Source organism: Trichoplusia ni, chromosome 22, assembly GCF_003590095.1.
Source record: "Trichoplusia ni isolate ovarian cell line Hi5 chromosome 22, tn1, whole genome shotgun sequence".
NCBI classification, from domain to species: domain Eukaryota; kingdom Metazoa; phylum Arthropoda; class Insecta; order Lepidoptera; family Noctuidae; genus Trichoplusia; species Trichoplusia ni.
Genome location: NC_039499.1, coordinates 1,287,938 through 1,427,813, shown reverse-complemented (window position 1 = coordinate 1,427,813; position 139,876 = coordinate 1,287,938). Strand labels below are relative to the sequence as shown.

At 36.1% G+C, this 139,876-nt stretch overlaps 5 protein-coding genes and 1 long non-coding RNA gene across 10 annotated transcripts; 2 read left to right on the top strand and 4 right to left on the bottom strand.

The window, feature by feature from the left end:
• Nucleotides 1-36,241: 36,241 nt before the first annotated feature.
• On the bottom strand, nt 36,242-104,151 carry LOC113504490 (transcription factor Sp9). 4 transcript variants are annotated; one of them, XM_026886803.1, is made up of 3 exons: nt 103,520-104,151; nt 64,018-64,065; nt 36,242-38,453 (listed from the first exon to the last, which is right to left on the bottom strand). In XM_026886803.1, exons 1-3 carry the CDS (start codon nt 103,559-103,561, stop codon nt 37,326-37,328), a joined length of 1,218 nt encoding a protein of 405 aa, XP_026742604.1. In that variant the 5' UTR covers nt 103,562-104,151; the 3' UTR covers nt 36,242-37,325. The 4 variants fall into 4 exon arrangements, with proteins under 4 accessions (XP_026742604.1, XP_026742603.1, XP_026742605.1 ...); XM_026886802.1 differs by lacking the exon at nt 103,520-104,151 and adding an exon at nt 66,451-66,735; XM_026886804.1 differs by lacking the exons at nt 64,018-64,065; nt 103,520-104,151 and adding an exon at nt 66,451-66,735.
• A 1,789-nt stretch (nt 104,152-105,940) lies between these two features.
• On the bottom strand, nt 105,941-109,802 carry LOC113504491 (transcription factor Sp5-like). The gene is made up of 2 exons (XM_026886807.1): nt 109,746-109,802; nt 105,941-106,981 (listed from the first exon to the last, which is right to left on the bottom strand). The coding sequence occupies exon 2, from the start codon at nt 106,979-106,981 to the stop codon at nt 106,001-106,003; it is 981 nt and encodes a 326-aa protein (XP_026742608.1). The 5' UTR covers nt 109,746-109,802; the 3' UTR covers nt 105,941-106,000.
• A 3,221-nt stretch (nt 109,803-113,023) lies between these two features.
• On the bottom strand, nt 113,024-123,636 carry LOC113504396 (endoplasmic reticulum resident protein 44). 2 transcript variants are annotated; one of them, XM_026886647.1, is made up of 8 exons: nt 123,440-123,636; nt 123,061-123,359; nt 120,198-120,273; nt 119,382-119,624; nt 119,016-119,258; nt 118,375-118,641; nt 117,569-117,767; nt 113,024-114,676 (listed from the first exon to the last, which is right to left on the bottom strand). In XM_026886647.1, the coding sequence occupies exons 1-8, from the start codon at nt 123,492-123,494 to the stop codon at nt 114,541-114,543; spliced, it is 1,518 nt and encodes a 505-aa protein (XP_026742448.1). In that variant the 5' UTR covers nt 123,495-123,636; the 3' UTR covers nt 113,024-114,540. The 2 variants fall into 2 exon arrangements, with proteins under 2 accessions (XP_026742448.1, XP_026742447.1); XM_026886646.1 differs by lacking the exons at nt 123,061-123,359; nt 123,440-123,636 and adding an exon at nt 120,395-120,609.
• Nucleotides 123,637-123,808: 172 nt separating this feature from the next.
• LOC113504397 (pleckstrin homology domain-containing family A member 3-like) lies at nt 123,809-126,786 on the top strand. The gene is made up of 5 exons (XM_026886649.1): nt 123,809-124,153; nt 124,251-124,367; nt 124,708-124,854; nt 124,945-125,075; nt 125,678-126,786. The coding sequence occupies exons 1-5, from the start codon at nt 124,114-124,116 to the stop codon at nt 125,879-125,881; spliced, it is 639 nt and encodes a 212-aa protein (XP_026742450.1). The 5' UTR covers nt 123,809-124,113; the 3' UTR covers nt 125,882-126,786.
• LOC113504395 (DNA polymerase delta catalytic subunit) lies at nt 126,779-130,401 on the bottom strand. The gene is made up of 2 exons (XM_026886645.1): nt 130,270-130,401; nt 126,779-130,179 (listed from the first exon to the last, which is right to left on the bottom strand). Exon 2 carries the CDS (start codon nt 130,116-130,118, stop codon nt 126,867-126,869), a length of 3,252 nt encoding a protein of 1,083 aa, XP_026742446.1. The 5' UTR covers nt 130,119-130,179; nt 130,270-130,401; the 3' UTR covers nt 126,779-126,866.
• Nucleotides 130,402-131,616: 1,215 nt separating this feature from the next.
• Nucleotides 131,617-134,271, top strand: LOC113504648. Its single transcript, XR_003401583.1, has 3 exons — nt 131,617-132,685; nt 133,290-133,564; nt 133,824-134,271. It is a non-coding gene; the product is annotated as an uncharacterized LOC113504648 (long non-coding RNA).
• The last annotated feature ends 5,605 nt before the right edge of the window (nt 134,272-139,876 follow it).

Below are 139,876 nucleotides of genomic sequence, written 5' to 3'. Positions count from 1 at the left end.
TGCAGTGAACCACGATAGGCTGAGAATGAGATTCTGTTTACAATTATCCACTAAACTCGCTACTCTGCAAGCAACGAAGTAAAAAGTCTCGATAAAAAAGGCATTCTTTGTCTTCTTATTAATCTCACAAGACATGATAAAGAAACTGCAAACAAAATACGATCGACTCATAAATTCCGTACAATACATCCAGTAGCTGACACTTAACAACTAATGATTGCAAAAAAAACTTACTGTAACGGAAATAGAAGGTGCAATTATGATCGTGAGTAGAGCGTGGTGGGCGCGGAGTGCGGGCGGGGACAATTAACTAATATGGCGGATTAATTAGCAGTCTTACTGTGAACATGGCATATACGCTCATTATAAACAGATGCATTGCCCTACCAGGGATTCTCAGAGCTTTATTGCAGCTGTTGATGCGAGACATCGCTCTCACAATACAGATACTTCATCTGTATTCAAATTTATGTATTTCTGGATAGCATTGTGAATAGTGTATTTGTTAATGGGAACGATGTCATTTTCTCTAGTCTCCAAACTTTAAAGCAGTTTATCATTGTCAATTTTAGTAGTTCCGAAAAAGGCAAATATACGTGTCTAGATATTATAATATTTTATATTACCAGCCTTTACGTCTTATTGCTGGGCACAGGCCTTTTACCCGATAGAGAAGGGTAAAGCAATGATCAACACGCTAGTTCACACATTTTTTCCTTCACCATTTGCCAGTATCTTACAATAACGAATGCTAAATGCACAACAGGTACGACAATATTACTATAACATGCTAGAACTCTCTTCAAGACACTTAATAACGTTTCTTATGTCATAACCATATTTGAATATGTACTGTTTTTGCAGTCGTTAGTTTCCTACCAGTGTTTATTGTTCAGGCTCATTACATTAAGCTTAATTACTAAGATGATGACGTTTTTTTGCCTTTCTAAAGTGTTTGACGGGTCATATATGTTTCTAGTAATATTCAATCCTAGATGGGTTTCTATATGGCAAGGATTTCTTAAAATAATTTTGGAGAAGAGAATTTCAGAGTCACCGAGTACAAGTATGAATCATCCAATTCAAGCAAACATAAAACACCTCAGTTAGGCAACGGGCGTTCGAGACATAAATTTGATGGTAGGTGAAAAATAAATGTGTTTTTTTTTGTCACCCAATCTTTAGAACATAGCCTATTTGTACGGTTTCTCTTCCGGACTTGCACTTGGCCTGTTTATCTGCTAAGTGGATAAAAATGCCTTAGTCTGCAAGTAGAATTTGTCTTTGCTGTTTTTTTACCTATAATATATAAATTTCAATAATATTGCATAAATATCTATATTTGATATTTACATTTTAAATATATAAGACTAAACTAATTTTAAGTGTTTATTCCTAAGAAGTTTATCTTAATAACCTAATGCAATTCTGATTCAGACATGATTCAGGCAAAATTAAGTCAAATTACGTGGGGAGCTTAATTTTATTAGTGATTCGAGTTAATATACGTGATTACCTATATGATCGTCGGGCCAAAACAATGCTGGAGTGTTATTTAGATAAGATATTTATTATTTAAATCGGCGCTGTAAGTATAGGCGAGGGCAGTCGGTAATTCGGTAATCAACGGTTGCAAGTCCATGGATGACCAAGGTCATTCGATGTGGCCCAACGAGACCATTTTGGTTTTTACCGATAGTTGATGATGTGTTGTAAGCGGTCTAGTTCTCTTGATCGACCTTAATTATGAGGTTCATGAAAGAATGTTTAGGATGTTCGGAGAAAATTGTTAGACTGTTGAAATAGGTGCTTAAAAAAATACTTTGAAAGTACTACTCTACTTTAACTAAGGTAGAGTAAGTAGTTAGTAACTTCATAACAAAAGAAACACAAATGTTAGCAGTGATGAAAATAACGTTCGTCTGTGCAGAAAATTGACGGCAAAAAAGTTTAACTTCTGAAATATTCCAAACGATTACATTAAAATACGTAGCTCCTCCAAGTAACGGTATTTCTTGAAACCCCTTTAAATTCCATTTGAAATTCGAACAAAAACGGTGTCACGTGCTGACTTGTCACGTCAAATATTCTTGCGGGGCGGAGTTCTTAGTGCAACAATACGAGTCCTGGAGTGCCTAAGGATCCCTAATTCCAGGTTGAGGGTCTAACTTCCGGAGACTGCTGCGCGCCAAATTGCCGAAGAAAGGGTACCGGGGCGCGCCATTGTCAACCGATTCCAACGAATAAAACATTGTTAACAACTGTAGCGATCGGAGCCTTTGTCCCGTCGCGCACTCCTTAATTATGTGGAACAGTGAAAGGGTCATATTTTCTATTAAATTTGTACAATATATACATGGTGTTTAATGTTTGGTATGTTTATTTTGTTGTGCTGGTCAGTTTTGATTGATGATTTTCTTTTGCTGAACGTAAATATGTGCAGTATTGCAAGTTTAAGTATGATGTGATGAGCAACAATAAGCACTTAAATAATATAGGAAGTCGAAGCCTTTCATTTGAACCTAACATTTATCAGCTGAGTTTAGGTGTAGTAAGGAACTTCTGAATATTTTCAGTAGGTACAAAAATATGTCGTATGCGTCCTGTTGTTTTATCATTCTCCACATCATCTCTGGTTTCATCATAATTTTTCATTATTTGCAGCTAAATTTACCTTATTTCGTGGTTTCTTAGGTTTACGCGAATGTTAGACATTGAAATGAAACTACTTTTACGGATTTTATGGCGGTTTAATTTTTGATTTTAGTTCCCGACCTTTCGACACCTTTGCAGGTATCATGGTCACGGGCAGACTTATTTCTTTAGATATTTTTCGGGAAATAACAATGAGTTGGCATCAACCTGTATATGTTATATCGCATGTGGTGGCACGGCGAGTGCAGCTATTGTACCCTTATGAGCAGATTACTATAATCATTGCGCACGTAATGTGGTAAATGATAAGGTGTGCTCTAGGGCTCAAAACATATGCTTTTGTAACTCATTCGTTCCAGCGGTGCGTCGGTGGCGCCGTCCCGAATTTGTGACCGTTTTGATCAAACAACCCTTAAATAGATGCTTTATTGTTTTGCTGGTTGTCATGAAATCAATCGTGTGGGATATGTGGTTTGAAAACCAACTCTATGGAGATTGAATGTTATCCAAACTATTTTAACTGACTTCTTTTGTGTTCTCGCGGATTATTTTGTCGTTGATGAGCAGAGTTTATTTCTATTTGTGTTGAAAGTGTCATAAAATATCAGGATTTAACTATGTTTTGTGTGCACTTATAGAAAAATCAGCGACTTTCCAATTTAATAAAATACTAGATCGATTTGACGACCACTCTCAAAATTATTCTATACCTATAGGATAATTTTCACGTATTTCTTTTAAAGAAAAAATCTCATGCATCTCGCGACCCACCATGGAGGTTTTCTACACAAGAAAACTTCCTATAGCTACCAGAAAATAACAACGTTCAGCCTCCATCGCGGCCGCTCACAGCCCACGTATTTACTTACTATGTAGGCTCCGATATCCTGAGCAAATCGCTCCAATCACTTCTAATTACAACACAGTAATGCTAGGCCAGCATTCGTTGCTCGAAAGCTACCAAGTCCTAGTTATACGTGCATAGAGCTTGCAGATCAATCGTCGGGATCGGCTCATTATGCAGCATCCATGAGCAGATACGCGGCCTGTCATTATGGCAAATGGAGGCAAATTGCGCACATCTAACGCACTGCCGCCGCCGAACCGCCGATAATGCCGACTGCCGGTAAAAGCGTGAACTCGAATCGTTTCTGTATTAACGTGTATGGTAATGAGGATCCAGATCCAGTGCTTACTATGCCTCATGATTAACAGCTTTTGAAATACTTGAAAGCCTGTTCATTTTAAATATATTTGCTTAATAGTGGTAGAAGAATAATTTTCTTTGAAAAAAATTGTAAAGTTCTTGTGAAAATGCGTCGTCGTCTCGTATCGGCGTTTATTGACGTTGTGGCAATTGTTTTTTTTTCTTTTGTAACCAGTCAGTCGTATTCTTCATGGCAATTTTATATGCATTTGGTATTGCAAATATGATTTTTTTTTATATCATCCTGCTTGAGATTTATTTACAATTTTACGAATGATATGAATTCGATAAATTCTGAAGCAGATCTTGTAACTACCTATCTACTTCCTTCATCCTGAGAATTGTGCCTACAACAGAAGTTACTCGCTGCGACAAAAGCAACGTAAACTCTACGTAAGTATTCTACATATTTTCAAAAATTTGAACACAAATAGGCTTTACTAGCACCCAGATTTTTGAAACCTCAAAAATTGCGTGGTTTCACACCAACGTTATTTTTGGAATTTTCAATATTCAGGATAAAGAAGCATCTAGAAGTTAATCATTCAACATTAAAAGCAATTCATAATTTTCTCTTTTCTAAACTGAGAAGTTGAATGTACCTAAAATCATTATTTTAAGGCGGACACTCCTCATGAACACCCACCTTATCGGGGAAGGAAGCGGGTAGACTCAGAATCTTACTGACTAACCTGAAACGTCGCAACTGCAACGTATCCCGCATTTAGTAGCTGTGCAGTAAGTATGAAAATTCACTATTTTACATATCCTGTTTAAAACAGGCAGGTGAAGATGCAAATATATAAAACACCTACCTACACAGTACACCTGTAGGTATTTAGGCTAAAGGAGATACCCGGCAATTGGTACTCATCCAAGAAAACCGTCTAATTGTCACCGGCCTGTTATTATTTGAAGTAATTTGCGTAATGAGTGTGCCCTTGTGCCGCGACTCTAAATGCTGCTTATGTATGTACTCATGACTATGTTCGTGTATTACTAACTTAATGTACATCCGTATATAAGATATAGGTACATATGTTATTGAGACATTAAGGTTACATAAATCTTCGGTTGATAGGTACCTATTCATGGAAGTAAAGGCGCAATTAGATGCGTCTTCATTTTGGGTTATTCCATGAAACGAATGAAGTAACATTGAACAATGATTGGCCATAAGTGACGAAGGGTCTACATGGAAGGTTGGAAGGTGGTTGTTGATGTCACTATAATCCATTCGTTAATCTTCTTAAAAACAGAGAACCGGTCTTTTGTAGAGTAGTAGATTGTAACTGTAGTAACAGAGAATCTAAATCTTTTTTTTTTTTTTTTTTTTTTTTTCGGCCATTACTTTCCCACATCACATAAATCTTGGTGTCTTTTTAAACCAACACGTATTAAATAAATAACCGTCTTGTTTATTTCAGTGGTATGTAGGATTTGGAAATGTTTATTGTTGTTTTACTTTAGTTTGTTAAAGATCCCAACGTTGTTTATTCCTTTTTTTATTACCTAAACCAATAGAGTATTGACTGGAGGCGATAAAGTTTATCCATTCATAATCATAAAGAAATGGCAATACATTCTCTTGAAAGGTAAAGCCATTTCTTGTTTCCTATTACAAAATAAATGAGTCTATATCTACTATATACTTCTTCTTCTCTATACTTCTTTTCCATAAATATATGTTTCAAAGCACAATAATTCCTCTCGTCCCTCCACAAATAATACACGGTTTGCAATACCGACTACATATACTGGCAGGTCGACATAACAGAAGAATTACTCGCATCGGAGGTTCCAGTAACAAGCGAAATGACATCAAAAATGAAAATTATTTTTAATCGTGTCCAATTGGCGTGCGGCGTGACGAGTCTAACCACGGGTCCATCGTTAGCCAACCGTGGCCCTAATTAAACGGTAGCTGACAACTACGTTCCAACATACTCCGGTACTTTGTGTGTTTTGGCCTCTGGCGGAATTGTTGGAGATATTATGTATGGACGGCTGTTTAAATATGCTCATATTTTCAAAAAACAATTTGCAGTCTAATGCTATTGTTATTGTGGCTACTGGGATGTTGTTATCAATTGTAGTTGTTTTATTTTCAAATCAAAACCTAAAATGTAGTTGGAGCTCTGTAGAAACTAAAGAATAGAATATAATATCTACTCTTTATTATACACCATTAGGACAAAATAGGACAATATCACTAACAAGCAATCTCTACCAGACAATCTTAAGATGGAAGAAGTTGCTTTTTCATGCTAAAGTTTCATCAATTTAATTTTTCTCTCAAGAATCGTAACTAAAAGATCACTTCAGAATATACAAGAACACTGTAAAGCAAGAACAGTGGATAAAACATTACGAAATACTCAGAATCAAAATGTAAATTTACGCGTGAAAAAAACTAGACTCGAAATAATTTCTCAATCACCCGACAAATATTCTCAGCTCTAAGAATTTGCTAACAACAGTTAAGAGTTTTAACCTTTCAATTTGATTCAACCGAGGTACCTACTTGATCGGTAATAGGTATATCTTGTTAAAAAGCCCGCAGCAACACATACCTTAAATGGTAGATGCCAATTTGTTTCCTAGATACATTATTATCACGTTAGAATCGTGAGTTGTTACCGCCTTTGCGTTCAACTATATCTTCTTTTACTTATTATCTAACTTCAACGCCATATTAAGTTAAAGATACTACGTATCATATAAGGACATCCAATTATGGATTTTAATGTGAAGGAATTGTAGGAAACGAGGAATATCACGCATACTTGTAATCTGTGGTTAATATCCGTCAACAGAACTAAATTGCATACAAATGGACTGAAAATACGTGTAAAGTAAGAGTTAATCCCTAGGTTCTCGATTTGGAAGCTTTGTATAAGTTTTCTGCTGCTTGTGGTATACTCTCCGGTAGGTATATTAAGAGAGACTGTCACTTTATATGATAGAATACGAATTTTAGCTAACAAAGGCTATAGAGGATGAATATCAATTCGACTGATTGATGGAAGGATATATACAATGAGAGCACAATTTTAATATATCTAGCGGATGTTGAATAAATGTAAGTAATTGGACTAAAAAGGAGAGACTTTTACAGACCACTAGTTGGAGCTAACGTCGGCCGGGCTGATGCCTATTTTAAAGTACATGTCATTTCCTTATTCATAGAGCTCACGTTGTGCTCACATTAAGCTCGTGTACTTAATAAAAAAACAATTGAAATTCACGCAGTCAGTAAATAGGTAGCAACAAATAAACAACGTCTTATTAAAAACCATTTGATAAGAAGAAAACAATTTCTACAATTCTTAGCCCGGCAGTGGCAGCAGTTACTTTCATTAATAGGGTGCAATAACGTCCATAAAATGCCGCATAATTGGGTAACGCGTGCATGATTCTTATTCAGATACGTAGAAAACTGCTAGAAAGCACCATTAAAGCAATTACTCGTATCGTTTCTATAACGGACTTCATCACGTTTCGGCTGCCCTGCTTAACCGTATAATCACTACTGAAATATTTTACTCCACTTACAGTAATATCGCGTATTAAGTTGGTATCGCGTGTGTAATTACCTTAGGTGAAACAATACAAAATAATAAAAGCGAATCGGGCGCTGGCTATTTGCATTTCGGCTGGACGGCGGTCGCGGCGCGCGGCGTCTCTGCTCGGCGGGCGCGGGGCCTTGCGCGGCGCGGGCGCTAGAGCGAGAGCTCCCCGCTCTCCTGTGCCGCTCTGTTTCTCTTCGCCTCATACGAAATTATTATTTTGATTACGTTTAATTTGCATACGGCCTGCGGAGCGGTCGCCCCGGGGCCAGCGCGCCGCCCGGCGTCGTTACGACCCCTGTACTTTTCTGTAATGTTTTCGCCATTTTCAACAAAATTCCTCACAAATCATATAATTTCAGGTATCATCATGGTTATTACGAAGAAGCGCCCGTAGCCGTCGTACCTCTGTAATAGGTCGATCGATGCTCAAATTCTTGATAACTACGAGTAATCAACATAGAACCTGCCCCGGCAGGCTTAATGACCCGACATCTTCAATTATTGGTAATATCAGACGTTTAAACGTTCTTAGGAAGCTGACTGGCAGGTTCGGTGGGACCGCTTATTTATTCCTAAGGTCACATATTTAAACTTGTCCTCGCAACTTGTCATATGTATGTATCTACAATTAAATTAAACGTTACTTGCAGCACTTCGCTTTAAAGGTTATTTACTGCAAGATGTAAACTAAATATAGAGTTAAGTTACACTATTCGTAAATGATTTTTTTGTGTTGAGAAACGGGATATTGGTATACCTACTATGATATCAATGAAAATAACATAAAATTGCCGGGATTTGCTTTCGAAACACATAATAAGAGGAGTCGGGCGGCTACTGTGCGGCGCACACGCATTGGCGTGGGCCGCTCCAATCGCAGGCCCGGACACGCCCACACGCGCGCAATCTACCTCATTCTCACATTACTAACTTACTGTACAGCCACGGTGTGTTATCTGCTAACAAATCCTTGTGTACCGTATTTTGAACATGTCTATAATCTATGTAGTAAGCTGCCTATTGAACGGGTTGTTTTATGGTAAAGTTTCGGTTAGAAAATCTTACGACACAATGAACTTTAATACACTTTGCGATAGGCACATACAAAAGTTAAAAAGCCCATGTGAAATAACGTTATTGAGTCCTAAGTTAGAGCTTAGACTTGCGCATAGACTAATAATATTGACTATATCATTTGTCATTTTTGCTTACAAAAAGTTTATGCTTCTTCTGTAACTACTATGTAGAGGTACTTTAATAATTGTCTTGTTCACATGACGGTTTACAGTTTTCGTACATTTTCTACACAGACGAGCTACTTGTTACCAGCCTGAGGATGTAGTTTCTCCTACCCACCTGTGCCCAGAGGGCATTTTTACAAAGTACCAACATAATATCTTTTACGAATGCATAACGTATCATTGGAGACAATTGGTTGATCGATAGCTGTCGGCGGTATTCCTATTGGGCTTTTCATCGGCTTCGATATCCGGGACTTTGAGCCCGGCCTAATGACATAATCGTGGCCCGCGGCTCCGCCTGGCCGATCACAGTGATTACTGAAGCGGGGAGCGTAGCGGACAGCGGGACGATCGTACTGATGCAAATTGATTTGATGCTACAGGCACTGCGACTGCGCAACACCTGAGCATTTCGTACATAGTAACATTGCTTGGACCCAGCCTTGACATGCAAAAAGCATCCTTAATACTTCGAAATAGACGTTAAACTAATGCGAATGTTGTGAGAACTGTGACCCATTGTATTGTCTACATAGTGTGTGTTGAAAATTCCATAATTGAAGCCCTCTTTCCTTTTACTCGGTGAATTACAGACACTTTTCTTTATGCGTTCAATTTTCTTTCACAATTTGTGCTTGTAACTTACAGACTATTGTTCCATTCCAAGACATACTTTCTCGTGGATAATAGATCAGCTTTCCAATTAAAGATGTTACTCGGTTTTCTTTTATTTAACTACATTCACCTACACCAGACCATTGGTCTTGTGTTGTGTTGTCTTAGCTTATTTAATTATTATACACAAAAGACTATTTAACTAAACATTAGTCCGTTAAATAAATTTTCAAAAAATATGGGATTTTCTTTTATTGCGTACCTAAACAAACACTAATGATAAAGTGTTCGCAAATCGTCGTCATAATGTAGAGTCCATAGTGTACAAGTCAAAAACAGTTTCCTTTATCTAACTCTACGGTAGATAAGAAATATTGGATAGCAAAGAGACGTGAAAGCAAAAAGTAACGCTCGTAAATACCTACATATTTCTCTGTTAATTTTACTAAAAATAATTGCTTAAACATTCCATGACTTCTAAAGAGAACATCTTCAGTAAAATCAAATGTCAACATAGTATATACCAGTCTTTTTCAGGCCATAGTTTTTGGCCTTCTCAATTAATATTTTCTGTATAGACCCTGGCTCACTATACCCACGATATTTATTTTTAAATGAGTATCTTATGGAGTTCCTTCCCGGTTCTTATCCATAGGAATGACATAGGAACCGTGCACCAAAATCAAACGTTTTTTTATGTTATTTTTCATTATCTAAATCTTTATAAAGAATAGACGTACAGGGCCCCAATTCGGCTATTTACAATGGCCGATGAATGAATGAAATTTGACTTAAAATGACAATTTTCGTATTCTCTTAAGCATTTTTTTACACAATAATTGGAAATTCAGTGCAGGACGGTATACTCAAGGTGAATACAACTTGAAATTAACTTTCAATTATTGTATTGGCAAAATACTTAAGGCTTGTATTCTCGCTAGTGTCCTTGTGCATTTGGACGAGTGCGGGGGTGATATAGATGCAGTATTTATACGGGACGCATTTTTAAATAGTTATTATAGAAATCAGATATATTTAAAAAAAGTAACCAAACAAAATCATTTTCCTATGTAGCAAAGCAGTAGATTTTTTTCTAATGTTCTTTTTTTAACAATAAAGCTGTAAAATGGTTTTTTCTCTACGAATTGGAGGTGATTTGGGGATTTTTTTACTTGTTATGTGATGCCAATAGAAAAATTATGGCTAAACCAAATTACGTATCAGCAGTAAGCAATAAAGAGCAGCCTTAAGAGAATAAGAATAATTTCAAATTAATCCAATTGCCATTCATTCATCGGCCATTGTAAAATAGCAGAATTGGGGCCCTGGTATTCTGCTACTGCTAACTGCTGTTAACAGTTTTTAAACCAAATGAAGTCATATTTCAAAATTAACGTATGTACAAAAACGTAAAATATAGCAAACAACAAATTATTAACCAAGGTAGCTCGCATTACAATTAACGATAATTCTAGAAACAAAGAACTATTTTGCAGACACAATATTTTTTATCCAATAATCGATATCGGAGTTGTGATAGTAAGGCGAAAACAATTGTAAGCTAGTGTATATTTAATGTAATAGGTATTCTTCGACATTGCCACCGTCCGCCGTCGCACAACCAGTGGTTAGACGTCGCAGAATAAACACAGCCCCATCCACTCCATGTCATTATTGTTTTAAAATTTCAGTTCTGAATGTCACAACGGATCACAACAAAACGCCGCAAACGTATTGTCTTCGTATAAAAAAAGGGTAATTTTCACACTGTATGCATTTAATATATCCAGGTAGGTCGCGAGTAATGGGCTCTAATAGCGTTAGATTTTCCATGTACCTATGGGATTTTTTCCATTGTCCTACCAACTGTTGTTTTCTATGCATAATAAGAGACCACGGCAAGATTATAGAGCCGCTGTTCACGGTGATACCTGTGATTTCGTGGGACTGTAACGGGAACGCATTAACAAAAGACGACGTTTAATTGAAGCAAGCCGTAGCATAATATTTTCTGAATGGAAAATCACAAAGAAACGTTGACAATTTCTGCAGCGATTTCTTTATAAATACACGTGGACGTTTCTTAATAATAAAGCCGTAACTTCTAAAGGGTTTTACAAATTGTGGGCCGCGGGGCCACGGAGACCGATGTTCAATAGAATTAAATTTTCAATGAAGATTGCTAGTTTCTTTGAGTTGAACTGGGCACTTAAATCGTGATGCATAACTTATTCATTGGTGATATTTGCTATCGTGTAATCTAGTTGCATTTTTTATTATATTTAGAAAGGCCTTATGCTCCCGGTGGATGATTTGATACCTACCTCAAATTTCCATCGTAACCTTTCAGTATTTAATCCAGTGTTTTTAACTGATAGTATTTTTTTGTTCGAAAGTTAATGATACCTGCCACTCTAATACAACTATCTATGTCCGACTTTTTATTGTCAAATTATCGTAATTTAAAATGTCATTAATGAATGAAATGTGTTTGGAAGGCAGAGGCGGCTGGGTTGTCCCAAAAGTCCCTTTGTTTGATAATTACATGCTAGGAGAGACCGCATCAAAGTAAATGCGACATAAAACTTTATTTATTACTCCAAATTGTCTCAAATTTGACAAAGATTGTATCATAATTAATGCAGTCGGAATGGAATGATCATTCATGTTTATGTGGGGAACGGCCGATAAAGACCTAGTTTTGGTGACACCTGGACTTTGTCGTTTCTCCTTTGTTTTTATACCTATCTATGGTTTTTTCTACGTTTTGTTTATGCCAGTCAGTGTTTTTGCGTGGTACTGTATTCTATATTCTGTGGTGTTAGTCCTAAACATATGGATTTGGTAAGATTATGAAGTACGTAACTAAAAACTTTTATTTCGATAATTGAGTAAAATTTCCAGAATATCAAAAATGCACAACGTTAATATCATAGTTTAATTTATTTCTAATATTAAAAAAAAAACATAAGAGAATTCCGCCAGTAAAAGAATGTCGTAGTAAATTTTATGTCATAATCGTCACTTGGTTTTTAAACCACAGCATTCAAAACTAATAAAAGCGAATTCTTCCAACCGTAGGTATGTGAAAATATTAATTGAAAAGTTGTTTAATTAAACAACAAAGATTACCTTATAATACAACATATACCTACGATGATGAATTACAAACAATAATTATTTTATGGTGTGCTATAACCCCTTCTACGGTGATCGTAGTTCAGGCTTACGCTACTCAACGCAAGATGGCGCTTCAACTCTCAAAACTACGTAGATCTTTCTGCCTAAAAGGAGATTCTTATAAAAATAATTTATTAACCGTACTTGCTATTAAAAATTACAGTAATTTTATCAACCAAGTGCGAAAATTATGCACCTTACAGCTATATTTAACATTATCTCTCGTAATTGCACGTGATTTAAAATCACAGCAAGAAACAGCGATTTTTTGCTATTAATTAATGAATAATATTAATGCATAAAGTTTAATGATTGCGTTCTGTTGTGGGTGTGGACTACATGCAATTTGTTCTTTCACAAATGGTGTAAAAAACGGATGGTCCGCCCCTAAATGTTTCTGAATTTGTATTCATCACCATCCGGCTGTGTTGGCGCGGAACCTAACTGTTGTGGATCATGCAACCGATGCGATGCGGTGACAACGTATAATTGAAATTACCGTTAATACGTACAAATAACCTATTTGTGTGTGGTTGTGGTTTCGCTCGCGTGGACGCCTATATTGGGTAAAATAGCGCTTAATCCCCATGTTAACTGACGGTAAACTGACCAATTACCTACCGATGTTCCATAGGATAGCTGGTTTTTTCAAATTTGATATTTGATGATGACAACTTTTGAACCTAATTTTTGTTGTATCTTTAATTGTTTTTAGAGTTATACAAGTAACTTACTCGCGTTCAGTTCAACCTCGTTTGTCCTTGTCCAAATAAATGCGTCTTTTTTCTTTTTTACCATTCACATTTTGTCCAGGAGCAGCGCCATTGTTATAATAAAATTGAAATTAAAAAAAAATATTTATCGCGTGCATCAAAACCATAACCTCTGTATGGATGCTGTTAACGTAGGCTGTAGGAGTAGCAGCGACGCGTGTGCCTCAAAGAGCGGCAGCTGAGAGGGCGGCCGGGGCGGCACCGACCCGCCTCGACGATTGTTACCCACGAATAAAGAACTACACAACATCCCCGTAGAAATTCATTACGCCACGCTTTTTATTCCCAATAACAACGAAAGCCCCAGGCCAACACCACCCACTCATTACGTAATTACAACTTTTTGTATCGTAATTAGAAATGCTCTCCGCTAAAATAAAACTGCACTCGCATATTTTATAAGTGATGCAGCAGTACTGTCGTGAGTCGGTTTCAACTTATCAACAAAGTGTTTGGACCGTCATCGCGTGTAATACACGATGTAAAATCGTTCCCGCAATAAAACCGTGAGCGTATTTCACAAAGCTCCATAAATAATGGTCAATATGTCGGCTGGTATTGTCGATGCTGACAAATTGCCCCTCTCGGTTGCCGCCGCATTGTTGGCTACCGAAGCAACGCGGTACACTTTTGTCGTCCTCCCCGCACAATGCGACACGAACCTTCCCAATGACTTTTGTCTGCTATCATTTTCACTTCTATCCTCAACAGAATTGCAAATCGGTTTTATTATGTCTTGTGGGTTGTCTTCGTTTTACGATTTCATATGATAAATGGGTATCTTCGAAACGTTTGAACTCGATAAATGTTTGGTTTGTGTATTGAAGGCATTCATGAATGAAATTTCGAAAAGGAGGCAAATAAAAGATGTTGCTGAATTGACTTCTATAAAAAATGGAATTCTGTTGTCGATTTTATTAGCTGCAAAAAATATCGATCATTTATAGTAGGTATAGCTATAAAGCCTGTATATTTATGATGGCGATTCATTCTTCTTAACATTAATGGCATAGAGGAATATAAAATTTCAATGGTTTCGCTTTTTGGACGCTAGCACTATGACACTTCGGTATGCAGGATCTGAAACCATGGCACTTAGCTTTAAACTTTTTAAGTGAAATAATTTTAATTACAAAAAAGGTTATGATTACTTTAAGAAGGAACAGGTTCTAGCATAACATAAACAACAAAAGTTCTAACATGAATATATATATGACGTATACTTACTCAAAATTGTATATTAGACTACCTCCATACTCTGTAGTTGTGATAGCCTGCTTGAACAAAAATCATTAAAAACATTATTCTTGCTAACAAAGTCTTTAAGGTTATTATTCATCAATAAACCATTTACGTATATTTTGTATTTACTTATTAAAGAGGGTGTGAACCGTATCCCCGGCACTCCCTATAACGCACATATTTGCTTTAAAATCGAACAACACAATGACATTATTGTTCACTAACAAAAGCAAATTACTGTGAAAATGTAATAAAAACCCTCTCTCATCCCCTACTATTAAGAGATGATGTAGCGATACTCTGCGCGTACGCAACTGTGGATGTTTCGCAACTCGACACGCTTGTTCTCGCGACAACTAACTTAATACAAAACAAAATGAACTTTGGACTGTAGCTCTAAGGTACTAAATCCAATGAGGGAGAAATTGAACTGGATGTATTGGAATAAAATCTAAAGTTGCCGTGACGGGTGAATAGGGCATAAAAAGTCCATAAATCAAAGTCAAAAAGGCATAGAGAATGGGCAGAGCGGCGGTCGCGAGTACTGTGTCACCAGCTGCGAGGCCGCGGGCTCGCTGTGTCACATTGTTGCCAGCTCCCATCAATAATGAGGGTAATTTTCGGCATTTTGTCACATTACTGAGACGTATTGAACTATTGTTGTTTGTTTGGTGGAATTATACTTATTATAGACTGTAAATAATCTGATAGATTAATGGTGTTTCTATTATTTGTCCTTTTGTAATAGGCTGAATTAGCTCTACATTTTATAAAGAATTTCCGTTTCGGCATACTCCCTGTCATTAATTAAATATTAATACCTAGTATACCTACTCTTAGGACACAACTTTTCTGCTGTTGGGATAATTAGTCGAATTATTCGAGGGACAAGTGCTGACTAGACTTACTTATATCATTATTTTGTGCTAAAGTAAGCTAAACGAAATACTTCCATTTCTATTTAATAGCCTAAGAAATAGATTTCCAGTAACAAAACTATTACAAGTACAATTAAACAAATACTTTTATTACACACTTCCTATAATATTTCATTAATTTATTTATTTACTATTTAGGTATTTATTTTAAATCATAAAATTTTTCTTACTATTGTAACCTGCCAAACATTTAGGTTTGAAGGCGAGAAGCGCTCTTTATCTTAATTGTACTGATGAGTTAGTCTTTTGAGTTTATCATTGTCCCAGTTTCCACTTTGCTATATTATCCCTAGGGCCTAGTCACCAATCACCTATAGAATATTTGTACCGAACCTGACTGTCCATAACACCATTCCGAACTATATATTTGTGTAAAGCTCAGCGGGATCCATGTTTGTCCACGTTTTGTTCGCATGTGGAGTGTTTACGGCAGATAAGTTTTTTGCAGGCTCCTTCAAATATTCATTGATGCTCAAGTGTTTGTGGAAGCAAATAATCTGTTGATGTTTGCCTATTTGTTTAGGATGTTGGTTTATAAGTCTTGAATAAAGTGATATGATACATACGATATTATATTAAGTTAAGTCGTTTCCCTAATTGACTGTATTCGTTTGATAGCTTATTTCGAAAAAGAAAGCGAAATAAGTTTTGAATCTCATTTGCCTTTTACATTTTATTAAAGAAAACTATTGTTCTTGTTGACACTTTTGAATACCTAATAACAATTTTAGAATGCCAAGAAGACAAAAATTTACTTCATATTTACAAAGTCTAACACACTACTACAATTTAAAAAACCATTCAAGTCGCGAATTTGTTCCTTATATTGTTGTTTTTTATTTATTGGTGAAAGGAAGCATTATTTAAACATGACCGCCATTTGTGGTCAGACAAACATTCAGCCTAAACATTATGTCTTTATTAGGCACAAATAAGGCTGTTCCATGCAACTGTTTAGTTTCTTTAACATCTGTTCACATTGTCAAAATATAGAGTTCCCTATTTGAATTTCAACCGTCATTGAATTTGTAGCTTCTAAATGTGATCTTCAAATGACGTTTAAAGAAACACACAAATCAATACCTTTGTCTGCGTATCAGCCTTTATGTATTTCCCCTTCTATAATATCTAATAAGTCCCTAACTCTTCACTCTAGGAGACCACACGCAAAAACAAAACACCCACCTAGGTATTTAACACATTCATAACTGATACGTACCATAAAAAGCCAGCCACATGCTCTAATTAAATTTTAATATTAATTGCTAATAATTACCAGTAATAAAACTTTATGACATCTCTACTATTATTCATATTTTACAAAGCACGTATTTTAAGCATGTACGCAAGTGTACAGCGGTTTCACCCATTTTCGAACGAAGTCTATTGCGGTCGTACGCGCGCAGTAGTTCGGTAGTGGCCAAAACGCCCCGCGCGCCATCTGCCGTCGCCCTAATTACTTCCTACGCTTTTCAAGTCGATTGTACCGTCCTGCCTTTGTAAACCCACCACAGTTTAATTTTTTAAAAGGTAATTACTCGCTCATAAAGAACTAAGAAAGTACGCCACACAAAGAACTAAGAACAGTAGAAAGTTTGTTCCGCTCAAACTGTCGTCCAAATAAATAGGTTTCTAAACCGCAAACTATTTTTAAATTTAAGTAATGACACGTTTTAGTATTCAAAAAAAGAAATATTATTTTCCAATATATAATACTTTGTTAAATATTCGTTTGAAGTAGTTTGATTTTGTTCTGAATTTAGAATAGTTTGTTTGAAACATTGCATCTGGTGGTACCAAAGTTTGGTAAAGCTCTTGCTACTTTCCCTACTCGCCGCTAGATGGTATTGTAATTATAGAGTTTGAATCAGCTAGTCTGTTGTTATATTGAAATTATGTCTTGTGTTGTGACTGTAAGTTAGTACTTGATGTTTGTCAATGTTGTGATAAAGTTGGCACAAAAAAACTTTTTTTACTGACTATTGCTATTGAAAATTACAGATTTTTTTTTGTTTATTCAAAACGTGATGAAATAATAAAACCAAATGTTATGTTACAGAATTCTGTGGTGAATAAAATCCTTAACTTATAATCTATTGTTCAATTGACTATAGAACCTCTATACCTAGTTACTTAAGAACAAAGATTAACCATAACATAGATTTTCTTACCTACAAGTACCCTTGGTCTTTAAGATATTAGCATGCCTTTTAATCTAATTCATAATCAATTATCTCGATTAGACACAGTCATTATTATCTCATTGGTTAGTCAATGTTTCATAGAAGTATCTGACTCATGGTTTAAAATAAGGTCTGATCTGGTTGAGGTAACATTGTTCATTGTTGTATTTAGTAGATATGGTAATATTGTAAAATAAATTTATTCGCAAATATATAAATTGTATACGTTTTATTGGATAAGCCATGTTTTACCATGAAGGCAAATGCAAAGGGAAGCTTAATCAGTTTTGAAAACATTAGGTATAAGTGAAAAAATAAGTTAAACTAAATTAAAAAAATATCATAAGCCTTTCCTTTCGATATTATACCCGGTGATTTTTTTGTCGTCTTACAAAAGCAGCCCAGTTCATGTATTCAATGACTAGAACATGTTCATGATAAAAAAATAGGTATTTATGAGATTTTTCTTTCTTCCTACTTATTATCTTAGTTGATGATAAAAAAATAATAATCGCGCCTAGGGGTATTTTACGTCGGATACATGAACTGGGCTGCTTTTGTAAGACGACTAAAAAATCACCGTGTATATCAATCCTAATTAATATAATCATAATATACTAAATATTGTATTTGGAATTACATTCTTCTTGGGAGGAAATTAAAAGAGTCTCAAGATACATCTAATGTTAACAATGCTACGCTTTTTTAATTATAATAAAACAAGTCACCTAAGGAAATGCTGCAATATGATAACTTAAATAACATACGTAGGTACCTAAAACTCACCCACAGTTTTTCTGTAGGTACTGCACGAACCCCTCTACATTTTCCCAACTCATAAAACAATGCGGTTATTAAATTATCACAAGCGACTTCACTTGCAAAGCATTCAATTAGAAAACGTCCAAACTCTTCAAGTAACCGACGTGTCAGCTCCTCTGGTGCGATCTAATTCAATTAATTTATTTTGGTCACCAATTATAGAAATAACAGCGAAGCGACCAAGCGCAGAAAACGCGAACAAAATACGACTATTTATTATTTATGCATTGTCCCAGGAATAAGGTTGGGCGGCGCCGGGAACAATGGAGCCCTCCATTATACCGGTAAAACAATAAGCGCTTTATTAAAAAGACATTCAATAATTTATTTTATTCGTATTTTATTCGCACCGGACCGGGTCTAAACAAAAGTTTTCGATATCACCAGATATACATACCTATGTAGGTGCACAATAAATAAAATTCGCGTTTATTCATTTTGAGCATGGTACACGTGAAATTGATAGATTCGGGCCATTGTTGAGGTTAATTTTCTGTTTGTTATTGGTATTTTATGAAAAATATTTGATATGTAGCTGCAGTCTGTCGTCACCAGAAAGGCGCGGCCCATATTTTTATCGAGGTCGGAGCGACCGTTGTCGTGATTGTCACCAGGTTTTTGTAGAGCAAGAATGGGCGGTGCACAGCCACACAAACAGCTGAACTATTTAGAGAATGCTTGAACAATTCGTGTCGCGCGCCATCTGTCGAGGGTGAATTGAGACATTTTTGCGAAATAGCGCCGTAATTACATACTTCCGCATCCGGGAGCGCGTGCGCAGACGTCGACGCTCACGCCCACCACATTTTCGGATTTATGAAACTTAACACTTTTCATTGGATACAATGCGCATTGAAATTTGCCACAGCCTGGATATTTTATCGTTTTTTACGATCATTAATTCAATGTAGCACAATTCTTTTCTTTTGAATAAAAATATCAGATGAAAATAATACATCAACAGCGTTGTTCGTTTACCTATAACCAGTATAAGTAGATAAGCAAGTCTAAGTGCACAACCTAATACGGAACAAACTGAGCTAATCTATTAACTGGAACTGTTCTTCACAATCCTCAATAAATAATTTAATTATTGGTATAATGACGATTGTCTTCAACTTTCGTAATAAAGTGTTTCTGTTTCCTCGCATTCCGTAAGGGAACTATGTTGTGGTATTGCGAAACTGGTAATTATCCTATGCATGTTGTAAAAGTCAATTGAGGGAAGCAGGTTACCGTGTACTGAACGATTGTCAGGCAATACAAGGTACAATGGAATTATAGAAGTACCCTACCACCATTCCTTAAAGTAACATTACCGAAGAGTGAAAGAGAGATGCCGCTATAAGTCGAGTAGCGCGCTGTCTTGCTTACACAATTACGATAATTTAAAAGGTGGTGTTAGAGATAGGTCCATAGTTCAACTAAATCGGTTATTGTTCTAATATTATGTAGTTATTAAAGGAAAGGCGAGCTGGTCGTATTTATGCAATGGAAGTTATGGAACACGCAATGCAATAAGCATTTAAGTGACGTAATTGTCTGAGGTTCATGTTCCTTGTGTTGCTAACTAGTTTTTTTAACATAAATATAATGCTATGTTAATCTGAATGTGAAATGGATATTCGTTGACATACCTACTTGCTTTTGTCCAAGTTATTTTATGTTATTTTGTTCAGTTTCTATAAGGAAAAATGTATAGGGCAGTGAATTTAGCAGCCTGTGCAAAAAGGAGATCCAAAAAAGGTTCGTCAATCGAAATCGAGCTAAATCTGCAAATCTCTGAGTTTAAAAAAGAGAGTACTTGTCATAAAATTTAATAGTAACAAATATTACGCATATTTGTCATATCGATTACCCTTTCTTGAGTTGAAGACTTTCTGAAAGAAAACTTCACATGATAATGACAGAAACATAATGGTTCTCTTAAACTGTGGCTCATAAACTGAGCTGAACGAATACTTTAGGTAACACAATTCTCTCAGCATACTGGCTAACTCAATGAAACTCTATAAGAAATAAGTACAGCTAAATAATTGCATTAAATGTGGAACAAAACATAAATATGAGGACGTGACGTCTGTCTTCTTCTGTTTTCAAGAACATACTGTCTAAAAGACACACGACAGTAACAAGGTTCAGCGACAGGAATTCACATAATTAATTAAAGGTCCCGACACGGCATAACTGAGTGATTTATATTAGTCCTTCGGTATTTCAGTTTTTGCTTCGACACACGACACTCATTAACTAAAGTCACACTTAAAAAAATCCCTACGGGTGTAAATTTACAAATTCAAGAAAGCGGCGCCTGTGTTAATTCTTGAGTGGTGTTAGAAACTTCTTGGGATAGAATAGGTTAGTTATTCAAGTAAATGAAGATGCGAAAAATCAATGTCAGTGTCAATCACTTCGATCCGTTCGCTATCCACGAATGCTTGTTCTGACTCTGGAGTCTGTCTGAGTCTTTGTGCATGTAACTTAAAGGAGAAACCCGATTCTGGGCCTAGCCGTTACACAAATGAAATATGTACCAAAAAATTCTAGTATTTTTCTTTGTTTACCCATTTAAATATTAGCCTCAATTACAATGGCCAAGTCTAAAAAAAAGTACATTTCTATTTTTCTATTTAAAACAACCTTTGTAAACCGTTAAAGTATTTATTTTATTGTACATAACTTCATTTGCAAACACTAGCATTAAACAATAGAGTGTACCTAGGATATAATCGATTTAGCGGATATTATATTTTTAAAACTATATCAATAAACTATTTAAAACTATAGAAAAATATACATTATTTACAAAGCGTCAAAAAAGACATCTTCATCATTGCTAAAATCGGGAAACGTACCCAGAAGAATAAGAATTAGTATTGCCAGTGTTGTATGGCAATACTAATTCTTTGGGCAAAATATAGATCAGCCTTAGCCTTTATTTTAGTGTAATTCCTTTTTTTATATTCAAATAATTGTAAAATAAAAAATCTGGTGTCTAATAACTTGTTTATGTAAGCACGATTAAAAAATCATTAAAGGAAATAAATAATTGAAAAAATCGATTTTAACGCATCGATTCATTTATTTCACATGGATTACACTAGCAAATGTCAAATGCCAATGTCAACGTCTGATAATTGTCATCGTGCTTTCATAAGTGACATTCGCTTTTCGTATCTTCGAGCGCGTGAATGTGTTTTTCAAATTCTCTAGATTTATTACAATATTAAACCTCTGCTCGAATACTGGACTCCGAAACTGATTGCCTTCTGACTGACCCTTGCTTGCATATTGGATGCCTGCATTCCTGCTGACCTTTGCTGGAAAACCGGATCTGGATATTGCTCTTCTGACGATTGGTGGATACTATTAATGGTGGAATAGCAACAGACCGCTGCAACACAATAGAAAGGCGAAGATTGGTTGGGTGCTGTGCCCACACCATGGACCAATTTTACTCCTGCACAATTCCTGTATTATTATATTACGAAACTCCTAACGAAGGTGGTTAATAAAGAACGATCTTAATAATACAGTTTTTATTTTAATAAACCTATTGTTGCAATCTCAGTTTACTGTAATTTCAGATAGCATCAAAAAATCCCCTGATAGTAAATACAATGTTTAAATATGTCATTATTGATGTAAGTAGGCCTTATCTAGTAAACATAGTTTTCTGCTGAAGTTTTCACGAATATTAATCTGAATTAATCACTTTTTAAGTAAGTAGGTCGGTACCTAAACCTCATCATGGTAGATTGCAAGCGCTACAGTTGAATAAATACAACGCAGGAGACGGCCATATGTTCCAGCGATGCCACCTGACAGCAGAGAGTGTGAGAGAGAGACATGAGAGAGAGCGTTGCTAAGCGCGCTCCGTCCTTTATAGCGCACCGCTTGTCAGGTCCCAGGTTTTGAAGGAGGTTTCACTAAGGATCTTGAGAAGGAGGTTTCACTTTAAAAAGGAGGTTTCGCTAAGACTAACAATCAGTGTAAACATTGTCTGATTTTACCAATTTGGCCATTGTTAAGTGACGTGAAAATTGGACTCGTGAAATCTTTCTAAGTTCTCTAATTTATGGCAAAATTCCAGCTCTGTAACGCCAGGCCCAAGTTTCTATGAAGTTTGGTTTTCTCCTTTACGTAGAACCCACTGCGAAAAGGAGAGCACATTGCTAAAGATTTGAAAATAAGTGATCTATAATAGTTTGATTCTACAATAGTTTAATTAAAAAAAACAGGTTACAATAATTAAACAATTTTTCAATTTTTACAAATTATTAACAGTGTGGGCAGTGATTGGTGAATCTTTAAACACAAATGGGCGCAGACGCTTGTACATATGTATGTCGATAAGCGTTATTTTTTATACAATTCAGGAACATCTTGTACATGATTAATACCAGGAAAGTATGACTAAAGCTCGTTGCTAGGCAACCAACTTTCGTCCAATTAAATTGCATGAACAGAAGTATTGAATGTCGGTTGGAGGTTACCGGTTCCAGATCGCGAAGCCGTTTGATCGCTCCTTCATAGGTTCGCCGACAAAGCTTACATTTGCATCCACTTTGTCATTCAGCTGGCATCCTTCAACTCATTCCTATTCTGCTTATATCACTGTAGATGTAGAATGGTAATAGAATTCAGACGTTTCCGACTTTCTTTTAAAACTTAATGATGTGTGCAAAGAGGGGTAATGCTTACATTTTATGTGTATGCTAATATACTGCGGATATTTGTAGAGAAATTACGTGTAAGTACCTACGCTAATTTTGGAAGTCTGAAATTGTGTTTGGTTTTATGGAAATGGGATGAGAAATTTATTTCTTTACTTCAGGGTAACGAGTTATGAAATATTAAATTGTTATTTAAGTAATCACAATCCTACAATAAATTGTATGATGATTTTATCCAGCCATGGAACGTAGTGGAAAGTGGCTAATATTATTACACCAAAATTTTAATAAACATAATATAATGTATGAAATTCGTTAGCAGTCTATATGTTCTTTGCCTACAGTTTCAACCCTTGTTTTAATTTTCAATAAACACAGCATTCGTACACATGCAATTGGTCTTCAAACATAAATGTAGAATTAGCATCAATAAACTATGAACACAAAGTAGCTCGATTACTTTTCAACATCAAAAGAACAAAATAAAGCACAAACTAATAAAGTGACGCAATAGGAGATGGCTTTAATACTTAAAGTCCCCAAACGAGGGTTGATTGAAAAGCTCCCCTAAGCGCCGTCAAATGACAGAGCAGACTTTTCATTTTACTGAATAGATGCGCTAATTTGCATCATCTTTTCGGCTTTACAAACAATATCTCGCCCTGTGAACTTTACTTTTTTCATTTATTCGTGATTTTAATAACGAAATATTCAGTAAATACTAAGGATCTTTCGTGTTTTGATCTACTGGAAATATTTTTAATTTAACGCAACTCGTTCACTATTGATTTTGAGCAAGTCAAAGCGAATGGAATACCTACAACAAGAATACAGAGGCAATACACGGAATGAACCCCTGGGCCAATTTGCTGTCATTATTTTATCACGTCACAGAAAGACGAGTGGGATTCGCGGGAGCCGCGTGTTTACAAATTTTAAATTCGCTCGGCGGCGCGCGGCGGCGTGTGCGAACTCGACGCCCCCCGACTTTATTGGCGTCGTCGGCATCTCGCCTCTTTATTAACTAGTGTTTGATCTTCGTGTGACGCACGAGGAAATAGATAAATTGTTTGTTTTCCTCCCTGACGTCATCCGCGACAAAAGGGTCGGATTCAGTATCACAAAAAAGCGCTTTAACAGAACGTCTGTCAGAATGTTCGAAATAATTATTTGAGCTCAAATATTAATTTCTTCAGGCGCTCGACTTGACGTTGTCATTTAAGCGGAACATTAAATGTAAACGAGTCAAGTGAAGGGTTGTTTTCATTTCCGTGATTAGTGCCGGCGCGTTGTGTGGAGATTTATCACCTCTCGGAAAGCGGTGAGTGTCAAATGGCGCGGCGGATGGCGGATATGCAGTGTGTGACGAACCGCGCCACTAAATTAAAACATTTTAACTTGACAGCTACCGTCACGGTTATACCGAATACGTTTTAACGGAGATTTGCCCTTCGGCGAACAATGACGGACGGAATGTTCTTTAAATGTGTATTTATTTGAAAATAATGCGTAGATACGCAATGGGCGGTACGTAGGCGGTCAGTTTGCCATTTATGATAATGTTGTTAGTGTCTAATGCATATGTATGATCAATTACGGCTATCGAGATCATTGTTTTAGTCACGTATGATGTATGAAAAAAGAGTAGTTAACGTGCTCTTTACAACTTTTAATGGCCGCTGTTGATGATATCATCTCGTTGAGCTATCTGTTATCAATGAGTGGTATAACATTAATAAACGTGCATAAATTAAATATATTATTCTAGAGACAGCTCTATAGATTTTTTGTCCCAGTCGCGGCTATATGTCATTTGAGGCGGGATGATCACAGCTACTGTTTTATGATGCGCACTGACAGCTCCAATAGTCGTGTCGCCGCAACACAAAAACAAATGAACACACGGCACTTTTGTTTTTGTCAATGAAATTAGAAATTGGGAGTTGTTTTAACGTCAAGCTTTAAGTATGGTACACGATGTTTTGAATACTGGACATGAAATATATGTGTGTTTGCTAAATGCGTTCCCTTTTGTGTCTCGACGTTTCCCTTCACATATTGAAGTATGGCAGATTAATGTGAGTTCGAAGAAGTCGATATTACTTCTGAAGGGGGTCTAAACTAAACCATGTGATTTACAGCGACCGGACTGCGCTGTTAAAAAGTTGTAAACTGCCTGTGTTTCCGCCGCTTTCAGCAACAATGTTATACGATTCTGACGGTATACCTGCTTGGATACATATACCTATGTCGATTTGCATAATAGTGTTAACTGTCTCTAACAATTCACATTTAAAGAAAAAACACAACTTCATCTATACTTCATACACCTATAAGAACATATATCAGGTCTATAATATCTTATGACATGCGTTCATAACAAGCTCGTGCGTTGTAACTTATATTGTAAAGATCCTATCTAACTTTCGACATGACGTTTGTGCTCTCTGTGGCTTGTATATAGCACTATTCGACTTGTAGAGTTAGTACAATACCGGCACACGATAAAACCTTGTAATTTCTATGAATTTTATAGTGACTGCTGACTAGAATGGGGAAAATAATGCGTGTTGTGGAGGAAAATGAAATGAAAATGGGAAAATATAGGGCTTTACTGTTAGTTATGTATTGATAAAGATCTGTGTTTTATTATACGCATAGATAAAATGCTTTTAAATAGATTCCGATATTAAATACAGCTCGTGTAACTGCTACGCAGAGGCATTTTTTAAAGAAAATTTGTATGTATTTAGGTACGATTGTCTTAAGCTAATTAAAAGTATTATAAAAATGCTTTTTTGGAAATGGTATGGCTTATAAATCTGAGGGCACGGCAGTGCCCCTGCCAAGTCTCGAGCAAAACGGGCACGGCCGTACCATCTTTTCTCGAAGCGATTCGCGGCTGTTTCGCCCCCCCTGTATCTTCGACGTGGACAAAGCTAGGAGTTTAGCTTTTCGGGGAATAATAGTAGGCATTAGAACAAGCTTAAGTTCGAAATTACATGCCAATTGAATTAATGGTTTAGGAGTTACGGTCGATCAAAGTTACACCATTTTGTCACTCACTGACTCACTGACTCACTGACAGATCATCAAAAATCTAAGGTACTTCTAGCAGACTTAGAAACTTCAAATTTTGCACCAAGATAGGTCCTTAGCCACATATAAAGGAAAAATTATAAAAACATTAAAAAATAATATGCCATAGAAAACAATTTTATATTTGCGGTTTGGCAAGAACATTATGTATGGATTTTGACTGCATTGTTAACTTTGTTCGTTGTTTAAGTACCTATTCAATTGGATGAATACATACATAGAATAGAAAAGAATAATATAAATGTAATACACAGACTATCATTAATACAAATTAATACATAAAATTCATAATTCATTAAATTAATAAAGCTAAAACTCCATTGTATTGCGATAAATATTGTATGCGCGCTCGATAGATGGCGTTGTACGTGTCTGAATCGCGCTATGGTTTCGTTACAAAGCGCAGTCTAAGTAGTACTTCAGAATAATTCGATAATTTTCATTTGATAGCGCCACCTGTCTATGAAAAACCATTTCGAAACTAAAAAATATTGTAGTGATAATTGATATTCGGAGAACTTTACGTGTTATTTAGTTTAGTTTAGCTATAGTTTGTAAGTTAGTAGATATATATATGCATATATATATAAGTTTAAGCTTGTTTACATTAGAAGTAACGAAGTCTCAGAGAAGAAACAAAAGAGATAGAGATAGAGAATGGGTTCTAAGCAAAGCAGTAGCTGAAGTCCTAGAAATTATGACACCTAAAAAAAAAGAAAGAAATACACTTACAAAAAATAAATGAGATCCCACCAAAAACATTAAATGTAAAAAAATGCCAAGTCTCTCGATGCAGTCTTTCCATCGTAAAAAGTTTTGAGATCTCATAGAAGCCAAGTCCTATTCAAAATATTTTGTAGTTATAAATCAACATTTAGTAATTGTATCAATAGTTTTCTTTATATTATAATTATAGTGACTTGGCAATGAGCACAAATTAAAAGCTGCTTGATGCCTGGAATTATGTGCAAATGTTACTGACGAGACCAGTGATCAGATTATTTGTTATGTGTGAATCATGATGGTCACTACCGACTACATGCTCCAATACAATAATTAAGAATACCTTACGGGCCATCGCTTTATGAAAGTAAATGAATCGAGAGTACACTAAGACTGACTGCCGTTGCCGAAATTCGGTTGGGACGACACGGATAAACCAAAAGAACATTAATTTTGTGATATTAATGTTTACGCATGCGGTGTGTGTAACTTTCAACTCCTACAAATATGCCGTTTTATTTGTTTCTTCTTGTGCTCATTGCCAAGTCACTATAATTATAATATAAAGAAAACTATTGATACAATTACTAAATGTTGATTTATAACTACAAAATATTTTGAATAGGACTTGGCTTCTATGAGATCTCAAAACTTTTTACGATGGAAAGACTGCATCGAGAGACTTGGCATTTTTTTACATTTAATGTTTTTGGTGGGATATTAAGTTTACCAAATTAAGTAACTTGAAGAAATTACCTGCTTCATTATAACCTTAACTATTAACGTTCCATGCGACGTCATTGATATCTCACAACTAAATCATATTTAAATTAGGTATGTTAGTTCAACACTAAGTTCACGAAAGAGTACAATTAATACTCCTTGGTGTCGCATCATTTTCTCCGAAAACATCTGATCATGTGTTAACCCGTTTGACTTGCCGACGACAATATTTATGATTTCGTATTAATCATAGCTCGTTAATGAGGTGGTTATTTCAAGGGCACTTCCCGTCTGAACCATCTGGATGAACGAAAGAGTTTGTATTTCGATAAAATATGTTGACGTTTCAAATGTCAACTGTCAGATGTTTGTTAAGAGTGTTCGCATTAATAAGACGTGTCTGATTGAACTTAGGGTAAAAGCAGTTATAAAGGTCTACCAACGTATTGAGCGATTTCAATTTACCTTGATTTGTAGGTAGGTATGTATATTATGTACGAATGTTCTTAGGCATATATGATAAAAACTAGCTGTTGCCCGGGACTTCGTCCGCGTGGTTAGAAGATATGAGTTATAATTTATACCTGCCTTCTATCTATCTTGTAGGATTCAGTCAGCGTTTGCAATGTAAGCGCAAAAAATGTGTTTTTTTACGACGTCTCATTAGAAACCTCAAAAATTTTAGCCTATGTGTTATTCTGATGTATAAGCTATATTGTGGTAAAGTTTCATTCAAATCCATTCAGTAGTTTTTACGTGAAAGAGTAACAAACATCCATACATCCATACTTACAAACTTTCGCCTTTATAATAGTAGTAGGATCACACGACCGTATTTTGACGAGGACAAAAACAAAACAACAAAACTATATTTTACCACTCCACTACCTTATTTATTATGTAAGTAAAATCATCTTACACAAGAAACTTCTCAGTTTAATAACAGCCAACCGTAAAACACTTTAGTTTAGAAAATAGATAGTCAAATAAGACAGCTGTCGATATCTATTTATCGCAACTCGGCTGCGGTAATGAAAGTGTGCAAATATTTTACTGGCACAACTTCGGCGCACGCGCAGGTGGCAGACGCTATTCTACTTTAATGATCCGTTTAATATCTTTCCTTTGAAGTCGACTCTCTTCATCGATAGGGTTAAAGTCGGTTTACATGTAAGGAATGTAGGGTAGGATACGAAAAAAATAAAATTTCAATAATAATTATGCTCTAACTTAAAGCTAATAGTAGGGAAAAGGGGGAGGGAGAGATGTGACTCACACACTGCTTTGAGACGTTGTGTTTTATCATTAGTTAAGGATTAAAGGAGTGTATATGAGGACTACTAATAAGATTTCTGGTGAAATGACTCTGCATTAATTGGGGCTTTTAAAAATATTAATCAGAAGAATTAAATAAGAAGATTACTCGACTAATTTCGCATTAATAGATCCATATTTGAACATAAATTGAAAGACGTAAAAATTTAATTATTTATCACTTGAACAAGAACCTGTTAACTTTCACTACTATTTTTTGTGTGAAACTTTATTCGATACCTTAGTATCATCATTTCATATTCAAATAATCAGAATTAAAACTGTCCATTTATTTCTAAACATTTCAGGTTCCCAACAAAAATGACTTACTGCTATTAACATGTATGGTATAATGTAAACACGCCACAATATTCACCAGCCAGAAGTCACTTACAGCTTTTCGCTACATTAACGCGAGCTCAAAGGCTAAACATAATGTTCATAGTAAGTATTTGGAACTGCTAAAGATAACTGGACTAGAGAGCCCAACACCTGTCGCAAGGAAATATAAATCAATACCAACTATGTTTACATCCATGTTTTAAATGACATAGGTTTAATCAGTGCCGTACTATCCATAAGGTACTTTAGGCCAGTGCCCAGGGGCCCACCACTATGACTAGGGGGGGAGAAAAAAATATGAACCACGGTAGAAGCCCAAATTATTGACACTATGCAAGTAAAAAAAAGCTCAATCATTTTTTCACTGAATTTAAATAACTTGAACCAAGGGGGGACCCCACTCCAGCCCTGGGTTTAATGAGGACTGGATGCGGAAAGCGGAGGACCGGGTATTGTGGCGCAACTTGGAGGACTTCTTTTTCCAGCAGTGGATCTTGGTAGGTTGAATTGATTGAAGGATGTGTTTAAATTTGAATCTGATATCGCAACCGGATTTCTTTCGAGCTCAGACTGAAAAATGAAAATGTCGTCACAATTGTTATGCAAAATGGTGTATTTAGGTTCAATTTTGGTCTTGAACTATTTTAAAATTTGAATGAATAATTTGAGAGTGCGGTTTAATATCCACAGTATGTCTTTATTGTAATAATTTCACGATGATGGCTCTAATTATTTGTATATAATTTGTGTACTGTGTAATCACAGATTATATTTCTGAAAATTTGTCTATTAATTGGAGATTTGATATGGAATTAACTACTCCAAATGTCTACAGCAGAATTATTGTAGGCAATTAAATAATTATATTTACATAAGCTACCAAAGTTTATTTGGTATGTCAATGCCTAGTAATCAATAATGTCTAGACTCGTTTTTGTCTGTGATTTCATTCGAAGAATATTGTAGGCCTCTCAATTCCCATACATTTTTTTATGAGCCGATAACCCTAATTGTATTTTTGAGATAGAATGAAAAAAAAATACCCATGAGATCTTGGAGAAAGCTTTTTAGTTCTATAAAGAAAAGTGAAATTTCAAAATTGACGGGGGTCTCCTTAAATAATTCTTTGAACTACAAACTCTACAAAAACTCTTTGTTTTCAAAGCCCCTGCAGTACTAGACAAAAATACTTACCTATATTAAATAAAATATCTCCACATTCTCCATACATTTGCAACATCGTTTCCCAGGCTGGAGTACGACGCTACCAGAATACAAAACAGTTAGCATAACCACCCTCTTATGCTCAATCGGTTTACGAATAATTCGGTTGGGGACGATAAATCCTGGTTTACTTAGGGAAACTGATTTAAACAGATTACTGGAGGCCAAATGGTATAATGTGATTATAGAAGTCGTTTGGAGATAATTAATTTACGTTACGATGTCATGTTTATAAGTTGTTTCTGCAATTGTATTAAATATCCCTTCTGCTTTCTCTAATTCATGTTTTTATTATAGAAGCAGATTTAAAATTGTCCAAGTCAATGGTTTCTCGTCATAAAGGTTGGATGAACCTGTTAGAAAAAGGCTACGCAGAAAGCATACAGAAAATATTTTTTTTCAAGTTTGCCCACTAATGGTAGGTATACTAACTGTTTTATTTATGATCTGCTTTCACAACCCTCCACACACTGCTTTCGTGCCTTTAGATTGAAGCCTGAATAATCTCCTCAAATTCAACTGACTCTAATAAAAACTTAAATTCAGCAACGAATCATGTATAAAGAAGTTCTAAAAACTAAAAGCATAAATCTCAACGCTATTCAATTGAAACATCATTCAGTCAAAGGACCACCGAAGCATTGCAAAATCATTATCCAGAAGCCAGAAGCTCTATCTTCGTCATACATAACATACTCTCTTGTAAAGCATAAAGTTTTTACACGACATTCTAATAAAATTGATTGTTGCAACGATATACCATGTATAGTCGAGTTCAAAAGTGTATGAACATCAGACGTTTATAATTGGGAAAACTATAACTGTAGTTGAATTGTGGTCATTGGTCAAGATTAGATTTAGGTACCTATTTGAAACAGCTTTTGCCAGTAAAACGCGTCATGATTTACAAATATTATTGACCTGTTAACATTTATCCATAGATATATTTGACTTATAGAATCCGCGGAATTTATTGAGTTTTCCGAAGCTCACAGAATCCATTCCTTGACGGTGCCAACATATGAATGAACTCGACTGTACTCACGTTGTACGACGTTGAATGTTTGGATTGACACATCACTGGTGAAGATGTTGGACCACCGAAGCGTTGTCATTAATAAAGCGTAGATTGAGCTAGGCGTCGTGTAATGTAGTCGGTGTTGGAGATGAGCTCGGTTTTTACGGCACGAGCTCGCGGCCACCCGCAGAGGCGACACTTAATACGATAGCAGACTTAGGTTGCGTTAGGTCATGCTGTGACGTCACGTTTATTTCCTTTCTTAAATAATATATTTTGATGGAATATTTTATGGTATTATTGTTTAGCGATAATTAATTTTACAGAAGTAATAACGAGCTCTTAATCAAAAAGACAATGCATGGGTTTTCTTTTGAATAATATTCAAGCTTTAGCTTTTTGATACTTGTCTGAATTTTAGTCATACTTGCATGCTTAGAAAAAGAAGTAGTTCAGTCAATTTTTCTTGTCTTCTGACGGCTCTCAGTACAGATAACCTGTACGCAAGCCTACATGAAGTTTATTCAAAGGCTTGGAAAGACTGTTTTATAAGCTACATCAAATATCATATTGACAAAGTCCAAATACGGATGCTCTTTTTTATCAGCTCTCTGAATTTAAATTAATAAATACAAACCGTTTTACGAACGTTGCACGTTTTTTAGAGCGCATAAGTGTCGAAACACCCATTTCATTAACTAGTATAATCTTCTGCTACTGATTTATTCAGTTGCATAAGGTTAGGTACTTAGAGTGGCGTAGCGTAAGCTCAACGTGTTTTCATCTTTCCTATGCTCCCCTCGTCATTTGTGGTTTCAATTCGCTTTTTACGATGAACGTCGCCCTCTTTGCGTCCTAAATTAATCCTAACCAAAAATGTCGTAATGACCAGGATTTGTCAATCAAAAACTTTTCTTACGACCTCGGATTATAGTGTAATTTTGATTCAATAACAATGTTTTTTATGTCGTTTGAAATCTGCATTAGTGCTTGTCCCAAAATTCATTTGCGATTGAGTTGATTAAAACAGTAGGTCAGTATCATCGGAGGGTAAACATTTAACGGTTTGTTTTGATTAAAATTTAACTATTAATGCTTTGATCTTAAAATTGTTATTAATGAAGCGATGAGTATAAAGCCTTGTAAAAAATATGAATGACATTGTCTTGTAGTCCATGTTACTGACTAGTGTTATTTCAATTTGTTTTCTGGTTCTGTTATTTCTTTTACTTGACAAAATATATTTCGTAAATTTATTTGTATGGATATGCTACTAACAGTATGTTTGAGACAATTAGCCTACATTTATCTAACCGAATTTATTGACAGACTTGCCTTTATTTTATTAGGTAGAGTCAGTTTGCTTTTGTTTTTTTTTATATGAATAGTGTCATACTTAGTTTTCGAAGACGTAGAAAGTAGGTTATACTTACGGAGTTGCATTGTTGTCAGCACCTCTTTTATCGTTGCTTCCGACAGTCATTTGTTGCCATTTGACTGATTATTTTATCATTCATCCCAGGGGCTAATTGTTTTAATCCGATCACGCAGCCTAGCCTCGTGTATCATTGGAATCAGTCTTACTATGAGATCCTGTGAGCTGAATAGTTGAGTTGTAGAAGTCAGAATGGCAGCGGCTTTATATATTATATACTAGCTGTTGCCCGCGACTTCGTCTGCGTGATTTTCAAGATGTGAAAAACTATGAAGTTTAATAATAACGATCATCGCAAAAATGTAATGCAATATTGAAAATGAAACACTTTTTTTTACATTTTAAGCTTGCTTTTTTTTCTATATATATTATAATAAATCTTGAGCGGCCCAAAGACTATCAAATGTTTGAATCAAAGACATTTCATGGTTTACGATACTATCCTGGTGTCAAATATTTCACAGCTGTTTTAGTAACTTTTTCTTATTTAATCCCAAAAAGAGGGGCTTATAACTTTGACATATCTGCCTACCTGCCTGTCTGTCTGTGACATCATAGCTTCCGAACGAATTGGACTATTTTAATTTAAACGTGAATTATGTGCGAGTGTTCGTTAAGACATGTTGGACAAATCGAGCCCTTTAAAAATGGGGGGGGAGGGATGCAAGTATAAAATAACAGAAGGTATAACTCAGTCTTAGCACTTCTGCTAAAAATGTTTTACTTTCGAGGATTTCCATTTTCTAATTGGGTGGGTTATGATTTTCGAGCACGTCTGGTCTTTGGCCGGCCTACACCTGAAATTGTTAGACGGATTATGATAGTGATTATGAGGTATCATAAAATTATTATTGTACTGTAACCAGAGAGGTAAACCAGAACCATATTACTGAGGCCCCGGTGTCCGTTCGTCTGTCTGTCACCTGGCTGTTTCTCTGGAACAGTGATAGCCATACAGTTGTTATTTTCACACACGATGTTTTCTGACGATATAAATAAGATGTCAAATTATTTTTGTGGACGGAGCTGGTGAAGTGAGAGTCGGGCTCGGTAACTGTGGATGTTACATAGTGTCATAAGATATAAGATTTTGCAAAATTGCGCCCAGATAAACGCTTTCCTGAAACACGTTATGTTTGATTGTCCTCTTAATATTAAAACTGATCTTCCTCACAAACATTTGGAATATTTCCAAAATGAAAAAGTTGGTAAACGTGTTATCTTGGCCCCCTGGTGTTTTGATCATGATTTGCCTTTAAATTGCTGATAAATAAATAGCGTGAAAAAATATATCAGACACCCCTTTTTTTAAATTGACAATGACAAAAATCTAAAGTATAGGATATGTCTAATTTGTGACGTTACGACAAAGCAAAATATGAACATAAAAGTGACTTCATGCGCATGAGTTCTATTAACTGTACCAATTTACAAAGAAAAAATACGTATTTTATTCGTTAACCTACCTGACGATCATTGAAGTAAAATACCGTCATCCCTTCTGCATAAATGGAACTTAAATAAAAACTACATGAGGTTGGTTATGAGGTTACGCTGTCGATACCGAAAGCCAAAATGAATTTTCCAGACATTGTGTGACGGATGTAAGTGCTGATAGCTACACGCTATTATCAGCCTTATTGGAGAAATTTCCAAAAATATGTTTCTAGTCCTCGTCGGCTTAGCTTTGGGATCTCAGAAACTCATTCAGTCTCGTACCTTCCCCTGTTTTTACCAGGCTACGAAAGAAGAAAATTTTAAATAAGTAGAGATTACAATAAAATGTTAAAGGAATGTGCGGTCTCTGTAATGGCGGATGTAGACCAATCAAATCGTTAAAATATTGAAAAATCCCAGTTATCAGTAGACATTATTCTATCAATAGATACGTAATGTCAAAAACCTTCTAGCGTACGCTCTTATTCATTGATAGCTTTGGTCGTACAGATCTTTCACATTGCATACCTATTATGAAGTTTTTATGCAAGTTTTCTGGGCTTTTCTATCCGAAATACTTTTGGCCTATGTAATGTAAAACGCAAATTTAAGAAAACATTATTTCATTGTTTGAAAGGCTTTTTTTTGTTTGAAAGTTTATATTTTTGTTGCTAGTTGTTACAGATGAACCAAGGTAATATAATTAACTGTGTCGTTCAGTAATTTATTGTTATGCATAATTATAGATGAGATCAATGTGAACTACATGCAACTTTGGGTTGAGTGTCACTACGAATTCTTTCATCTTGAAGTAGCATCGCCAACATTACCGAGCTAAAAACATAGGTAGATACACCTATCGTAAATAAACACAAAATCATATTACGGCATTCCACATTTGAACTTGAGTAATTTTAGTACACCAATAAAAATAAAAATAATTTAAGTTCCTTTGTTTCAAGAATGTACCGATTACGAAGTAACATTTGCATCAAAAGAATAATAATAAAAGTATTAATAGTTTATGTTTCTTTTATTTTAATTTTTGTCGCACTAGGTCTACATTAGACTTGAAAGAGAATAAAATGACTGATTTTGTGAAAATGATTTACTTTTGAAAAAATATATTATTACTCTGCCAAAAGTCTTAAGATAAATAGCGTGATGATTTTTGAGTAAATTGATGACCGTGCTGCCTACTACTCAATGGGGTGAAAATACACCTCATAATTGTATTACACGATGTTACGGGTGAGTCCAAAAATTTAAAACATTACTGCTCATGCCCCCTACATAGTAGCGTTATGGTTTTTGTATATTTGTTGTATCATGTGTACGATAAAGTTCATGCAAAATTTGAACGAAATATATTCAGTAGTTTATGAGATAATTTGATATTTGTGTACAGATATAAAAGGCTCCTGCTCACCCCCTGTAACGAAATGCGAGATAATAAGTAAAAAGTATGTTGACCGGACCTCTTGTTGATATTCTCTGAAAATTTGAATCAAATCTATCCAGTACTTTCCGAGATCTTTCCGGACATACATACAGACAAACAGACAAACAGACAAACAGACAAAAATTCTAAAAATCATATTTTCGGCATCGGAATCGTTCGTAGACCACCCCCCAATTATTCTTTTTTAAAAATATTTAATGTACAGTTTTCACTTTTCTACAATTTTATTATATGTATAGATAGGTATATAAAGCCGCTGCCATATGGTAGGAATTCAGGTGAATCTAAGTTAGAGCTAGATCAAAAGTAGTTTCGGTACAGCCCTGGGTTTGTTTCTTAAAATGCTTGTTGGCATCTAAGTATAATGAGGTCATCTTATAAGCACTAGTTTAGTGTTTTTATTTCAGATTTTTAATGTATACTAACGAATACTATCCAGTAGACTAAAATAGACAGGCTAATCACACTACCGAAGTTGTCTAAAAATTGTATCAAAAATAAAAATGCATGTATCCACTCGGAAAAATATATTCAATTTTTATAAAATCAATTTCAGGCATTTTTTAATTCGCACAATTTTGTACAATATACATTTTACAATTACAGTTTTCAAGCCAACAGTTATCACCAAATAGTTTTTGATTCGACGGGGACGCAAAAGCCAATGATATGAAAATTAAAACGTTTTCCGGCGTGTCTTTGCTTAAATTATTTATTTCTGAATGCTAAATGTATTATACAAAATATAATCAGTTAAAATTTACAGTTGTTATTTCACAATGCTCATAGACAATATGATTAACATTTAGATAGAAAAAGCCACAAATGTGTTTTTTTATTAATACAGTGTCAGGCAACTCTTATAAATATCTGATTGCGATTGATTGATTGTAATGAGTAAATTCGTATTTATAGGATTAATTACATTACCACATTTAGATATAATCTTAAAAACGTATTTTATTTTAATACAATGTCAGAAGTGCAAAGAATACAAGCTTTTTAACATAACAATAACATTAGTTCAGCATGTAGGTGAAAAACGATCAACATAACACATTGCTTATGAGCAAAGTGAAATCAGTATTTGCATAGTTCTGTACAATAAATAAACGAATCATTTTGAAATTCAGCATGAGGTATCGTTACAATAAATTAAATCTGAAAATTTTGGACTAAACAGTGATTCTACTTACACTAGTTTAACATATAATATCTAGCTATAATATGAGATAATTATTTATTAATAGTATCTATACTGTACAACACTTTCAAGTCTCACAACAAATACGTACACGAGGGTCGCGGAGAGCGGCGCATTGTCTATAGTTACACGTGTGGCTCCTATGTTACAGTGTAGTGATATGTGGTATGTACAGCGGGGCGGCGGCGGCGGCGGTCACAGCAGCGGCGCGGCGTGGTGCGCGAGCGCCGCGCGCCCCCGTCACACCAGCGAGCTGGGCTTCACGTCCAGCCCGTGCTCGGGCGAGCGCCCGCCCGCGCCGCCCTCGCCCTGGCTGTTCTCCTCCGAGTCCGAGCACGAGTCTGAGCTACCTTTCTTGCCGCCATTGTGCGTCTTCACATGCTTCGCGAGGTGGTCAGACCGCATAAACCTCTTATTGCACACTGGACACGCAAATCTTTTCTCCCCCGTATGAGTCCGCAGGTGTCGCTGCAGTTCGTCCGAGCGGGTAAATCTCTTTCCGCAGAACAGCCAGTTACAGACAAACGGCCTCTCGCCGGTATGCCAGCGGAGATGGGCCTTGAGGTGGGATGTCTTGCCGTACACTTTCCCGCAGCCGGGTATGTGGCAACTGTGAATATTTTTCTTACGGAGGTGCGCCCCGGCCGGGCCTAGCCTTTCAGCTTCCTGACAGTTGGGGCAGTCGCATGTGGCTCGCCCGGCATAGCGACGCTGTGACCTCGGTGACGGTGCTTGTGCCGGTGGAGCAGGAGAGCCAGGTGCGTGTAGACCAAACGATCCCTGTGTGGGCAGTACTGACTTGTAAGCGTCTTGTAATAGATGAGGTGCGGGAGGCAGTAAATGTGCACCACCCGATAGTGAATGTGTAAGTTGTGAGTAGTCTTGACCGGCGTAATTAGCCATCTGTCCTCCGACGTCGAGCCATCCGCTGTGCACATCCCACCAGGTACTGCCGACGGCGCTGACGCCGCTCATCTCTGCAGCCTTGAGTGCGCCACTGCCGCCACCACCACCGACGTTGAAGGGCCACGATTCATAAGGGTGTCGGGAGTACATAGAGCCTAGGCTCGCGCTGGATTCACTTTTGCCGAGGAGCTGGTCTCCCGATGACGGGAAATAGAGATCGTTTCCATATGATGGCGCGGCGGCGCAGGACGTGGGCGCGCGCGCGTACGGCGTGCAGGCGGGCGCCTGCGAGCGCGGCACGGCGCCGGCGCCGGGTGGCGAGTGCGCGCCGGGACTCTTCTTCCACGGGTGGAAACCCTTGCCCACGGCAGCGTCCGCCAGCGGAGGAGGAGATTTACTTGACAGTTTGTTGCATTGCGCCGCCAGCATCGCCAGAGGCGTACCGCGTAAGCTCGGATGTTCCTGGAACGACAGAAAATAAATAGTTAATTATTTTGGTCAAAAAAAGGCAATACTTTATTCGGGTTTAATTATCGACCTGTGTTTAAACCGTGGGAATCGGTCTGACTGTCAAATTAGATTTATGGCCTAATTTATATGTGAACTTATGCTGCGGTGTTCCGCTCGTGCCCGGAGGCTTCACAAATAATATAAATAAATTATGAGAAGCTTTTAGGTAGTGTATTTACAATTAGGCGCGTGGTGACAGCTCCCTGCTGCTACCGGCCGCGGGACGTCGTAATTAATACAAGCTCTGCGGCTGACAGCCCTCGTAAAACTTAATTCTATACTTTATCGATATTCTAGTTTGCATTTTATTCATTTTCTACAAATAATATTCTTTAGAACATTTGCACATAGCTGTACCAAATTACAAGATAAACTACTTTTTTATAGTTTTAGGTATGTCGCGACGCCTTTCCCAAAGGGAGTCACGTCACTATAATAGTCTATAATAGTCCCGCTTGATTGTAATATAAAAAGTACTGTTCAATATATTATTATTTGATACCATCATAAAAGTACAATATACTGAAACAAATAATAATCCGTTCGTTGATGTTCTTTTTGCTCAAAGGTAGACCCATAAGAGCATCCGGCCGGATATTTCACCCCAATGTGAGACACAAAGGTTCGATAAAAAAGTTCCATTGTATGCAATAATATAATCCGGGGATCACGACACGGGTCCGGGGCGAGCGGGGGTATGCGGAGACGGGGGGCGAGGGGTGTCAGCCACGCCCATTATATTGTGATTGGCGCAGCTGTTACGTTGCAATGTGCTCCAACCCTTAACGTTGATACCTTTGTAATTATTCAAGTTACTAATAGTCATAGAAACGCTGATTGAAATAGTATAACTTTTGTCTAAATTACCGATACTTAATTTTGTGTACATTGTAAGTCCGAAGAAGACTTTAGGACTTTCAAATGACGTCAAAATAACTAAAGAAAGAGATGATAGAATTCAGTGATAGGGACAGAACAACGTAATTATTTATAGTAGAAAGAAAAGAAACAAACGCAGAAAAAGTCTTATATAAGTTTATCATAAATAAATAATTACTGTTCATACGAATGCGGGCTTACTTCCGTCAGCGGCGGTACAATGTCAAGATTGTTCGTTACAATCCTAATCACGATTGTAGACAGAGAAAGATAGTCATAATTACACCAGTGCTCCTTTTATTAATACCTACATGACGGGGCCAGCGGCATTCTAGTAAATAGAAATAATGGGGCGGCCCACAGCGCTATCAAACGTCAACATCTACGGAGCTGAGTTGTAAATATGGCTGCTCTCTCAATTAACTCCACGACAATTACAATTACCATAAAAAAATAATAAAACCTCCGCCAAATTGCGGCGGCGGGCACTTATGTCGCCGATGAACCCGCCGCCGCGTTACCTTCACGAATATTATTTGTTCCCAATTATAGAATTACGTATGACGTTCATCTGTTTTCATGTCCTTTATTCGACCTACACGGGTAACTTGATCGAATTGATTCGATTCCGTTACCAAAATGTCACTCCATCAGAACTCGCTTATAAAATTGACACCGTACGAAGGCTATTTCGAAACAATTTAAAGATAATAGGTATTAGGCGACGAGTGGTAGAATCAATGCGAGACGCGTCGGTCGCGACGGCCGGCACTGAAGTCATAATTACCCTAGGCATTATGCTCCATTTGGGCGCAGCGCAGGCCGAAACAGAGTGATATCGGTAATTGGTCGTCAACTCGGCCGCTCGGCTTCGGCCGCGAGATTGGATCAAAGCGTAGATGACGCCTCTGAGCCGACACAGCGGCGCCACACCCGCATTATACAATGTTGATGGCCTTTTCCTTGTCAAAAATGACGAAGATCTTTTGTCATAAAAAATATGAGATGAAATAAAACGAGATTACCTACCTAATGTGAGCACAAAATTGTAGTATCACCGCAGGTCAGGTAGTCGCAGCTGACAATGTTACAGAGAACATGTTTTGTTTTACTATGGATAGGTAATTGTTGAGAAAGGACCGGTCCTTCGAGCGGCAGAACATTAAAAGAGACTAGAGCATATGTGGCATCTATTTAACTGCCTCATTTCACATAACAATGGTTGCGAAACGTGTAAATTTTGTAGCCGATTATCTCTACGTCTATAAATGCTTCCTATTGCCAATTAATATTCAACCTGTTTGAAAAACAGCTCAAAGCTCTACCTACTTTGAATTATACAGACAAATTTAATTGAGATTTATCTCTAGCATAACGCTTAAATTACTAAATAATGAATACGTTGGTAAAGATATTCAATATTATAATCAACATTCAAGGTTTGAGTTAATTATTATATCAGTACACAATATCTTAATGTTGTAATATTTATATCAACACGTAAAGCATGTAGTACTAACTTAATTAACTCAAGTTTTATATAAGGACCATAAATAATTTTAATAAAAATATTAAAAGCAGGGATTGCTGACTTACGAGACACAAGGAAAAATTGTGGTGAGCTGTGAGTCACATAATCTAAGCCGTGATTATAGTGACTGTTGCACATAAAAGGCTCAGAATACAGACAGAGTATGTGTATGACACACTATGCCGATACCAATTAAAAAGTATCGATATGTTTAGGGTTACTTATGCAAAGAGCATGGAATTCCGTCTATCCCGTTGTCATTTCACGTCACTAGGCTGTATTTCAGAAATCAGGAAACTTGCACAGATGATGTATTTCTGTTATCGCTACAATAATAATTTATAAAAAACTAAATAAAGTGAATGTTTAAGGAAACTCTTAAACAACTACTATCACCATTTTGCCGTTTTTTACAATGCTACGGAACCCTTTGAACTTTTCTTACTCGAATCTGGATCGCACTTGACCGGATTTTATAAGTATTAGGTAACTAGTCTAGGCCCAAATGATCACGATTATTAACATACCTACATTATACGTACAGTCGATGAAGTAAAAAAATCGCTATTATTATTCTACGAGATAATTTGAAAGGAGACCGGATATATCAATGACTAAGCGTATCAGATTACTTAATAATGCAGCATAGTATTATTAGGTCAACAGACATACTGAGGTCACACTCGCAGACAAATATTCGAATTATTAGAACACTTTTTCCGATCCCGCTTTATAAATCACTTCATCCAACTAAGCTAACTGTATCACAAAATAACATGTCTTGTACTTGAAAATATAAGAGTAAAATAATTAAATTAATGTGTGAAGCAATAAATCGTGGTAACTGAAGGCAAGCGTATCTCACGGAGCGGGAAGATGGCGGCCGCTGGTTCACGCAGATTGGATAATTTAAAATTATCTACCAAAATTATGATGAACTGAAATGAATATTCAAGCGAAACGCTTAGCTCTCGACGTGTTATTAAGATGATCGTGAAGTCGTTACTGACAAAATTGTATTTCATAAAATTCATAACTATACTTATGAGCTAATATTTTTTCGACAACAAGTTATTGAAAATAATGAGTCTAATCTTTTTTCAACCGACGATCATTCTATACACGATAATAATATTGATTGGTTATTTAAATACGTTGATATTATAAGTTATACGATGATAGTACCTCCTTGTGCACAAGTTATGGGAATATTAATGTGTTTAGAGATAGGTTTTTAATACGTTATGTTAAAGTATCAAATAACATCAAACATTGCCAATCAACTTAATGTGAAATTATGAATATTCATCATATGTTGTAACTGATGTTAATTTCAAAATAGAATTTTAAATTAATAATACCAATATAATCAAACAAGTACATAAATTCCAAATACAGTCATTGGCGTTAATCAAAATTCATTAAAGTTCTTCATCGCATATTATTATATCTTATTACGACATCAAAGTTTAAAGCGACCCACTTCTGTTGCAATTGATGTGATTTCGGTCGATAAGCCGAGACCAAATTGCCAATGGGTAATTGCACAATTAGGGAATTATCGAGTTAATTCCGGGTGAAACCGTACGCCTGCCGTCCCCGGGAGTCTCGCCGCCTCGCCTCCATCGCTCCCCTTCAATTCTAATGCAAACTACAACCACCTAATTTGGGATCTACAATTTATGACATATTGTTGACTTTAAAGTCGCAACCGAATTTATTTAAATTTTCTTAAGTGACTTGAGCTGACATTTTTTATGGCGTAGCGTAATGTAAGTATGGTTTCGAGTATTCGAATTTCGCAATTCTTAATGCTACATACAATATTAAGAATTATGTAACTATTTTAAGTGGGTATACGTGTATATTAAATAAGAAAGTATACAAATATCGTTATACGCAACTGCTAAACAATGTTCCTCAAAGCTTGTTAAGAGTGAATAATCGTCAGTCATTCATCGACTGGATCCAATTAATGAAGCGAGGATATGACATCAAATTACAAAATAATTTGCTACGTATGCTAGTCTGGGAGCTAATTATGCCACTAACGCTTGCAGCCGTTAAAGGGTTCAGAGTGTTATTTGTCATTTGACACTTACGAGGGGGATTATCGATTGACTCTTCCTATAATGGTACACTTTTAGCTCGAAGCGCGCACGACTTTAATGCATAGTCGAGTGTAGGCCAAACGACCCGATGTCGTAAAAATAAGTTGTATGAATAAAGTAAAAGATAATGACTTCGGAACATTATTTCTACATTAAGGTTCGTCTTGCACGCGAACGGTCTCGTTGATGTGTGAAACTCTCACTGGCAGGTTAATTACAGTTAATTAGATCACTTTTGTATCTTGTATCGTTGCTGCAGGATTTTTCTTGCATTCATTAATGTTTTTGTTATACGTCTGTTGATATTAAATGGTTCGCGGAAAATGAGAGGGCATGAAAACAAAAACTTTATTGGTCATTTGAAAATAATTGGACGTGGCGGCCATTTCGAAGTTAATATTCTCGTTTTCAATTAACACGATAAAATAAACCACGCCGTGAATAACTAAGTGCACGTCGTGATCGATACTCGACAAATATTCATGACTCCTTAAACCTTTCGGTTTAATAACTATATTCTTGGTGTAATGTACAGTATTTACTAAGTGATAATTACAGTTGTAACACATAATAAGTGGTTTTTGTTCATAGAGACAAACTACAAGTGAATTGACAAGTTTATAACGTTTGAGATGTCCTCGATTAAATTCCTCTTGCGAGTTGAAAGTAACTCGATTTTCATAGTAGATTGCTTAGAATATTCAAGAAATGAATTGGAAATTCAAGTTAAAAAAGCAATGTATGCGTAACGAGGGTTACGGTACACATCGCGCGGTGATCGAAGGCGTGAAACCGCGCTAGTTAACAGAGGTCATTAGGCGCAGGCCACATGGCAGATCGCTCAAATCGAGCCGAAACAAATTATTTATTTAAATGGAAATTACCGTTTGTGAGGTGCCGGACGCTTTGACGTATCGCGCATGTGTACTCCGACACCATATGTGGTCGACTTCGGTTTTTGTTCCGATCCAAATTGTCATGGTCTATTGATTCAAGCCGACTTTTTGCGGCAGGCGATATTTTTGATTTATTTCTTCTTTAAATATTCTTACTTGCATATTTATGGATTCAAATCTAGACACAACTTTAACAGTACTGGCATAATTTATAGCATATAAATGAATGCTGTTTAGTTAGTTTATAGAAAGTAACATTGCAACTTTGATCCATAAAGAGACAGAAATTTAAGATAAATTGATTGTACTAAGTTATTTAGTGAAGCATTTCTTCTCCTTCCAGAAATAACTGTTGTACCGAAATATAGCTTTGCTCGTAATACCATAAATCTTTTTCGCTTCAACTTTAAAATTTCGTACACATATCAAAAAGCTAAGCGATCTAATAATCGCGTTTTATTATTCACAGGCAACGCCTAAGCCGTAATGTGAGCGTTTAAGTTTGATAAGTCGATGAAATTGTGTGGTAATGTGTTGGACACGGGCGTGCGGCGCCCCGTCTCTGTCCGAACATTAGCCTGCGGGCTAAGCTTGCTTGCCCCGGATAAACGCCTACGAAACGCGGATTATGAATATATAAGTGTTTGGAGTAGTTTGGACGTACTATGCACTTGGTGGGATATTGTATGCAGAATAATTCCTCTTGTAAGGCGTTCATCAGTACCTACGTGGTCTAACTACACTCTTTAAGAGTATTCGGTATCCCAAAATAATCATCCGATCCGATTATATCTATTATTATTATTTTTTTATTTTACACGTCAAGCCATCACTTCAAAACACGTCTGTAAAATTACCAACTAATATTTTGCGTGTCGGAATTTGCTCCAAAATTTTGTTTTGACGATCGACCTTCACCGGTTGGGACCAGATAATAGGTGCACCAATTTGAGAAACCAGTTCCAACGACCAGCGTGATAAAAAAACAAGCGACGGACGAATGGAAACAAGGGACCCCCTTCTCTGGAGGCTTTGTTCTGTCTCTTTTGTAATTGTGTTCAATGCTACGCGGGAAATACATACATATTTATATGTAGCTACATTATAACTTCACGCTTGCGCGGGCGAGGCTTGCTTTATATTATAAAGTTTCATGTTTAGATGTATTACAAAGAGAGAATTTTCATAGCTTTGTGCTAAGCTCTATTTGATCAAATAGTATTTTTTGTATAAGATAAAAATTAATTGTTCTTTTAGACCGAATCGGAAAATTCTTTAATTTATTACCGGTAGACCAAGAGAAAGAGGCTCTCCGAAAGAATAATTATAGGCCCTTTAGCCCTACAGAAACGAGGCATTAACACAGACAAACTACGTAACATGCCCACTCAAGGTCGTATTGCAAATCCATTCGCATTGCGTGCATCGGTCGACGTCGCCGACGGGCAGGAGTTCTTCGCAGACAGTTCCAAGAAAAAGTCGTTAAACTCACGTATTTTTGGTAGCAGCTTAATGCCAGTAATTTCCAATGAAATTATTATAATTAGCTCCATTTATACGATAGTAACAAACAAATAAAACGGCTGGAACACAGCGCCGGAGGGCACGCGAGTCACTTTTCCATTAGTCGAGAATCGAGATACGACTTGCTCCGATTTGAAACGACTATTTTATATTGAAATTGAGGTTTGCTGCTGCAAATTGAACTCGCCGTTCACTTGACTTATTGATCTAGAAGTGCACCCCTTTAGCCATGGATATTATTAGACTAACTGTACCGTACTTAACCGTAGCATTTGCCCGTAAGACCTAAGTTTGAAAGCATTTTATCATTGTTTCAACTTTTACAGCTACGATAAAGACGCGACTATGATCATAGTAAATTAATTCAAAAGCACAAATAATTTAGAAGACACAATATACCTCGATTGCCTATTTTCAGAGCAACAAGTAATTAACCTATAAACAAATGTTTCGGTACCTAGAAACACATGTGACATTCAATAAAACCGCAGTGACACATGTCGATACAACGCGATGTCGCAATTACTTGACATTTCATCCGGTCATACTCAATAATAGCGTGGAAATTTTTTGAAAGCGACCGTAATTTCCTTCAACTTCTGTTTCATATTTTTTTACATTTAACTAATTGAACTGAGTAGGATATTAATTGCTGAGAAAATTACTGGCGCAGGCCCCCCGGGCCTAAACCACAAAGAGTAGACGCACAACGCAACGGCATAGAGCAGTCGTCTCATAAAAACGAACAATTATGCATTGAACTCTTTGTTTTGTAACAATTACCTAAGACCAACGTTTCTACCATATTTTCTTCTTCATAAGTGGGGTGATTTGATTACCTATATGCAGCTAATAATATGTCTTCTTACAGGTACACGCATAAGAACAACGTGGATAGATACAATGTAGCTACTTTACATATAACTTGCAGTCACAGAGTTCTACATAGGTCTCATTACAAATCGCACTTAATAAGGTTTAATGATTTTTAATATTGCCGTAGCTAGGTACCTAGGTAGCTAGGTGCTTACAATGTTTCAGTGTACCTACTTCAATTTAAAGCAATTGAGTTCTAAGGCTTAATCAAAGAATTCTCTATATCTGTTACCTAGTAGGTATGTGTCAAACAAGTTTCTTAAGCCAAGAATAATTCTTTAAAACAACGTGCTAAAATACTTTACAGCTAAAACCGATGTTTTCAATCACAGTCGTGAACCGCACTAGTAAAGTCCATTACTTACTTATAACAATAGCAACAATTAGATAATAAAACAAAAGACTATAATTTGGCGTCACGAAAAGTGGTGGTGAACAATCGCGGGTGTATAGCAACTATTACGAGGCGTTGAGAGCTCCGTCGTCACGTAGCGAGCGGCGGAAGAACAAAGCGATGTACTAAACAATTGAACGGCCACAAAAAGTCCCATAATTCAATTTGCATCCCGCTAGATGATTGTAATAGCTGGCAAGACGCAAGAGCAAGACTGGTACGGTTAGGTGCCGCGGGCGCAGCGCTGCAACCAGGCACCGCTGAGAACAGCTTTCGCCGCTTTTCAACACTTCGACGAATCGATTAGATTGACGTGTTTCTTTCGCTGATTTTACCTATTACGGGCAATTTGCTACGGATTTTTCACTTTACTCGGTTGCCGGTTGATGTCAGCATCATAATATTACGTTTTAGCAATAGGCACTTTTAAATTGAAAGCGGTTTTCCAAGTTTTTTCAGACACAACAGGAAAACTGTGAAAAATATTTCAAAGAACGAACTAACATTACTCAAAGTCAAAAGTCAAAGAACCGAGAAGAAGACTTGAGGTTAATATAAGGGGGGTCTAACACAATGTAACAGCAACACGACTCACGAGTATTACGCATCTTGTAGCTAGTACTGATATGGTAATAAAACAAGGTAACGCCGCGAGTCGCGTCGTATCGGTGCCGTGCGTGTCGACAGGCGAGGCGCGAGTCCGAGGTGACTCGCGCATTATTATGATAATGCAGGCGGAGCAGATGGTATCGCCCGCTATCCGCTCTCGTAACACAATTGAATTAGCATAGCATACCGCGGCGGGCGGTCGTCGCCGCGCCGCCACGCGACCAATCCACCTCATCATCGATTCCGTTTCGAGACTTATCGATTCAACTATGATATCTACAATTTCATCACATTAATCTAATTTGTTGCTAGATCGATGTTCACGCTGAAAATTGTTCTCACGATTGTTACGGATGCCGAATATGACTCGGCTCGCGTTGGGCTTCAAGAAGAACCACGATTCCTTGTCGTGAATTGTGCAGCAGGTGGGACTATTTCAGTATTCATAACGTTACGATGACTCTATAGTGTGTAACCACTTATTAGATTAAATAACTCATATGTTACTGAAATCAGTATTTTTACTCGTATCAAACAAATAACAGTCTTACATTATCTGGCTCTTGAGTGTAGAGTCGAAGTATTGAACATAAATGCAACTGCATTCGAAACCACTACAGACATTCGCAGGTTTCCATATTCACAAGAGGACCGGATAAAGTCAATACAGGACCAACACTTCATCGCAATTTCGAAGCAGTTGCTAGTTGTGCTCGTAGGTAAATTGTGCTAAACGTTTCCACACGTCCGCTCGCCAGTTGCGGCGTGTTGTTATGAATGAGGACCAACTGAATGGACTCACCGCAGACCGCAACGCACCGCTTGTCAGACGAGACCATTCCATCTACTTTAAATAATTGCTCTAGCCATAGATGCATAAACATGTAGAATAGGGCTTTTTAACGGCAGCATGTCCTTCTATGGAACTCGGTTTAATACACCTGGAGTTATGTGACAATTTGATGGAAAACACATTTTAAGTGACAAATAAGGATGCCTTAAGCAAATTGCTGTGCCCTTAAAAGCTTCTCGACTTATATATGAAAATTCGTGGAATAATCAAAACAAACAGCGATCAGCAATTGTCACCAGCCAGCAACCCCGACAAAAGATCAACAATGTGACTGCATTAGGGCCATCAAAGTCAGGCGCGGTTTAAACTCGAGAGTGCCTCGAGTATTCATGGAGGAGGCTGCCGAACCCCGTGATATATGACCTCTAGAGAGGGAGCTAATGGCCCTCCGACCCTCTCAAATCTGGAGTAAAAAGGAACCGGGAAAGATGCAACCATGAAACTTTAAGAGCTATTTTATCTGCCCAGAGGTTTTCAGACAAAAATAAAACAGAAAGGACTTTAAAAGTTGATTTTTGAGATGCGTTTACTCCAAAGGGAAAATGATAAATGGGTTGTACTAAGGATCCATGCATGGATTTGTATGCACGAGGTACAGTCGCCTACCTTATATTACGCACTTATATTAGGTATAATAAAGGACTCTTAGAATTAAGGAAAAATAAAATACAAAGTGAATTAAATTTTTTGAAATGAAACGTGAAAAAACTAATTTATCACTGAAGCAAACAGTATCGCTTCCCCAAACTGTCCACAAGTCGGAAATATATTAAACAATCCATGTCATCTCCCGATTTTAAACTAACAGCCTAATGCGGTCCCCCAGCAGTTAGACATCCGGATTCATAACACAACCGCCACGAGGCTCGCGAGTGTGTTTAATGGCCACTACAATATAAGGAGCATTTGTTCGACTCCTACAAATTGCAACCGGGAAATTTACACTTAAAAGCCGGATACTGTATAGTAAATAGTCGCAATTTCCGATATATTCTTGTAATGTATGTGATGTGCGCTGGTTTTACGGTAATTGAATAGATAATTCTAAATTGTATGGGTTTAGCCTTGTGAAAATAGATGATGGTTGTGTACTTGTATTTGTATGGAATGTTAGCTTGTACACTGCATAATGTTTGTACGTAAGGATATGTTTTGCTTTACAATAAGTCTTGTATTACTAGTCAAAAGATTTACATGAGGTATCAAATAATAAAATCATTTGATAGGAACATAAGTGACACCATTAGAAGTGACAGTCACTACACCTCATAAATAATCCGTTACAGTGATAAGAGTTTCGGCGTCTGTATGCGTGGTATCGGTGTCGGGGCCCGGCGGGGCGCACCGCGGGGCGCCGCCAGAACTGGGAACCCCGCTTCTTTGTAGCTCGACTAAGTGTTAAATTAATTGTTGCCCACACACCAATACCCTTTCAACTAACCACGGCTTTATACCACAAAATAATCAATATTGATTCAGTTTCTATCTATTTATAGCCACTAATGTTCAAAGCCTATTCCCATTAGTCTAATACCTCAACACTTTTCAGTTGACAGTAGAACAATAGTGAGCCGCTTCTTGAACTTTTTTATCCGGTAGAAGGTATTAATTAGTGGTGCATCTTCGAAAATAACCTTCTCCGTTGTCGGGCCATCATATATTGACAGGGCGCGCGATGACGGCGCTGACGGGCAGCCGGCGCCTCTGGGCCCGTGACTTGCAGCTTGCCTTCATTACGCGCCTCCGAGCCGCCTCCAAGCCGCCCCGGTACCACTCTACACACTAACAAGCCGGGCTAATGCAATGAGTTGCAAAATCACGACTCATCATCGGACCTATCCCAAATATTTCTACCGTTCGACAATCGTCTCTACGCTTTATGAACAGAGATCATTATGCCACGGCAAATGTAGAGACAATATCCAGGAGCTGTCTTGACCGATTTCGATGACATTAATGACTCCCAAATCGGACCGATTCTTTCAAGTCTTGAGGGTTTTGAAGCGACTATATTAGTTTCCTTTGGGCGGCGGGAGTGGCGGAGACCACTATTAACTGAGGGCGGTAACAACAAAGAGCTCTAAAGGAGTCTCTTTGAGAGCCATCATTGAGGGTGACTGAGGCGGCGACCTGTGTTGCAACGAATCTGTACTCCGATAGTTTGTTTAGCCATTATTGGATGACCAATTGTTTAAAGATTTCCTCAATAATAATTGCCGACTATAAATATTGTTGGGAGTCTCAAACAATGCAAATACATTTCGCAAACCGGAAAATATAATAATAAAAATGAAAATGAGGTCTTGGAATAAAAACAAGTGTGAATCACGTAGGGCATTCAGTCGATAGCATCTGACAGCGGATTCCTCATTTTCATGTAATTATGACTCGAATGCAGAATTGTTTCCTGGACTGTTTGTGTGATTAAATCGTCGATTCTGTTCTTTGGCTGTCTTTTCATTACCCATCGTTAAGTTTGCATCTATTGCTTAATTGCTTGTGCGGTTTTTTTTATTGTAGCAGTCAGTTTGAATAGTGGGATCGAGACTTTACTGCAGGTCATTAGGTTTGTGGCATCGCCCGCATGGTCTGCGACTAAGAATGTTTACGGCCGTCATGTATGGCGGTCAATTATGTTTGCTCATGCGCAGCCATACGTCTTCTTAACGACTTCTCACATTTAGTCTTCCAACTCGTTATGTTGAAAACAAATACTTAATAATGCGAGTTTGCCAGGACTAAGGAGTTTTTAAAATGTATTTACCTTAAACATATGTAGTGTCGACATATACCATTCAATATAGCATTAGTGCTTTATTTTGCAAACACAACTTTCTGAAAAATTCTAGCTCTCTCAGTATTGTGCTTATACGAGCATTTTTAATTTCTAATAAAACATTATTATAGCATGTTTATAAAACTCGTATCTTATAGAAGTACAAAAACAGATATTGTTCTTATATCACTTATGAAATAAGAACACCATTTCACGAAAGATAACACTGAAATTCCAAAGAAAAACTCCAAATAGCCACTTTAAAAGATCAAGAAAGACGTAATTGATACTTAAAGTGCAACAATTATCTCGTAACGGTACAAAATTATTGTCTAACTAGCATTAAAAGGTGTTTTGCGGTTGCGGCAGGAAACTGCAGTTGCGTTGTGGTCACACCGTTTTTATCCAACGTATGAATGCGAAGCCTGAATTAATAAGGCCTTCTACAACTCCGCGACACAACTAGAATAATTGACGCACAATCTAGTCGTGTCCTGCGGTGTTTTTGCAATTTTTAACGCAACTAGCAACGTTCCTAATTGGTAGGTGTGGTTTGAGAAATAGTGCGTTTTTTTTGTCGCATTTGTACATGCGTTTTTTCGTCGCAGTGTCGCTGTAGGGCCGTGTTTTGTTTTTACTGACGACAGATGCTTGGATATGTTTAGCTGTGAAGTGAAATGTAATGACATGCCTATTTGTATTGTTGAGCGTTTCTTATAATGTTCAGTCTGTTTCAATACATATTTTTTACCACTTTAATCAATTATCCGATGCCGCAAAAGTGAAAAATGTATTATTTACTGTAAAAAAAACAGCCTCACTTACGGCTGCACGCAGTAGCAATAGAATGCATGTGACAATAAGTTAGATACAAGAGAATGCATGTGATGTTTCTTGGTAAATATGAGTATTAAATAAATGTAATTTAATTTACAGACCCAATTTATTTATCGAACAATACCTCACCGAACTTCAACAATCAAATTAAACAGCAAACGAACCGAAGTGCGACACAAAATGCGCGACAAAACAATTACACTTGCGACTATAAATCGTCTTAACACGAACACTGACAGATTTGCACTTCATTAGTGATTTTTTTTTAACCCTGTCGCCGCCGCGCGCCTAACATTGTTAAATTTGTCGCCGGAGTGCGTCGCGTTGACGGATACCCACGTAAATAACTTGATGAGGAGGTGGTGGAGACGTTTGGGAATTTATTATGGATAGCGTCTGTTAGATGTGCGTCTGTCATGCCTAATACTGTTGTGTTTACTTTGATTGTTAAGTTGTAAAGATCTGTGTGATATTGCGACGGAAATCAACGTCAATTTGTTTTAATATATTTTTATGATCAGTTTTTTTTTACAAGTTTTTGTGTCAAAAATTAGCTTAAACAATTAACTGCTAAGAAAACTTTGAACCTTTTAATTAGATACTAAAGTTTCTGATAGTCCAAAATCTATTTGATGATTCTGATTTAGTTTAGAACCTTACTCAAATAAACATGAGTGGCTACAAAACAGACCTCTTTAGATACAAAACTCGGTTTCTTGGATCTACGATAGAATCCAGTAATAAACAAGTAAACCAACACGCAACGGTCTCAACAAACAATATCGCACGCATCATAAATATCAATTTACAAGATAAAGATAAGCGTCTCAGTATCAATCTAAAACCGTCACATCCATGAGCCGACTGTTTAACGCTCGGCCGGAATGTCCCCAAGTACCACTAAATATTACCACGACAGCTTCATTTAAATACCTTTTGTCAATGAACGGGTTAACACGACGAGTTGCAGCTATAAAAAAGAATTATGGCGGGCCCCGTCGCTACCGATTCGAATTTATTTTTTATTTTTCCATTTTTAAAATAATTGGTTCATGCGATAAGTATTTTAATTAGACATACGTTTGTAGTGCACGTGTTGTTTGAAAATAAATATTTGTTATTTATAGACTGATTTGTTGTTTCACATTAGGCTATTATGATGATATATCTACAGAGAACGAAGACGTGAAAATTACATTTTTAATAAGGCGGTGATTTTAAGTACTTTATTATACTGGCTGTTAATTAGGTTTGACTGAGTTAATTCGTTTAAAGCTGCTCTACTTATATTCTTTTTTCAAAATTATTAAAATGAAACTACAATATTATATGGCTGGAGTAAAAAATAAAAAGACTGACCCGAGTTTACTATGGCGGCGGCGATTCTGTGTTCAGAGGTCGGTAAGTCAATCAGCGAGGCAACGCCGGCGCCAGATAGCCTTAAAAACTAATTTGACACGTAGACAGACCAACCTCGAAAATAATACATCGAGAATACAGAAAACTTGAAACCCAGTTCTGTATCGAACTTAATATTGTTTACATTGTATTCGGAACTCAAAGTAAGCACTTACGACATGTCCAGTTACAAAACACAAATCCTAGCAAAAAATACAAATGTAAGTCAACAAAAACTGCATCTAACTAAACATTTTAACCGTAAGTGGCATCGTCCTAAAGTTAAAGTGTTTAATCCTAAGCAAACCGTAACACAAAGGAAAGTTTCTATCAAAAGTGACGGATCTCAAAACGCATTGTAGCACCCCGTATTAGGGTAATGCCATTTTGCTATTTTAGCGATACACAACAACGTTATAGTTGCGACTGAGTATCGGATTTGCGACCGTACGGCGTCTCATGGTACGATGACAAAGCAGAGTACCTTAATCCCCATAACAGCCATTTAGGAGTATTACAAATAAAAGTTTGTCGGTCCTCGATTCGGTTGAATGCCACAATGGCCATTCAAGGGGCTTCACGCTGCGCCCGCTGTGAATGGGCCAGCGCCAAAAAAATCTATTAGACACGCATAATGGTCCCGATGTATGGAACTGAAGTGCGGATGAGATGAAAGTTCTTGATTTGGTGTGTGAAGTGGGTGACGGAGATCTGTGATTGATATCAACGTGAATGACCTTGGGATTTGAACTTGTTTGTAATACACATTTCTTTGTAAGACGTAGGTGGATGTCAGAGGAATGTTTTGAAGCGTCACAGTTCTGTTGGGCCTCTTTACCGTTGATACTTTTTATGATATATTTACCTACATTGAGTTTGAGAAAAAGTACTACTTCGGATAGACCAGTTTTATTTCTAAGAGAAGCAAAACTAATGAAGACTTCACACGTTTTAGTAATTTATATCTCGGCGCCCTAAAAACAATAGGTACACGAAATTAAAAATCAAAAAGGTAGGTTTTTTTCATGCTTGAAACTTTAACATGGCAAATAGCGCGGTATCCACAATTTCATTATTATGAAGAACCGGAGAAAAGAAGAATAGATAGTAAAATGTTTTAAACATTTCAAATAGGAGTGTTTGATAACAGTTGACTTCATGATTGTACAACAAAAAAGGAGAGCATAGTATCATGATATCAAAAAAAAAACAAGCAGCTAGAGTTATAAAGTCATTGGCAATTATTTCGGACATGGACGAAATGATTAAAACAACTACGGAAAACATAGAAGCCGGTCGACATCTCTTAATACTGCAGCCATTTTATATGACAGTATGACATATTGTCGGACATAAATCTTGTTTCCCAATGTGACCTAAAACTCTAGGCTTCGTAGAAATCGCCAATGAATCATATTTCTCAGGACTCGTAACGGCATCAAGAATTTACAAGACCAACCCACGTACTCATTGAATAGCAGATCAACATCACGATTACAAATAATAAAACACCTATCTATTGTTTAATATTAAAATTACTGAACGAATCTCAACAAAAATACTGTCCAATCTTCAGAACAATACGCATTGTTCTCTATTACAAAACTCAATAATGTTGAATCTCTGATTGAATTCGAACAGGGAGTATGTTCTCGTTGACAAATATTTTGCAGGAAGATCGATGGGAAGAGGAAACAATCGGAATCGTATTCGGGAGCCTTTGATTGTTTGATTGAGCACCCCTGACAATTGGCAGAGGTCGGAAACATTGATACGCGGAATTGAGCTTTGCCAATTTGATTTGTTTGAAGAATATTTTATGAATGTCAGGTATAAACAACATGTGGTTGTCCTAGTGATGTTATCAGAAATAAATGTACATACGTGTCGTACATGAGCGTTTTCGTGATAAGTATCGCGGTGACATGAAAGTGCAGGCTTACAGTGTAGGCTAACACATTCATTTGACTGTTTGTACATACATAAGTATTAAAATATTTCATATTGAATTTGTTAGGACGTTTGTAGAGTTATGCCCTTAACGCGACGTTATTCAGTGGTTTCATACACGGAATAGTTTGATAAAGCAATTTATTATATTTATATAATAATGGTACAAGAATACATAAGGAATTAGCAAAGGCAAAACATTTTTATATGGGTAAAAGTGAGATCTTTTTCTCTTATTTATTCTTATTTATATACTTTACAGGCTATCCTATAAAACTAAGCAATCTAATTCAATGCTTGTAATAAATTCATAAATAAAATAGGTAGGTATTAAAAAAAATAACTATAAAAAACTAGTTCACACTTAAAGAGATAAGAATTTACCGTCGCGTCGGCTTTTTTAGTAAGATTGTTGAGTAAAGATTTTTGTGCCACTCGGCTAGTTAGTTAGTTCAATTAGGTAGCTCGGTGGGTAAAATATAATAATTTTAATTTTTATTCATTATACTGAGATACATCTTATCTAGATATATAGTACCTAAGATATATAAATAAATAAAAAGGAAGGGCATGAAATAATTTGAGCAAAATATGTTTTTTAATATCTAAATTGTAGAGTTACAATAAAGAAAACCTTGCAACAACTATTATTGCCTTTATGATTGCGACCGAAATAAAATTGTGGACAGAAAATTTATTTTGGTTTACAATGTTTTGTCAATCAGCTGTAGCTGTCAGACTAGTGGGTATGATCGTAACCCTAAATAGAAGTTCACAACAAACTTACAATGGTCTTGTTTGAGGGCGGCGCCGGCAGCGGCGCGTACATATCAGTGATCATTGCCACGAACAACACTAAACGTGACACATAGCGAACTCGAAAACAATTACAAAGTGTCACTTGTTAACGCGACGGTGTCCGCATATCTGACGTGAGCGGTGCGGGCGCGCGAGCGACGTGTGGCGCGCGGCGAGAACGCCCGCGAGCGGCTCCGGCGCGGGGGAGGTCGACTGCCGCGAGGGGGGCGGGGAGGGGAGGGGAACCAATGGGCGGGGCTCACCAATCCCAGCCTCTTACCGCGCCCCGCCCACGCCGCGCTCCGCCCGCAAGGTCGCAGGGCGGGCGTATCGATCGCACGCGCTCGCACGACCAGACTCCATTTTATTTCGGCTCCCTTGATTTGCATAAACTTTTTTGTTTCAAATTATTGCTTAGTTGGTACTTCGACGTATTGTTGGATACAATTGCGTTCCGACTCGTTGAAGTTATGGACATGGATGTGAAGACAATAAAATTACCAAAGCCGATACGCTTCAACAAAAGCTTTAAGTTTTTTTAAATTATACAGGGACTCTACCATTGGTAAATGAAAAAAGCGTTTCTAGCTAGTGTATTTTACATTAATTCTTCAAAGAACTCACATGGCCTTTACTTATGGTAGCAACTTAGTAATTTGCTTTCAATATGTACTTGAAACAGTTTAACATTTACAATTGGCTTCAGAACAATTACGAATGGAGCTTATTAAATTTTATTGGAGCAAGGTGTAAAGTGTTAACATAATGAGTACCTGCCTAATTATACAAGGAGTATTTATTCCTAATAACGGGTGTCTCAGCTATTGGTAACATAACCTTAAATTTGAAATGAGATAGTTTTGTATTTAGCCGGTAAAATGTACTATACTAATATAGGTATAGGTACTATGTGATTAGACAACTGATACAGTATTTACAAGTAATTTATATTGGGTGTATTGTAAATTTTGTTTGGCGCAAAACCTCTTTTACAAGTAACAAATGTTAAAAGCTAATTTCGTATATTAGTAGCAGAAAAACAATTATGAATTTCCTACATATCTGGAGGTCAAACTGGACACATTTTGTGTAAAAACTTAGAACAGGTATAGGTAAACAATTTCAAAGAGACATTTTCAATTTTATATGTAAGTCTTAGAAACCAAGTCCACGTAAAGGAGTCTTAGTTTCTTTCCATGGGATCATTCCTCAAATATAACATTTTACATTAAGTTCCAAAAGCATTTCATTTCTAAATCCATTTCAGATTAAAATCTGCTCATCTTATAACAGAATAGAAGAGTTTTCTAGAACTGAATTTAGTTAAGAGTCATCTCAAGAGACAGAATAGTCGTCTACGTAGATAAAATATGTTAGTCCTATAGGTACCATGTCTTTTGCTAAAGTCTAGGTACATATCTAGACTGGCTACTGAAGATGTGATTGCTTGAATTGACACGACTGACAGAATTAATTCTGAATGTTCGCTTCGAATTGATTAATTCAAGGATCTGTTTTACCGACTGTTTGGAATAGGTTAAAATCCACTGGGTACACTATTTTCGTTATAGTAGTTATTTCTTATAACATGGTGCTTTTATAATAAATAATTTATTAATTGAGTTTAAGAAGAGATCAAATATTTCGATTTTGAACAAAAAAATGACAGATTGTAAAAAAGAGAAAATGGTCATCTGTAGACCAACGGGTCATAATACAGAGGCAGAATTAAGTACGTACCTAATATAATATTTTTTAAGAAAGTGTAGTATGGCAGTGATAAGTCTCATTTCATTTCATTTCATGATAACAAAAAAGTTCATCGCGACACCAATCTTAACGTTTGGAGAGTTTTGAGGTAAGAGAGTCTAAAATTGTAATTTAAAAAAGGACAAATTTAATATTATGCAGCGTAAAGACCTTGAGTCCTACAATCTCTTTAGTTTTTTTTAATGAGCGTCTTGTTAAATGTCTAAGTATCGTCAGTTCTGATAAAGTTACACTAATGACTGTGAGTTGGGAATATATAACATGAATTTAGGTGCCTTGTTTTCTTTACAAAGAAGAAGGTTTTGTAACTGGGTTTAACAAAACCAAGGAAATTGTTTGTTTTAAATAGTAAAACTTACTATCGAATATGCTGCTCTACATTCTGTTAGAAGCAAAAGTAACTGCTAACTAATAACCAACTAGTGGCTCAATGTGTGATTGGGGTGAGCTTTCACCTAACTTGAATATATTTCTAATCACCTTAAAATCTGTCCATTTCCAAATCCCCCAACACATTTCCCCTTCACCCGAACATCTGACATAACGTTATTACGTCTAATGGCGCCGGTGAACGACCAACAAGGTGCTAAAGATAATGAAATATAATGCTCACCACAAAAAAAAAACATTATAAACACGACCAAATAATTCGTAATGGCACATAAAAAAACGAAGCTACGAAAGTTTGCGTGAAAAAAACGTGATAGCGCCCTTCCGAGCGAGTTCCTTCAGACGCTAAACATTCTCAGAGGGACGTCATCGCTTCGAGAATAGCTTAAACGGCTAATAGTTTTATGACACGCATAACACGAGTAAAATGCTATGACATGAACCTAGCAACATTGAACTCTACGCATCAGGAGTTAAGGTGTAATTTCGCTGTCTAAACAAGACCGGAAATGACAGTCGCGAGGCATTATAGCGACATTAGACAGGGGTGCCATCGGGTTCATAAAATAGTGAAATCGTGGCGAGGTGAGGGGTGGAGGGTGGAGAGGGGTAAGAGGGCGTGTCCGGGATAACGAAATAAAAATGCTCAGCTCGCTCATGGGCCACCGTGCGAACTCCGCTTAACGCAATAAACATTTTAATTTGAACGCGAAACTCACGCTGAGATGTGAAATTACGACGAGAGGGCGGCGTGTGCGGAAGAAATCAAATTACATGGAAATTTCATGATGCCGTTTTTGCGAGCCCATAGGAGATAACAAACCGAACATAAAAAATGTTCGTAATACGCGACAAAAAAAATAATGAAAATTCTGATGTTTTAGGTGTTTTAGCAAGTTTGTGTTATTTCGTGTTTTTGCTGATTTTTCTTCTACTTTCACTATATTTTTCTACACTTACATTGAGCATTACACATATTTTCACAAAGAGATTCTATTTCAGTCTGCTTTGTCTGCCGTCAAATCCTAAGAAAAAAGCCATCTTAGCTCATCAAGATAGAGACCCGTTTGTAACCATTTAGACAATTGGATTGTCTGCTTCAACGTTTAATACAAAGAGTCTACTCTTTCTTATCCACATACAGTATTAGACCACATAGAAGATAATTAACTCGCCGATTACATTGATATCGATCGAAATACAGAGGAAGTCAATTTGACAGCATGTTTAATCAAGTTTAGATTTTATACAACATATTAGAAGTAACCTCACTTTAAGAATTAATCCTGAAAACCGTTTATTGTTTTCATTTATTCGAATCTGCATCTTTACCGACCGTGCAATGGAATAATGTTTTTAACAACATTATCCGTAATATATGTAGGACCAAATGCCAGCTATTAGACGATAAATAAAAGGAGAACCAATAAGATCAGTTCAACCAGAAGTTCTGACGTAACAAACAACAACATACTATTTATCTAAGCACTGTGCAGACTAGCAAGTTTTCTCGATATTTCTTAGTGGCACATGACGCTTTAGTATTGTGCCTAGATCATGTTTGTTAAAGTGAGAGTTTGACCGGTGTCACATATTGCCTGGCGGAAATTGGCGGAAGTGACCGACGCCGGCCGATCACTGCCATTTACCAAGTGTATGGGTTACAGACAGACTCGCATACATCAGGCTGTATAGTTACTGGTTTGGAAGTGTTGCTAGTTAACTAGTTTTCTTGCTTAGGTTATTAATTTATGCACTATTTTCTTATAATTTGCTTGTAAAACCGTTTTGGTTGTAAGAAGTTCTCTTAAAAGTACTTTAATAGTTGTACTAAGCAAATTGATGGTGTATTTTACTATGCGTTAAAATGAGAAGATAATGGCGTAGCGGCAAACAATCTCTGTACAAGTATGAAAATTTTACAGGATTTGTATGAGGATTTAAAAAGTTGAATGAATGAATTTTAAGATAAAACAATAGATCGACACTTTAATTCATTATGATAAAAGTACAAATATTTTGAATTAATTATTTAAATATCATATTAGCACAGGTCGATTTGGATTCTCACAGTATGTGTTTTGAAAATCAACGAAAATATAAGTATTGTTAAAAAATATTCACTTCTTATAACGCTTTTTAGAATACTGTTACAATCATACCTACTTCAACGGCCCGTAAAATAATGACTGTACTTGGTAATTGTCACAAGTTGCTAGTCAATGAAATGATAGCCTGTAATTGTCCTATTCAAGTATGACAAACTTAGTTCTAGTCTTGTAAACAATAGTTATCGACGCTGTAAAGCGTAAATTAAAATTCTTGACAATTTGATTGTGGCAACAACGAGTCAATGGTACTCGTAACTTTTTAAAAGCTGTTTTTAAAATTAGTAATTAGAATTGATGTGAAATAGTTTAGATTACTGACAGTGATGAATAAATCCTCTTTTGTTCATTTATCATTTGAATTTGGAATATATTTTTTAGGAAAAAAATATATATATGAATATTGTAATCTGACTTAACACAAAGATTAGAAGAAGAGAAGATTTCCTGAAGACCAACCTACTTGCAGTTAAACTTTTGCAAAGCGTTCCCTCGCAAACAAACAAGGATAGATTCGGACAAAACGTTTCGTTGAGGATAATCTCCGAAAAACCTTCAAATCCCAATTGCTATATCTACACGTATACCTATAACTTATTGGTACAAGAAAAATACCTATCATTATACGTGGTAACTAAAACCTTTGTCTAGTGGCCAGTTATGTGTGCAACTAATTGGAGCCAAGATGTTGGCCCAATGTTGTTTTAGTATTCATTGGCTCTGGATTGTGCTTTCCAATGTTGGCAAGTGCTGTATTCGCTTTTGTTTTATGAATTGTATTGGAACAAAAATTATCATTGTGTACATATGGGGCATATGCGATGAGAAATATGAATAGGCGCAGAAGATCTACTATATACATGTAAAGTAAAGTGCATTATGCTCTAATTGCGTAATAAAAGTAACGCTAGAAAAGTGGCGTCATCGGAAAATATAGCGAAATAGAAGTGGACAAACCACCTACTTAGTCAAAGCACCAAACTGGTTTTGTCGGAAATTGTTGTAAATAAACTCTTATTTTTTAGATAAATAAATCTCTAAAGACAGGAAAAAGTTAAATGACAATTAAAACACTTTTGTTTGTTAAGCATTTCCTTGCTGTACACTTTAATTTTGTCTAAAAGCATTCATTATTTATAGCGCGAATACCAACAATAGTCGAAAACGGGACGATAAATAAATGTATCGATAAATCAAACCACAATAGCGGGGCATCACTATTCATGAACTACCCATGACCGCCAAGTTTCATTTTGAATATGAAAAATGGGAAAACTTTGCATTCACGCGTAAGCTGAACCTGCATGGTGAGCCTGGTACATTCGCTGTAGTCCCAAATAACTATATTACATCTTCTTAATTTAAAAATTTACGAAGAAAAATGAGTGTTTTGATATGCAAAACAAGAACTTTAGCAGCTACGTCGCATTTTTATTATGTTTTAGTAAAAAAATGTGTTATCTTTAAGGTTATAAATTAAGAGCGATCAACCTTATGGAGTCATTTTTTAAAACTTCGTCTTAGTTTGACTGGCCTGTTGGTCTAGTGGTCAGTAACTCTGACTTCTATACTGGAGGTCGTGGATTCGCTTCCCACTTAGTTCAAATGTTTTGTTTAACATACTGATAAGTATGCTCATCTGCTGTCTAGTACTCATAATACGAGCTTTGCTTAGTTTGAGACTAGATAGCGATGTGTTAAATACAATATTCAAAATATTATATTTGTTTTTAACGAAATTCACAGGTACATAGCATCTAAACATGACACACACATGCACAAATTCTAACTCATGTATGTTTGTAACAGTATCTCTATAGCAATACATTTCCTTAATGTTGGTTCAGGGGCCAGAAGGGCCACACGCTAGGCGCTGCCCGCGGCGATGCCCGTTCAATGCTCATTGTACCACCATTGTACCACGATAGCCCTTTCAATTGCATATCCTTATGAGCAATTGTATTAAAACAAATACATAGAAACAATTGCCGAGCGATTATGGAGTAAATGTTAGATGTATTCAACGCGTTTAGATTAAAATCGCTAATAGATCTGTGGCTAGCATTGTTAATTGTTAGAAATAATCTTAGTCAGTTTTCTTTTCTTACTATAAGTATAATTCAGTTAGAATTGTATTGTTTTTAGCAATGTCTTTATCCAAAGGTCTTTGGAAACGTCAAAGGAAACTTAGTTTTTTTTTCTACTTTATTTAAAAGTGCTTCAGCTTGTTATAGATACCAAGACAGTTATTACAAAATACAAAAATTGTATTCTTGTTAAATTTGATATCCACTCAACAATTCCAATTACAAATGATTAACGGTCATACAATAAATTACGTATTTATAACAAAACACTATCAACACATGTAATCTAAATTCAAATATAGGTACGTAAATTCAAGCCAGTTTTATCAAGGTTTTTACGGTATTAAATAACTTTTACTGTTAAAACTTTCTTATAAATAAAGGATGGCGATATTATCTTGACAGAACATTGTCATGGATCGTCACGTGGCCGGCGCACGCGCATCGCCCGTGTCGGATCGATTACTCGCGGCTCTCATCGCTCACAATACACATTTCGATGTGTCCAACGAATCGATGACGACAAATCAAAATTACCGATTGCGTCATTCGACATTCGTTCCGATATCATTCTCTCGGTCCAGCGGAAAATGGTAATAGTGTAACCGCACAGAATCATTAGGCATTGCAAGATGTAAATGAATTAGAATTATACGCTATCTTTGTGCAATTTATCATTCTATGTTATATCTGTAAGTGACTAGATTTATGTGTTTGTAGATCTGTCTTGCTTAATCAATTGCGTTTGTCCACTACGGACACTGGTGGCAAATTAGGTCGCATACGTAATAGAGATATCGAAACTATTAAAGTATTGATGCCGTGATTTCTCTAATTGAATATTTTATCAAGGTAACGTTATCTTATTCATCAATGTGTTTATTCTAAAAGTTTTTAAGGTAGCTGGTTTCTTCAAGAAGGAAATTCAACACTCGAATATTTTTCGAATCATTTCATGTCATATTAAATTGTTATAGTAGATCTTAACCGCCAAACGGTTCAATATATTTGTTCTAGATATCTCTTCTTCTAATATATAAAATTCCCGTGTCACGATGTTAGTTACCGTACTCCTCCGAAACGACTAAACCGATTTATACCAAATTTTATATGCGTCTGAGAATAGAACAACATCTATTTTTCATACCCCTAAGATTTAAGGGTTGCCCACACTAAAAAAATATATTTTTTTTTGGGCTAAAATGTTTGTTTTTTTTTTTAATATGGCATTAAAAATACATACAACTAGAAAAAAAATATTCGGCAAAAAAACGTTTGCTGGGTCAGCTAGTAATCATATAACAAAGAGACTAAGCATGTACTTGTCAAATGTTTTGTTTCCACATAAGCGCAACAATAGACTAACATGTTGTCATCGTACCTTGAGATCTAAAACTCATATTAAACTGATCTTTTTTATAATGATGACCAAAATTACTGCACGGATAGACGAGTGATTGTGGTCACCACGCCAAACTCACTGTGCGGCTCGTGTCGTGTCGTTTTTCATCTACGAATGCCTGTTCTGAGTCTTTAAATGCATATTTTTAATGATAAAATTTTATTTATGTAAATAAAACCATCCTATGCTTCTTTAACAGAACCATATGTTTCGAGAAATTTAAGCAATAAGCTCTCAATCACAAGAGACGATGAACCAACCTTTTTTTGCCGTTAGTGCTATAGTTACAAATATATAAACAAACATAATAACAAATGCAGTACTTACTAATATCTTCATATCCTTGTGATCTGCAGTCACGGGGTCGATACTAACCTGGAAATAAAGAAATACCAGTATTAGTAATGGAATCCTAATTTGAAATTTATTCACAGTGTGGAGACAATTTGAGCCAGGCGTACCCTGAATGCGACAAAATCAAACTTATGTGACCATAAAGGAACTCTTCCTATGAATAATTGTGTTGTTTTGTATCTTTATCGTTACCTCACACCAAATGTTAATTCAAGTCAAACTTCTAAATAATTATACCGACCCAAAATTGAAACAACAAAAACCTATCCCATATCCCCCACACAAAACACTGTTGATTTCCTATTTTCCCATCAGTCAACGTAGGAAAACAAAAAACTAATTAGAAAGTTCCTAAAAAGTTAATATCATAAGTCGGGCTACACACGAGCGAATTTAATTTGGAGCTTTTTTAATTACGCCAGGAGAATGGTTCTGAGCGGGCTGGTTTCGGCGCCGGGCGGCCCCAGCCCTGTAATTATGGGCCCCGTAATTGCGAGACCCAACAGTGTGCACCCCGGACTTCAAACTTCACCCCGCCAGCTAGCCGCAGATAGCGAAGCCGATGAAATTAGAATACTCGATTTTTTGGTCAAGTTTGCAAAATACGTGTTATTGTGTTATGTTTCTGTTGGACACAGACCGGCTTTGAGAACGGCCTTTGAAATTTGAGCAAAAGGAAAAGACAGAAAATGCTACTTTTTATCCATTTTTCAAACCACCTATGCTTCTATAGGGAGAAATATACACTAAGGCTCAAGTCAATTACAAATAACCATAGATAGGTGAGATCCCCGAAGTGGTTAACTACTTTACTTTATCCAATATTCTACAAAGCGATGTATTAACTGTTCCGAGCCGCGTCAGCGTTGCCCGACGTTCTTCGGAATTCGCAGAAACCCTTACATTGCGAGCTCTCCCTAGTTTAATTACAAAGCCACTGTCCGCAACTGACGGGTGAATTCACTGGATTAACTTTATTTAGTGGGCGTTTAATACTCGCTCGATGTCTTGAGTATTTATGCAAACGTTCTATGCATAAGGAAAATAATCTGTAATTTGTTTTTAACAACATATAGATTTATTCTAAAAAAATGTGTGTTAAAGTATAATTTTTAACAAAGATTCATTTTAAAATATTTTTAAATACGTGAAATTTGAATACCAGGTTATTGGCCTTCGTATTGTTTGGTCGCCTCACAGTAGTGAGTGAATCGTACGTTTAATTACGATGACTGGCTGTTACAAGTCGAAAAAATATTTTAACTCTACATTATGATAATTATACATTCGGTCAACGGCTAAAGTATACCGAACTACTTACTAGACGCGGGTTCAGATATAAATCTTTCTGATCTAACGTTTTACTTGTTTGAGATCTAAAAAATAACCGGATGTCTACATGTTTGTTAAGATGAATTATTTCATTTTTTAAATACATTTTTCATACTGACTAACTAGGTAAAATAAAAAGATTGATAAAATAAACTTAGGTATACTTAGGAATAAGACAGGTTGTGATTAAAACTGGTTAAATTAATTACACTTGAAGCTGTAACATTTTAACAGAGATTTCCGTTTGTTTTTTTTTCATTAAAACATTCACCCTTACTTTTCTCCTCATACGTGAAATTGATTCGATTATGTTCATATTTGCTTAAAATCAATTGAATAACAAACTGGCATTACATTTTGAGGCATAACAATAGAAGAAAGGCGTCTCAGAGCTCATTGTAGCCGTCGGCATACCGGGAGGTGTTTGTGCCATAATCACGAACGTAATCACACCAATTAAATATTTTTATTCCCATTCTGCCTTTGTAAGCTAACACTGCCTTTGTCGGTTTTCGGTGAACGCCTTTTGTTTGTCAAATGTTTGAACCGTGAACGTTTTTTTTTTGCTTGTCGCACACGTAATCAATGAAATAGCTAATTATTGTATTGTGATAATATGTTGTAAGTTTGCAGTTTTTTGTTTGAGATGGCAGTAATTGGTTTTGATATGAGTTTAATTGTAGGATTAGGTAATTTTTTTTATACTGTTTATTGAATAATGCGAATGAATAAACAACAGCGATTTTTTGTTTTTTAATAAAAATAACATAAAAAACTGGTAAGCGTATATTAATTTATAATCTAAAAGAGACAGATATATCGCTGTAATTCATTTAAGTCTTTTAAGACGGTACTGTATGGTGGGTTTTGTCTATAAGATTAGATTAAATGCTTAGTATAAAATATATCAGTTAGTCGGAATGTGTCATAGGATGGTAAGGTAATTTTTTTATATAGAATGAAAAAAGTTTATTCCTTTTCGTCACAAAATAAAAGTAGAAATTAAATTAAAGTCTAAACATGTATACTTTAATTTTATTGAGACTGAATAAATCAATATAATATTATATTTACCTCGTTGAAGTAGTTATTATTGACATTATGCGGGGCCGGGTGCGGCGCCCCGTGCTGCTGATAGTACGCACAGTTCATCTCGGCCCATCAGATTCTAATACGACACGAACACAACGCCACTAGCACACGCGCGACAATTTTTCCATGTCAAAGAAAATATCAGGAGCAATTATCTCGTAACGAATCGATGCGGCGAACGAATCTCGCCTACTAAATGTTAATTGTAGGGTGCTTGGTCCGGAGCGGCGGTCGGTGTGTCTCGCTCGGCAGCTTGCCTCTCGCTCGGGTCGCGGCGGCGCGCGGCTTGCGCGCGGGGCGGCGACTGGCGCAGGGCGGCCGCGAGGGCGGGCTCACGACGCACACGCAAACCTAATGTACTACGCACTACGCATAAAGTGCGTCGGAAAATTTAATCTGTGATTGTTTAACTTTAGGGCCCATAAGGTTAACCGTTCGGTATTTGAATACGTTATTGAGGAAGCGTGGTAGAAGAATTATTGCTGAGATAAAGATTCGCTCTATCGTCTAACTTTACTACTGCAAACCGGACATTTCTGATTTGACACAAACAGCTTTCGCGCACTTTACAACTATGCTCCGACAGATATAAATATCGGATTTACTACGCAATGATTGGTGTCCTCGGCGAAGATAGGAAAATTTCAAAGATAAAATTAAGTTTTATCTATTTAAGCTGTAAAAACCAGCACCACTGCCTACAACGGTTCACATCCGTCTTTAAAGGAAACAGGAAAAGTCAAGTGCGGCAGTAGAAAAAATATAAGGAAATCATTACCTCTCAAATTGAATAACATCGGTAACTGCATAACGAAAGAGTTTGTAAATAACGAGTTGCTCTCCTTCTGAACATTGAAAATTGAAGACAAATCGGATTCATTTGCCTCTGGTTCAGACTACTGACTCGGGATGTCTAAGTTATTGGCTTAAATTTTAACTTCCTGCGAGTTATGGTTTACAATTTCAGATTGGAATGAGGAATAAACAATGACCATTATTATTATGTATTTTGACCAATTAAGGTAACTAAATCTTTTTTTCCCAAAAAAATATTATGATGACTTTGCCCTACTCATTACCGTCGATGGCTAATACAGACCAAACAAAAAAAATTGCATGTATCTCCGAACAAAACTTCCGTCGAAGATCTAACTACGATTGTCCAGAAACCTATTAATAGTAATAACATCTATAATAAGACAATCTTTACACCATCCAAAGGTAATAAATGTTTCCGGTTCATAATAAAGAGCAGATCGTTACGTCGTGCGACTATTATAAAAATTGCTCCATTTTTTACTGTCCTAATCTGAGTGAGGGCGGATACGGCTCGTATGACAGGATACGCTGTACTCGTAATGTTATCATGCGAAATAGTCACGTGATACCACAGATGGCGCTGTGATTCGATTTTGTTTTTATAGGTAGAAAGTTTTTGGGAAAATGTGGTGTGATTTGTTGTGGGGTTGTATCTTAATTATATATCATGTTTTTGGTCTAGTTACTCTAGGTAATATGAACTGAATTTGAGTGACGGAAGTTTTCGGACGGTGGGAAGTCTCAAGTTAAATCATATTTATTCTTATGTAGTTTTGTTTCTGTGTAAATAATAGTCTCACTTCTAACCTCTAAAATAGTTTTTCCACCTTTGTTTTCTGAGATAGGAACTTGCTTGATAGTAATTGATACACATTCCATGAAAAATAAATTTCGAATATATTCTTCCATATCTCTCACACTTGTTATGTTATGAAATTAATTTAAGTCACGTTGATCTGTTCTACCAATTACCTACCTTTAAAAAGGTATTGTTTAACTTACTTCTCATATTAGAACAACCAACAGTTGCACCATGTCTAAAATATACAAATACGAAATTACACAATATGTACGATGCAATGTTATTAGGTACTTAGATGAAGCAGAAACCTTAATTATGCCTATTATGGTGTCATATGCCATAAATATTGACATGGAGTTCCTGCTCAAATAGCGCTGTTGAAGCGATTGCGAAATGTGTAGGTTTGCTTGTTCTTTGCTAATATCTATCTGACCTTTGGAAATTGCAAAGACAGTGATGTTAGTAAAACATTAGATGCTTTAAATTGAAACTTGTCATAGGCTGTGTGTCAGTGTACTTAATTGTCTCATTAAATAAATTAGATACCCATTTTTTTTAATAAACTGTTCTTCTTTCATTTCGCAAAGATACGTGATGATGATCCGATCTTCAAAAAATAACTTTATCTTTATTTATCTAGCTAAGACTGAACTCTATACATAGTCTCTGTTTAAACATATACCTCGTTACGCATCACAATGCGATAATTCTTAAAACTGTTGTCTCTATTTACCTGAGGTTCTTAAAGATTCTAAAACCCACACCACAAAAATGCCATTGTCATTTGACTTAAGTGGCTTATTACATAAATCAACAAACTAAAAAGTTTTACTTTAACTCTCTCAGACCTTTTCACTGAGCCAAAACAAACGCAAATCGTAGTCCGTTAAACATGTGTCGTATTAATAATTCCTGCCGTGATTTTTACAATAACCAGCCGATGTCACCATACGATAGGGTGAACATTTTGTATATTATATAGAATAACACACGCAAATGATAGTTATTAGCGGAGTGGGAGAGGCGCGTGTGCGTAATTATTGTAATCTCGAGCGAGCACGCTGCGCCAGCGCACCGCGTACCAAGTAACTTACGTACGCCGTTCTATTGTTGACTGTAGCAAATGTGAAAGGGAATTCTGCTTTGAAATTATAGGGACTTTCATTGATAGAGGAATCGCTTCTCGTTGTTGATTACTAGCCAATTGTAGGACGTAATTTTTCTTGTTGATTTAACAACTTCCTCTAATTTAGGACCTGGATTCTGTGGTATAAGCTACTTGTATTGTACAACGATGTGTTCTAGTGAGTAGAAAAGCAAGGAAATTGTATAGATTATTGCAGAGATTGCCTGTGTATTCTCAGTCCATAGATGGGTTTTTAAGAATTTAAGTTCTGTACAACAATACTAACACAGCAACTTTAAGCAAACAATTTTGAGTTAATTTTCTTACCTTTTGTCTGTATAACTCTACAGTTCAAAAAAATGTATTGATTAATTTACCCTGAAAAATAATGTAGAGTGGAGTATTCTTACGACTCTACTTGCACAATTCTAAATAGACAAAATCGCGAGGAAAACTAAAATACTATAATCGATTCGAGAAATTCCTCCTTCTTTTTCACAGTCGGTTAAAAACCAGTCGCAACACTAAATAATCACTTTCATTGTATCGCCACACATTCTCATTATGTAACCGGGTGCTTTTCGTCGCGTGCGCACGTATGCCGCCCTCGGCCCGCCCAGCGCCGCCCTAGAGCGGGCACCGAACGTATCGGATTCCAATCACAAAACAACAATGCCTCTTTCATTATTACATTCAGTATTATTTTGTATTATTCCCGTTTCTATTTTTGTGAAAAGAAACACATGGACATGGGGTTTATTTATTGCAATTATAATGGAGTTTGTGAAATGTAGAGTTACATAAATCAGTCATTCAAATCTGTTTTGAACTTTATTATTTATGAGCTTCTATTGTTAAATCTTATCAGAATTTAGGAATAAAACGGAGAAAATTGTTAGATCTAAAAAGGACGTTCATCAAGGACATAGCTTTTACTGATAAGGATTAACGAATATATATTTTTAACTATAAAATTCCTTTCGATAGCGACCATTGTACATGCGTACAAGGACTATATTACCACGCACAAAAGAAGCTTTGGATTTATTAAAATTAGGTAGTATATTTATGCTCTTAATTTCGTAAATTCGTCAGTCAAATTACAAAAATCAACGCTAAAATTTTGCCCAGTGTACATAACATTCATGGGATTATTATAATCCTCTCCTTTTAAGCCATAAAATACTGGATACCTTATTCCTACCTACATTTATTGTACCTTTTGTTGTTACTCTTCCTTTATACCTTTCATTGAGTATTGTTCGGCAAGGAAATGTTTCAAACATAACCCAGTTTCCCTTATCGTGAATCCATTGAGTGTACACACACCCTTGAGGTGGGGTATTGTGCAATCCGAGTGCACGACAGTTGTGAAGGGGTGCAACGTATCCGCCTGCAATCTTACACCGACTTCCGACGAACACGACGTCCATGGAGCTACCATTACCTCTCTAAGAATGGAACAGCTGTGGAAATGAGATGACGCTCTACAATTTGTATTGCGCTGTCTCGCTTTTACGAGACTAAAAACTTGTTTTAAGATTTGATGGTAGGCAGCCAGATAACCGTTTGTATTGCATCTATTATACTGATTGTTCGCCTTTCGATACTGTTGTAGAAAGACATGTAGACCGGTTTACAGATATATGTCCTGCATAAAAGTAAGACATTTTCGCACGTTTTATAATTTCCGGTGATTTTTTTATAAAACATTTTTAAACGAACATGATCATGTATGAACGTAACAAAATATTTTAAACTACGATGAATGAAGTAGTATCATGAATAACACAATTTCACGGTTCACACCAAAATTACAGATGATGAGACCGATAACTGCCATTGTCAAAAGGTGCAATATTTTACGCTAAATCTCAACAAAAGATAATCTAATACGCGCAGATACGTAAACGCTGTCCATATTTCATTCACAACACGTGTGATTTGGTCTTTTGAGTGCAGACGTATTGTTGACGAACACGGATTATCTCTATTCACACAGATTCATTCATGTTTCAATAGCAGGACATTGGACGACAGTTTCCTATGCAAAATTTCGCGTAATCCCGGAATAAAGGTATTCAAAATGTTTCCGCCGTTCTGTATGGGAACAGTGAGTGTCCCGGGACAATGTCTGTCGCTGTGTTGAGACGTTCACTTGACGATATACGTCAGCCCTTGACACTGTTTACGAACATAATAGGATTACGTCCTAAGAGGGAATTGTGTTTTGAAATTTGTTGAATGAACATTCAATTTTATTGAGATAAGAAATTGTAATACGTCTCGATAGGCACTGGTAGTAAGTTCAGTAAACACGTGAAATTTGAACAGAGAACACTTAATCTGATGCCGATACACGTGCATTTCTCGCTACTGTAAAACAGGATTGTTTGATACGATATGCGAGGCGTGTAATATGAACAGAATGATTATATGTATTTCGCGAAAACCCACATGAAGCGCATGTATCGTGACAGTATGACAGCGAGGCGAGTGCGCGCCGGCCGACACCAGCGCCGCGCCGCGACGTGCCAAACAACAAAATAAACCGGCCAACCAGTGTAATAATGGTGTTTCCACCCTGTAACAATAACTACATAATAGTCGAGAGCTTTTACGAGCTTTTGTGAGCTTGTCGAAGCTTCTACTTGGCGTTTTTTGTGATGAATGCCGCTCGTTGCGCCCGCGCTTCACTTTACGACTGGAGAATATTTTATTGAATACTTACGCCGTGCTTAAAGATTTAACATTGCTTCGAAAGGGCCTCTTAAATCCATTGGCTGTTCGTACCATCATCATATTGTTTGACAGATGAAATACTTTCCTTTGACTCGGTTGTAACTTTGCAAAGAGTGGGTTCGAGTGCGTTGTCTGTCTAGGGAAGGCAGGTCGCAAGTTGCGGCCGACATGAAACACGATCACCGCTGAGACACTGACAAAGCACCGATTACCATATAAGTGCGCAGTCCGTGAACGCGCTCCATGTGAGCGTTGCCTACACGATGCTCGAGATGAATTTTTCCAATTATAAAAAGAGATAACCGCAACGTATAAAGAAATAATAGCGGTTGTTAATTGAAAACTTAATCGAGAATTCATATTTCATAGCCGTATACTTTGAAAACTACTTTCTCTATTTTAGGTGTGCGGTTATAAATAATAAATTTTGTATGTAATTAGATATTAGAATAAAACATTGTGGTATTTTATTTCGCCATTTATAATCAAAAGCTTATTTATTCAACGAATATATTAATCGAGCTTTATCGAGTATCAGTGCTCGAAAATCTTGTTTATTAATTTTCTATCCGAGATTAATTTCGATAAAATCGCATTTCGCAATAAAATTAAAATAGTCACGATAGTAAGCGAGCTCTGCGAATAGGAGAGTCGCTCTTACATGGGCGCGTCGCCGCGTGGCGATGGCCCGTTGTTGAGATAAAATTAATAGCCGCTATTAAACCGCGAAACACTCTGCGGAAGACTTCATTAATTTCCCGCTACGGAATACGCCTCTAAATGCCTCAGATGATCCGCCGATAGATTTATTAATTATTGAGTCTTATAGCCGTTTCCTTATCGGAGACGCATTCCAATTAGCGATCGCTATGAAGTTTCAAAGTAACGAAAGAAGGCAAATCAGGTGAGTTTAGAGTCAGAGGTGGGGCAGGGGGTGGTGGGGAGGTCGATAGCCGCAATAAATCAAGATATTATCTTCGCGCGGGCATTACGAGCGCCGATACTAAAGGGTAAGTCGCCGGACCTCGGCTTTACGCATCGTATAAACATACACATATATGTAAACACTTATATTTCTCAGACATCTTGAAATTGAGATTATGTTGAATTCTCATCATACTTTCTCCATAAATCACAGGACTTATTTTTATGAACAATTAACCTTTTCAAAAATATAAATATTAAAGTGCCGCAAAAAACCTTTAAAGATTGTAAAAAAAATGGCTAGAGGCAATGAACTTGTTCTATTTTCGATCAACACAGTATACCGGTACTGGTTATTGTGTAAATCATTTAGATCTCTGCATCTATCGATATCATTGTAATCTCTGATATAATTATATTTTTCAAACCTAACCGCGAAGATATATTTCAAACGCACAATCGAAAAAGCAATAATCAATGATACGATAAAGTATAATTACACACTAAACCGTATAATTTGTGAACCATTAATTAAAATTCAACTAAAGATGAAAACAACGAAGTCTTGGAATCACAAATCAAACGCAACTCGGCGATGGCCGGGGGCGCAATAAATCAGGCGAGCGCTTAGGCCTTCTTAGCTTTTCTAGATAGAGATTTATCCCGTAATAACATGTTGTTTTTCACTAAATCAACCGCCGAATTATCCGGTAGAGGAGCAATGATTAATCGGCGGAGCTGCCGATGTAATGACGGGCGCATAGAGATGCGATGCACGCGGTCCGCAGGCATGCCTAGGTGCCAGTCCACGCTCCAGGGCTGCCACCAGCCACCGTGGATGCACCGACCACCATCATGCATATTACACGTCGTTGGCACTGATTCAAGACTTTATTACCGCTGTTTCCCATTTTATTATTAAATGCCATGTAATTGCAACAATTAAACACAAATTGCACATAAAAAGATTTTCAGTATTATTTGAAAATAGTTAGAGCGCAATAATGGTCTTACCTATTAAATGGTATGCAATTTAGTTTAAATATAAAGAAATAACTAGTAACGATCTGAGAAGTTAACTTCACAGTTTCCTATTACGATTTACGACAGCTGTTTCGGTAAGCAAATTGAATGAAATAACTGTGTAATTACTTGAACGGCTTAGAACAAAATATGGTTTTAATATACATGAAAGATTTTATTAAAGGAATTCCTACGAAGTCGCCACGACTCTCATCTGACGGTTTATCTGTGGAGCTTTTAATTAAACGCTATCTTTAATTAAGGCTACACGCGACGGACGATATTTCATAAAAATAAAATAAGTTTGCAATGCACCTAGGAAGTCTTTATTAAGATTGCGATTGCAAAGAGGCGGGTCGAGCCACTTGTTCGAGAATTTGAATAATCGGCGCATTACAAGTTAACATTATTATGTACGGTCAAATATACCGCGATTTCAACATATAATTGCGTTCAGTGAACGGACCGTATAATGTTCCGCATTCATCTATTAAGTCAGTCGGTCAAGAATTTTTAATGCTTCAAGTCAGCCATTTTGCTCTGCGAATTGGATGTGAAGCGAATTATATCCGTTTATTAGGTAGTTAGTTCTCGGTACGTCAGAATCTTCTATGTCAAATTGTTTATAAATGTTAATTCCAAGATAATTGCGGTTCGCAATGTTTTATTGTCTATTTTAATTCTGTTTCTAAGGTGATTTTTCAAAAACTTCTTTTTTAACTTTTAACACTTCTTTATTACCGTTCTTCATGCATAGAAACCTACATAGAAACTAATTCCGAAGATTTATTTGAAAAACGTTTTTTTTTTTAAATTATGTTCTTATTTAAAAAATGAATTGTTGTTGCATTCAAATACAGCGCAGGCAACGAAGACACGTTACTAAACACGTGTTTTTGAGGTTTTCTTTATTCAGTGAAGACCCTCAAACGACCTGATTTTATCGAACTCTACGTTGTATCAAAACAATTTACCAAACTAGTCGGCAAGTGAGACAGTCGGGCGCGGACGATGGATCGCTAAAACCGCGGCAAAATTCCCAAGTTTGCATACGACGGCATCGGCCATATTTCAAGCATAATGATAGCAAGCGAGCGTGATAATAATTGTTATTACTATGATCCACATCTGCTATTATTTTATAATTGAGGGCTTTTGGGTGAAACCCTACAATTATAAGGAGAGCCTAAAGCAACAACCAGCAACATGCATGCGGTGAACGAGTTTTTGCTTCGTCCCTAAATTATGATGTATTTACCAAAATGTATCCCATCAATAGGTCGTGTGATAAATCTGTTGTTGTAACAATAAGTTATTCGTTTATTTATTTTTTTATTGAAATAAAGGTAATTATTTTGGTACTTAAGTTAAACAATGCTGGTGACCGATTACGATCGACGACTACACACTTAATGTTTAGGTAAACTCACAATATCTTGGAGTTTTCCATATTAATTTATGCATCAGGATTATCTTAACCTGTAGAGGTGATGTCATGCTTAAGATTAGTCAAAACTCTTTTCAAAGTCAATAAAGATTATCTTCAGCAGTAGGTATCGCTAAGTTCCTGAGTTAGTGTGAGACTGTAAAGAAATATAGAAATGTAGTGACGTGTAGTGCTTCAGCATTATTAAATAAACTGTACAACAAATGGAACAATCGAAACCTGAGTCACAGGAAAACATTTAACGGCTGATTTACTCAACTTTAACTGAACACAACATCTTGAAATATATTCGCCGTCCAACGGCCGCGATCATTCGATTAAACCTCGAAAAATATTAATCGCTCGAATATCTACATAGCGTAATCCTGAGAACGGAGAGTTCATTATTTATTATGAATATTAGTCAATTTTTATTTAGTGAAAAAAAGCGAGCGACGCATCGCGGGACCAGCCCGCCTGCAATTAACTGGCCGAACCCTGTAATTATGGACAGTAAATTTCTGGACGGCCAGGACCTCGGTATATTGTTCTATCTGGCTTATTTGGGATTAGCTCACCGCTGCCAGGCATCGCTCAATTTGTACCAGATATCTAGATGTGATTCGAAGTGGTAAATTAGGTTAAAAATCGATTTCACATTTTACAAGAGTTGGCTTGGAATTTTGTTTGAATAGACGCTTCCATTTTTGAAGTCCTCTTCGCAGCAGCTGGCTTCGACTATGTGCTATGTGGTATCCTAATATTATATTCCCCAAAAGTGCCTTGTCTATACTTTTTCATAGATATCATACTACATGAATAATAATGAACTAGGCTCCCCTATTGTAAAGTGACCGTTAAAATGTCGAAAACTAACGACTATTAAGGAAGATACTAAAGAAAGTTTTCAAAGTTAATTACATGTGGGCTCTATCTGCGGCCGGAATCGCATTCACCCGAGTTTTATAATTTTGGACGGGTCAAGGTGTTTATTACTTCTTTTTGTGGTAGAATATTAGAATAGAAGTGAAATTCCACATTACTTGGGGACCGTCCAAACAAAAGTGCTAGTAGTTCAGAATGTATGCCAGACGATTCTTTTAAGGGCAGTTTCCTTAAAGGAGGTCTATTATAACAAATACATTATTTTTAGTGCAAGGTGTCTGAATAAAAACCCACGAAAGCTATATATAACAATAACGTCATCGGAAAACACGTCCTTGACGAAACAAACGAGGCTCGATCATTCTCCATAGTTGTCATGTCAAACTATTGTAAGTGACATATAAATAAGAAAATCATATTCATAACAGGAAATAGGTATCGATTTCGATGCCGCACCGTTTCGAACTCTGACCCCCATTCATTCACAATTAGACGAGACTAGTCTCGTGTCACGGTACATATGCCGTGTTTCGTCGTGATTTCGTGTCACAATGGCATTCACGTTATGACTCGGCAGAATGTCGACCATTCATAGTCTCTACACACATAAATATAGATCCTCTGTTCTTACACACGTGGAAACTGTATCGCTTGGTCCTGTTGCTTCGCTTATGATACACAGTTACTTTGAGCTAATTTGATCTACTTACAAATATAACCTGTGAAGGTCTTGATATCTAACTCTAACTATCTCTTAAATTCGCGAAACTAACAAAAATATAAAAAGAAGTCAGAAGTACAGTGTCGTCAAATGAAGACCAATAATATAGGAAGCTATACAAAAATTACACAAAACGAAAACAACCAAAAAGCATACAAAATATAAAAACAAAATACCCACAAGTAAACTTCAAATTAATATCAAAATTGATAAAAGAAGTATCCCATAGAATGGACCAATAAGAGTTCAAGAAAAAAACAATGCCCGGTGCGGTCGCTTGAGCATACGCCGCGAATGGCGACCTGCGACCCACGATTTGCATACAATGTCGGTGCGTGGGCGCTTGTATCACATTCTTTGACTGCACGTGTGCTTGGACGAGCGGCTATATTTAGTAATAGATACGTGTAAAACATCTCAGTATCGTCGACACGTTTTGTATGTTTGGTATAGGTATGAGTCGAATCTATAACTGTAACAATGGCTGAAATGTAACGCATGTGTTGGTATTGTTGTCCAATAGTAAGATCACCATTCATTTATTCTTATGCATACAATATCGTCCCTCCCTACTAGTCACAGGAGAGGATTCTAAGTGCTGAACTGGATTTTGCAAATGCGAATGTTCAGGCAATTTCTTGAAGGATATGATAATTAAAAGTAAGTACATATAATGTTTTTTTTTTGGGTTTTGCAGCAATACATTCCAAAAACAAATTAGCATATTACTCAAAAAATTAGATTCAACGAATCCTAGGTACCTATCGAACCAATCGAATAAGCTCGAAACAACATCACGTACTAATGGAGGACCTAAACATATTTCACTGTACGCAATCACGATGGCATGTTTATTTGAATCGGCAATTTTTCACCGCGTTTGTACCGCAATGCAGTTGCCAGGAAGATTTATTGCACGAGAGAGGAGTTGTCCACCGCGTCGCTTCGAATCAGGCGCAACTTGATTAATGTTCGTCGCACGATCTATTTACTGCCCGCAGCCGCGAACTGTTTCATACTAGGAAGCTTGTACGAACCAAACTATTGTCAGTTTTTGCATGCGTATGAATGTTTTTTCTGTTGCTATGCAGATTTGGGGATTTATGAGTGTTAGGGTTAGTTGTCTCTTGAAACACGAATATGTTTTTCAAACTCTACTTTTCGTCTGAACATACCATACCAAAACTGGAAGATACCAATTTTGATATCGTAATATATGTAGATATAGAGATTTAAGATTAAAATACTTAATGAAAATGACTTTTTATCCGTTTCCTAGGACTACTCAAGCTTAAGTTAACTAGAAACCTAACCCTAAGGATCTTAAAGGAGGTTAACATCCAAGGAGTGCACCTTTTTAAGGATCCACTTGTTCACTTGTATTACGATTAACGTCATGCAAATTCTCTGCAAATTAACGAGTTCTAAAATACAGGCAACTGAAGTAAAGAGGTTCTATTTACCTTAGAAATACAAATCACCCAGGTGTTCCGACTTTGCTAATAAAAGCTGAGAAGCTAAAGTACTACTTACACTAACAAGAAATGTATTATGATAATTATATATCTGTAGCAAAAGTAATAACATAAAGAACTTGTTATTTGCCTTCGATTTGTTATTTTCTTTGGGTACTGTTACTTTAATATGAAAGATTAAGCAGACTTGTTCCACATTCCTTCATGTTTAACTCTGCTTAAACATATTTTCTCAAATTTCTACGGCTGTGAACATTTATTCTCTATCAAGGACGATCGAACGAATATTTAGATTTTTTTCAGAAATTTGAGTCAGATATATCAAAACACCGATCAGAATTATTAAATATCGAAATATTTAAGTCCCTCTATTATAAATGTACCTTTAAGTAGTTCTTAAACTATTTAACTATCTTGTACACTTCGAAAATCAAAACATCCTTCACAAACGCGCCACCTAAAGTCAAACTCAAAAAAACTAATCTGTCATAAACGAAGGAGGTTACATAACATTATAAAAGCAAGTACCGTGGCTAAAGCGTTGATAATTTCTCATGGAGCTGTTCCCACAAAGAGGGTGCAGTGGGGTTAGTTGACCGCATTACGAGTGCGACAACGCGCCACCCTCGGGGACTATTTATCAAATGATCATTTGATTTTCTTGTGTTTGATCACTGAACACATTAGAATTTGCAACAGCTAAAGTTTTGGTAGCTTCACTTTCGATTTTTTTTTACGAGGCTTTTGAAAGTCGCACTTGTACTAGTGATTTTTGTGTATTGTCTTTTTTTTACTGTGAAGTGTTTTGTTCTCTGCTTTAAAAATGATTATTTATATTTACCACATGATACGAACAGTTCAACGCTTTGTATCAATATCTAAACACGAATTTAAAACACCTTTGTCCTTGTTCTTTAAAAGTTGCTTGTAAAAGTATGATAATTTAATTCTAACAAGAGCGATTGATTTAATGTAACATGTCAATATTCCATTAACATAAACATTTGGTATTGCATATCATGACTGGTTTTCATTGAAACACTTGCACAATTTAGAATTTGATTGACACATATCCAAGTCAAAAATACCATACCATAAAATACCTACGTAGGTCGATATTTTTATTTTGAAATTTTGCTTGTCGCAGAATCGAATCTAGAACCATTAACACGGAACCACTCAAAGCACTCGTAGAGTTAGCGCACCCTCGCCCTCAGCCGAGGATACGTCTTATAAAATACGATCTGTTTTGATTGTGGCCTGGGGCACAAATCAATTAGGCCTCCCCTCGGCCTCCCGTGGCGGCGCACCCGCGACATCCAAACCAGTGGCTCGTTTTATGACACATCTCACAACGAACCGAAAAACGATTCATTAACATTCACCGACTTTATTAGGACCAATTGGCGCATTCCGCGTCCAGAGTTATTATCATTGATTGGTTATTTTATTACTGCGCCGTAAATCAACTTGTAGTTAACGCAAATTGTTCGGTGACGTTCGACGGGAAGCTTTAATGTATCCTTCACAATAAAGTGTACTCGCGAAATCATGATAGCGCTGAGCGTTATTAGTTCAATGTGTTGATAATAACCCCTCTAACCCTTTGGCTGTGCAAATTCCACGTAGAGGTCTGGAAATCTGGTACATGGAGTTTAGGATGACAGACGGTAGTCTCTACGCTAATCATATCATTACACAGCAATTTGCACGGCCCCAGGGACCAGTTTCTTTAAGCTTAACAGACCAAGTAACGGGCGCGATACAGTTAAATAAAATACAACATGTAGTTATCATAGTTTAAATATTAATTAAACTAATGTAACTGCCGTTATTAAAGTTCTTATTAAAGCCATCATTTTAAATGATTTCGACACAGTTATCGATGCGACCGTAGAATCGAAACTTACATGTTACCGAGTTAATTCTAAGCACACGGCTAGATCATTAAGCGTATCGATTTCCTATTAATCTTCCATTTAATATACAATCTAATATAGAAAATAATGACGTAATAGAGGCCGCCGGCGACAGGGTCGTTTCCCACGCCGCCGCCGCGGACAATTTTTATAGTTCTTTTTTATAAAGATGAAAATAAATTAAGTTTCGGTAATCAGACGCCGCCTGATGCCTGACCCGCTTCTTCGCAATATTTCTAAAAGCTATTACAAATACATTTATATTACCACACAAAAAAGCTCTCGGGCAATTTTCGCCACATAATGAGGCCATTATGGGGAATTTTGTTTTACCAACATAATAACGCCGCCTTTTATTCGAACGATCCCGTCCGCAAAGGACTTCGTGTCTTAAAGGACAATATTATTCCAGACTTAATGAGATTTTCGTGCTAAAATTTTAAGACTAAATTGGCGTCATTATGTATTTAGCAGAGCGGATTAAGATAACAGCGGTCGAATAGGTCATCTCGATGTAACTGATTGCTTAAATACACGAACGTTTACATATATACTTATAGCCATAGTTAGGTTTAGTATCCATGTAATAAATATTAAACATGCAGATAACTGAACAGGTTCGTATTGTAACAATAGAAGAAAAGTTCAAATTTTACCGATGTGTGAAATCATCTAGTAAAGTAAACATATAAAGCTTCAAATTATAAAGAGTTATCAAGAAATGCGCGTCTAAGCGCCCGCTGTAGATATTTCAGCCCAATAAATACAAGCTAAAAACCTTTTTGGTCTCATTTCATATTTATCACTACCCTTCTAACCTCCCTCTAAGCGTGTATTCATTAAACAACTATGAAGGAAAATTTTAATTTCTCCCTCACTTAAAATTTCTACCTCCATTCAAGATTTCCAACAATAGCTAGGCCGCTAGGTTGTCCATGCGTCACGGGCAGCCGGACGGCTCGTAATGGCGGTCGTGAGCTGTCCATTACCGCGTCACCGCGTGCGCACCCGACCTGCAGCTTCACTACATCACGCTTAAACACACTATCTAGCCTTTATTTGTAGAGTTTTCTCTTTAAACTGGAGAGCATATCTCTGAGCTTTTAGTTTTTAGTTGTTAGTTTGTCTTTGTGATGTTTAACCTAAACGATAGGTCCTGTTTTGTTAGGGTGTGTTTTTACCGCCGGAAACTAGATGATCGTCCTTTTTCTTGGTAGTTTTTTGTGGTTAAATGCCTTTCTATTGGTTAAATAATTTTCATAGTCAGTTCAGTGTTTCCTAGTGTTGTTATCTACAACAACACAAACTTATAAGCTTAACTCTTCACAATATTTGCATGTTTCTGTTAAGTGTAAGCATGAAAATATGAGACATAATATTCAAATTCTCATCCATAAAAAAAACAGGATCAAAATAAACCGTAAAACAATGTTCTTCACAAAAAGGAACGTGATCATAATCTTGAAATTCCACCAAAAACTGAGGATCATCCGCCGCTACGTAAGGTTGAGAACATCGTACAAAAAAGTTCAATCACGAACAAAGGTTAAAAATAAATTTAGACGGACCCGCTATTACAGGACACGTGACGTCCCAACATCGACGGATTAATTCCGTTACGCGGCGCTCAGAACCCTAATTATTACATTATTGTGGCGATCTATCCGAGCCTAACTAAAGAGGCACAGGATTGAGTTGATTTTGGCACGTCGTAAGCTTGCAAGCGCGTGTTCGCGGCGAGCGATGCGCCTGCGCCGTCGCTCCCGACATTATCCTTGTAATTGGCGATTTTATGCAATTTATGGCGATTCGCGCAATTTACGAGCAGCGGACAAGTGGGCGACGCTGTGCTTTTTACCCGGGTTATAGCGAAATTGACTCAAGGTTTCAATTAAAATTTTTATATTCCGCAAATTACCTGCCAATTATATTCCATTAGTCAACGTAAAAGTACCACAAAATTGGCTTTTGTTTTAATTTTTTACTTAAATTATTTTTCTGCTGTAAATAGTGATGAATATCTTCAATTTAAGAGTATTAATATTTTCGTGTGCATTAAGATAGTGATTAAAGACTGCAAAAGGCGGGCATTGAGCCTATTATGCCTGTGTAATGAACCTACTCTACAAACAGAAGTTATATTACAGGTTCTCAAAGTACGAAACTTACAAAAAATGTTGATTAATAAAAAGGACAATCTATTACCGCTTGTTTCTTATCTTGAAATTTATTCGTAATAGAATAAAAAGCAGTCTGAGTATTGTCTAATTAATGTCAACAAAATATTAATCTATCTAATAGAATTTAATCAAAATTCAGTCAACTGAAAAGCATTAGCGAATTAAAATTTCAAACAAAATTAAAAAAGGGAATCGGTTTATATTAAATTTAAAACAATTGGAATATAAAAACAAAAAGTTTCATACGCAGAACTAAGAACTTAAAAAACAAATTTTGAAATATTCTCCGCATACTTACACCAAGCACTCGTTAAAGGATAACGTTATCATCTACGTGACGTTATCAACAACCCCATTCAGATTTAACTTGTGACCATCATTATAGTTTTGATGAAATAATTGTCCGTAAATTATTATGCGATAATTTAATGTGGCCCTTGAGCAATAAATTGCACGTAATTTAATGTGGAGAGTGGACGAGTTGGGATGAACTCGCGTACCAAGCAACGCGCACGCATCCAAGATAAATATTGCATACATAATAACCGCTCTCCGTACGTAATAACCCCGTGTGACATAAGCAGCTGCAGATTAAACAATCGTGTTTTCATTAAAACAATATAATTTCGCAGAATTAAAATACCATTATCGATCCAATATTGAACATGTGTGACTTCGTGCGCGGAATAGGAGCGAGAAAATGAAAAGAGAATTCCGTTGCTGCTGGCAACATTATTATTTATTCAGTTTACGTTTTAATTCGATTAAATTGCATCAAGTAAAGAGATCACTACGCGGCGATCTTTAACTTGCCATGTTCACAATAATTTAAATAATATCGACATTATAGGCACCTTCATTAGTAGATTATTGCAGCAAGTTGTAGATAAATGAAAATGTACTTGTTGTTTGCTTAAGGCATAAATGACTTAATTAATATGGTTTAAATGGCAGCTTTATTTATAAAATAAGGAAGATGAAAAAATACGTCTCAACTTCAGACTGACAAAAGCGACTTATGTAAAAAGTATGTACCTACATCAAAATATTTGAGTCCAACACCGAATCAGAGAAACTATTGTTCAGGAGAATGACAATTGGTGAAATAAACAGAATACACACAAGAAACATGAAATAAACACTCACATTTTCAGGGGGTTTTGGCTGGTATTGAATCTGTAGAAACGGTCAACTCTAGCAATATATTGGGGTACTCTTGTATGCATCAAAGTAACTAAAGTCGCTAACATTTACCATTGTTTAAGTAATTACAAAAAATGTCCGACTGTATATAAAAGTAGGAGCTGCGCAGGTATTCATTAAAATGATTAGAGTAAGTTGAGAAAAGGAGTGTAAGTGCTTATAGATATAATGTTTCGTTACATGTTTTCCTTATGTACCCACATTTTATTTATTTAAGTAAAATTTATTATTTAACATACCTTATCAATAAACAATTTGTCTCGCCGTCTACAATTACAAGCAAATGACTATAATCGTACATTTGATTGAAACTGTACATAAATCAAACTAACAATTATATGGGTATTTGTCAAGCGCTAAATTTATGACTAATAATAAGTGAATGTTTGCTGTATTATAAAAGTGTTGGTCGTTCGCTCGCAAGTCGTAGGACAAGTTGGTGTAAGGCGTCTCGTCCGAAATAGCCCGGCCAGATATCCGCCGCCTTATGACAGGCCGACCGATATTTATGTCGCACGGCCCCGCCCACCGCCGTGGCTCCATTCAGCCTGTTTGTATTTATTTCGTGCCTATTTATTTGTATTTGCCTTCGCTTTTGAATAATGCATGAGCGGAGCGTTTCCGTCGTGTGTAGGCAGCGTGACGCCGCCGCTTGTCACAAGTCCCTCTTTGGAGTTTTCGCCTCGGGTACTCTTTGTAAGTTTGTATTTAGACCGGTAAAGTTTGCTCTCAGCGTTTTTCAACGAATGGCCAGCAATGGTGTTGTGTAGCTTTATATAAGTAGATAACCTCGCTTGAGGACACGTAATTATGACAAAAAGGTGTAAGCTAAAATTATGTTTAAAACAATTTGGTAAACTGTTTTAGACTTAAATTAATAGAAAGCGTATCACGCACGCAATGTCCGATTATCATACCAAAGTTTTTATAGTGGTTAGTAACATTACATTGTTAATACGAGTAAAGATTCGATTAGATTATCCGAGTATCCTCAATACTAATCAATGTTAAATTAGATTTCAACTTTGGTATCGTGTTCTCACGGAGTTAATTAACAACGGGTGTGGATTAACGGAATTAATTATCGATAAGAGCATTCGATTGGTGGATGCGTTCGTTTATTATTTGTTAGGTAAATCACGGTGGTATCGGTGTATCGGCCCCGCCTCGCGACTCTCAGCTGAGCGGCTACGTCAACCAGCCCGCGGTACCACTGAGCTTTGTGTGAATTAAGAATGAGTACTTTTTTAATGAAATTTGTCAGGTTTAAAACAACGTATTTGGGCATAATTATATTACTTTTAAACCTCCAAAATGTATATTATAAATTAAAATGTATGAAAAAGTTTTATAATCACAAAACGAAAAACCCGAGTACTTTAATTTAAATAACGGAAAGTCGGAATCTTTCAAGTGTAGACGAAAAAAAAACACAGCTGTTATTCGCGATAGTCTTAAGAGATCAGTCGCGTCCGCGGCACGCAGCATCATAAATCACGCGGCTGCACGTGACATTAAACGTCCAATTTATACGCGATTACCGATATATAATGAACTTATGTAAAGATCATGATACCTTTAATTATTCATTGACAACGTGCAATTGTTGTCTTACGTATAATTATCCTGACTAGCCTGTCGTTGCCACAGTTTTACGAAATCGCCTATCAACGCCTATTACTTAGTAACGCAATACCGCAATTGTTCGTTTCAACACAGATTTATAAATGTAACTGTATCAGTTTGGTTTTTTTATTCGTCTGTCTGATGGTTATGTGGATGATAATTATGGGTGGTGATGGTGCACGCAGATTACTGTCTGCGATGAAAAAATAAATTGGATCAGCTGTTTTTTAATGGTGAATTTATTGATAAGAATAGATTTGATTTAACAATTGCAAAGGTTCAATGACCTATATTATTTACAAGGCATTGGACAAACCGAACGCTATGTGCGATAAGGTATACGAATATCATCTACATAAACTTACAGAATCTTTCATGAACAGGTTAATAATAATATATTTTTATATAGTAAACAGAAAACTATAATTTATATAAAAATCTGTCTCTGTTCCTCAATAAATTATAAGTATTTTAAAAGTTTTCGCAATACTCAAAATTTAAACCACTCACTTTCAAAACTACCTTGTATAAATTACAAAAACGATGTCAATGCCTTCAAGCAATTACGTAAAATAAAAAGACAATAACAACACTTAAATATACTTAATATTTTTTTCATCTGACAACATAATAGGCATAATAAAAAGCAACACGTGCGCATAGGATTGCATGATGGCGCTCATCAGTCGGCTACGAGTGTTTTATTGATTGTTTTAAGTCAAACCACGGCAAAAACATTGCATGACTACAGTCATGAAGATAGAACTCTTCGGTTTGTACTCTTCGAGAAGAGACTTTAGTTTGTTGTAGATATTTTCGTTTAATATATGATTGTATCGTTTTCTTTTGGGCTGGTTTTAAAATTTGAAGGTGTACGTATTTTTTGACATTCTTCCGCTAGCTAATCTGCGCAGTTAATAACTAACGGTAAAACTTTGTTTTATTTACCTTGCCTGCATATTTTGTTTACAATATGCATATTTTTCCACTCGTTTTCCTCTAAAAAGGTCCTTTCTACATTTTTTCAAGAGTCAATTTACCAAAACGGCCAACAAAGAATTGATTGTCACATCACAGTTCGTCGTGAACAATCGCAGTCCCTCACTCTATCGCTGTTGACTTGCCGTTGTCATGGCAACGCCAAGTTTCCCGGTCCGCTACCTCTCTTCAGTTTATGTGTTCATTAAGTGCTTCCACCTTATTTATATCCCCATGAGCCATTGTTACTGCGGGGGAATTAGATAGCTTTTGTCTACAGCTGACTTTGCTCTATGAACGAACAACACCGGCATTAAGAGCGCTCTTATTTCTTTCTGAGATTCGAGTAAAAATATAGCAGATTGAATGCTGACTTATTTGATTAATGTGAACCCATTTGATACAGTTTTAATTCAGTCATAAATGACACGACATGACAAATAGAAAACTTCAACGTCGATTTTTTTGTGGTGGTTCCACGAAGTCTCAGAATGAATGTAACTGTCACAAATGTATGATTAACGCATCATGCCGGTTACATTCCTTGACGGCGGCCGCCCGTTACAAGTTCATCCCATTTAAATTTAGCGCGGCGCGTGCCGTTCGCGGTATCTGCGGGGGTGTGGGGGTGGAGGGGCACACCGCCGTGGGCGGGACGCTCTACCATCACTCAAGTGACGAAAATTGACGGAAAATGGGCGGACACCGCTTGCCCGCGACGTCATCAATTACCGCGTCCCGACGGTCACCGGCTTGCAGTTTCAACGACACCGTCGACCGAGATGCGCATACCTAATATCCGTCTAAATGCATGCCATTATTAGAGCACGACAGCACGACTTAAGTTAAACTAAAAATAGCAGATAATACTTGAACACCGGTAATGCGTTCCATCTTTTCATTGCAATGGATTCAGGAAGACGGATAGTAGCTAGACGCACGTTCGCCGCGCAATCTGGTCCGATATCTCGTACAAGGATTATTGAGATGCAATCTAGAAGCCATCGATCGGTCGATAATTCGATCTAACTGCACTCGCTATTGCGCAACCAGTCATCAGATCAAACCGTCGATATCTCGACGATGCCTTTATTAAATGGTAGCTAGAGCGAGCCCCTGTTCGGACACTCATAATTCACTTTTGTAAGTCACTTCTGGATAAATTTTATAGTTACTAGCTTTTTCAAACAAGCCTGTTATCGGAATAGGCTCACCATATAGTTATGATTTTAACTAGGTATAAAGAGGAAATCTAACCACAAATAGATACGTCGAAAGCAGGTATTTCAACATTGAATGTTTGCTTACGTTTTCTCGAGAACGAGCGAACGCAGGAAGCCGCAAGCAGGGCAAAAGCTCGACGATCGATTTTGAAAATTGCCCATAATTAGCATGTATCTCACCCGTCCGGATGACTGTACGTTTAAAAGTGGGAACTCAACCACAGGCTGCACAATATTCCAGTAGCGTTTACCGAGTAACGGCAGGCGAAGGCGACGGACACAAATTGCCGGAGGAGCTGCCTTTACGCAAATTGTACACGAAGAGCTGGATCGATTGTGCCCTCGCAAACGTCTTGACTGACACCGCTGTCAGATAGGCCGCAGTGCAACCCACCTCTAAACGTAATCGCACTAACTTACGACTTTACAAACGCAATTTGAAATTCCATTATCCAAACAAACAGTTCGGTAAATGTGAATTTGTGAACTATGATTACATTCACGACAATAACTGCATCATATAGCCGCACCCACACGCAGGCGATGTCGGCGTCTACATTGTTATTGATGTGGCTACACGGAACCATTAATATCCACCCGACACCTTTCGATTTTTGATCGCATCAATTTTCGTATCGGTTCTTTTGGAACGTGTCTTACAATCAGACTTATCAATACATGAATTGCATGATTTTGAGAGCAACACAAATACGTAGAGTCGTTAAATATTACGCAGTCATTAAGAGTGCTACTTACGTTGCCCTTGAGGTGAGCACAAGGCAGGCGCCCGGCGGTCGCGCTTGTGAATAATTTATTTGGAATCTAGATAATGCTTGTATTGGTAGCAACGAGTCACGTCTGAGACATTTGATCGTGTAACAAGAAGTGCTGTGTTTGTGCATGCAGCCGGGCCCGTAATGGTGGCGTAATTACGCAGCCATTATCACGTGACCCCATATTGCGGTCGGTCGGCCAGTGCAAACAGTGCGTCGCCGGCCAACACCTTAATGGACACAATATGATTAAACGGACACAGACCGATCTATATTTATGTCGGTCTGCATGCTTGATGTAAATTTAAACGGGACTGTTAAAGGACAATGTGGAGTTGTAGAAGATTTTTAACAGATGTTGTTGTCCTGAGTGTAGGCTTTTTGACTGCTTCAACAGCCGAATGAAAATACCCTTTTTATGTATCGATAAAAGTTCCTTTTTTTTTCTTCCTGTGTTGTTATAAAGCTACTAAAACTCGTAAATCGTAAGTTTACAAAGAGTGACAACAAAGTACGAGGGTATTGCGCTGGGCCAGACCGCCGGCACTCTTTGATGTCTCAATTAGTAACGCGACCGAGTAATTGTGGCGAAATTAAATCGCGCATGCGCATAGCAACCGACTCTCGTCTTACTAGACGGCAGACACAAGGGGGCTTGCAGAGAGCTTTGACACCAGGAGTAGATTAACTATTTTATAAATAAGTAGAGAACCGAATCAAAAGTCATTGTTAATAAAACTGTGCTACTAGAGGAAAAATGGAATAAGGTATTAGCAGATCCCTTTTAATATCTATAGTTTTATATTAACAAGTGATCTTCTAATCAAATTACATATTTGTAAGTTCATCGTTAAAATTATACAGAAAAAGTTAATGTAAATAATAAACATGACAAAGTATTTGAGATCACAACTATTTAAATTTTAAATACGTGAATAACACTAGTAATGAGCTACTTAAGCTTCCGCTTAAGGTATAATGATGATGGTGAACTATTTCAATCTTGCAAATCAAATCAACATCAATGCAGCCAGCCTTCTGGGCACGTTTCCCGACTTTGGCAGGGATGAGGATATCTTTTTTGACGCTTTGTAAATAATGCATATTTTTCTTTTTATATTGATATAGCTTTCAAAATGTAAATATTAGTTTAGTTTAGTTCCTAGATACTACTAATTTGTATAAATGAATTTCGATTTAACACCATTACAAACTTAAAACAGAACTCTACCTAAATGAGAACAGATAAACCAATAGAATACCAGCTAGTTAAGGCATGCATAAAGCTAGTGAGTGGTATATAATCGTTTGCTAGTCGAAGCCTACAGGAAGGTAGGTCTCGATAAGTGGGCTAAGTACTTGGGAATTGACGTGATTAGCGCAGCTATTAAGTGCTCTACATTCTTAGCAAGGGTTGGTGTCGGTACAGAACTTCATGGGTACTTTAAACCTCTTAATAACCTGTTTGTCAATTTGTTGATTTGAAATGTCTCATTTACTTATAAAAAAACGATGCCGTCAGTCCAGAATTTAATTCTTGTGAGACAGGTTTACAAGTTTTACAGGTTTTACAAGACACCCTGACTCAGATCAAGCCTTCGAAGATCAAATATTATATACTTTTTCTACTCGAGGATCGAACCTAAAACAGGGATTACTTCAACCTTGCAACCTTCAACCTTGCAGAAATCATTTCTTAATGTATGTACATTTCGAGATTTAACATACAAACTCTGCAACAATTAAAATTGTCTTCTGTGAGTGAGTTCTCTTCCCTAATATTTGATAAGTTTTCAATGACACTTAGAGATTTTTCATATTCATTAATAAATAGTATATTAGCAATTACGTACATAACATTAACTCTAAAAAAAGCTCTTACAATCATTCATTTCCAAATATAGAAAACACAAAAACGAGATAAAGTTCCACTCAATATTTTCACTCTACCAAATCGATTGAAAGGCACTCGATTTGACTCGAATCGACAGGAAGTGACTCGACGTTAGATAGTAATGCGTTTCACACTCAAGTGTGTTCTGAAGAGCCTTAATAAACCAATTAAGGTTCATTACCTAATGCAGGGCGGAAGAGGAATATTACTCGCTCATCATTACAACCGCAACCTCCCCTTTGTGTTAAATATTGCATTTCACATGTTTGTTGAAAAAAATACTATAGCGAAAAGCGTTAACGGCTTTATCGCGGAAGGCGTTGGAACTACGATTTTAGGGTACTGTATAAGGTTATAAAGGTTCGAGTGTGACACGCAAGAAGTCTTTCAGAAGTTATTGAACTATGCTTAGAGGTACATGAAGTCGTACGTCTTTATGGTTGGGTCTTAACTCGAAGATGAAAAGAAAAGTGCTCGTCGTGGGACCTTAATAAAACTATCATGCCATAACCGACATTCAGGTAGGCGCAGCTGTGAGCAACAGCTATTTATATGATCTATTCGATAAAAGTCATGTCATCATGATAGTTGTTCTAAAAGAGACCTGACTTTGGAAGGTTGTTATGGAACTCAATATTTCATTACTTTCCCGTATCTTCCATATTACAAAAACGAACTTTACTTACATATGTCCAGGTAAATATTTCAAACTATTGATTAGAACATTACTCATCTTCAAACATCAACCACACTTACCATCAACATATCGCTCCCAACCATCAAATCAACCAAATAAACCAGCGGAACCACAGCGTAATGGACGAAATAAACAGTTGACGTTTTTACCGCACTACAGTGAAAATGAAAACGCCGGGCTATTTGCGGTTGTATGATGAATGAGTCCGGTCACTTCCCTGCTTCGCCCCCATCACGCTTGACACAACATATGGCTGATTTGCCCTCTATGGGGGATACAAAACCATTGTTTGTTTTGTACCTGTGGACAGTTTAATTCAAACTCTTTTGCATTTTTACGCCTTTTTGGCTGGTTTTGGTATATGGTTTCAGTTCTTGGATCATGTTTAATTTACGTTACACTTATATAGATATTTTTACGTAAATATATATGCTAGTAGAATGTGTCATAAATATTCTGTTTTATTCGTTTTCACTGTCTTGAAAAGAAATTCAGGGAAATTTCTGCCTAAACAAAATATTTGAGTGGAAGTAAAATCCCTCAAAAAGTAAAAACCTTCTTACACGTCATAAGGCTGAAAATAAAACATGCTTTGATTGATAACCTTTGAATTTCTCATCTTGTATCAAGCATATTTGTACGACAAAGTGTTAATACAAGGCAAATTCATATACCAAGCAAATTCTTACAATGACGTAAACCTATAACATCTGGTGTAAAAGAATAGACCTGCAAGGTTGTTTGTATAGTCGCGAGGGGAACACAATGAGACTGAAAGCGGAATGCAATAAAAGTCACATTAAGTCGAGAGCAGGGATCTCAAGGCGAACCGAGACGAGAATGAATTTATCTATGACACACATACTTACGTACCTACCTACTGTATTCTGGTTTCAATGAATTGCTATTGGTAGAGTCAGTCACAGAAGTGGTTAACACATTTCGGATTATTGAGTGCCAGTATTGTTCAGTATAGGATTTGGTTTTTAGAATAATTGGACTGGAGTAGATGTCGACCGTCTTTTGTTATTAACACAATGATAATTTATAGATACTTGTTTCAACGACATTTGTTGCCGATCCTACTCTTCGATTTTCAGATGTGTGTACTCTCGGAAAATATTGCGTACCTAAATTAGTACACATTGGAAATTACGAGTTATTAAGCCAAAAAGCATCTCAATTATTAAATTCTGTAGATAAGTTTTACCTATTAAAGTAAATAGCATGTGTTTTGTAAATAAACAATTTATTATGATAATAATACCTACCTACTGATAAATACATACATTAAGACGAGTTAGTCTATTTATTACCGACGTTATTTACATTTAATAAATCGACTAAATATGGTATTATCAAATTTTACTGTCGCGTTAAAATACCAAGTCTGACGTGGAATATGTAAGTTAAGTGGAAGGAACACGCCTTAATCACCGCCTTTAATTATCAAGCTATTAGACACGATTCATGTCCGCCTGAAGCTTATTTCAGGTGTTATTTGATCAAAAATTTAAAATCTAGCAATTCGTTGCTACCCCAGTAGAGGAATAATTTAGCCGATCACGTATTCAGTACTACAGACGTTGGATTTCAAAGACAACGTGCCCTGTAATTATGTATAATAATTCCAACCGAACAAATGGGGCAAAGGACATAATTACACCCATAGATTTAATTAAGCTAGTTATATGAAAGGTGTCCACTTTCACGCGCGCGACGCGAGGACTTACAAATCTTGGAATTTCAATTGCGATTCCCAGCTTTGTAATTAATAGTTTTAATGACAGATACATAATACCTCCACAAATAGCGCGTTAGACTACGAAAACGTTATCACTAGTGGGGTGCTCTTGTAAGTTTTTTCTTATGTTGAATTACATAAATCATCGACACACGTGTGTCCACGATAAATCATTGCATGTAGGTTGTAATTAAAAGCACGATTTCAGGTAAGATTTGAGAACAGAGTATATAATTAATTTTAGTGTTTCGTTAGATGAATCACCGTTGATTAGATGCGTGGAGCGCGCCGGAGGTTTCCGTGACCACTTGTTGTGGATGCAGATGTTTACGTTATAATTACTCGCCGACTTAATGACCTTTTCACTACAACCGTCGACCACGTACAAGGCATTACTTAAAATAGTTGATTTACAGATTGTTTGATAAATTAATGAATCCTCTGTACAAACCATAAATCAGTCGTGAATTACCTTTTAAAAGCGTTTTTTCGCACGTCCTCACGGCCCCGATTATAGGAAAATTATAATAATTGTGCACGGCATAATTACGTGATGTAATGTAAAGGCAAGCGATATATTGCCGCCAATTTGAATACATGTAAAATATCGCGCAATAAATTTACATTTTATAACTTTGCCCTCGCGGTGGACGTGGGCGCGATATCTCTGTTTAGGATCAAAATCTCGTATCTTGAAATTGCTTCTATCAATCTTATGGTGACCTGGTCACTCAATAACGTCTATAAACATTGAGCACCGTGTATGACTATTTGATTATTATGAGTAATGGAGATTTATTTGTCTTTTATTAAAATCAGAGTTTTGAGAAACAATCATTATTAGTTAGAAGAAATTTGATTACTGCGCGATAAAAACACATTATTGATATTGATATTTGAAGAAAAATAAGTTGAAAATAATGTGCAACACTTACTTCGACTGTGACTTACAACGCGATTAAATCCGATGTACAGATTATTTTTATCCGCGTAAAAATATTTCTGTATGATAATGCTTAATTCTTGACATATTTTATATAATGCGTGCCCGGGGCAAGTAAGCCGACACTATGTCTAATAAATTTATGGACCTTCATTTTCATGTTGATCGGCGCTCGAAATTATAATCGTCGTGCTCGAGGCGCGACGCGTGAGTCGCGTGACGTGGACACCGCTCAGGCGACGACGGACGCTGCATCCAAGAAAGTAGGTTTTACTGTGTTTTGGTAGTTATATATATAGAAATTTTAATACGACACTTATTTAATCGTCGTATTTAAGAACGGCGTATATCGAAATGACAACGTAAAATGTTTATAAACCGTATGTAGTACAGCATGTCACACTAAGCTGATGCTCTATGGTATAAAGACTTTAATTTAACCCTTGTTTCGCGGGATATTTCATAAAAATTAGAGTCTCTTGCACCCTGGACAAGCATTCCTGAATCACATAACCTCGTCCTACGCGGGAATCAAAAAGGCGACACGCCGCGCTGTGCATTGGCGTAGTGACTTTAACTACAGGGCTATCCATACTGTTGTGTGCTTAGTAATTCATCACGCACCAACGTCATTTACCCTCGTGTTGTTCTTGCACACAACTTTTATCTAAGTGTTCTAAATGTCTATCTGCCTCGGCATTACGCTTGACAATGATTGAAACAGTACAACTCAATGGTGATATTTTGCAATTAAATACAATGAAAAACTCCAAACCTCAGACATGAATCCCTAATGAAATGAAGACCCTACAACTCCCATGCCATTGTAATTTTGAACTATATTACTGGTATTTCAATTCTGCTGAGTCGTTCTTAACTATGCTATGCGGCCAACTCAACTCAGTTTGCGTCCAAGAAAGTAGGTTTCACTATATTTTAATAGTTGTAATTGAGCGTCCGCGAATAATACTACATGTTACTATTGACCTTTTAAGGAATGTATGCGACGTCCCTAAGTAGGGGTGTAATTAGAAGCGTTTACGCGAGGTGGGCAACCTAACTCGCAATCAGCTGTTACGATATTTACAATTGTTTACATTATAAATATTGGTTGTCAAGGAAACGAGATATTTAATTGCAACGTGTCGTTAAGCCACTTCAAAATAGGAATGTCATATAAATTATAAATAATTATGTATAATTTTATTGTTTAAAGAACAAACACACAACCGCCTTACAATTAAAACTCTTGAACCAAATATAAAGAAATTTTTTAAGCAGGATAAGTGAAAGAATCAGCAAAGTCGGATCAGCCAGTCTGAAGAGAGAACCTCCACCTTTTTTGAGACGGTTGAATAAAGTCCTGTTGACTTGTGTGAAGAAGGATTTTTTTCACCCAACTATAGGAAGAAGAAGAAAACGTCAAAAAGCGAATAAATACCAATTCGTTAAACTATTTCACAATATTTTCATCAAATCGATAACAATATAAAATTCTTAGCTTTACGTACTGATTCCCATCAGTTTTTCTTCAACAAAACCAGTAACTACACATCATTTCAACTATCAAGAAAAGAGAGCGTATCATCTTTGAAATAAAAAATATTGAGAAGGCGTAAACTCGTCAATGTTACAACAAAACAATCCGCTCCACATTACATTGTTCTCACGGTGCAAATTTCTAAAAAAACACAAGAGTATTGAGAAAAAGTACGAAGATAAATGTCAAAGAAAAGTGCGTCGAGGAAACGGTAGGAAACCGTTCTAGGGTTAAATGATCTGGAAACTGAACATGGGGTTCTGCATAAATAGGTAGAGAGGGTAGAGTGTATTCGTATTGATATTATGACAGTACTAATAGTGGTACTATTTGGTATAAAAATGCATTCATTATTTGCCTTTAAATCAATTAATTTAAAAGTCGCGCAATCGAATCACATGCAGTTTGTAATATTTATTTTCCTACAACAATAAAACAATTACTTACACAAGGTGATAAATTACGCAATTTGCTATTTATGTTCTTTATAAAACTAATCATAAATTCATAGATATATAGGTATTACAAAAATATGTACGTAAGCGCAACCTGCTGAGAAATGATGAATAATTCAGTAATATAGACAATAAATTAACATTTACGATCGAAATTGAAATAAACGTAAAATTTTAAACACCGGTCACAAAGTTCATAACTATTACGGTTCCATGAAATAATTCCGCTAAGCATCAAATTAGGGAAGGTACATGGAAACAGTCCGCCTAACATACATTAGTTTACCCAAGCATTAATATCATTTGGCCGTACGTATCAAGTGCATACTCCATATGAATTTTAATCGCTTACTCAGAAATCATTATAATAATTACGTATAATACGGGCAACATTGTGGGCTAAGGAACAAAGAGAACGACACCTCGCCGGTGGCATCAGCTGATGTTACCTGATCGTTGATGATAAGATTCTATCTCGGCACAAACACACAAATACTCTTACGATAGTCATACACTTGAAATAATGTGTACAAGCTCGGTATAGTCTCGGCTACGAAACAAATGACAATCATGAAAAGTATTTAAACAAGAACAAATCGACCTTCTCCTCCAAAAAGTATTTAGCGTATTTGACATTCAAGTATTCAATATCGTGTAATAAGTTAAATTTATGCGCATTACAATGCACTGCATTTTAATATTAAACGTCACCTTAATCACCAAAGTAACTAGTTTCATAAATATGTAGAGTTTGCAATAAAAGTGAGACGTTACAAGAACTTATAACTTATTTAAACTGCACGACGTTTCGAGTCTTCATTAATTAGCCAATAAAACGTTTTGTAGAACAATAAAAGCCGATGATAGAGACTATGATGGAACATTGCAATTACTTGGATCTTTTTATTGAATCATCGTTCGTTCAATTAATTGTGTCGTGTTTTGCGAGGTTTATCATAAGTTATCTTGAATTGTAATCGATTCTGTTTTACGGAAACGTGTTGCTAGCCACGTGCTCGCTTCCAATGGACTTGGCTCGGAGAAAGCGAATCGCTGTTTTATGATAATCAAGTCATCCGTCTCGGGAGATATGCTGAACGACAAAACGACTTGTTCAGGAAATGCACTCGGGTAGACAGATTTATGTTTTTTTGGAATGTGGGGTAAAAAAGTCGGGCATTTAAATGCAACTGTATTTCGAATGAACCCCAAAAATTGTCCTTGTCACCTTCGTCTGTGATTCGTTGTAGATTTTCTTCCATAATAGTTTCATGAAGTTCTTATAATTACAGTATAGGTGCCGAATTACTATCGTCATTTTATAAATTAAATAATTATAGAGTTTCAAATTAAATATACAGTTTTCAAAAAAACGCCTACATCACAAATATAATTAAGAATATTAAGCACAAAAAAATATTTTTTTTTCGCACAAAATAAGCGACTAAATATTAAACTTAAAAACAAATTTCAAATTTCATGCATAATATGATCATAAATTAAATTATCCTAGTATTTATGTTAAATTGCTTCGTGACCTGTTATTGAGTATGTCAGCACATCAGAATAACGGAGAGCTTACCGAACGTCTTGATGTCATATCATTTCAAATGTGGGAGGGAGATGGCGCTCTACACAGTGTATAGCGCTTTCCCGCTTCCACAACTTTAATATTCGTACTTTGTGATGTGTTGGTAGGGCCTCAGTTGGTACAAATGTCAGTTTCACACTAACGATGATCTCATGGGGAGGAATATTTTAAACAAAGCTCTTGGCGCAATGAACGCCGCTCCCAGTCAATCTGGGACGCGGTAATGCTTTAAAATGTCTATCGATGTATTAACTCTACATTTTGTATGGTGATTTGTATATTGAGTGTTCAGCTCTTTGTGGTTGATGTTATTTTTGCTTTGATGCTAGTGGTGGAATGGAAGGAAGGACGTGTTATTTAGGACTTTTTTGGTTATCTTTTTATCTAGTAGAAATTAAATAGCATTTAGTTAAATTTATTGATTACAATTTATCCTGTATTTTTCAAAAATCTTTTGTCCAAGAAATTATCCTTCCCATGTTACACCGCTATGTCTCTACAATAACAAATAATGCAAATCAATATCCTACAAACCTTTTCGGTATAACATCCTCGCCATCCAATTTAAAAATTCTGAGATTAACTCCGAAACAAAAATGGCAACGTATACTGTACCATAAAAAAAAAACAAAATCAACCAGTTCCAAAATACACTATAATGACACGAATACACGATGCATGCCCGATGACGTCACAGGACCTGCGGGCTCGCACTACCTCACAACGGATTATTGCAGGGTGAAGAAGAGACAACGCTCTACATTGAATAGTGCCATCTCGCTTACATATCTAACTATCATACGTTAAGAGACGTTCAATTGACATCGACCTCTCTAATGGAGGGCTGAAATGCTACCATTGGTGAAATTGGTCTCACGATGCATGTCCTTTGATAACTTTTTGTTGTTTGCAATACGAGTTGTTCTAATTGATTTTTTTTTAATTTGAATGTTACGTTGGGGTTACAATGTGAGATAAATGACCGTGGTGAATTATGCTATGTCTTGCTTTGTATTTGACAATGATAGTTCACATTGTATTTACAAGATGTACGTTTGCAAAAAGATTTTTATTAGTAGGTAACTGACTAAACATATCGAATTATTCTTCCAGGTGAAGTTCCAAAATTAAATCAAATATATCCTATTTATCTGAATTTTTCATATGAATGCATGGACTAAGTACACTAGGTATTAGTAATAGTTTAATATACTCATAATATTTCGTTAAGTACCTGTCTATTCTGATCGCTTTGATTTATGTCACATTCATCACGAATCGTAATTTTTATCACGAACTAATATATTATACTTTTTTCCAGTATGAAAAAACTAATCAGATTGAAATTAATAATCAGACCTAGACGATTAAACCCAAATTATAAACACGAGGAGATGCCTAAACTTATAAATGTTACCTCGTAATAAGATCGCGGTCTTAATGAGTATATTAATTGGTTTGCGAATGGAGGTACATCACTAGTTGCTAACAACCGGTTCGTAACCGAAACTCTTTTATGAATTTCAGAAAGTCACCTGTAGCTGAAAGACAAATAATTGAACTGCTGAATTATAAACTGGTTACGTCAACAAATATTACTTTGGATTACTTTAAAATGTATGAGTGTACTAGCTTTTCGCTTTTCGCTTTCGTTTTCCGCGTCGAGGTCGGTTATATCGCGTTTCCAAGAGAACTCTTCATAAGTTCGGGATATAAACTATCCTATGTTCTTCCTCAAGGTAAACTCTATCTCTGTACCAAATTTCAATAAAATCAGTTCAGTGATTTAGACGTGAAAGCGTTACAGACAGACAGAGTACTTTCACATTTATAATATTAAATATAGTAAGGATTTTAAAAGTAACATTATACTTTGGTGTTTTTAGTGAAGCTTCTAAAGACCTTCCAGGTCCAGCATCAGATCAGCTCTATGTTACGTCATAATATTAGATAAATTGTCACTTAATAGGTATTCGTAATGCTATGACATTTCAGTGTTCAATTCTACTAACTAAAGACCGACAGAAAGACCGATCTCGCGACTTCCTATTGATGTTTAGACCCAAAATAGTGTTCAGGCTTATAATAATAAATTAATCAATGATTGAGTATAAGCAATTTCTTTAAAATCGAAGTTTTCAAAACTGCAAAAGTATGAATAATTGTCATTAGTATTTAAGACACGTAGTTTATTTAAAGAGCTACTAGGCTACTTCGCTACATTGACAAGCATGTAAGCATTAATCAATTATTTCCTTATACGTTGCCTTTTCATTAATTTAATATCTTAACTAGCAAAAATTCATACTGTTAAATTGACACAAAACCTAAGAGAATTAATCAAGAGGGCAACGCCATAATAATCATTAGTTAACAGTAATAGTGTTACAGCACCTGTCGTAATGATAATCCTTACTAATGTTATAAATTGAGAGACAAGTAATTGGACCTTAGCACGGGACAAATATTACACCGAGGTCCTTCCGCGTCATGAAATTGCTGTTGTGAAAGAGATAGCTCTATACTCCATGTAGAGCGACATCGCGTTTCCACACCTACATAAATTTTACTTTTAGATGTGATAGTAGGTCATTTAATCTGATATTATTAATAGCAATATATTTAATAAGTTGGATATTATGAACAGTAAGTATGCGTTCTTTTTGGTTTGAGGTAACCAGTTCTTTTGTGGTGGTGTGGTGGTTTCTTGTCCATACATTGGGATGTGTGTTTTCAGTTATGGACAGCTAGATAGAAGGATTGTAAAAGAAATGTAATTAACAATAGTGTGCAATTAATATTTTTATTTTTATTTTTTATAAGTAAGATTCTGAAGTGCTTTTCCTTAGACTTTTTTGGTTTTAATTTTAAAAAGCTTTAATTTATTTAGTATTGAACTTGCTTTTTGTGTGAATGTGGTAAAAACCAGGTAAAAAAATAAAGTAGGATAACAAAGTACATAAAAAAATCATTTTTCCATACCATGATTACAATGACAAGTACATACAAATTCATTTCCTGATTAAATGCATTGTTCAAAACATCCTATACTTACGAATAATTTTATATGAAAGAGGAAATAATTAAACTCTCAAATTACGTTCCTTCTAACAAACATATTGAGGTTTATCAGGAAGTACGGAACACGACAATCCATGCTTAGGAGGTCGAGGTTCTTACCCAGTAACTTGAAAAAGGTTTCATTATTTGAATTGGTATAGTTATTACAATTTGAACCTTGACACAGGCCAGTAATGAGCAAAATCCTATGCAAGGCTGATAACGTGGAAAAGTGTTTATTTGGCAATTACGTATATGCGAATAACTCGTTCAATAGTCATTTGTGGCTTTGATTTGGGTCCTTCCATTCGATGTGATGTTTATGTTTTCTAGTAGGCAATAGTATTAAAAATAGGACATTAAGTAGTAACGAGTTTAGAAAACATATCATATTATTTAATTTGCAGTAAAACAGTTGTTTTCACACAAGACTAAGACAAATAAGTCCAGTACAGAAAAACATCACATGCAATAAAGTTTATTATTTATTGATTACAGTAGGCATTCTCACTGTTATGTGTCTTCATTAGTTCGACAACCTCAATGACTAAATCGAAACCAAATTAATACATAACGCCTGAGGGATGTATTCACATATTTTTCCTAGGCTTGTGTTCGTCTGACAAATTGTTCGCGAACGAGTTGTGTTGGCTGCAAATGTCAATGGTGCCCGGAGCAGCATGCGCACGCACTAGTCGATGTGTACGCTATTAATGCGAAATAACTATAATTTAGGCGACGCCGGCGTTTGGCGTTTAACCGCCAGCCTCTGGAAAGGCGACGGAAGCCTGTCACAGCCGCAATTACAGTACCGAGAATCGGCATTAGTTCGTCGTGTTGAACTATTTATGTATGTAAAATAAGAGCAGCCTCTCGTACGGGGAAACGGCGATTGCACGCATCTCTCATTAAGCACTTTAGAGCAATTTGAAGAGTGGAGAAAAAGTCGGCCGAGCCGCGGCACAACATCGCGTGGTCAATTAAAATGTTGCCGCACCAGCGCCGAGTGGCGACTCGCAACCAACGGTACGTTCGCGCACAAAACGCCCAAATAACACAGTCCACTTGGTCTGAATTGCCCGTATCCTCCGCTATCTAAATAAACTTGAGACAGGAGTTGATATGTGGCACGGCGAGGCGTGACGCGCTCGGCTATAATTGGCACCAAACTTGTTACTACTTCTCAGTTGAGACGTTAGTATTTAGAAGCACTGTAATACGTTTTCCTTATACGTGGAGATTTCTGTTATAAGACTCTTCTTTTCATATCATATATTGATTTTTTTGATTCTGTATATTTATCAGGCACTTACCCTACTTAGGAACAATGTATACTACATCTATACATTATAAAGACCTACTTCATTGTTATACGCTAGTCATCTAGGTAGCTATACAAAACAAACAATGCCGTGATCCACCTGAGCCGAGGTTACCGTGACTGGGCCGAGCTGCGCCCACGCAGTGGCACGCACCGCCCGCGCATGCGCTCTGCCGGTCGGACATGTTTTCAAACACTTTCAAAATATGGACGCCGAGCGCCCGCGGAACATTTTGTATACCAAGTACGATTTGCAAGTTACATTTTGAAACTTTAATGGTCCTATTTAAGTAAATTCTTCTTGACCTCAAAATACGTGTTAGTGTTTTGGTCGTCATTTAATAATAAATTATCTAATTATTTGACAAATAATACAAATACAGATAAAGAGAAGGTTAATTCTTACGAAACAAAATTAAGTATAGCCCATTAGCCCATGTAGCATATGACTGTTCCGAGGCATGTCTGAACAGTCTATGCTTAATAGTAGCGCAGTTTGTACACAATGAATAGGAACGAGATCTTTGTTCCTGCACACTAATTGCGACCGTAGTAGGGCATCAATCACCGAGCCGACGTAACAACGAAAACACTGTTAGTTTTGCCGCCAAATTATTAATTACATTCTGACAAAAAACTCACACACAACGCCGAAACGCATAAATTTCTTCCTTTTTGACCGCACAAAGGAGCCGGGCGGCCTACAATATAACGCTAAACAGATTAGCCGCCCGACACGGCCGTCGCGGCATAATTTTTGGCGCCAGTAGTCCTGCCTCTAGATTAAACTAATATGAAAAGGAAATTGAGTAGAAAATGGACGAAGCCTCTATGTGTCATTAAGAATTGGTTACGCCGCTCGAAAGTGCCGGCACAACCTTTATTTTATTTGACTTCATTTAATTGAATTAACTTTTACGTTTTTATGAACTGTTAGTGATGTTCGGAACGAAATTTAATGGCCTATTTTCGATAATAACAATGACGTTTATGTGACGGATATTGCTTTATAAATAATAAACAGTCCTACCGATTTAGGTAGCCATGATCCGGCAGAGTACCTCACAGAACAGGTAACCAACAGTGATTCGTTACAGACAGTTAAAGGGATATCGGTAATATACACGGGTAATATATAATGCAGGGACCATTAGGTACAATTACCTATTAAAGTATTTGAAACAAATTGAGTAGGATTTATTATTCAGGACGGACGACGAAATAAACGGCGACTGAATTATTATTCAAAGGCACGACAATATGAAGAAAATTTACACATAATGTTTGCTCTTACGGTGGGGAATATTTGGCTGTGGAGGTCCACTCGAGCCGCGGGGGCGGCCATGAATAGTAATAGAGGTTAGGGCTCGAGGGAGTTCGGGCTGCGCTCAATCGCGGGTAATGTGCCGCTTATGGTGCGTGCTAAATCGACTATCCCCGGGGGTGCCCTGCTGACTAACAAACCATTTCATGGATTCAACTATTTAGGTCGGTTTGTTCTTAAAATTAAACTTCGTGAACCGTGAAGATTTTGCCGGCAACGATTATAAGTTTATTTACAAGGTTAGGATTTGATTGCAACATATCGTTACATATTTAACGCTTAGTAAACGTACACAGCTGATTATGTTTATGACAATAACTTCATTATTAAAAGGTATTCTATAAACTCTTCAAAAACAGATTTGAAGTTAATAATCATTTAGGAAGTGTCTATACTATCTCCATTACCGAACTCATAAGAGACCTGTATAGCGCTAAGTATGTATGCCTGGCTGTCGACTAGACGTTAGAAACACGTGTGAAAATAGTCGCTGTAATATGTTAATTCAATCCATTTGTTCATAACCTATAAAGTCAGAAGTTTGACTTGAAGACGAAGATATAAATATTAGTAGGACTTATAGTAGTTGTTAGTGGGCATGTATGTGTGGCAAGCGTGAGTAGTCTCGTGGACTCACATTCATGAGCAGGTCCGGTGAGGAGGAGCCCTTGCCGCTCATGGCGCCGGGTGTTGGCGCATGTCACACACTCACAGCACTCGCGAGGCGCGGCGGCGCAGGCGGCGCGGGTGGCTCGCTCAGTGCGCTGGGCGACCGCGACTGACGCGCGAGGCCCCCACCGCACCAAGAGCCCCCACCGCTACCGGCTGCCTCATTTCTCACTATAATTTGCGTGCTGCTCGTTTTTTACCATTATTACTCCCTCGTTTTGTTTTACGTATTATCGAGTGCATCCCGCTCGCACCGGCCGCCATGCGCGCCCGGCGCCGCCCAGATAATAGCCGCGTGCAATTACGTCGCAGCGCGGTGACGCCGCCGTACTTATCATTACACCTAACGCCATCTTGTGACGGGCGGACGAACTACAAATACGCATGCCAGAAAGGAGAGCTAAATCAAATAAGGACATCCTCTGATATTTCGAATACTACCTAAACATCTCTTTGAATACCTATTAATACTTTCTCAGACTTTCGTGATGTACCGATATCCATCTAATTTGAAATTTCTACCCCAGCAGACATATAGTATACATAAAGTTCGAACCATTATTTACTCTACATCATAATTTATACAAAAAATACTAATCAAAAACCAAACAATATCATAACTACACTTTACAAAACAAGCAAAAAACAAACGAATAACCGTCGTCGTAGCAAAAGCGTAGCATACTCGTAGCGCCCACGTGAAAAGTTTACCAATGAACATTAATTTAAGCAAACGTTGTAAACAACATTACGTTTTAAATAAAAGATAATTGAATCTTCGGTTGATTAATAACAATACGAAAGGCCTTTGATCGTCCGAGGGTCCCGAGAGGCGGGTACTAGTATACGTATTCGACCTTTTTCGTAGTCATTGCAACTGGCAAATAATTATGACGCCTAAAAGTATCATTTCAGTAAGGGAGAAATAAACTAATCTCAATACTCAATACTTCAGGCTATGCTTCTTCGCTAAAACAAGTCTGCTATAAGTAGATAATATTTGTATATTTTAGCCTTATTGCAACGGATTTAACATAACGGATTCATCATAGCCTTGTGAAACATACTGTAGGGCAAATTCTTCTGTTTGTTGTTGCAATTGTCTTTTCTAATGCCCTTCACATCCAGCCACTATAGGAAAAAAAAGATTTAAAATATACAGTAGACGTTATCGGATGAGTAACGATCATTTCAGATCAATAAAGAAAGGATACATACAATGAGTATTTAACTAAGCAATCCTGTTTTATATTTCTTTAAAAATTTATCGTATAAACTGTTGACGTTTTATTTCCTATTAAATTCTCATAATCAGAATAATATTATTTGAACATTGGACCCTGTTTTACTACTAGCTCTTTTTCATAATCATAAAGATAGCTTTAATTAAAAAAGGTATTCGCGAAATAAGTTTTTATATAACCAGCTATATATCGATATGTCGTTAAGCATTATTTGATTATTGATGTACCAAAAAATATAGTGTGGGTAGGTATTATAAAACACCGTTATCTATGATTCGATCGGTGATTAAACTCATAATTTATATATTCGCACGATCGAATCGCGAGGTACGAGTCAGGTTATATATTAATGTTTTGAATATCGAGTCAACCTGTTTGTGGAAGGAGATTTAAGTATCCGATACCTATTTTAGTGTCCAAGGAACTATCACCAAACAGACTCAGAGATGCTCTTAAGTCAAGCGTCATTGGAGAGTAAAGTCGTCAGGTATCGGGAACTATCGTCACCTGCATCTAAGACTTTAGCATAATATTTTTAATGATCAAATGAAGTTTCGTAACGCCCATAGTCACATTAAATCGTATGTTATAGGGGTTAAAGGTTAAAATGCGTTTGCGCAGTTTCATTAATGTAATCGATTTTATCGTTTGCGTATAATTATTGCCAGTGATGTGATGTTAGTTATTAGATTCTTTCTTCTATTAAATTTATGTTTACTACCGATTTAATTTTGTATTTCTGCGAACGTTAATTGTGTACGTTAAGGATTGATGTTAAGTGTAGATTGTGGTGATGATCGATTTGTTTATTTGATTAGTAGTATGTATTGACTGCAGAGTAAGTTTATTAGATTCAATATTTAAGTGAGTTCATTTCGGTCTTGTTATTTAATGAAGTCTGAAAAGTTTCGCTTGAGATTCAATCATTCTTTATTGCTCTTGTGACAGGTATAATACGGTTATGTAATGAAGATGTTATCAAATCAAAGCACTGAACTACAAAACACATACTTTTATTTCCTCTTTTTAGTAAAAATTATACTCACAACAATTGAAAGGCACATGATTCATTACAAGTAATTTAAAACTATTTTACAAACATCACAAATATAAGGTAACTTACATTATTTTTACAATTTAAACCGACATGAGATTATCGAAACGGTCAAAAAAGTCTTTATCAATCTTATTTACTAGTCACATCACTATTGTCCTAAAGCCACTGGGGGTTGTAGGTTATAATGTCCCTGAAACATCGCGTAGTTGTCTTTCGTAGCGCACTGGTAGGTGGTGATGGGAGCCGGGTACTGCTGGTAGATCCTGTGGTCCCGGACCGGCGGCCGCGGGTACAGTGCTTCTTGCCGCACCTCCGGGTACCAGCCCGTCATCATGCTCCCACCGTACACTCCACCACTGCCGTACGTAGGCGCAGGAGGCACCATACTAGGAGCAACAGCCCCGTAGTTCAAAGACATTTGCTTCGAAGCACTCGCAACTGGCACCGTACCGTAATTAGAACTGCCGACTGCCGGGGCGGGCGCCGGCTGTGCCTCTACCACCTCAGGTTTATCACTCGAAGCACTGGCCGTATCAGACTTCTCATCTTCTTTAGCTTTTTTGTTTTTTCTCGTTACGTTAGCGTGGGTTTTCACATGTTTCGCAAGATGGTCGGAGCGCATGAATCTTTTGGTACACAGTTGGCACGCGAATCTCTTCTCGCCGGTGTGCGTTCGTAAGTGTCGCTGCAGCTCATCGGAGCGCGTGAACCTCTTGCCACAGAACAGCCAGTTACACACGAATGGACGTTCACCAGTGTGCCAACGGAGATGAGCTTTCAAATGTGATGTTTTCCCATAAACTTTTCCACAGCCAGGTACATGGCACACATGTTCACGTTTAGCGCCGTCCTTGCCGTAGTTGGGGCCAAAGCCGGCGGCTTCTGTGAGGCAGTTGGGGCAGCGGCACTTAGCACATCGTCGCTGAAGTTCCCGAGCTTCCTCGGTGGCTGCAGGAGTCGGCGGCCAGTACGCGGGGTACTGCGGCGGATAGGCGGGCAGCTCACGCCACGCAGGCGGAGCGCACCACGTTCCTGACGACGCACTGCTGCATGAGGACAGATCCGAAGCTGGTGATATCGCATCACCGCGCCCGTAGCCACAACCGTAGCCTGTCATCATGTTCATCATCTGTAAATAAACACAAATCATTATTTCAATTGCACAAACTCCATTTGCACGTAGAAAACTAGATGACATTAAAAACTTTGTAATTCAATTTCCATCAAAGTTGATGAAAACAAAACGTTTACACAGTCATTACTCTTGAAAAAAATAAACACGAATTATGTTCAATAGTTTATGGGCGGGCGGACGGACCTGTTGCGCGGGCGGATCCACGTATTGCATTTCCGGCGAGCGTGGTGACAACGTAGTGCGACGAAACCTTCAACTGGATAATTACAGGGCGGTGCACCGCTCGCGCCGAGACGTTTTTAATAACTGGCTTGGAATAGACGTAACAAGCGGTTGTCACCTCGCCCCGGCCCCTCTGCCCCGAGGGAGAGAGCGGCGCGCGCGCACCCCGGCCGCTGCCTCCCCCCGCGGCTCCCCGCGCCCGCCCGGCACAGCCTCCGACACACCCCACCCGGCTCCGTGAGTTATGAGCTTACCAGTTCGGCTCTTATGAGAACGGGAAAGCCATGAGAGCGAGACGACAACCGTCCAAACACAGCTAAAGGTTACGTTAAGTTATTAGCGTGTTTACTTTGAGCTTTGGCTTGTACCGTATTGGGTACTGTTGCACTATATTCTCGTCCAATAACATTATAAGTCACGATACCTAGTGTCTAAGGTTGGAGAATACAACTGACCTATTGTTCTAAAAGGACAACACATTTGAACGTTACTTTCTACTTAGACCTTTTACAAAGTAAATAATTAATTAGTTACATAAGAATACATTGAAACCCAAACATCATTTGAGTGGTCAAGTAAGCATCATTTCTTTTGTAGTCAGATATAATTCTGTTCCCATCTCTGAGACGCTTAATGTATTTAATTTTTTCTCTATTTCGGTCGGCAGTTTGCGGCAGACGCATGATTTATGCATATTCGAGCGGAGCCAAACCTTTAATTACACGTTGTTAAAATATGGCAGTTTGTTAAATCGTTTGCTGTGCTTTTGTTTTACTCAACACCGCTCTCTTAGAGAACCCAGTCCCCTTTTCTTCCTTCAACGAAAATTTTAGTATCATGTATTTTATTTCTATAATTGCTTCGCGTTTCAAGCACACCTTGTAGGTTTATTTTGGACATGACGATTATAATAATTTTGAAGACATGGGAAGAAATGATAAATGGTTAATTAATATAGATATCTATCATTTTATACTATATTATTTATCGAAAAAAAAAAAGGCGTTACTGCCTAAAACAAAGATGCACGTTGTAAAAGGCTAAAATACTGTAAAGTATACATATAATTAACTATGATAACAAAAACCTTACAACTCTATATGAGACAAAGATTTGAAATTCTAAACTAAGAATTGAACATCCATAATCACTTCGTATAGAAACATTGTACCATTTAATGACTGAAAGAGCTTCAAAGCGGAACAAAAGTGATTCCTCGAAGCTACTACTGTGCGCAAAGAGCAAGTACAAACGATTGAACCTGTCGACATGTTTACGATTCGGTAGAACAATACTTGGGGACGAGGACAGGCTACTGTGCCGGAGTCGGCTGATACAAAGCCCACATGCAGAGGACAATGCTGGCTACTAATGCGCTATGATCGTCTTCGCTCATAAATCAGATGCTACTGACTTTTTGGAGGAAAAAAATGCTCTATCTCTTTTTGCTATTGCTTTTCCTTGTGATCAGTTGTGTTGCATTTGCCGATCGGTATTGATGTTTAATGCCCCATTTTTATGTGCATTTGATGTTATTTTTTTCGAAATACTTTACTAGATTGATCTAGATGCTAGTCAGTTTGGCTCTTTCTTAGCACCTACCAAAACAGGAGACTATTTTTTAATTGTATGTATGTATGTGTATGTATTAAGATCTTTTTGTCAAAAAATAGGGAGGTAAAGTTAATAAACAATTGTCCATACCCACCGTTTGTAACGGAAACTTAAAAAATACAGTTTTAAAAAAGCTAGAGTAGAGACGATACCTAGCACATACCTTATTAATAGGACGCAGCTTTATGGTTAAAAGCTTGCTTAGAAAAAAAAACGATTGATTTAATTATTTTGAACTCTCCAAGAATATTCACAATAAAAAAGTGATATGTACTCCTCAATGAATGTATGTGTATAATGTTCAAAACATCATAACGGAGTCGGTAAAAATAAGCACAAACTGGAAAAAGTACAAACGTACCTTTTTACATGTAATTTTTATTGCGCAGTTAAAAACAATGGCTTTAGCTTCTTTAAAATAAGTTTTAAAATTAACGCGGTTTAATTACGGGCATTACCGTTATTAACACGTACAGGCATGCAATTTGAAGTCCTTTAAGAAGGTTTAACACAGCTGGTACTTGGTAGTACACGATATCATAATAAAATGATTAGCAAATATCGACATCTGAATCGCGTTTCCGTTCAAGAGGCCGAGTATATTTTACATTAATTACAGGTTTCTTATATCGTGGGCGGGTAATTGGTTCTATCGCGCGCTGTCCTCACTTCCTGTCTTTTGCCGGCACTATGGGAATAGGGTACTCACAGGGCACCGTCTTGGTACCCGCTTGGTGTCAGGTTGCAAGTATTGTGGCAGTCAGCGCGGCACCCACGCTGCAATGCAGAGCAAATTGTGCATGCATCTTTATAAAATGGGTTTTTGTGTCTTCACTATTGTGTACGATTTGAGATTACATTTTAGATAAGTTGAATTACCTCGTTGATGTAAGAATAAATAGATAAATAGGTAGGTACTTACGATTTAGATTTTGCGATACCGAAGCAATTAACCACAATTCAAATGTTTAAAGAATATTTAAAGCCTTATTGTTAAATCTATATTAATACTTTCGTCTTCATAGACCGTAATAAATAATTAAATACATGTGAATATATCTGTGATAATAATTAATAGTAATTCTGAAGGAGAAGTAGGTGGTAACTTTTGGTGGTAGAACCTACCACCAAAAGTCGAAAGTAAAAATACATTTTGCTATTTTTCAAATAATTTTTATCTGCGCATTGCAGTCTGCAGATGATCTCAGATTAAAGCTTTTTAAGGTAATCCGATATGCTCCCGCAACAAAAGGAATAAAAAGCACAAATGTAACGCAGGTTACGAATAAGTTTTAGATCACTTTTGTGTTGCAGCGGACATTGTTGTTATCTGATCGGAATTCCGTTTCGCGTCCTACGAATATTCTGTGTAAATCTGTATAAAAGGAGTAAAGGATCCATTGTGAAGGTGTAACGAGATCACTCGGTGTACCTGTCGTGTTGGGAACAATGCGAAGAGCACAGGTTCGCACCAACGATGCTCCCTTGTCAATCTATTGTCGCGAGCTGTCAAGTGTATTGCGTAACGCGGTGGCGATTTGAAAAAGGCTTGATTATTTTTTGTAATTAGGTAGGTATATTTTTGTGAATTTTATATCCAAAAGTAAAGATTTGAATTGTGCTTTTATGAATTTAAATTATCGTAGCGAGATGTATCTAAGAGACCTCTTTTCATGATTTCTTTAAATGAAGAGAGTTGTGAAGTGAAATCGTCAAAGCTATGATCGCATCCACGTAAATGGTAGGTACTATGTCAAAATCATCCTACTGTGGTGAGAATTCTAAAAGCTGTTTAGTAACTTATATGCTGCATTGAAACTATTAGATAGAAAAGACTTTCAGCATAGAAAAGTTGAAAAGGTTCATATCCATATTTTGTAAAGCCTAATCTAAAAAAGCTATCATTAAATGCACTTGTTACTCATTTTACGAGCCAATTACCCAGCAACCGCGCCAATTGTGTCATCTCAGCATAGAAAGGTCGAACAAACAAAAAATCATCAAACAAGTCGGCACGATATTTGTGTAGAGAAACATACATCAAAAATCACACACAGAAAGTAAAGTCCGCTCGGACAGCACAAAAAATACATGGAGTAGGTAAAAGATTTCTGCGGAGCACGACTCCCCGTGGCGCCGCGGCCGTGTTCAAACGGCCAACGTTTTGAGCCTTGACAGCCGAAATTACCCCACATCAGAAACGACATCTCGAGAACAGTTTGTTTTACACAACAAGCAGTTCCGCCGCTCGGCACATAACGATGACACGTTTTTGACGCCGATCTATAGCTCTCATTAGTCCCATCGACCCAGCTTTTTTCTCAAATGGCCAATTTTTTAAATACCTAATTAAGGAACTATGAATGGGTCCGGCCATTAGTGTCAATTTTATGGAGTGGACAAAAGGCTTTTATTAATTTGTAAGTAATAACGCGAAAAGAAACATTAATTGGCGTTTTGTTGTGGTGATTATTTATTTTTATTACAGCATAAAATATTAGATACATTCAGTAGACTAAATGTTTTAAAAGATAGATATTAAATTCGTTACAGATATATTTTCTTTCGTTTTTGATGAAGTTTTTTTCCCCTCAATCCTCGCCAAGAACAAATAGGATCTCGGCTGATCGTTACTATGAAATGTAGATGGGCTTTTTAAAAATGCGCTTAGGTATATGAAGGGATGATGACGATGACACGAGTTTATCGAAGCAAAAAACTAATTTCATCGTTAAATCAAAAGCCATTGCTTGGTATAAAATACTTTTTAGAGCTATTCTAGATTTTATTGTATTTATAGAGTTGGGAAAATTTTTGTTTGTAAACAAGATTTAACGCAATTTATTCCAATCTATGTTTGGGGGCATTTTAAGCGTACGTAGGTTCATACTCCAGAAATTATCCCGACACCCAGACGTGCGAAGACGCGAACGACAGCTGGTGCTCTACGAACCGAAACCGAAAATTTTGTAAAATTTTGTAAGACTGCGAGCGAAAAGCTGTGCGTTCGATATCTCAACTATAACTACTAAAAATGTCAGCCATTACAGGTCATCCGGTTGATAAATTTTCAGCAAACAGAACGCAGAGCATTCGCGTGTACATTGCTTTACAAGGAAATGCTAAAGGCTATCGCCACTTTCAACAACGTTCAACTAATATTTGATAGTAGAATACTATCTGATAAATTCATAAAAGTATTATAGTAGTAAGCCTAAGCCATTTTTTTTTTATTCGAAGGAAAAAGAAAAAGCTTGGCACTAGGACATGATAAAACTGAGAGCCGACCCCCGTGAACATCTGAATATCAGATCAGAGGGATGGTATTATTCATTTCTTCATTATTTTAAAGCATTTTCTGCTTCACCCTGTATCTATACAGGAACTTGACCATTTCGCTGTCCTACTAAAGGAAACAATAATTTAACAATACAAATTTTCATATATGACTCAAGGCCCTCAGAGGACATGGAAATGGATAAGTAATATACCAGAAATAGAGTTCGTCGCTGTTCCAAGTTTCACTACATCTAGCGCCATCTAGTTAAAAAGACTAAAACGAATATCAAGTCAGCTGTTTTAGCTTTATGCAGAATACATTGAATCCGATTAAATAATATTAGAGTTATATCTCAGAACTTATTACATAATAATGTTTAAAAAAATATTAAAAGGTATGTAGTTTAGCTAGTTTTTATACAAACATTGCACACGCGAGTGTTTGGAACATTCGCGTGTGAAATGTATCGTTCGGATTTTAGATGAAACTTATTTCGTACTTTGTAGCTAAACCTAAAATATCTTAGACATGTGTAATAGAACAGGATGACGAATGGGTATTTACGTTTTATTATTTTAGTCCAAGGCCATGGGGAAGATAATTAAAAATATTGGACACGTATTTTGTCGTGTGTGTTTCGTGTGTTCGTGCCTTCACCTGAACAATAAAAATTGTCAAAGACAAACTTCTGAAACTTGAAAGGGGACAAGAGCATAAGTTGACATATGATTTCGCGGGACAAATGAAGAAATGCGTACCCAGTATTATCTATTAATCTATGACGGACATTGGAGAAGAAAATTGTCGTCATCCCTATCAGGGTAATTTAAAATTTACAACTGCTATTAAATGTTATTTTTTGATAATTTCCATTACAACTACATTACTGACGGTATTATTTTTTTATTAAAACAATAAAATTCGGCTCGAAAAAATTTATTACAACACACGTCACAAAACATACATTTGTACAACCATTTCACATTATAATAATTATACAATACAGTAAATAATGACTATTCAGTTTAGATCGAGGAATGTTTTATCTCGTTGTGGAGTTCTCACCGAATAGATTCTTATGGACGTTGGCTACCGAAAATATGTGCAATGTTGTAAATATCACCCATCGAATTCTAAAAATTGAGTTCTTTTAGACCACAGAAACGTTTCATGTAGAATTTAGTAGTTTATCAAACGCATATTGCGCAAACAATGACAGTCTGTCCAATCACAGATAAAGTGTTATGATTGGTTCTCAACTAATTACAAAGCCGATCAGTTGCTTTGTAATTACCCCCGTTTTTACGAAACTGAAAATTTACAACAAGACGTCTTACTGTCAAACAGAATGATATCGTAGTGAGTTGTTCTCAAGTACGGGCGAATTAGTCAGTGCTCTCATGGAATCAGTGTGTAAAAATAAATTATGATTGCCTTATCTGTTCTGTTCAAAAAACAGTGTTTATATTTTCAATAAGGATAGTCCATGTTTGCGCATGTTCGAAACGCTGTTTCTGTCCAATACTAAACATGTTTTCTGTAGCCTATGGGTCAAGTAACGTAGACAATCAAATATAATCAATAAATAGTAGACAAAAAGACTTCATAATATCAGAATAATATACTCATACTCATATACATAAAGTGAGGGTAAATTAATACATAAAGATTACCTAAACAAAATTTAATTAATATCATTCAACATCTATGTTTCGGTGTAATAAATTAGTTCAAATTCAACAATTTACGATTTTATGAAGATATAGAAAACTTTATTATTAACAAAATGCATCTTCTGATTTAAAAATATTTGATGTATTGACGGTTCTATGTGGAAGACAATCGACATTCTCCACTATTCATAAGTTAATACAATATTATTTGCATAAATAAATCTACCGTAAAAGCACTCTCGTTCGTACATACTCGCATACACGCTACAATATTTGAAGGAAACTCGGAATGAGAAAAGAGGGTTAGAAATATCAGGAAATTGATTGCTTGTCGTGAAGGCGATACATCCAAAACTCATAACTTAAAATACAAAATAACTACGTACACTAATTAGAAACACTACGGGCTCAAAGAAACGGGTTATTCACTATTTTCATAAATAAATATTGTGGACAGAAATGCAACACTTAGAAACAGCATTCTAATCATAATACATTCATTACATTCTGTAATGCTTACAAATGTACACGATTAGAGAAACAGCCGATAAGCGTTAGCAATAAATAGTTGAAGGAATCAAACAAGTGGTTTTGTTCGCAAATGCAACCAAGTGAAAGAAAATAATTCGGCAACAATCCGAGATTAATAACGAAAAAGACAAATATTCCAAATAAAAAACGAGATAAAACGATTTTTATACAATAAGGTAGTTTTTTTTAGTAAGTGACTTATTACTATATTTAATGACCTAGGTGCTGTAACCTTATAACTCGTCTCTAAGAAGGGTGTATCTGTTCTTAGAGGGCGCGAGTTTCTTGAACGTAGACTCCGGAGGGGTGGTCACCTTCACTTCAAAGTTGATCTGAGGCTGGTCTGGGTCAGGGCCGTAGTGGAACTCTCTGGAAAATAATAAAAGAAAATATTAGTGTTTGTTGTAAATGATATTGTTGAGCAATTACACCAGTGTCGGATTAACCACGAAGCAAGAGTAGCAAATTGACTGCACGGATAATCGAGTGGTTGAGCGTTCGATCCCCGAGTATGTTTCTACATCCAGATATAGGACAAACATTTGTCCATGTCTTTGTGCATGTGAAACTCCACACGACACAAGTATTAAATTTCTTAACACGGGAGATATTGTTTAAAACAAAACGCCCCGCGCTCCAACGTCCTGCGCTGCACACGTTATTGTTTGTACTACTTACACTGCACTACATACAAGTCGGTAGAGTAGCAAAGCAATACTTAACTGAAGAATTTAAAAACCAAAGTACCATGTTGGCCAAATTTACTACTGGCCCCGCGCTGGTTTAATCCGGTACTGTATTACACAGTTATAAAATAGTATGTTATCGTTACTAGATTGTAACACAACAAATATACGGCGATATTTATTTGTTCAAATTTACAACTACAGTATTACATAAAGTAAATAGTTTTTTTTTATGTTTTTGTACAATTTTACAAATAAACATATATCATCGTAACGCAGTCAGTCTGTGCTTATCTCTTATTGGAGACGGAACGTAAAATGAATAGGTAATAAATTGTAAGAAATCTATCAATTCCGGCATAAAAACAGCTGATTAAATGTTTACATGTGTTTTAATTGCTACTGTTTATTTAGGTGTGTGATAAGACACCTTGCTATCATAATTATACGGATACGTATGCAAATAAACTGCTGCTGAAAAGTGAGCAAAAGTAAATGGACTTGAATTGTTTCATTAGGTAATTAAAGTGAAGGTCATTGTTTCGTTATTGCATAAAATGAGTATGGATACGTATGATATATTGATGGGATGTTCTGTCATAAAATTGGTATGATACTTCAATATGTATGATACGATTTTTTTTAAAGATTACATCACAAGTACCACGAAACTGTCTTTCGAAATTATATTGAAAAAAATAAAATATTTCACGGAAACAGCTGTGACACAAGAAATCGTTTTTATTTTTAACGATCTACTTATTAATGATAGATTGCATTTTGACGTTTGTTTGCATTCATAAAGAAACACTTAATAGTCATTTTTGCGGCGGGAAATTGATTAGTCTTATGGTACGGTTAACAACAGAAGTCGTTCAACACAATCGGGTTTTAGAACAAATGTAGTAAATGTACAAAAGCAAATTCAATGAGGTAATGTTGTGTTATTAGGTAACAAAATATGCTTGTCGCTAAAAGCACATACAAAAATCTGAATTCTAAACACCAATTCATATTAATCATTGGAAAATACTGGCACTTTGTGAATTTGTTTTTTCGTTGACTTTAGTCGCCGCCTGTACGTCCCACAGCTTGCTGTGTACTGGTTGGTTTAATTAAAAATAATGATCGATTTTACGGTTCACTTGTTGTAGGTTTCGAATAAGTCAATAAATATAAATAAATCCGAGCTTCCTCTAAGAAGTAATCATGGATGAATGGGACATTTTATGTATTCATTACGAATGAGTTTTATGTATAACATTCGATATAAGATTATTTAAAGTAGCATGTACCAGGTCCATTACAATGTAACCAACTATAACCCTAAATAATTTACTCTTTCATATCATAAATAAGTGACATCATATCAGAAACGCCGCATACAATATATATTCTCAAGATAAATTAAATTCGAGTATCAAAATAATATGATCTACCTTATCAACAAGATAAAATGAGACATTACATCTATTTCAATGGTTGAAGGAAGAATAATTACGTGTGAATAGCGAGTATTACAGTCAGCAGTGACTAATGTAGCTATAGAAATTTACTCCTATAGAAAATCTTGGTCTACTTAAGTGAGTTACTTTTAGTGAAGGACGAATAAATATAGGCTTGTCGGCTAAGTCCCTACAGTATCGAATCCTGTTTCAATCGAATCGAAATCGAGTTAGTACCCTGGAACGCGAAACTAGCGCTAACTCGAGCAGTAACATCGCTACATTTATAGCTAACGACGCCGATAACGCTTTGGCAATAGAATTTGTTATAGAGAACCGAATCATAGATAATCAAAAAATAGAACCATTCCTGTTTTAAAAGTTGGCTTTCAGAAACCTAAGGTTGATGATTTTATCCATACCAATATAGTTAAAACAAAACATTTAATCTATATTTTACTTTCCTTTTCTTAATGAATCCCGCATAAAGGATTTATATCTTGTGTCGCGGGAGATTCCACAAACATTCTAGTTAGACACATGCACATGTTCTATTCATTGCGATTTTACGGGCAAATTAGTCGGTTCATAGTTTTCTTTTTATTATGGGTTTGGTATTAACTCCAAAAATGGAAATACTACACGTAAATAGTACACAAGCAAGAGATAGTCAATTTGCAATCAATTTAGTATGCAATTTGATTTAAAATAATGATAGTACATTTATGGAGGAGAAATCTCTATGAACATCTTATCATACAATATTTGATAAAGGTTTTCTGCCTTTTACATGGTAACTAATTATTAACGTTTCATGTATTTACATAATTTTAAAGGTTGTTTATATTCATGGAAACCATAACAAATAATATTCTCATTTGTTTTAATATTAGTCATTTTTATCACAAAAATATTCAAAAGAATTTCACTCAATAAGTGGCAAAACATTTTTGTTTATGAGTTGTTAAAAAATGGGAGATAAAAGGCTTTAATAGTCATACTGGGCAACACTCTCACCACCTATTATTGGAGTGCCCTGAGAGAGGCCTACGTCGAGCAGTAGACTGAGAGGGGCTAATGATGATGAACCATACTTCTTAATTTTATTTTAATTTACGTAAATAACTTACCTGTGCAATTTTCCTGAGTAAAGGTCTAGAAGGAACTGCTTCAGTTTTCCAGGTTTCTCCATGTCTTTGTAGTCTGGGAACATGTACATATGGCGGAAGGAGTCGATGGCGATGAGGGGCAGGTCCGAGATTGACTTGCCAAGATGATGTAGAGGGTGCTCAAAACGTTGGCCATCGGCAGTCAAGAAGTTTACATTTTCTGTAATGTAGGGAGAGTTTATTAAATATATGTTAAACCTGTAAAAAGTTAAGGGCGAAAAGCATTTCATGTATAGTCCTACTAATATTATAAACACGAAAGCTGGTATGTACGGATGTTTGTTCCTCATTCAAGTAAACACCACTGAATGGATTAAGACAAAATTTTATACACAGATAATTTACAACCAGGACATGCATTTAAACCGATTTTATGTTCTCGTGGTATTATTTTCAATTTGTATCGGGGGCCGCAGGAAGCAGCTAGATTTAATTAAAAATAAACATCAAACTTTAAGGTGGTTTTATTTGTAAACATACAAGTTCAATCTTATCAACCAACAATATTAAGATAATGTGTTATGTATATTAGGCTAGTGTAAAATGTATGTTTATCACTAATAAATGATCAGACTAGTAATAACAGCAAGTTTGTCTGTTGATACAAATTGCAAGTCCCACAATTGATATTCTTCAAACAATTGATAATATTATGATTACCTATTGTTTTCAAGTACCTAGGACAGTTACTACATCCTTCAACTACTAGTACTATTGTTGTTACCAATCATATGAAATCATAATTCATAAATTTCCGTCATACTCACGTTTCTCGCCCTCCAATTCAGTCATGATGATTTCTTTATACCTCTTCACACTTTCCGTGTCTGATGGTAGATGGAATAGAATAAGGAATGGCAATCCTTCTTCGGTAAGTTCCTCTGCATTCTCAAAGGTGATCTCTCGGACTAACGGTATGCATTTCTCCTGTACCCATTTGTATAAGTCATCAAAGTTTAATAGGGAACCAGGGTATGTCTCATCAGGCTCTGTTGATGTTTTCCTGTCTGTTCTGAACACTACTATTGGTTGACCTAGAAAACAATAAGAATTATGAAGACTATTAGCTATGTGTAGTGCCTCTAGATATGTTTATTGGGCCGCAAGGCCACCATGGCTTAAATTGGTGTCACAGTAATTCAAATAAAACTTTATAAGATTAAGATCTAATAAATGTCAACTAGCTTATTAATGTTCTGAAAACATTCTTCATAACTGTTACCAATTAAGTTGTATACAATTCAATCAATCAATCAGTTATTCAACTTAAAACCTTTTATTATTTTATTGAAGCAAGAAGCATATATTTAGTTTGATAAGTTTATTTCTTAAAACAAGGTAGGTTTTGTAAAATACTAGAACCACAATGAATTGGTCAGAGGCAATAAGATAAGTTTATATTAATTACCTGGTGGATGCATCTGTTGTGAAGCATCACCAAATCCAACATGAAATAGACATTCATCCTTAAGATTAGCAGCCACCTTCCTGAATGTCTCATACTCTGGCTGGTCTCTCCTGTCCATGTATCCAATAATATGTCTCTTCTCCTCACTCAGGTCATGTAACTCTTTGAGTGAACCAAATGTCACTACAGGGTCTGTAAGCTGCTTCTTGATGAACTCCGCAAACGCTTCTGCTGATCTTTGACCTACAGACAAGCAGATCAGAATTTGAAGCACACAAATTATTATAAAAATAGTTGTAGTTTAGGTGTGATCATAATAAATTTGTAACTTAATTTTATGCAAAATAAATTATCCTTATTCCTCACCTCTGTATTCTTTTTTAGCTGGCATACCATTCCGGAACATTTTTAGTGTTGGATATTTGGTTATATGGAATCTTGTTGCTATAGCTCCCTCTTTATCACAATCCACTTTGCCCATAACAACCTTTCCAGAGTCGTAGCCGGCCTTTGACACCTCATCGGCTGCCTCATCAAATATTGGCATCAGCATATTACTGAATTTGCACCATTCGGCATAAAAATTTATGAAAACAATTTCATTGGAAGCTGAAATTTGAAATCAATTATTCATACACAGAAAAGCAATTACTATTCAATTTTAAGAAATGAGGACAGATAAGTAAAAAAAATACATAAACAATTTGATCAGACTGAAGCAAGACAGTTTGTCAAATTTAACAGTGTAAATAAAACCATCAATAGTAAACCATCTCTATGAAAGCATAACAGTAAAAACAATAAAAAAAAAACAAGAATTAACTTCTTTATGACACAGTTTAAGATAAGGTCATAAAGAAAACTTTTGTTTGCTCTGAATAACTTGCTTCTTTATTAAATTACTATCCTGATGATGTGGCTTTTTGCGATTTAGTCATATTAAATGATAATTAGCACAAAACAGACACATTTGTTTATAAAATGTCAATAAATGATTTGATAACAGTTAGTTTGGAGTACACTCAATTAGTCACACCTAATTCACTAAAACACTGCACAAATCATTATAAAACATTTACTTTAAGAGGGCTAGAGGCAAAAAGTACTTTCTTTCTACGTTAGAGTAAGGAGAATTTTAAGGTTTCTAGAAAACGTGTGGGAACTATGTAATAAGCTACTCACCTAAAACCATATCCAAATTACTCTGAGTAATTTGCACAGCACCGCTATCGGTAGGGTTGTAAAAACTATGGCATATCTGAAACATAACAATCCTTAAAGATTATACAGCAATTACTTATTCATAATAGACCATAAAATCAACAATCTACTTTTTGTGAGAAAAGACTTTCAGACATTTTGGGATTACTAATGCTTACCAAGAAAAAGACACAAGCCAGCGTTTTGTAATTGAATAAACTAAATGTATTCCAACTCATTGTGAAGGGGTTAATAAGTCACTTTTTTACTTTTGGAGAAAATATCACTGCCGCTAACCGCTGGCTGGTGCAGGTTGGCACTTGGCAGTTGGCTAACAGCAGTGGCACTTCACTTCATTTACTTGGCACATTTATCTCTGGCATAAAACCACAGACTACACGCAATAAGGATGCACATGTAATTTTTGCTCTAAGTATTAGTAACTTAAAATCGTATACAATGTCACGTATGAATATAAACATTAATTTTATGAACATGTCCATCTAGTGACGGCCAGGACGCAACTGATGCGATTTTATCTGATATTTGATTGATTTAATATTTTATCGATATAATTTAAGTTTTATAATATTCCGCTTTTTTTTTAAAGTACTAAATGTTCTAAGTCATAGTGCAGAATAGTGGTATGAGCCGTCATTTTCTCTCCCTAGTTCACTTTTGTTGCGACATATTCCTTGGTTTTATGATGGTAAAAATACAAAACAAAGATACTAAAACATGCGGGGTCCCGTGTTCTATAATACTTGCTTTAAAATATAAATTCAAAATCAAGTGGCTCTAAGTATAGTAGAAGCTTCTGACTACATCACTATAGATGATAGATTGTAACATCGTAAAATAATTTTAGTCGTATAGAGAAAACTAGAAATTATGTATAAAATACAGTCAAAAATTATTATTAAATTTAACTTTTTTATTAAAATCGCAGTTTACCTATTTGATATCATTCAAAAAGGTCGACTTAGCACGGACACAGTATATTTTCGAGTTTTTCGTTATGATATTTTGATATACATTCCGTTTAGCTTCAGCTTAAATTCCATGCATAGATGCGATTTTATTGGATGGCGAACGCTTCAAAGATAAAAATGTTTCTACTTGCATGCTTTAAATAAATGGATACAAATTTCGATACGGTTTACCCAGGTGGAATACCTACTTACTAATATGATTTTTTTTATAACCATCACTTGAACTGAACTATAAAACTTAAAAGTTCAACTTTACATGCCAATAACGGTTCTGATCTACAAATTAAGAATTACATGCATTTAGACCTAAGTAGTATACCCAGAAACGTCTAAGCCCAACACTTTGCTCGCTTAGCATAGGACAGCTCGTGAGGATTGTTTTTAAAATGAACCCCTTTTATTGTTTACCAATTGTTTATCAATTTATTTCGCATTTCACAACCGATTTGCACTAATATTAGATAGGGTCCCGTACCCAAAAGGTAAACACGGATCGATATTACTGAAGCTCTGCTGTCTGTCCGTACGTCCACCAGACTTTATCCGAAGAATCGTAATAGTTAGGTACTTAAATTTTCACGGATGATGTACTTTTGTTCAATTACAAATACAACAACGGTCTTTACGGTCATACATCTGTCACCCAACCGATTAGTTTTTGTATCGAACCCTTAGGTACCCGAGAAAGACCGGTTTTTATACTAATAAAATAATGCGGTTGGGTAACCAACTTTTAATATCTTAAACCTAGAAGTAAATTACGTCCACCTACTAGTAGACATAAAAATTACCTAAGTACTGGAAGATTTATAAAGTTATAAAGTATTGTATTGTAGTGTGATTAAAACATTGCGATTATTTATAAAATTTATTTAAAAACATCCGTTAATTCATTCAGTTCCCAAAAAGGACACACAGTGATTGATGGACACAACACAAAAAAAAACCTTATTACTGGATGGATCATTATACAGTCTTACACTTAATCAATAAAAAGAGATTCCCTCAACTATGTTACAATGCTTTCAAGCATTATATTACAATATTAGAGACCTATATAGAATATATATAGGAAGAAACATATAATACTATGTTAAAAGTAAACTTATCAAAAATTGTTTCCTTATGGAAAGATAATCATAAAAAGATTAAATAAACCTAATATAATAAGACAAAACAATCGGTGAAAAATAAACGTAAACATGGTTTTTTATCATTTATAAATACAATATCAATACTTGTGTAATGAGATTAGGCAGGTATATTATGATTTTTCAACCCAATTCAGGCAGTGCTACAAAACAGGTTTAGCTGGTTGGGCAAGTACAGTAATAAGTCAACAACTTATTAATATTATTATTCTAATAAGTTGTGGACTTATTAATTATACTGAATTTTATCTTCTTTACTGGAATGTAGAAATAAGTCTTGTAGGTCAAAAATGAGTCTGGATTCTATAAAAGTAAGGTCTTGAGTAAAAGTATTCCCGACATTAATAAGACTGGCTTCACAGCTTCACTTCCACTCTGAAAATAAAACAAATTAAGTTTAGTATAATCATTGAGAAAAATATTGACAACTTCATAAACAATTTTTTTTTAATGATAACTCTTCCAGCTACCTTCTTACTGTACGAGATGTAAGCTATTTTTCAAGTTGGATCAAACTGTTAAGTGGCATCAGTGTCCATTACAGACCAACAACATAAAGTGTAATAAAAATATATTAAGATTTTAACCAACAAAGATTTTAATCTCCTCCTCCTTTTCTTAGGCTCAGGCTCCATATGAAAAATTGTGTTCCTCAAGTATTTTTTAATAAAACTAATTAGAATAAAATGATTGATTACTTACTATAATATAATAGTTGCATCTGTCTCCAAGGCAACAATCCGAACACACCCAATCTTGGTACCAAATATGTGTACAAAGTGACATGTATCTCTGTCTTGTAGTAGCGCATTCCGTTTTATTTGAACACCTTTTAGATACATAGTACTGTTTCTTAGCTCCTTGGGACCAATAAGGTGTACTTCCCCATTTGATCTCAGTCAAGCATACATCCTGGTTATATTCACAGTTTCTTATAGTTTTGACACATTTTTCATTGTTGTCCTCTTGATTCTCGCAGACATAACACTCCAAACTTAAGACTGCAAAGCAAATAAGTTCATTTTAAAAATTACATTAACGGTTTGACTAGATAACAAAATATAAATGGTCTGATTCTTACCATTTATGACTGAAAGAAGAACGATAACAATGCTAAGCTTGCAGTGTCGGAGCATATTGTTGTTTTACTAATGTGTCCGGAGAAATAAAGGCACTTGTTATAATATTTTTGTTATGAATTCAATTCAAAGTTTCATGTTTTGCTTTTGTCAAAACGACAAGCCACACCCGAACTGACACTTACTTGAAATGGTTGACGCCTGACGGCTTACCGGGCTCACGCTCAATTCTGTCGTTGTCGGTTTTTTTTTCTTATTTTGGAATCGAATATATTTTTTGAAAGGAAATATTTATGTAATAAATATAAACTTCTTATTTTTTCTGTTTTTGTGAATACTATTGATAAAGAAAACCTATTACTTACGTTATTTTTGAACTACTCATTATTTGTAGTTTGGGTTTTATAAAATTCTTAGAAGGACTATTTTACAAATTCACCTAAATTCTATCGGGATACTAGATAATGATTTAGGCGATTCATGAAGTGGCTATTGTCTACGTCAGCGAATCCCCTTTGCTTCGCAGAATATTTTTTCCTTCTGTCATACTGACACTTTCTTTGACAGACAGTCCCAGTTTTGACATTTTCAATCCAACAAGACGAAAATTCTAATTTGTTTCTGACGGGAAGTAAATATAAATAAAACAAAATTATCGACTTATCCTTTGTAAAGAATGGAAGGCATTCTCTGGAAGTGGACTAACTATTGGAACGGTACTTTACGATTTTAATTTTATTTATGTAAGCTGAACTATGTGCAGGGTAAATGTTATTGGATTCAGTTCATTAATAAACATATTGTTCACTCCAGGCTGGCAAACAAGGTGGTTCGTATTAGATAATGGCATTATTTCATACTACAAGTCGCAGGAAGAGGTCAGCCAAGGATGCAAAGGGTCTGTCAAAGTTTCAGTTTGTCAAATAAATGGTAAGAATATATATATTTTTTAAATTATTTGTTTATGTGGTTCCATAAAACCATTGGAACCAGTTCAGTGAAAGTAGTATTGATGAGGTAACATGTAAGTTTTATAGCATATTGGTTTAACCTGTTGTAATACTTACATAATAACAGGTTCATTTCAGTCATAGTTAATTATTATTCTGCCAAATTAAAGTTATTGCCTTATTTTATCTTCTGGTTTGCCTCCTCTGATACTATGGTGTAACTAATACTAGTTTCCTATCTCTCACAATACTCATTTGCATATATTTACATATTCAAAAACCTAAATACTGAACCTCATGTATTTTGCATAATGTTTCAGTAAATAATATAGACAACACAAGGCTGGATCTTGTGATACCAGGTCAGCAGCATATGTACTTGAGAGCACCTTCTCCTCAAGACAGACAAAAATGGCTGGTCGCATTGGGAAGCGCCAAAGCCTGTGTTGATTCAAAAGAATTAAAAGGTACCTACATTCTCACTATTTTTTATTTTGTAAATGTGTTACTATTTCTTAATCCTTTTAATTGAAAAATAAAATGATATATTTATCTAGTTGCAGCATTAGAAGACACCAGTTCCTTGAGCCACAAGAAATCTGAACTACGCTTATATTGTGATCTGATGATGCAACAAGTACATGCTGTGAAAAGTGCAGCCACAGCAGAGGGTGGGCCAGAAATACAGGTTAAAGACTATTTATATTTAAGCCATAAAAGAAACTTTAAACATAATAATATTTTAGACTTCAAAAATTTTATTCCTAATGCTTTTAAGAGCTACATGCCCTTATCAAATTGCTGGTTGGTTTGGTTTTGCTAATGGATTTGTTAATTTTCAAAAACAAACTTTAGTACCCATTTAAAATCCATTAAAGAAGATAACAATCTAAATAACAAAATATAATTTTTCGATAAGTGTTAGGATACCACACCGGCGTTGTTGCTATGTTACGTTTAACGCAATGATTTAATCGCAGTCGTACCAGACAGACACTGCGTCGCCACAGATTTTAGAAATCTATTTAATACCAGATACTGCACTGTCGACCCTTCTGACATATACAAAAATCGTGATAAGTTACGCAGCTGCCTTCCTCCCTTTATATCCCTTTCCTTTCATTTTAGGCGTGCATTGTCGTCGGTCATTTTATCGTATCGTGTGCCATGTCTTTTAGATTTACAAAACGCGGAACATCACCAGTCAGTTGACGTAACGCTCCGACAATGCACATGTGGCACCTCTTACAGCAATCCAATTATTTTTATCTTCAATCTTTTTCGTTTCAGAAAATTGACGACGCGTCGAGTTTATTAACTGCAACATGTGATACATTCATAAGAACATTAGAAGATATTATGAGGCTAACATCTAGCGCTGGTGTTATCGCCGTACCCTACGAGATGCCCATACCAAATATAACAAAAAACAACAATTCAACCAAGACCCCCAGACAAAGTATAAGCAGAACATTATCACAAGAAAATAGATGAAATGTTAGTTGTTTCAACAACTCCATAGATATTAGGATCAATAATTATCAAGTCTACTTAACTGGCAATAAGAATTTATGCTTCTAAATAATATATACCAATATAAATGTACTGCAAAATTTATAGTTTGAGAAAAAAAATAAAAAAGAAATTATGAAATAGGTTAACGCATTTTCTACGATTCAACCATTCCAATTCAAGATTCGGTATCATCATATTATAAATAAAATAAAAAGGATATTAGTATAATTATTATCTATGATATTGTAATGATCTTACCACAATCTATTTGAATATAAATTACGTCACCAGTATTATTTAATGTTATACAAAAAGATCTTATATACATATCTATGTATTGTACTTAAAAGTTACTAAAACCTATTTGGTTTGATTAGTGAACATTTTATGTTAACCTTTGTACTTATAGCACTTGCATAATATTATATTCCTGTGATATAAATAAGTGTATAGCAGTTTATCACAATGTAACAATTAATAAGTTTTTTTTTTCTTGTCATTGTATTTTATATACACGAAAGAAAAGGTTTGTTTTGTTTATGTATTCATAATAAATTGTTAGTGTGTAAAATTCTGATATGAATTTTTGTAGTCATTTTGTAACTTATTTTTATGGAAGTTAAATTGTTGTTTTATGTTTGTATTTCTATTACATTTAATATTGTTAGTAATGCAAGTAAGTAAGGTACCGCAGAATAGTTAAAAAAAAATACAAGAATTGTATAAATACATTCCATGTGTCAAATTGATGATTCCTCATACAATAAAATATATTGCTATTTGTTAGTAATTTGGCAAAATCTTGTGTTCAATTATATAAAATACTTTTCCATGAATAAACAATATATCAAATGATGTATAATAAAAAAACGTAGCTAAAAGAATACTTGTCTTTAATTAAAAAAGATAACACAATCTTATTTATTACATAGTATAACATAATTATCACCAAATTTCAACATTATTACCATATTGGTTCTCCAAATCTCAAAACAGTTTTTTCTTGAGCGTCTAATTCAATTCCTGTTTTTTTTCTCATGTAGAAAATTGTACAGTCTCTGTTTGTGCAAAGAACTTCTTCATGAAGACTTCCTTGGCAACGCTGACATTCTGTCCAAAGGCGAGAAAACTTTTCCTGAAGCTGCCGTACTTTTGATACCTCTGAAATGTATATCTGCCTTTCTTTAGGTAAACAATGACTACACAACGCATTATCATTAGGCAGAACAGATTTGCAACCAATACATTTCTCCTTTTTCTTCGTGAAAGCAGCTAAAGCACCCACTTTAGAAGTTACCATGGCTTTAGTTCTTGTGTGTTCTCCCTTTAAAAGTAGAGATTCAGCTTTTTCACCCAAAATTGGTTCAAAAATTCGTAACAGAGGCTTTGATAGCTGATTTTCCATGTAATGATTAGCATCTATTGGTACACTGTTTTCCAGTACATATATAGGGTCTTCTGCTTTCATATACGCTGGCGTGTTTTTAGTTGCACAACATATAACATATGGGACTCTGTCACCAAGTTTCGGAGCAGTACCGGCATCTCGCTTTTTCATTTTATTGGCTAACTCAACATGAGCCTGCTTGGCAGCATAGTCATGTTTCGTAAGTTCTTTTGTTATTACAAGTTGAGATATATCTATCCTATTACACAATAAGTCTGATATAATTTGTTTAGCATAATTAACAGCACCATCTGGATCTCTATCAATAAGTAACTTTTGTAGACAAGTACTCATCATGTTTGATACAAGAGGACAGTTATCTCTCCTGACTGTTTCAATACCTTTGCAGTCCATCTTATCATATTTATCTGGTCTGGTAAAATAGAGACCAGCATACCTCTTCTTATTAATCAGTAAGTATGGATAGTATACTTTCTCGAATTCTAACTTGATGGGTTTTACAAATTTTTCAGTCACAAAGTCTGCTGCTTCTCTACCTAATTCCATACTTTCCTCAAGAGTCTTGACACCAAATTTAACCATGACAGAATCAGTGTCACCATAAATAACCATTGCATCTTCTTTGTAACCATTAGCCTTAGTAAATTTCTTTTCTACTTCATTTTTTGTAAATTCTATCATGGTTCGACCATAAGCTGTAACACTACCTGAGATTTCTAAACAAGGCAGCTTACCAACTTGTGCTCCTGTAAACCCATACACAGAATTAGCACTAATCTTTAAAGCTAGCTGTCTGCCATCAAGAACAGACCTTTTGAAGGGATCTTTCTCATTTTTCAAATCTGCCTTTGCCTTTTTTCTTGCAGCAAGCAGTGACTCCAAAATTTCAGGTAAGAGTCCCTTCCTAACACTCGCCTTCACGAACACGTTTTTAGTAGGTGTTGTAGTTATATCATCATTGCTCAAGGGAATTTTATTTGGTTTATTAGGTTGGATTAATGTTGTATAACACAAGTTATGAGCCATCATGATGCTAGGATACAGAGAAGCAAAATCCAATGTGGAAATAGGATCAGCATAATATCCTTTTTTCGGTTCAATAACTGTTGCACCCTCAAACTGTTCATCAGAGCCCTGGCCATGATAAGCAGGCATTAGGTACCCAGCTTCTTTAGCTTTCCTTAGCAGTTGACTGACTACTTTAATTTGTTGCCCCCTTGTGAGCAGGCAAAGCAAAGGTACACCGGTTACCCTTGCCATTTCCATGTAATTAATAATGCACATCAGCTTGTTAAGAAGTTTCAGAGGTAAATATGCATCTTTCAAACAATACATAGCCAACCTCCTTCTGGTTTGTTCACTTTCATTTTGAAGGTCTCCAATGATACTGTGATGGACATCCTCCTTCTGCTCTTGTAAGAAGTGGTAACTTACAGCATTTAGGGTGTATGATCTCAGTTTATAATCCCTAACTAAAACAAGCAATAGATCAAATGGCACTCTGCCCTCAAAATTAATACTTTTGTTTTCTCTCCTACCCATTTGCTTAGACTGCAGTATTGAATCTTTAATAACAGACCTGATATTTCTGATTCTACCTAAAAAGTCAAAGTTCTGTACTTTTAGATGTTTTGCCCTGTTTATTAGATATGGCCAATCAAAGTTATTGATATTATATCCAGTAATAATGTCAGGGTCAAGTTCACGAAAGAAATCAGACCATTTGGCAAGCATTTCAGATTCTGACTGGAAACTGAGGACTTGAGAACCCACTATGGGTGCACAAGTATTTAAAGTGAAGACATTTCTTATGTATGGCTCGGGTTCACCTTGTCTTATAACCATTGATGCAATTTGAATGACTGGGTCATGTTGAGGTTCTGGGAAAACTCCTTTCCGTCCAGCACATTCAATATCAAAACTCAATATTCTTATAGGAGCTACTGCAGACCATTCTCCTTCAGGTTGATGGGCAATGAATGCATTCCAAGCTATGTCTACTTCAATTTGACATCTAGATTCTGGTTTTACTTGTGTATCCTTGGATCTTATTGACCATTTACCAGCTGGAAGCTCAATCCAACTGCAGCCAACGACTGATGTATCTACCATGAACCTGATATCGAAATCTATATTGCTTTCATAAAAGTATGGGTCCATCAATCCAAAAGACGTAGGCTGTCTTTCAATAAGCCTTTTAGCTGCTGCAATTAATTTAGGTAATGCTACTGATACTCTGGCAAAAGTTATGTCATCATCCCCTTTATAATACATAATAGATTTTGCTTTGACTAAGCGAACTTCTAAAGCAGTCTCTTTTATGTTATCTTTGTTGGAACGCAAATCTTCCAAAATAGCTGTATTTAAATTAGATTTAAGTTGATTACAAGATGATTCAGTGAAACTTACAGGGACAGTAACATAAAAATAAGGTGTGAATCCATGGACATGGCAGCAAACTGAGTTTCCATCTTGAGTGATACCATACATTCTCATGATAGGGACTGGCGCGAGCTGTGAGCCTGGCATTCCTTGCATTGGCTGTCCATTATAGTGATCTATATCTAACTGTTGAAAAACCAACTTATCTTTCTTCGGATCCAATGGTGGTGGCGGTGGTCTTGACCATTTCATATTGGTAGAAATATTCTCAGGTCCTTCACCAAACACTTCTTGTGAGTCAAACTCACCGGAATCCATAGTGGCAAGCTGCTCTTCAAAACTACATGGCACATCATTGTCATCGTCGTCATCGCCTGACTTAAATCTCTTTGGTGGCGGCCCTTTAAATTGTTTCTTTTTGTCCATTATTTATGATTAATATAGAAGTTTTGTTTTCTATTGACAACCGGCAATTTCCCGCCAAATGCTGTAAATGTTAGGTAGATTTATTTGATATATAATACGGCCAATAAACCAAAGAAAATGAGAGGAGACAATAAAACATATGTCGACTTACCTTAGTTCACTTCTAGAACGGAAAAATTTTAATATTTCCACTTTTAGCAATTTTTTAACTTTTCAGCTGTGTGTGAAACAAACTGAACAAACTCAAACCGTTGGTTTACGTCAAAATCAAAGTGACATAACTATCATTCTGACACAGTTTTATTAATGTTGCCAATTTATTTATGAAGCTCCTACTAATCGCTACAATAGTCGATCAAACAAACATTAACCATTTTTAGTTGAATTATACCTAATCCTGAAAATATCAAAATTATTTTTTTCATAACCTCTACAACTCAGCTAAACAACCAACAAACATAACATAACTAGGGTTAGCGTAAACGTATAAACAAGAGTACGACTACCTTGTTTACAATAGGTATTCCTATAAATCAAGAGCATAAAGTTTATCATCCTGGAATGTCGTAGCGGGCGACTAGTGATCGACAATTTATTACTTCTTTAAGATCATAAGTATTAGTACAAAATTATAATCTTAGAATGCTTTTGTTCTATATATTTTTTTTAGTGTACATTTTCAATTAGGCTTCTAGGTAACTATGATTTCTTGCATTTTGGTCAAGTTAAAAGCGGAATGCGACATAATAAAATGATAATGTAAACTTAGTTTAATGACGTAGTCTAACAATTATTTTATGAGCTTAAGAGTCCCAGACGGAAGTTAGGGCCCGCGAAAGCGTCTGGATTTATAATGACTCTTCCGTTGTCCTCTTCCGCTAAACGCATAGATGTTGATTAAGAATATTAATTAGACATATTATCTTTTCAGTTAGTTTTTAACTATTCGATTCATTTACCATCAGAAATGTCATTGGTACATTGGCGGCTTTAGTATACTTAGATTGCAGAAAAATTACATTTGCCAGTAGGTCCAACAGTGGGCCCACCTTCCCTTAAAATCCAACTGCTACAGTAGGAATTTTTATCTGCCCCAAGCCAGCAGTATTTTTAGTACGTCGGCTGGCCTCCTGAATGGTACTTTGCGTCTACATACTAATTTAAGGATAACCTTGTGGTTTCTGAACTTCTTTGATGCCTTGGTAGGGCCTACTGGTTTCTTTATGTGCCCCTAAATATTACGGCCCCCTTCTATGACAACCTCAGTGACATAAATAAGTCGACTATAAAGTTCAGCAAAAATAGTAAAGTAATTTCCATCATTATCTCATCATCTTGTAGCCTATTGTAAACGTAGAACGTAGGTACTCCCTAACGTTATTTTTTCGGCCCGGTATTACATACGCAAATCACTTTTTACAATGTTTTCATCTTTCTGGACTGGGAAGAGTTATTTGCGGTCTACCCTAACTATATAATATTAGTAGAACATACTTCCAATTCTTAATGAATCACACGCAAATGTGGAGTAGATAAATATTAGTTTTCTTGGTATTTTACCGTTAGCTTTGTACTTATTTATATTACTATTTATTAAACCATTATCTGCTTAGTTACTCAAACACTCATTCACAGTTATTACTTATAAATTCATATGTAACGGAAATAACAGCGAAATAATTACATCTGTTCAAAATACTAAGAAAATTAAACAAATACCGATGAAGAATGAAACATCGTTTAATATAGCAAGTAGTTAGAATTCTATAAATAAATCCTTTTATGTGCATGTAGGCAACCGTTTGATAAAGGCTATTCATACTCCAAAAGTGTCTAAATTTATGACCAATGCGCAATAGTCAAGGCCTGGTGGCCGTTGTCTGTAGTAGGCGCCTGCCTGGCTCAGAGTGAATCACCGATTTGAACACTGCAATACGGAATCAGAATTACCATGAATGGTAATGTGGACTTTGTTCACGCGTACCTGATTATGCAGTACAAACTTATCAGAATCGTAAAGTTCCACAGACTTTAGGACATCGGAGCACAACATGTTTTAGTATTTACATCTATTTTGATACGAATCAGGCAAGCTTAGCGCATTCGCTAGCAAGTAGAGTCATTAGCTTGGGTGGGGCATTTAGGTTTCTGGTGACTAAAGGGCAACATTAAAAACAAACCGTACTTACCTAACAATATCGAAATAGTCATCAAAAGAGGAAAAAACATCTGACGAGACACAAGGAAAATAGACTGCTTTGTGTGATGTGTAGGCTTGATTTGGAGTAGTACCTTCCCAGGTTTTGTCAAAGAGTAAGAGGAATCTACTCAAATAGAGACTTAGTTACCTTAAAAATGATAATTATTTGCAGTATATAAAAGTACTCAAAGGGACAATTATTTTTTCCATGAATAGTTATTAAACTGAAACGTAATCTCGGTCAGTGTGTAAATGATGTATGCAATTGTGTTAGTTTGTGTAAGGCTGCTTGTTTACAGCTTACGTGGGTACACCGTTATCAATCCCTCCTGTTGACTCGGATAGCTTACAGGAAAAGATAAGCAACGTACGGTTACGTACGCTGAATTCAGTCCATTCCAATTACAAGTTGTATACACTATAAAATCGATTCGGTGAATTAAGAAGCTTTATTTTGTTTAGATCGATTTTATTGGAAGAGCTCCCGGATGATTCACTGTAATATTTTTTTCTGAGAGATATCGGTGATTCTGTTGCAAAAGGTAGCCCAATTTTAAATAGAATTAGGTTAGACAGACAATTTCTGATGATCACTTGCTGCTGTTTAGTTGGAAAATCGAGTTCCGAAAAAGCGATAGGTATCTGAAAGTAGTTTAACATGTGAACCGAAAACATATTTAGTCAATGAGTTGTATTTCATACAACTTTTTAAGAGGATCATTGTCTTTTGGGTGAGGGCAATTCAAATGTAACAATTTTTTTTCGCTCCACTTTCCTGAGACCTTATTAATTCGTTGACAGCTTTAAAATTTATTTCCATTTCCTTATCAATCAAAGTTAAAATAATTGTGGGAGGATCCTCGGGGCATGTTTCTTTTGGGTTATTGTCAGTTTAAAAAAATATATTTTTTTAGGTTTTGAATATCCAGAGACCTAATTATTGTCCTTATCAGTAGCAAATTTCCTTTCAGATTTCGCGCCTGCCCACAACAAGAGCCCTGCCTCCACCATCCACCCTGCTCAACATGCAGAAATCTAAATGCATTTGTATTATATCCTTAGAGATTAGAAATTCCGTCCTTGACATTCATACTAACTCTCTAAGATAGGGTAAATTCGTTAGAGATGGCCAGACGGCAGAGATGGCCAGTCGAATTATTTTGATGGCGCTCAAATGCAGCTAGTACGCTGCGAGCTACGCCCGGAACCACTGCAACAAAACTACTGTGCAAATTTATATTAAAAAGTAAGTAAAAAAGCTTTTATTTTCAAGGTATTGCTAAAAATTTTATAATGTTGTCATATACTATACTGAAATAGTATTTTATTGTGTTTTACTAATGATAACGTCTATTTTAACCTCAAAATGGCGCCCGATAATTGTTAACTAATTCTAAAATGATATATGGCCATCTCACCCGTACAAAAAGGAGAGATGGCCACATAAATTCAGGCTAAGATGAGCATATTGATTTTTGTTAATTTGTGTTAATATTTTTTTACAGATGCCAAATAAGTATCAAAGAAAAGCCATAGGCACTCGTGGTCATTGGAGTGAAGATAAACTAAAAGCTGCTATTAAGTCCATAAAAAATGGAGAAATGTCTGTGTAAAGTACTCGTCTTATTGAAGACTGAGTTCAGTGTCTTATTTTGTGACAGATGGCTACATGAAAACTGTACTGAATTTGAGGATATGTGCTCCCTAGTGGGCAGAAGAAGAAAAATAAAAAAAAACGTAAAGGAAAGGGAAAAGGGAAATCTAGCACTGGTCATCTATTCCGCATAGCTACGGCCAACTCACCCTGATGGCCTGGGAGAAATGACCAATTCCACTTTTTTTTCAATTGATTTATTTAAAAGTTCCTGAATTATAAAACTTAATCTGTTGTTGATGTTTGTAAGACTAATTACTGTAAATTATGATAAAGAATAAAGGCTGATTGTAACAACACTTTTGATTTATTTTATTTCACAGCAATAAAACTAGGGCCATCTCTACCAAGTTATTTCAATCGACACGACGTGAGTAGGCGATGTTAGCTTGGCCTGTTTATTATGCTACAAAATACTACAAGAAAATTGTATCAACTTGATCAACCGAATGCTCACTTACTTGCATGGCCTCCTGATCTCGATAGGACTACCGCCTTTAATAAAAGCACGCACGAACTGCACCTTTGATTGCTTATTAAAGTGCATATATGGCAAGATAAAACAGGTAATAGTTTATAATAAGTTTATTTAATGAGCCATAATAACTATGAGGGCATTACACAAGGATGGATCACCGAACAAATTGTTTAAGCTCATAAAGATAAGAGGGAAAGGCATGGAGATTGTGTTATGTCGAGATTCCTTTTTAATACCACAAGATAAATAAGTGCTTTGTTTTCGGCTTGTGAGTTTATTTAATATCTATATATTTTTTTTATAAATAAAACTAATACTTTTATTATCTGATAGTCACTTTAAAGAATGTTTTGAACATTTATGTAATTCATAATCCCAAATACGATTTTGATCGTGTAAGTATACGATTTCTGGAAGAAAGTTAAATCCATGAAGAAAGTTGAAACAAAAGCTATCTAACCAGACACGTTGTGGTCTTCGTACTAAGACCGCTCACAAATGAGACGCCTTATTTGATCCAAAGAGCCTCAGTATTGACTTTACAGCCCTAATAAGGTTCTATGTACGAGACGCTGTCAAACCACAATTAAAATAATATGAACTATTTTTCTGACACAACATCGTCTCCATAGCAACCCGTTTTCCGGGACGCCCAGAAGCTTTGGTAAGTTCACGTCAGCGTTCTGGGAAGGAGCGTGCGATATGGTCGGCGACGGCCGGCCGAGTTCACTCAATGAGTTTCCATTAGGGTGATGAGTGTACGGTCTATTAATACCCCAGACGTGACAAATACATTATCGCCGCGATTCATTCACGGTTCAACTGAAACTAAACAGATTTTTTTAATGGGCCTCATTTTTAAACGTTTTAGTTAGACTGTATTTTAGGAGCAGAGTGTAAATGAGTTGAACTTAAAGGGTGTTTGTGAGGTGGTGGTTTGTGAGATGATATCTACCTACTGTTCTTTGAGATAAACGTGAAAATACACTATAGGTATTATAAACGTGTAGCATCGTCATTGCATCAGACATTAGCGCAATATTTTGTTACCTTTCTTTGATTCAGGATTACCAAGAGAATGAATAAATCAGCATTTTTTTTAATTGATGGTTAATGAATTTGAATTTGCTTAAGCAAATGTAACTAAACTAGAGGACTGCATCTATGATAAATATCTGAGTCTAAACCAATTATGGTAAACGACTGCTGATATATTAAAACATATTAATATAGATACAATATTATGTCAGCGAAACAAATTATTATAATGTTAATTGCTTTTGTCAGTTTCGTTGAAAATAAATGCACGTAACTTAAAAGGCATTTAAGTTATCCTGTAATTAAATTTAAACCAAATAATTTACATAAACGATTGACAATTATTTACCTAAGTAGTGTCTCAACAAAACTTATAGGAAATACTCCGCGATAAACATGCTATTTCCATTATTAATTGGTTATATTAATTACGAACATAAATAGCGTAAAACACAGCACGCAATATCATTGGCGCCAGAGTAATTATAAATTTTGATTTGTTCTATTGAATAGCTGCTGTAGCCACTGGTAATTATAATTACACATATCCGTAAGGTGCTACTCCATATTTATGTACTATTTTTATTGATTTTATAAGATACAACTTGTATAAAAAGCTTCGCATAAGCTATGTCACTTTGCGAATTGCATTGATTCAATTTTGTGTAGCTACTTCATTAGTTTACTTTTCACATAAATAGATAAACTATTTATTTTAAACTTACATGCACAAACATACTATTATTTCACATACTACATATATACATATACAATAAGGATTTGTGTACGAAAATTATTGAACCTCCTTCAAACGCACTGTGCAGATTATTGCACCAAATGTTGGTAATATGGATTAAAATTGTCTAGAATATCTACATTTCCTTCTACTGGAAGTTTAACTCTTTCTACCTCAGTTGCAAATTAGGGAATGACTCAGCGTTACTGGTATTGAACGAGCCATGAAAGAGCTATAAAAATAGGTTGTTCCTTAAATTCCTGTCCGTTTTTAACAAGCAAGTGCCGCTTGTTTGTTTAACATTTTTGTTCATAGCATTTTTTAGTAATTAAAATTAGAAATGTGTTTCTACAAAGTGTGTGCTATGTGTGCCCCACATAAACTATTAGATCAATAAACATGTGCGTATTTTACTTAGGCACCATTGAGAACAGAGATGACAACAGCTGTATTTCTACCGTAACTATCGTTAGCTAATTCTTGGCGCCTAAGGCTGAGAATTGCGTTCAGAAAATTGTAAGCCGCTATTACGTCAGAACTTAAAACCGTTATATGGGAAATGGGGGTTCTTATTAGCCACCTATGTCTGCCGCAAGGGGGCGTGATGAATGCGGGACAGAGTGAATATAACCAGTTGTAGAAAAGAGATAACGCGATACACGATATAGAGCGCCGTTGCTTTTCCCCAACTGCTGTCTAAGTTATACATATATTATGATAGTAGTAAGTGTGCAGGTACGTGCTGGAGATATCAGCACATGAGTTTATTGCTATATTCCAAGGATTTTGATTGATTTCAGAATAAAACAAACAATTTTACTCGGTCTAGTGCAAACAATAAAACAGCCCGAAGGTTCAATTATTGGCGAATACATCGGTTGTTTTCTTTAACTGCGCAGTAAATTGTACTGTTTGCCAGTGGGTTATTACTGTGGGAAAGAATGTCGTTAAACTGAGACATTGGATAATAAAATAGAGTCAAATCAACGAAACTTACGTCAATATCGGTATTGTTTGTTTGGCTTATGAATGATAATCAGAATCGGTTTTGTTTGCGTAAACCAATTAGGTATTGCAAAGTTGTGGAGACCACACATGTAAACGTACAATATATTTATGAAATTACACCAGAAGACTATAGTAACTTCCTACGGTATAGAGAGAGAGAGAGGGAGAAGAGCTCTGCTGCTGCGCCTTGTTACATGCAACGCCTGGTGATATAAAGCGTCAGAAAGAATGGAGTTGACATGTCAAAGTCGCGTGACGTATCAAAACGAAATATCATTTCAACACTTAAGCGTTGTCTATGGACGGTGATATAACTTAAGTTATATTTAATCCTGTTGGTAATTAATGTCTATGGAGTAATCCGGAGGTGGAATTAGGTAAGGAGGGATTGCGAATACCACTTTTGTAAGGAATAATATGAATGTATTTCTAAGTCCACTTTAAATTTAAGCTTCATTACGACGCTTATGAGTAGGTAAATACAATACAATAAACTACACTACTACAGACATATTGTCTTAAGCTTTATCTTAAAGTAGTAATGGTTATAGTTAAAATTCCCTTATTTATGACTAAAATAATAATTAATTAATGTTTGTTTACTACATCTTTATTGCTATAAAATTATCTTTGAACTGTTAATGGCCAGTATAAACTATTTATTTATAAAAACAATATTCTGTGAAGCTTTTATAAAACAATTGAAGTAGTATTACGCATTGATATGCGGTATAAACTCCTTTTTAATTGAAAAGTATCATGCATTTGTCTTGTACAATTAAGTAGGGATGAAGCTAGTTAGTTTAATGTATAATAATTAATAATGAATACTTACGTATTTATCATTATTTTGTCCCACAAACATAAATTGACTACAACAACTTTCAAATAACAGCGATAGAACTTATTTGTGACGTCACTTTTGTGTATAATTTTTCGAAGTCTAAACTTTGAAGCAGTTTATCTCTATATTTTTTTAATTTTACTGAGAAAGGAAATAAATACGTGTCTAAAGTTTTTGATATCTGTCTAACTGCGCATGGTGGTTGAACGAAAAAGTTTTCAATACATCTATGTACACTTATAACCTGATTACTGAATTCGCAACCGGATTATAATATTTCAGTCGAATTGATTATGGTAGATTACTTTCAAGTTACTTCAGGGTACCCCCGGAATAACTCAGAGTTTCGTTACCTGGATATTAAAATTTTTGATCTGGCTATACCATGTCTACTACACTTGCATATCTAAAGCAGAGTCTGACGTACTAAACCTACCAGATTACCTAACCCTACTAAACACAATTTAATTTTCCATACGACAGGAAATTTAAATCCGGAGCCTCTGTGTCGGTGACGTAGCAAGTCTGAATGTTAATGAAATGTTATGGCTAGAGTTTCAGTGCAGACCATGGGAATAGGACTAGTTTCACACGTCTATTCACGGACGTAAGTCTGCTAAGCCTCGGAATTGTACGGCGGAAAATAACGTCCAACAATCATCTAGCTTGTTCGACTAATAAATGATCTAGATCAGTTTACTCATGGCATGTTAATGTTGGATGAAATATTTAACCATTAATTTATGAAAAATAATTTGTATCTAGTTTCATTTGTCATACTGCATTACATTTGAAATGATTAACTTATTCTTAATTTCTTGGTAACAGCGATTCGTTATTCTAAAATAAATAAGTACCATTTCAAAATCAGAATTAAAGTCTGAAATTTTTACTCTTGTCTTTTACGATATCCTCATCAACAACTGTAAATATAGCAAGCAATATCGAGTGTAAGATGTATATAAAGAACGCCCGAATAAGCGTCCGTATGTCCTCAGTTATAAATACGAATTAGCCGGACAGGGGCAATTGACTGGCGACGAAACCTTTCCAATTAGTTAATTCAATTCTAAGATCTGGCGTCTGGCTTTTGTTCTAGTTGCTAAGCTACGATATCCGTCTGTTTAATTATACACACCGTTGACAGAAATCGGTACAGGGTATTCGGTAAGTACTTATTCCAATAGACACACAATATTGAGCTCATCGCAGTGGCAAGTAACAAACGCGACGTAAATCACTCATCTCGCGACATTGGTTCTCGGTATCGATAATTGAATAAACTCGTTCATTATTATGGAGTAATAAAACTTGGTCGCACAAACGGTCCGCTTGTGTCGTTTTACGAGTTCAACCAGCTGCATCGGTTATCTTTATAGACTTGCACTGACCCCGACTTTTCAGCTCAAGTAACGAGGGATCCACATTTTTTATTAATCTTACGTGTGATCATTATCTTTTGTCCCATTCATTGCAATTGATGTAGAACCTGTGTTTTATACACAAAGAACGGCCACACACTGACCTAAATAGACGTCGAATATACATATAAGAAATGATGATATAAGTTTCGAATAATGCATCCGGTCACTAACAAGGCACTGGAAGTCTTGGAATCATCAAAAGCTTATCATGTGTTCCTGTAAATTAGTCGTATAAGCAGTGTGACAGGATGCACCGGAGTAAATAGTGCTCGAAGGAGGGCGAGATGACGGAGCTGATTGCAATGCGGCGGCAAGTCCGGGAAAGTGCTATCTTATCTGGGGAATGTGCCATCCCCAGCAAGCTCGGTGGGTTGCC

What these genes read in the sequence shown, in the direction of transcription:
- LOC113504397 (XM_026886649.1), top strand. Translation starts at nt 124,114, where the DNA reads ATGGAAGGCATTCTCTGGAAGTGGACTAACTATTGGAACG. An exon ending in TTCAGTTTGTCAAATAAATG is followed by an intron (nt 124,368 to 124,707) that starts GTAAGAATATAT and finishes ATAATGTTTCAG; the next exon opens with TAAATAATATAGACAACACA. An exon ending in AGGGTGGGCCAGAAATACAG is followed by an intron (nt 125,076 to 125,677) that starts GTTAAAGACTAT and finishes TTTTCGTTTCAG; the next exon opens with AAAATTGACGACGCGTCGAG.
- LOC113504396 (XM_026886647.1), bottom strand. Translation starts at nt 123,494, where the DNA reads ATGCTCCGACACTGCAAGCTTAGCATTGTTATCGTTCTTCTTTCAGTC. An exon ending in GATGCAACTATTATATTATA is followed by an intron (nt 120,274 to 123,060) that starts GTAAGTAATCAA and finishes GTTATGTTTCAG; the next exon opens with ATATGCCATAGTTTTTACAA. An exon ending in ACAACAGATGCATCCACCAG is followed by an intron (nt 118,642 to 119,015) that starts GTAATTAATATA and finishes ATTGTTTTCTAG; the next exon opens with GTCAACCAATAGTAGTGTTC.
- LOC113504395 (XM_026886645.1), bottom strand. Translation starts at nt 130,118, where the DNA reads ATGGACAAAAAGAAACAATTTAAAGGGCCGCCACCAAAGAGATTTAAG.
- LOC113504491 (XM_026886807.1), bottom strand. Translation starts at nt 106,981, where the DNA reads ATGATGAACATGATGACAGGCTACGGTTGTGGCTACGGGCGCGGTGAT.
- LOC113504490 (XM_026886802.1), bottom strand. Translation starts at nt 66,528, where the DNA reads ATGAACTGTGCGTACTATCAGCAGCACGGGGCGCCGCACCCGGCCCCG. An exon ending in ATAATAACTACTTCAACGAG is followed by an intron (nt 64,066 to 66,450) that starts GTAAATATAATA and finishes CTTTATTTCCAG; the next exon opens with GTTAGTATCGACCCCGTGAC. An exon ending in ACAAGGATATGAAGATATTA is followed by an intron (nt 38,454 to 64,017) that starts GTAAGTACTGCA and finishes CTGTCGTTCCAG; the next exon opens with GAACATCCGAGCTTACGCGG.